This window comes from Carcharhinus amblyrhynchos, chromosome 1 (genome assembly GCF_965287045.1).
Source record: "Carcharhinus amblyrhynchos chromosome 1, sCarAmb.v2.hapA, whole genome shotgun sequence".
NCBI classification, from domain to species: Eukaryota; Metazoa; Chordata; class Chondrichthyes; order Carcharhiniformes; family Carcharhinidae; genus Carcharhinus; species Carcharhinus amblyrhynchos.
This window is the reverse complement of record NC_137324.1, coordinates 17,182,010-17,326,188: the sequence shown is the minus strand read 5'-3', so window position 1 is coordinate 17,326,188 and position 144,179 is coordinate 17,182,010. Positions and strand designations below refer to the sequence as shown.

Sequence of the window (144,179 nt, the reverse complement as noted above, 5' to 3'; positions counted from 1 at the left end):
ATTCCCTCGCCCTTCAGTATAAATATCTCCCACTTTCTATGCCTTTTAGCTTTGACAAGAACTAGAACATAGAACTCTACAGTGCAGAAAGAGGCCCTTCAGCCCATTGAGTCTGCACCGACTACAATCCCACCCAGGCTCTATCCCAAAATCCACATTTACTCGCTAATTCCTCTAACCTACATATCCCAGGACACTAAGGGGCAATTTTAGCATGGCCAATCAACCTAACCCACAGCTGGAGGAAACCCACACAGACACGAGGAGAATGTGCAAACTCCACACAGACAGGGACCTGAGCCGGGAATCGAACCCAGGTCCCTGGAGCTGTGAAGCAGCAGTGCTAACCACTGTGCCACCGTGCCGTCCAAAGGGTCACCTGCGCTCAAAACGTCAGCTCTCCTTACAATGTTGAGGATGATCGTGGAGGAGGTGTTGTACTTATCCTTACTGATTGCGGTTTGTGGGTTGGGAAATTCAGAATCTAGTCACAGAGGGAGGTGCTGAGCCCCAGGCCACGGAGTTTGGAGATGAGTTTCGTGGGAATAATGGTGTTGAAGACTGAGCTGTAGCCAATAAATAGAAAAGCTGACATAGGTGTCCTTGTTATCTAGGTGTTCCTGGGTTGAGTGCAGGGCCAGGGAAATGGTGTCTGCTGTGGATCTGTTGCGGTGGTAAACGAACTGTAGTGGATCCAGGCAATCCGGGAAGCTGGAATTGATTCGTGCCATGATTAGCCTTCTGAGGGACTTCACAATGATGGATGTCAGAGTCATTGGACAATAGTTATTAAGGCACGCTGCTTGGCTTTTCTTTGGTACCAAGATGATGGTCATCTTCTGGAAGCAGATAGGGACCTCAGATTGTTGAAAAGTGACATTGACGATGTCAGTGAATATCCCCGCCAGCTGATCCACGCAGGATCTGAGTGCTTATCCGGGTACCCCATCCATTACTTTCCGTGGGGTTCCGTATTTTTGCAAAAAAAAAGCTGAATGCAAATCACTAATTATGAATACCTTGGGGAAAGTCTGGGATAAGAGCCACTTGTATGACGTTACCTGATACAGGTGAGGAAGTTCCAGGAGAGATGACAACCCCGTGCTTTGCAATTCACACAGGGAATCAGAGCTGCGGTGGCAACAGGCACGCCGAGCCAATGAATACTAATAGGTTTCACATCAACAATCTACTTCCTCTGGATGGTGAGTTGCAAGTCATACGGCACTTATTTAATCTGATTCAGTTAGTCAATGAATGAGTCTGACGTGCAATCAGCAAAGCTCTTGGGTAACTCTGAGGCCTCGATGCAGCTTGCTTTGCAGTAGCCAATGAATTTGCACTCTTGTGACAATTATTTGAATAGTTTATCCAATTTATTCAAGTTTCAACCGTACACTACCCAACAATTTATTTTAAATAAAATTGAAAGCTTGACGTATTCATTAATGGAACAATTATTTTTGTTTAATTTATTCCAATCCAATCAAGTCAAATTAAAGCCAATTCAGGGTCCCAACAAGTTGGGACATTCCTGATCCAAGAACAATTAAACTATATACCAAAGCTGCCCCCTGTCTGACCCTGCAAGCCTCACTGTGTCTCAGCAGTGTTTGTGCTCATTCAGGATAATATACCTCCCAATCCTCATTTTAAGAAAAGTCACACGCTGAGTTTCTTGATGCATGCAAATTACTTGAATATTTTGTGGACTGGCCATTTTTGAATGTTCTTCCATTTATCTTAGGATTAAAGTATATTTTTGCAAAACAAAAAGGCTGAATGCAAGTCACTAATTGTGAATAGCTTGGGGAAAGTCTCTGGTAAGAGCCACTTGCTGCCCTTGTATGATGTTACCTGACACAGGTAAGGAAGTTACCAGGAATATGGTTCAGGCAGTAACAGAAAGTCAGGAGAAACAGTTCCAGGAGTGATGGTAGAGTGGTTTTATTAGTTGACGAATAATCCAGAAACTCAGCTAATGTTCTGGGGACGCAGGTTCAAATCCCGCAACAGCAGATGGTGGAATTTGAATGCAGTTAAAAAAATCTGGAGTTAAGAATCTACCGGTGACCATGAAACCATTGTTAATTGTTGGAAAAACCCATCTGGTTCACTAATGTCCTTTAGGGAAGGAAATCTGCCGTCCTTACCTGTTCTGGCCTACATGTGACCCCCAGAGCCACAGCAATGTGGTTGAGTCTTAACTGCCTTCTGAAAAAAGCCACTCAGTTCAAGGACAACAAGGGATGGGCAGTAAATGCTGGCCAGCCAGTGATGCCCATGTCCCACAGATGAAAGAAAGGACTGTGGATGCAGTTACAGCCTGGAATGGGATTGGCTTTTATCTGGCTTGGTAAATTCAACGTGTGAGGTGAAGTATGAGATCTTACAACTCAATTCAGACAACTCTCCCATCACACAAATTTTATGTTTCAAGAATACAAAGAACAAAGAACAGTACAGCACAGGAAACAGGCCCTTCAGCCCTCCAAGCCTGTGCCACTCATTGGTCCAACTAGGCCATTCTTCTGAATCCCTCCATTCCCAGTCTGCTCATGTGACTATCCAGATAAGTCTTAAATGATCCCAGCGTGTCCACCTCCGCCACCCTGCTTGGCAGCGCATTCCAGGCCCCCACTACCCTCTGTGTAAAATACGTCCCTCTGATATCTGAGTTAAACCTCGCACCCCCCCCCCCTCACCTTGAACCTGTGACCCCTCGTGTTTGTCACCTCCGACCTGGGAAAAAGCTTCTCACTAGTTCACCCTATCTATACCCCTCATAATTTTATACACCTCTGTTAGGTCACCCCTCATTCTCCATCTTTCCAGGGAGAACAACCCCAGTTTACCCAATCTTTCCTCATAGCTAAGATGCACCATACCAGGCAACATCCTGGTAAACCTTCTCTGCACTCTCTCCAATGCCTCCACGTCCTTCTGGTAGTGTGGTAACCAGAACTGGATGCAGTATTCCAAATGGGGCCTAACCAGCGTTCTGTATAGCTGTAACATCAGATGCCAACTTTTATACTCCTATAAAGGCAAGTATGCCATATGCCTTCTTCACCACCTTCTCCACCTGTGCTGCCACCTTCAAGGATCTGTGGACTTGCACACCCTGGTCCCTCTGTGCGTCTACACTTTTGATGGTTCTGCCATTTATTGTATAACTCCCCCCTACATTAGTTCTACCAAAATGCATCACTTCACATTTATCTGGATTAAATTCCATCTGCCCAATTTCTCCACCCAATTTTCCAGCTGTATTCTCCTGCTGTATTCTCCGAAAATGTTCATCGATATCCGCAAGTCCAGCCATCTTTGTCTCATCCACAAACTTACTGATCACAGCAGTTACACCTTATTCCAAATCATTTATATATATCACAAATAGCAAAGGTCCCAGTACAGAGCCCTGCAGAACACCACTGGTCACAGACCTCCAGCCAGAAAAAGACCCTTCCACTGCTACCCTCTGTCTTCTGTGGCCAAGCCAGTTCTCTACCCATCTAGCCACCTCTCCTTTTATTCCATGAGATTTAACCTTTTGCACCAATGCAGGAAGATAGCCAACAGATTTCCCACAAACTCTTCCAGGGAGCTAAAAATTAATAGTCCATTTCCCATTTAGGGGTGCTATGTTCATGACGTACTGCCAACATAGCTGAGATCATAGAATCATAGAATCCCTACAGTGCTGAAAGAGGCCATTCAGCCCATCGAATCTACACCAAAACAATCCCATCTAAGTCCTAGCCCCGTAACCCCACATATTTACCCCACTAACCTACATATCCTGGGACACTAAGAGGCAATTTAGGATGGCAAATGTACCTAACCCACGCATCTTTGGACTGTGAGAGGAAGCCGGAACATCTGAACGAAACCCACACAGACACGGGGAGAACGTGCAAGCTCCACACAGACAGTGACCCAAGCTGGGAATCGAACCTGGGTCCCTGGCACTGTGAGGCAACAGTGCTAGCCACTATGCCACCGTGCCACCCAAGATCTGTTTAGCGTGGGTGCAATCAAGTTGAAACCAGATTGTAGCTTCGTAACAGGGGGTGCAGTGTGAAATAGGAGCTTTCAAGGCCTACTCCTGCTCCTATTTCTTATGTTCTTATGAAAGATCAGTTGTGCTTACTTCCCTAGTCTAGGACTAGGAGATATATTCAAAATATAGAGTGAGAACCTACAAGATTGAAGTTAGGGAACACTTCTCCCTGCAAAGCATGTTTGGAACCCACATCTGAAAGAGCAGTTGATGTAAATCAAATAGTTAGTTTAGCTGACACTTGATATTTTTGTTAGCCAAAGGGCTATGGGGCAATGATAAGGATATGGATTTGGGTTGAAGATCAGTCAGCATCTTGCTGAATGGCAGAACAAGCTCAAGTGGCTAAGTGACAAACCCCTGTCCCACTGATTCTATTTTTCCCATCTAAATCCATTATCCTCAATTATCTGGCCAAACCCCTGTGAAAATTATTTATCAAATCATCTTCCACCATTCTTTTAGGTAGAATATTTCAGATCCTGACAATTTGAATGGAAAAAATGTCTCATCTCTGCTCTTGATCTTTTGCTAATGATTTTGAACCCATGATGTTTAACTGTTGGCTCACCAGGAAGAATATCTTTTCCACATTCACTGGGACGACATGGGGGCACAGTGGTTAACATTGCTGCTTCACAAAACCCACAAAACTCATATCCAAACTCCGTGGCCTAGGCCTCGGCACCTCCCTCGGCGACTGGATCCTGTACTTCCTAACTCACAGACCACAATCAGTAAGGATTGGCAACAACATCTCTTCCACGATCATCCTCAACATTGGTGCCCCACAAGGCTGTGTTCCCAGCCCCTACTATACTCCTTATACATCTATGACCGCGTGGCCAAAATCCCCTCCAATTCGATTTTCAAGTTTACTGATGACACCACCTTAGTGGGCCGGATCTCAAACAATGATGAGACGGAGTACAGGAATGAGATAGAGAATCTGGTGAACTGGTGCGGCAGCAATACTCTCTCCGTCATTGTATGTAAAACGAAGGAGATTGTCGACTTCAGGAAACGTAAAGGAGAACATGCCCCTTCTACATCAACAGGGATGAAGTAGAAAGGGTCGAGAGCTTCAAGTTTTTAAGTGTCCAGATCACCAACAATCTGTCCTGTACCCCCCATGCTGACACTACAGTGAAGGAAGCCCACCAATGCCTCTACTTTCTCAGAACCCTAAGGAAATTTGGCATGTCAGCTACGACTCTCACCAACTTTTACAGATGCACCATAGAAAGCATTCTTTCTGTCGTATCACAGCTTGGTATGGCCCCTGCTCTGCCCAAGGCTGTAAGGAACTACAAAAGGTCATGAATGTAGCCCAATCCATCATGCAAACCTGCCTCCCATTCATTGACTCTGTCTATATTTCCTGCTGCCTCGGCAAAGCAGCCAGCAGAATTAAAGACCCTACATATACCGGTCACTCTCTCTTCCATCTTCTTCCTTCGGGAAAAAAATAGTTTGAGGTCATGTACCAATCAACACAAGAACAGCTTCTTCCCTGCTGCTGTCAAACTTTTGAATGGACCTACCTTGCATTAAATTGACCTTTCTCTACACCCTGGCTATGACTGTAACACTACATTCTTCATTCTCTCATTTCCTTCTCTATGAACGGTATGTCTTAGAACATAGAAGATAGAACAGTACATAAGAACATAAGAACATAAGAAATAGGAGCAGGAGTAGGCCATCTAGCCCTTCGAGCCTGCCCCGTCATTCAATAAGATCATGGCTGATCTGAAGTGGCTCAGTTCCACATTCCCGCCCTCTCCCCATAACCCTTAATCCCCTTGCCTATCAAAAACCTATCTAACCGCGTCTTAAATATATTTAGCGAGGCAGCCTCCACCACTTCAACGGGCAGAGAATTCCAGAGATTCACCACCCTTTGAGTGAAGAAGTTCCTCCTCAACTCTGTTCTAAACTGCCCCCCCCCTTATCCTGAGGCTGTGCCCTCTAGTCCTACTGTCTTTTTTGAGCGGGAAGAGCCTCTCCACCTCTATCCTATCCATCCCATTCATCATCTTATACGTCTCAATGAGATCTCCCCTCATCCTTCTGAACTCCAACAAGTACAAGCCTAGTTTATTCAGCCTCTCCTCATAGCTCAACCCCTTCAACTCTGGTATCAGCCTAGTGAACCTCCTCTGCACTCCCTCCAAGGCCTTGCGTAAGTGCGGCGACCAAAACTGCACACAGTACTCCAGCTGCAGCCTCACCAGTGCCGTGTACAGTTGCAGCAAGTACAGCACAGTACAGGCCCTTCGGCCCTCAATGTTGTGCCAAGCTATGTCCAAACCCAAGATCAAGCTAGCCCCTCCCTATAATTCTGGTGTGCTCTATGTGCCTATCCAATAACCACTTGAAAGTTCCTGAAGTGTCTGACTCCACTATCACAGCAGGCAGTCCATTCCACACCCCAACCACTCTCTGAGTAAAGAATCTACTTCGGACATCCCTCCTATATCTCCCACCATGAACCTTATAGTTATGCCCCCTAGTAACAGCTACATCCACCTGAGGAAATAGTTACTGCACGTCCACTCTATCTATCCCCCTCATCATCTTATAAGTCGCTTCTCATCCTCCTCCACTCTCAAGAGCAAATTCACAGCTCCCTCAACCTTTCCTCTGTATAGTGTCTCGCCTGTATAGTGCGCAAGAAACAATACTTTTCACTGTATGTTAATACATGTAACAATAAATCAAATCAAATCAAATCACAGCGCCAGGGACCCTAGTTCAATTCCCGATTTGGGTGACTGTCTGTGGGGAGTCTGCATGTTCTCCCCGTGTCTGTGAGGGTTTCCTTCAGCCTCCTCCCACAGTCTGAAAGCCGTGCTGTCTAGGTTCATGGACTGTGCTAAATTCTCCTTCAGTCTACCTAAACAAGCGCCAGAGTATGCCACAGTAACTTCAATGCAGCGTTAATGTAAGCATACTTGTAACAGGTTTAATAAATAAACTTTAACTTTAAAACTGCAGGAGTGCAGGGATCATTGCTTCCCGGTAAACCATGGCCTTGGTATCGGGTTTGAGGTCCCGGTCCTCAAATGCTGTTGACTGGCTGAGGACTGGACTGGCACACTGGAGGTGAGGATACATTTCGCTATCTATGTCTATCTTCATCGAGAGAAATAGGGTGGTAATAGTCGGAGATTTTAATTTTCCCAACATTGACTGGGACAACCATAGAATTAGAGGATTGGATGGAGAGAAATTTGTTGAGTGCGTTCAGGAGGAATTTCTCATTCAGTATGTGGATGGCTGGACGAGAGAGGGGGCAAAACTTGACCTCCTCTTGGGGAATAAGGAAGGGCAGGTGACAGAAGTGTTAGTGAGGGATCACTTTGGGACCAATGACCATAATTCTATTAGTTTTAATATAGCTATGGAGAATGATATGTCTGGCCCAAAAGTTAAAATTCCATATTGGGGCAAGGCCAATTTGGATGGTACCAGGCAAGAACTTTCAAAAGTTAACTGGGGGAGTTCTGTGGGAAGGCAAAGGGATGTCTGGTAAGTGGCAGGCTTTCAAAAGTGTGTTAATCAGGGTTCAGGGTAAACACATTCCTCTCAGAGTGAAGGGCAAGGCTGGCAGAAGTCGGGAACCTTGGATGACTCGGGATATTGAAACCCTGGTCAAGAAGAAGAAAGAGGCACATGACATGCATAGCAGCTGGGGTCAAGTGAATCTCTCGAAGAGTAAAGGGGATGTAGGAGTAGAGTTAAGAGAGAAATCAGCAGGACAAAAAGGGGACACAAAATTGTTTTGGCAGATAAGACAAAGGAGAATTCAAAGAGCTTTTACAAATACATAAAGGACAAAAGAGTAATAAGGGAAAAAGTAAGGCCTCTTAAGGATCAACAGGAACATCTATGTGCAGATCCACAAGAGATGGATGATATCATATATGAATATTTCTTATCAGTATTTACTGTTGAGAAAAGCATGGATGTTAGGAAACTTGGGGAAATAAATAGTGATGTCTTGAGGAGTGCACATATTACAGAGAAGGAGATGCATCAAGGTAGATAAATCCCTGGGACCTGATGAAATATATCCCAGGATGTTGTTGGAGGCTAGGGAGGAAATTGTGGATCTCCTAGCCGGAGATCCACAATTTCACAATATTTGGGGGGGTGGGGATGGTGTGGTGAGGTGCTTGAAGATTGGAGAGTGGCAAATGTCGTGCCTTTGTTTAAAAAGGGGTCCCAGGGAAAAGCCTTTGAACTACAGGTCAGTGAGCCTCACATCTGTGGTGGGTAAATTGTTGGATGGTATTTTGAGAGACAGGATCTACAGGCATTTAGAGATGCAAGGATTGATTAGAGACAGTCAGCATGGCATTGTGAGTGGAAAACCATGTCTCGCAAATTTAATTGAGTTTTTTGAAGGGGTAACCAAGAAGATAGATGAGGGCAGTGCAGTTGATGTTGTCGACATGGACTTCAGCAAGGCCTTTAACAAGGTATGCATGGTAGGTTGTTGTATAAAGTTAAATCTCACGGGATCGAGGGTGAGGTATCTAAATGACACAAAATTGGCTTCTTGACAGAAGCCAGAGGGTGGTTATAGAGAGTTGCTTTTCAAACTGGAGGCCTGTGACCAGCGGTGCACCTTAGGGATCAGTGCTGGGTCCACTGTTATTTGTCATTTATATTAATGATTTGGATGAGAATATAGTGGGCATGGTTAGTAAGTTTGCAGATGACACTAAGATTGGTGGCATAGGGGACAATGAAGAAAGCTATCTCCAATATCAACAGGATCTTGATCAATTGGGCCAGTGGGCTGGCGAATGGCAGATGGAGTTTAATTTAGACAAATGCAAGATGATACATTTTGGTAGATTGAACCAGGGCAGGACTTACTCAGTTAATGGTAGGGCATTGGGGAGAGTTACAGAACTAAGGTATCTAGGGTACATGTTCATAGCTCCTTGAAAGTGGAGTCATAGTTGGACAGAGTGGTGAAGAAGGCATTTGGCATACTTTGTTTCATTGGTCAGAACACTGAGTACAGGAGTTTTCTTAAAGTTGTACAAGACGTTGGTAAGGCCACACTTGGAATACTGTGTGCAATTCCTATTATAGTAACAATATTCTTAGAAAAGAATTACTAGGATGCTACCCGGACTTGATGCATCGAGTTATATGGAGAGGCTGAATAGACTGGGACTTTTTTCTCTGGCGTTTAGGAGGCTGGGGAGTGACCTTATAGAGGTCTATAAAATAATGAGGGACATAGACAAGTTAGATAGTCAGTTTCTTTTGCCAAAGATAAGGGAGTCTAAAACAACTGGGCATAGTTTAAGGTGAAAGGGGAGAGATACAAAAGGGTCCAGAGGGGCAATTTTTTCACACAGAAGGTGGTGAGTGTCTGGAACAAGCTGCCAGATGTAGTAGGGTACAATTTTATCTTTTAAAAACCATTTAGGTGGTTTCATGGGTACGATAGGTATAGAGGGATATGGGCCAAATGCGGGCACTTGGGATTAGCTTAGGGTTTTAAAAAAAACGGGCGGCATGGACAAGTTGGGCCAAAGGGTCTGTTTCCACGCTGTAAACCTCTATGACTCTGTGAGAGGAGGTTCCCAGGTTACAGAAAACAGTCCACATTTCAAACTTCTCACCGTTGATGTTCACTGATGATCACTATTTGTGCTGTGAAGTCTGCTGGGAAAAGAGTCTTAGTTTTCCAGGTGAAGGCCCATTTTCTCATATGCTTCAGATAAGGAGTTGACAATGGCCAGGAGTTTAGTGTGCGTCAGCTGTGTACTGAATGAAGCTGCGGTGACATCTTTATAGCTGCAGTTCTCAGCCGAGCCACTGGGTGACAGCACCATTCTGGATCTGATCATTCACTCTCAGCTCTCGGCTTATCAAACTGGCAGCTCCATAAAACATTACTGTAGACTTCCAATTGACACCTCCCTGAGCTAGGTCATCTCCAGCACCACTAACCCTATCTCCCTGCTGAAATACAGGTCCCACATTGATTCCTTCCTTGTTGAACTGGAGAGATATTGATCAAGAAAGCCCTCCTCTGCCTTTCACATATTATTCTCATTTCTTAAAGTTTATTTATTTATTGGCCCAATTAAGCTTACATTAACACTGCAATGACGTTACTGTGAAAATCCTCTAGTCGCCATGCTCTCCCCCACCCGCTCGGGTACACTGAGGGGGAATTTAGCACGGCCAATGCACCTAACCAGCACGTCTTTCAGACTGTGGGAGGAAACCCACGCAGACACGGGGAGAACACGCAGACTCCGCACAGGCAGTGACTCAAGCTGGGAATCGAACCGGGGTCCCTTGTGCTGTGAAGCAGCAGTGCTAACCATATGCCACTGTGCCACCCACAGAGCTTACCCATGGCACTACATTTATTCCCCGTGATATCAGAACAATTAACCTCTCCTCATACTAATCTTTCTGCTTACATGCCTTTGAAATACACAAGTAGAACTAACCATCTAACCATAATGTTTAGTGATTTATTTTAAAATCCTCACCAGTGTAAGAGCTGCTGCTTCGATCCTCCACTCAAGGCTTCTCCATCACTGATATCAGGCTCACCGCCTTCTGATTTCCTGGATTATCCCTGTTTCCTTTCTTAAACAAGGGGAACAACATTGGCTATTCTCCAGTCTTCTGGAATCTCACAATTAGGACAGCAAATGCATGCGAGCACTGCCACTTGCAAACTCACCTCCAAATCACTCACCATTCAGATTTGGAACAATTTTGGCCATCACTCTGAATCTGGATGACCCTTCATCTGAGCTCTATTCTACTTTCTATCCACTCCATTAACTCTATTCTCTCTTCATAGATGCTGCCAGACCTGCTTAGTTTCTCACAATCCTGGAACTCCCTTCCTAATAACACTGTGGATGTACCTACAATTTGATTTGATTTTATTTGATTTATTATTCTCACATGTATTGGGCACAGTAAAAAGTCTCACAACACCAGGTTAAAGTCCAACAGGTTCACTTGGTAGCACAAGCTTTCGGAGCGCTGCTCCTTCATCAGGTGAGTGGAGATCTGGGTTCCAAAACAGGGCATACATAGACACAGACTCAAGATAATGGTTGGAATGCGAGTCTTTACAGGTAAACAAGTCTTTACAGGTCCAGACAATGTGAGTGCAGAGAGGGATAATCACAGGTTAAAGAGGTGCGAATTGTCTCAAGCCAGGACAGTTAATAGGATTTCGCAAGCCCAGGCGAAATGGTGGGGGTTACAGATAGTGTAACATGAACCCAGCGCGTAACGTCCTTGGGGCCCTGAGAGAAAAGGAGACGGCGGATCCTGTCGGATGGTTCCCTGAGCAGACTGTCAGTGTCATCTGGCAGAACGCCTCATCACCAGAACTGACAAACAAGCACCAAGATCTGGCTTGGCTGGTGGTGAGAAGGGCACTCCCCGTCAGATCCTTTATGCACGCTCGAGGTCTCAACATCACCGCACGCTGCCCTCGAAGCGGCTGCGGGGCTGACGAGACGGTCGCACACCTCCTTCTGGAATGTGCCTTTGCAAAGAAGGTCTGGAGCGAGATGCAGTGGTATTTGTCGAGGTTCGTCCCGAGCAGCTCGGTGACGCAGGACTCTGTGCTCTACGGGCTGTTTCCGGGAACGCACACCGAGACAAATATCAACTGCTGCTGGAAGGTCATCAACTCGGTGAAGGACGCACTTTGGTCCGCCCGAAACTTGCTGATCTTCCAGCTGAAAGAACTGTCCTCGACCGAGTGTTGCAGACTGGCACATTCCAAGGTCCAGGACTACGTGCTGAGGGACGGGCTGAAGCTTGGGGCAGCCGCCGCAAAGGCACAGTGGGGAAAGGCCATACTGTAAGGCCTTTTAACGGAGGCAGACCGAGGACCCAGGAACTGCAGAATACCCTCGACCTGCGTAACTGTGTGCCAATCTGAGCACTAACGGCACACAGTAATCTTTTGAGGCGTGTATATAGTTTTTAAGTATTGAAATGTAATCATGGTAATTAGTACAAATATGTAAATATTGAGACATGGACATAGTTTTTTAAGTACTGAAATGTAGTCACTGTAGTTTGGACAGATCTGCAAAAATGTTTTGATTCCGCATTGTTTTGCTACTCGAAGCCCTGTACATTGTAATAGATTACTTGAGATTTTTATGAATAAAGTATATTTTTGGAAAAAAAAACATGAACCCAAGATCCTGGATAAGGCCGTCCTCAAGTGTGCTGAACTTGGCAGCTCCTGCTTGGCGATTCTGCATTGTCATGTGTCGTGAAGGCCGCCTTGGAGAACGCTTATCCAAAGATCAGAGGCTGAATGCCCTTGACTGCTCAAGTGTTCCCCGACACAAAGGGAACATTCCTCCCTGGTGATTTTCAAATGATGTCCATTCATCCGTTGTTGTAGCGTCTGCATGGTCTCCCCAATGTACCATGCCTCAGGACATCTTTTCCTTCCGAGTATCAGGTAGACAACGTTGGCCTAGTCACAAGAGTATGCACCATGTACCTGGTGGATGGTGTTCTCACGTGAGATGATGGCATCCGTGTCGATGATCCGGCATGCCTTACAGAGGTTGCTGTGGCAGGGTTGTGTGGTGTCGTGGTCACTGTTCTCCTGAAGGCTGGGTACTTTGCTGCGAGCAATGGTCTGTTTGAGGTTGAATGGTTGTTTGAAGGCAAATATTGGGGGTGTGGGGATGGCCTTGGCGAGGTATTTGTCCCCATCAATGACATGTTGAAGGTTCCGGAGAAGATGTCGTAGCTTCTCCGCTCCGGGGAAGTGCTGGACGACAAAGGGTACTCTAACCACCATGTTTGTCTTCTGAGGTGCGGTTTTTCGCTTTGGAACTTTCAATTGAGAGTTGAGCGTCATGTTGATCAATGAGTCAAGTGCTGTATCCTGTTCTTATCAGGGCATCTTTCAGCGTCTGGAGATGTCTGTTGTGATCCTCCTAATCTGGGCAGATCCTGTACACAGAGGGCTTGTCTGTAGGGGCTAGCTTCTTTACCGTGTTTAGAGTGGAAGCTGGAGAAGTGGAGCATTGTGAGCATCACCCATTCCTCCCCACTTCTCCCACATCTTCATCTGTCACCCTCTTATTTTAGCTTCTCTGCCGTTTGGCCATTCACATCCTATGTTCTCTCTGTGGACTGCCATTAGCCTTCCTCTGGTTCCTGTGGCTATGACTCATCTTTCATTCCCTCCCCCTACAGTATAAATATCTCCCACTTTCTATGCCTTTTAGCTTTGACAAAGGGTCAACTGGACTCGAAATGCCAGCCCTTTTCTCTCCTTACAGATGCTGCCAGACCTGCTGAGATTTTCCAACACTTTCTCTTTTGGTTTCAGATTCCAGCAACCACATTAATTTACTTTTACCTAAAAACTTGAAGCTGTCGATCATTTCATAACATAAGAACATAAGAACATAAGAAATAGGAGCAGGAGTAGGCCATCTAGCCCTTCGAGCCTGCCCCGCCATTCAATAAGATCATGGCTGATCTGTCGTGGCTCAATTCCACATTCCCGCCCTCTCCCCATAACCCTTAATCCCCTCTCTTATCAAAAACCCATCAACCCGCGTCTTAAAAATATTTAGCGAGGCAGCCTCCACCACTTCAACGGGCAGAGAATTCCAGAGATTCACCACCCTTTGAGTGAAGAAGTTCCTCCTCAACTCCGTTCTAAACCACCCCCCATTTATCTTGAGGCTGTGCCCCCTAGTCCTACTGTCCTTTCTGAGCGGGAAGAGCCTCTCCACCTCTATCCTATCCATCCCATTCATCATCTTATACGTCTCAATGAGATCTCCCCTCATTCTTCTAAACTCTAACGAGTACAAGCCTAGTTTATTCAGCCTCTCCTCACAGCTCAACCCCCTCAACTCCGGTATCAGCCTAGTAAACCTCCTCTGCACTCCTTCCAAGGCCAAAATATCCTTGCGTAAGTGCGGCGACCAAAACTGCACCCAGTACTCCAGCTGCAGCCTCACCAATGCTGCAGCAAGACCTCCCTACTTTTACATTCAATCCCCCTCGCTATGAAGGCCAGCATCCCATTCACCTTCCTGACCTCCACTGATCTGGACAGGGGCATGTTCTCCACTATACTCCCTGAACTCGATGACAATCTCCTTCGCTTTGTTGATGTTGAGGAAGAGATTATTGTTATTGCACCAGTTCACCAGGCTCTCTACCTCATTCCTGTACTCTGTCCTGTCATTGTTTGAGATCTGACCCACTATGGTGGTGTCGTCAGCAAACTTGAAAATGGAATTGGAAGGGAAATTTGGCCACACATTCATTGGTATATAAGGAGTGTGTTACTGTGCATGTACCTATAAGGTGGCTCATCACCTTATATAGATGGGGAACAACTGCTGGTGTAGTCAGCAATGCCCCATCCCATGAAATAATTTTTTTTTTAAGAAGACATGTATCTGTGAAACGAATACTTCCCCACCATGTTTCGGAACTTCGACAGCAATAGTCTATGTCCCAGAAATGTTACTGATTTTCAATAAGTTGGCAGTTTATTCGGCTGCGAAACACTTTGGGACAACTTACTGCAATAAAAATGCTTGAAATAAATTCAAGTTGTTGCTGTTTCACAATAGCCAATTAAATTGCATTCTCATGGCAGATATTTGAATGATTCCTGAATACTTTTGCGTTTCCACAATGTGCTAAGTAGCTATTAATTTAATTTAAACGTATGTGAAATGGGATGAACTGAACTAACATGTCAACAGCACAACCCAATGAGTCTCACCTTGTGTTAAATGTGTTTGTGCTTACTCAGGGTTTATATAGCTCCCCGGTGCCCTCAACTTATATGTGGGGGGAAGCTCACCATCGAGGTCACTTGCTGAGTGCAAAGTCACTCATCTCCCTGTACCTTGGGGAAGGTCTGAGAGAAGTGCCAATAACTGCCCGTGTAGGGTATGACCTGACACAGGTGAGGAAGTCATCAGGAATGTGGTTTAGGCAGTAACAGAGAGGAGGAGAAACAGTTCCAGGACTGTGGATGCAGTTAGTGCCTGGAATGGGATTGGCTTCTGGCTGGCTTGCTAAGTTCAATAGGTGAGGTGAGATAAGAGATCTTGCAACCCGATTCAGACCACTCTCCCACCACACAGATTTTATGCTGACCCACAAACCCCTCCAGCTCAGTGGAGAATGAAGAACCTTCCCATAATTCCACTCCTGGCCCCTTCACTTGCCAACCTGACTGGGTTACGTCTATCTGATGACATCACCGCAGTAAGTTGGATCTCAAACAGTGACTGGAAGGAGTACGGGAAAGAGATAGAGGCCACCATTCTCCCCAAAAAAATGTTCTAAGTGCTGAATCTGCGGGAAAGGTGGTGGAAATCGCGGTTGCTTTTTCCGGTGGGGGTTCACACGGGAATCTCCTACCCTCTGCGCAATGCAGAAGCCACAATCATGAATCTCATTAAAAGATCAGGGGGCAAGGCCCATTCCCGCCCAGGAAGCTGAATCCAGAGCCTCTGGTTTGCTGGCCAGCCCAGGACCCCCGCAGTGATACCCCCCACCCCCACCCCCACAATCGCAGACTCCGTCCATTCACAGGCCGCCCTGACCTCCCCCTATCCCTGACCTCTCTGATCTCCAGCCCACCACCCCCCCCCACCACACAATGAGCAGTGATGATCCCCCCCACCCCTATTCATACCCCCCGGCAGGCACTGCCCCCCCCCCCCCCCCCACCCATTGACCCCCCCCCACCGCTGACCACTTCCCACCCGATCACTGGCCTCCCTCCAGCCCTGGCCGATCCCTACGCAGAGTGGCGGGGGACGCCCTCCCCCCACCCCTATTGATTGCCTGCTCCCCAGCAGACAGCACCCTCTATGTCCTGCCCCCTTGGCACTGCCCCAGGCCAGGTGGGTGGTGCTAAGGTGTGCCCTGGGCATGGACATTTTGCCCCTTGGGCAGTGCCAAGGGGTGCGGGCTGACACTGCCAGGGTGACTATGCCTGGGGGTACCACCCCCACTGCCCAACCCCGGGAGGGGGGTGGGTGGGGGGGCTCCTGATTGCCTCCCCTTCACTCCAGCATGGTGAAAGTGGGGAGATAATCTGAACCCCACTGGAGTGAAATACTCCTGGTGGCGTGGGAGATGCTAATGGGCCTGGAGAAATCCGTTCCGGGCCTGCTAATCACATTAAAAAGAGATGTAAAATATGTCAGATGGCGCCGGATATTTGGCATCGGGAACCCGTGGCCCACCATGCTAAAAAATTAACGCAGCAGGACAGGTGAATCACCCCCAGAGAATCTGGTGAATTGGTGCGACAAAAATAATTGGGAGGCATGCCTTATGAGGATAGATTGAGGGAGCTGGGACTCTTCTCCCTGGAGAGACGAAGGTTGAGAGGCGACCTGATAGAGGTTTATAAAATGTTGAGAGGCATAGATAGGGTGGATTCTCAGAGGCTATTTCCCCGGGTTGAAATGGTCGCTACGAGAGGTTTAAGGTGCTGGGGAGCAAGTACAGAGGAGATGTCAGGGGTAAGTTTTTCACTCAGAGGGTGGTGAGTGAGTGGAACCAACTGCCGTCGGTGGTGGTGGAGGCGAACTCGCTGGGGTCTTTTAAGAGACTTCTGGATGATTACATGGGATTTAATTGGATTGAGGGTTATAGATAGGACTGGTAGGTAGGGATATGATTGGCGCAACTTATGGGCCGAAGGGCCTGTTTGTGCTGTAGTGTTTGATGTTCCATGTTCTCTGTCAATGTCAGTAAAATGAAGGAGCTAGTCATCACTTCAGGAAGTGCAGTGGAGGACATGCTCCTGTCTACGTTAACGGGGATGAGGTGGAAATTGTTGAGAGCTTCAGTTTTCTAGGTGTCACCAACAACCTGTCCTGGTCCCCCCATGCCAACACTATAATTAAGAAAGCCCACCAATGCATCTACTTTCTCAGAAGACTGAGGAAATTTGGCATGTGAGCTACAACTCCTACCAACTTTTACAGATGCACCTTAGAAAGCATTCTTTCTGATTGTATCACAGCTTGGTATGGCTCCTGCTCTGCCCAAGACCACAAGAGTTGTGAATGTAGCCCAGTCCATCATGCAAACCAGCCTCCCACCCATTGACTCCGTCTACACTTCCCACTGCTTCGGAAAAGCAGCCAGCATAATTAAGGTCTCCACGCAACCTGGATATTCTCTCTTCCATCTTCTTCTGTTGGGAAAAAGATACAAAAGTCTGAGTCCATGTACCAACTGACTCAAGAACAGCTTCTTTCCTGCTGCCATCAGACTTCTGAATGGACCTACCTTGCATTAAGTTGATCTTTCTCTACACCCTAGCTGTGACTGTAACACTACATTCTGCACTGTCTCCTTTTCTTATCCCTATGTATTTTATGAATGGTATGCTTTGCCTGTAAAGGACAAAAAACAATACTTTTCACTATATATCAATACACGTGACAATAATAAATCAAATCGAATTTCTCTCTATGTCTCCAAAGGCATTTCTAAATAATCCGACTGCTTATCTGACATGAAGTGCTAGATGCAAACTAATTTCCTCCAGTTTAGTATTGGAAATCATTTTTTTTGTTCTCACTCCTGTCTCCATTCCCTCAGTAATCTGATTCCATCCCCCTGCCCGAGAACAGGCTGCGATTAAACCAGTTTGTTTGTGAACTTTGTGTCACATTGATCCTGAGAAGAATGGCTAACCTCTAATTCATGCCACCTCTAAGACTGCCCAGTTCCACCTTCATAACACTGCTTGACGTTGCCTCTATCTCAGCCCACCTACTGCTAAAACTCTCAACTGTGCCTCCCTGGCCTTGACAATTCCAATGCGCTTCAGGCTGGTCTCCCACATTCTACCTTTCATACTCTTCCAAAACCCTGCTGCCAATCATTCCTGCATTCGCTGACTAACATTGGCTGCTGCTCAAGCAAGATCTTGATTTTAAAATAGAGTCATAGAGGTTTACAGAATGGAAGCAGGCCCTTCGGCCCAACTTGCTCATGCTGCCCCTTTGTTTTGACCACTTATCTGGTCCCAAAATCTCATCCTTAGTTCCAAATCCCTCCCTGGCCTCACCCATTCCCCATCACTGTAATCTCCTCTAACCCCACTACCCTCCGAGATGTCTGCGCTCCTCTTTTCCTAGCCCCCTGCACATTCCCAACCATATCTGCACTGCCGTTAGTGGCCATGTCTTCACTTCACTTAGCCCCAAATACTGGAATGCCCGCCTCCACCTATCTGCCTCTCTCTCCAGCTTACCTCCCTTAAGAGGCTCCTTAAAACTTACCGCTTTAAGCACATCTGACTTAATAGCTGCTTATGTGGATTGAAATCATACCCTGATTCTTAATGGCACTATGAAGTTCCTCGGGACATTTCATTACATCAAGGGTGCTATGTAAATGTAAGTTGTTATAGTAGTGTGAAATAGGGTAAGGGGAGGTGCTGCAATAGAAATATTGACTCCTAACAAGTATATAGTCCTACCAGGCTCTGTCCCATTTTGCCTATATTTTATGTGACATTGAGCAATTGCCAGCTAATCGACCAAGGAAGACATCACACTGGGACTATTTCCTGACCTTGTGTGCGCTCCATTCATCTTCCAGCCGGGTCACATGATTGTAATTCAGAATTCTGACTGTCTTTTTCACTTCCATAGTCTGGGGCAACAAGGATGTTCCCAGTGGTGGGGGTGTCCCACCATTATGAGAGTATAGAATAGACAGTTTAGGACAGAGATGAGGAAATATTTCTTCACTCAAAGGCAGTGGTCGGCCTATGGAATTTACTGCCACAGAAAGTAGATGAGGCCAATTGTAGATGAGGATGGGCGGCACGGTAGCACAATGGTTAGCACTGCTGTTTCACAGCTCCAGGGACCTGGGTTCGATTCCCTGCTCGGGTCACTGTCTGTGTGGAGTTTGCACATTCTCCTCGTGTCTGAGTGGGTTTCCTCTGAGTGCTATGATTTCCTCCCACAGTCCAAAGATGTGCGGGTTAGGTTGATTAGCCATGCTAAAAACTGCCCCTTAGTGTCCTGAGATGCGTAGGTTAGAAGGATTAGTGGGTAAATGTGTAAGGAAATGGGCGTAGGGCCTGGGTGGGATTGTGGTCGGTGCAGACTCGATAGGCCAGATGGCCTCTTTCTGCACTGTACAGTTCCTATGATTCTAGGATTATGGGGGGAAGGTGGGATCAAGCTGTTGAGTTGGATGATCAGCCTTGATCATATTGAATGGTGGAGCAGGCTCGAAGGGCTGAATGGCCTATCCTGCTCCTATCTCCTAAGCTTCTAGGGCACAGAAATCAGCAGCAATTGAGATCAGACAATTGATCCAAAGATGTGCGGGTTAGGTTGACTGGCCATGATAGGTTGCCCCTTAGTGTCAGGGGGATTAACAGGGTAAATACATGGGTTTACTGTAAAAAGTCTCACAACACCAGGTTAAAGCCCAAGGGTGAGTGGGCCACTCACCTGATGAACGAGCAGTGCTCCGAAAGCTCGTGGTTCCAAATAAACCTGTTGGACTTTAACCTGGTGTTGTGTGGCTTCTTACTGAGCCCACCCCAGTCCAAATGGGATCGGTTCTGGATGGTATTGTGGTCAGTGCAGTCACGATGGGTCAAATGGCCTCCATATGCACTGTAGGGATTCTGTGATTCTAACTCAGGGCAAACCAGGTCTCAAACTTCAGTAAATATTACCACTGGAAAACGTCGGTTTCTCTTCATCCTGTTTTTATTTTGCTCTCAGCAACTACCAGGCACAGGATGTCTACCCGTGATTCAGTTCCTTGTGGTGGCACCACGTTGCTGCACCACTTACAATGCAAACCACAAAACTACGAGTAAATGTCGTCTTTTGTAAGTTTTTCAACATTAGTTTGACTGTCTGTACAGTACGAAGCACTAGAGGGAGCTGTTTTCCAGGTTGAGAAGAGGATAGTTTACATGACACTGAATAAACTCCAGGCTGTTCAGATAAACATTGAACCTTGACATCAATTCAGCTGCCATTCTCTGCCAATTCATTCACCTATAACGGTCTCAATTTTAATAAATGCCAAAAAAAAAAGCCCAGGGGCAGCACAACAGTTAGCACTGCTGCCCCACAACGCCAGGGATCCAGGTTCAATTCCAGCCTTATGTGACTGATTGTGTGGAGTTTGCACATCCTCCCCGTGTCTGCACGGGTTTCCTCCAGGTGCTCTGGTTTCCTCCCACACTCCAAAGATATATGTGTTAAAGGTTAAAGTGTTAGTTCCCTGTGGGTGCTCCCACACTCCAAAGATGTGCTTTTTAAAAGGTTAAAGTGCGAGTTTCCTGTGTGTGCTCCCACACTCCAAAGGTGTGCGGGTTAGGTTGATTGGCCATGCTACATTGACCCTGAGTAACAGTGGGATTAGCAGGGTAAACACATAGGATTACAGGAAGAGGGCCTGGGTGGGATCGTTGTCGGTGCAGCCTTGATGGGCCTAATGCATCATAGGGATTCTATGATACTCTGTGAGTAGCGAATTGCAACTATTGAATGGGGGAAAGGGAGGATGGGCAGTTGAAGAGGGAGACAAGCGTCGTTATTTGATTTCTGTTCTTTGCTGTGAGATAAACTCTCAGTAAACCGTATGAAATTAACCAGGACGCATATTTTATGAAACACAGACGCACAGGCCCCATCGAACATTACGCTGTCCACACCCAGGCAGACAAATCACAGTCACCGTCACCATAGGAAGCAAAGCCGTGGTGGGTAACCTGTGGATCTGGAGTCACATGCGGCCTATCCGGGTTCTGAGTGCAGCCCATGAGGCATTTTGTTAACCATTGCCCACGCGCAGGGTTGCCGTGTTCTGCTGATCTCCATTCCTGCAGTTACTTTCCTATCACCATACACATGTAAAGGAAGGGCAAGTGAAGTGAGGGGCTTGCTGATTGCTCACAGCTTTGCCTGTGAGAGCCGTGCGCCCCCTTTGCATCCAAAGTATAAATATTCCCCTTGTTTTTACCATTTGATGTGGATGAGAGTTCCATTAATCTATGAATGTTTAAGCATTTTCTATAACTCGTTATGAAATATCCGGCATGTGTTAAATGTATTTTATCTTATTCATGGTGTTATGGTTAGTGAACAAGCCTGATTTTACTCTTATGGCCCACTGAGATGAAGGAGGGCCGCTCACGCGGCTCACTCACTCGACTAGGTTGCTCCTCACCAGGCCAAATGCACCACATTTTGTGTATTAAGTATACAGATAATTTTGGGATGTCTAGTAAGTTCTTGGTTCCTTGTTAATCCCCTTATTTAATGAATCAGCCACCGCACAGTGCCTCCTCTTTGTGTGAACTTCATTTTTTTATGCATTATGGACTTCAACCACAAACTTGTCCAAGTTAAACCTGAGTTGTGTGGTTTCAGGAAGGTGAATACCGAGCATTGAAATACCTTAAAAGAACACTGGAGTTAGGCACACTACAATAGCTGGACCGAGTTAGCGGTGTTGCCTGCCACACAGTCTGTTTTAACCCTTATGCCGTGGACAAATAACTACAAGTAGACATCTTATTAGAACAACCAATATTTATTTAAACCCACACAATCAATAATCACCCACCAGACCAACAATAAGTTATCTCACAGGAAAATACTAAAGTTCAAGTCCAATACAAGACCTTGACTTAACTTTGCATGACTGGCAAGTACCCAGGTAGATAAAGGTCTTTGCCTGTGCACTGGTCTCGGTCATCCTCTGCGTAGTCTGGTCCTTTGGTCTGGCACTCTGGCTCTGGTCTTCCTTCCTTCTTTCTCGGTTGTGGTGGCTCTCCTCATTCTGGTCGTCACTGGCGATGGTCACCATTGTTGTAGCTCGTTCATAGGGTCAGAGAGAGAGAGGGACTCCTGGTAGCGCAGCACCCTTTATACCCCGTTGGGTTTCGCACCCCTTTTGGCCATTGCCAATCAATTGATCAGGACTTGATCCTCCGATCGATGAGAGTCCAGTCAGTTGCTGCCACACCCGATCTCTGGGTGTGTCCCCAACGGCAATGTCTGTAGGTGTTGGAGGCACATAGGTCACATACCTCCCTTCTAAATAAGGGTTCACGGTGTCCTTATGTCTGACACACAACCCAGTGTGACCAGAAAGTCTTTTTCATCCTGGAGATGAAACAAGCCAGTATATATAAAGTCCCTTTCATCCTGGAGATGACCCATATCCCATTTATTCACTCGTCATGGTTGCAGCCTGTTTGTCTCTGTCTTTAAACTGCAGCCTGTCGATTTAGTCCTTGCCCAATTGTCCCAGAGTGCTTTACAAATGTCTATTTCAGATGGCCCATTTGTCCACAGCGGACAGGTAACCCCAAAAGTTCTTCATCAGACAAAAGAAGTTTATTTATTTGTGTCAGAACTAGGCTTACGTTCAGAGATTTCAGAGCCGGAACAGACAGTGTGTAAAGGCACTGCAACACATTTAAAGTTTGTTTATTAGTGCCACAAGTAGCCACTCTCTGGTGCCTGTCGGGAGAATTTAGCACACCCAATGCTTGTAACCAGCACGTCTTTCGGACTGTGGGGGGGATCCAGGGCACCTGGAGGAAACCCACGCAGACACAGGGAGAACGTGCAAACTCCACACAGACAGTGACCCAAGCTGGGAATTGAACCCGGGTCCCTGGCACCGTAAAACAGCAGTGCCATCACACTGCCCCATAGTAATAGCAAGCATGATGAAGAATGGAAGTACATTTGCGTTTTGGTTGGCTTTTTTCAAAGTGTGCAGCTGTTGGTCTCAAACATATTGGACGGGTGATCCATTTTTAAACAATCAGAGATTGGTTTTACTGTTCATTGCAGATAGCGGATAAATCACATGAATACCAAAGCTATCTTTATAAATGATGGGAACCAAAGTGAAATAATGAACCTCTTTGGACATTTTCATTTCTGAAACCATTCTTGCAAATGTTTTCTGTATCCTCTCTATGACTTTAAATTCTTTTTAAAGTGTTGTGCCAAGAGTTGGACACAATACTCAAACTGAGGCTGGAACATTGTTATGTTGATTTATTTATCAGTGTCACAAGTAGGCTGACATTAACACTGCAATAAAATTAGTGTGAAAATCCCCTAGTCACCACACACCTGTGCTGTTCGGGTATGTGGACTGGGGGAGCGCGTTGGAGGGAGGGTCTGCTGAGAGCAGTGGAGGATCTTTAAGGAGATCTTTCTTGGTGCTCAGCGGAAATTTATTCCGATGGTCAGAAAGGATAGTAGGAAGAGAGGTAATAAGCCGTGGATAACGAAGGAGGTGAAGGAAAGTGTTAAATTAAAAGCGGAGGAATTTAGAGTAGCTAAGAGTAGTGGGCGAGATGAGGATTGGGAGAGGTTTAAATGTCAACAAAGATTGACAAAGAAGTTGATAAAGAAGGGTAGGAGAAACTATGAAGCTGGGCTAGCGCTTAATATAAAAAAGGATAGCAAGAGTTTTTATAAATATATAAAAAGGAAGAGGCTGGCTGGGGTGAATGTTGGTCCTTTAGAGGATGAGAAAGGGGACCTAGTGGTAGGGAATGGGGATATGGCTAAGGTATTCAATAACTTTTTTGTTTCTGTCTTCACGGAGGAGGACGTGAATAATTTGCCGGGTGTTAGCGATGGAAAGGTGGTAGGACTGGAGGGTCTTAATGACATTACTGTTACGAGAGAGGCGGTGCTCGACAGACTGGAGGGGCTGATTGTGGACAAGTCCCCAGGACCGGATGGAATGCATCCGAGGGTTCTGAAAGAAATGGCGGAGGTGATAGTGGATGCCTTGGTGGTTATTTTCCAGACGTCGCTGGATTCCGGGGAAGTGCCGGATGATTGGAAAACGGCTAATGTTACGCCGTTGTTTAAGAAGGGTGCCAGGCAAAAGGCGGGGAATTATAGGCCGGTTAGTTTAACGTCTGTGGTGGGTAAAATCTGTCATTAAGGAGGAAATTGCAAGGCATCTTGAAGGGAATTGCTTGATAGAGCAGACGCAGCACGGTTTCATTAAAGGGAAGTCGTGTCTGACAAATTTACTAGAGTTCTATGAGGATGTGTCTAGGGCCGTGGATACAGGAGAGCTGGTGGATGTGGTCTTTCTAGATTTTCAGAAGGCGTTTGACAAAGTGCCTCACAAGAGGTTACTGCAGAAGGTCGAGGGACATGGAGTTGGGGGTAGGGTGTTAGCGTGGATAGAGGATTGGTTGTCAAATAGGAGGCAGAGAGTGGGGGTCAACGGGTGCTATTCGGATTGGCGGATGGTGACTAGTGGAGTGCCCCAGGGGTCGGTGCTGGGGCCTCAGCTTTTTACCATTTATATAGATGATCTGGAGGAGGGAACCGAGTGTAGGGTGTCGAAATTTGCTGATGACACCAAGATTGGTGGAACGGCAAATTGTGCGGAGGGTGTGGAGAGTCTGCAGAAGGATCTAGATAGGCTGGGCGAATGGGCCAGGAAATGGCAAATGGAATTTAATGTTGGCAAGTGTGAGGTGGTCCACTTTGGTAGGAAGAATGGTAGGAAGGACTATTACTTACGGGGCGAAAAACTGCAGCAGGCGACGGTGCAGAGGGACCTCGGGGTCCTTGTGCATGAGTCGCAAAAACCCAGCTTGCAGGTGCAGCAGGTGGTCAGGAAGGCAAATGGGATGCTGGCCTTCATAGCGAGGGGGATTGAATATAAAAGTAGGGAGGTCTTGCTGCGGCTGTATAGGGCATTGGTGAGGCCGCAGCTGGAGTACTGTGTGCAGTTTTGGGCACCACACCTGCGCAAAGATATTTTGGCCTTGGAGGGAGTGCAGAGGAGGTTTACTAGGCTGATATCGGAGTTGAGGGGGTTGAGCTATGAGGAGAGGCTGAATAAACTAGGCTTGTACTCGTTAGAGTTTAGAAGAATGAGGGGAGATCTCATTGAGACGTATAAGATGATGAATGGGATGGATAGGATAGAGGTGGAGAGACTCTTCCCGCTCAAAAAAGACAGTAGGACTAGGGGGCACAGCCTCAAGATAAAAGGGGGGCGGTTTAGAACGGAGTTGAGGAGGAACTTCTTCACTCAAAGGGTGGTGAATCTCTGGAATTCTCTGCCCGTTGAAGTGGTGGAGGCTGCCTCGCTAAATATTTTTAAGACGCGGGTTGATGGGTTTTTGATAAGAGAGGGGATTAAGGGTTATGGGGAGAGGGCGGGAAAGTGGAACTGAGCCACGACAGATCAGCCATGATCTTATTGAATGGAGGGGCAGGCTCGAAGGGCTGGATGGCCTACTCCTGCTCCTATTTCTTATGTTCTTATGTACACTGAGGGAGAATTTAGCATGGTCAATGCATCTAACCAGCACGTCTTTAGCAGGAAACAGGAACACCCGGAGGAAACCCACAGACATGGGGAGAACATGCAGACTCCACACAGGTAGTGACCCAAGCCAGGAATTCCTGGCGCTATGAAACAGCAGTATGAACCACTTATGCCACCATGCTGCCCTATATCTCCTCCCTCCCCACATTCAAGGGCCAAAACTTTCCTTTCAGGTGAAGCAGTGTTTCACTTGCACCTCCTCCAATGTGATCTTCAAGGCAACCTCCTTTACGTATGTTAGAGACTAAACACAGACCCAGAGATAGCGCTGAGGAACACTGTCGCTCAGTCTGCAAGCATGACCCCAACCTTCTTGTGGCGTGCTATTTTAACTCAACATCTTGTTCTTGTGTCCACATGATCATCTTTGGCCTGCTGCAATGTTCCAGTGAAGGTCAACGCATATTGGAGGAACAGTACCTTATCATCCAAATAGGCATTTTGAAGCCTCTGAACTCAACATTGAATTCAACAACTGTGGACTGTCACTCTTCTCCCCCTTCTTGTTTTCTATTATTCCATTCCCTAGGCTTGTTCCAACACAGCCCCCATTCCCCCACATGACCGTAGTTGTTCAGTTTTGCTCCCACTCAGCAATGATCTCTGTTTTCCTATTGACATATTCTGCTAGCTTACCTTTTGCTATTAACACTTCTTCAGTGCTAATGCTGTCATTAACTCTTTCTTTATCATGTGTCCTTGACATCTTGGTCAATCTCTGCTTAGCTCCAACCTATCACTGACTTTTCATTCTGTCCCATCTCCTTGCCAACTATACAATTTGTTAGATTTCTATCCCTCTTCCATTACGCAGCCCAGCCTCCCATCCATTGACCCTGTCTACACTTCCTGCTGTCTCAGCAAAGCAGCCAGTGTAATTAAAGACCACATGTTCTCTTTTCCACCTTCTTCCATTGGGAAAAAGATACAAAAGTCTGAGGTCACGTACCAACCGATTCAAGAACAGCTTCCTCCCTGCTGATGTCAGACTTTTGAATGGACTTACCTTGCATTAAGTTGATCTTTCTCTACACCCTAGCTATAACTGTAACACTACATTCTACACTCTTTCCTTTCCTTCTCTATGAATGGTATGCTTTGTCTGTCAGCTGGGGTCTCTGGTTGTGAAGGCATTGCCCAGACAGTGATTCTGCATCCAGCAGGTGTATGGAAAGGCACAGTTACCTCCTGAAACTGACTGCCCTCAATGGGTTTAGAACCATAGAATCCCTACAGTGCAGAAAGAGGCCATTCGGCCCATTGTGTTTGCACTGGCTCTCCGAAAGAGCATCTTCCCTGGTAAGAGAGTAGGTTAACTGTATAGAACTTTATGTGGACCGGTCAAGTTGGGCTGACAAGTAATGTTTGCGCCACACAAACACCAGACAATGACCATCACCAATTAGAAACACTCTAACTAATGCCCCTTGACATTCGATGGTGTAACCATCACTGAATTCTCTACTGCCAACAAGCTTGGGGTTACCATTGACCAGAAACTCAACAGGACTCACCACATAAACATAGTGGCTACAAGGGCAGGTCAGGGGCTAGGAATACTGCGGCAAGTAACTCACCTCCTGATTCTCTAGAGCCCAGCCACCATCTACAAAGTAGAATGATGGAATGCTCCCCACTTGCGTGGATGGGTGCAGCTCCAACAACACTTAAGAAGCTTGATACCATCCAGGACAAAGCAGCCCACTTGATTGGCACCACATTTACAAACATCTACTCCCTTCACCACAGACGCTCAGAAGCAGCAGTGTGTACTATCTACGAGATGCACTGCAGAAACTCACCAAAGGTCCTAAGACAGTACCTCCCAAACTCCCAGCCATTTCCATCCAGATGGACAAGGGCACCAGATACATGGGAACACCACCACCTGCAAGTTCCCCGTCATGGACTGCAGCGATTCAAGAAGGCAGCTCGCTACCACCTTCTCAAGGGCAATTAAAGGCGAGCAATATATGCTGGCCAGCCAGCGATGCCCATATCCCATGAATGAATGAAAAAAAGGTTAAATGTGGGCTGGATGGCTGGATCAGAAGAGACCGTTCAATGTCTCAAATTTGTTGAGAAATGGGATATATTTGATCAGTCCTTTAACATTGGCAAAACTCTGTGACAGCTTAAAACCATCCCTAACAAAAACTCTCTATCAGTTTTCAAATTCTCGATTCATCCCGACATTTTCAGAGAGAGATGGTGGTGTGCCATCTGCCCACCAACCCCCCACCCCCCCCCACCCCCCCACCACCCCCGACGCCACTCACCCACCCCCACCCTCTGGGGGAACAGTGTCAAATTTCCACTGCTCTTTATGTGAAGCAATGTTTCCTGACATCACTGGCTTTTGCATTCTTGACCTGGACTTTCCCAGCACGGGGAATTATTTCTCTCCATCTGTCCTATTAGATCATCTATTCATCTTAAAAACCACAATTTGTTCACCCCTTAATCATTGATATGTCAGGGTAATGAGGGCAGCACAGTGGTTAGTGCTGCTGCCTCACAGAGCCAGGGACCCGGGTTCAATTCCGGCTTCAAGTGACTGTGCGGAGTTTGCATATTCCCCCTGTGTCTGCATGGGTTTCCTCTGGGTACTCCAGTTTCCTTATACAGTGCAAAGATGAGCAGGTTAGGTGGATTGACCATGCAAAATTGCCCCATAATGTCAGGGGGATTAGTTGGGTAATTGTGTTGGGTTATGGGGATGGGGCCTGGGTGGGCTTGTGGGCAATGGAGACTCGATGGGCCGAGTGGACTCCTTCTGCACTGTAGGGATCTAGGATTCTCTATGGGCCTAGTCGACTGAATCTGTCACTCTTTATTCATCCCCTTTAACCCCAGGTATCATTCCATGTTGTATTAACTCTTCAATCCAGTTGCTGTCTGTGAGATGTTACAGCTGTACACTGCTGCGCCAATAAAAAAAATACAAAGCCACAGGATTTAGTTGCACATTCTGTGGTTTTGTTTTTATTGGCACAACGGCGGGCAACTCAATTAGAAGAAAAACTCCGTTTAATTATTGACCTTAGTGATCCCTGAACACCGTTGGGTCCACAATCATTTATCGTAATGCACTCGCACAGTCTTTAAAATCCACGCAGAGAGGGGATTGATTTATTGAGCACAGATATTTTCATTTCGACCAGGTTTCAGAGTTAGAATCTGTCCCTTATCCGTGGCGATGACTTTCTGTCTTCCTGGCGCGGAGACATTGCTTCACTGACGGAAATCACTTGCCCGACTCCCGGAGGGTAAGTTGCTGAAGTACATAAACAGCAGATGAGGTAATGTGCCAGCCTGACGCCCTGGGAATTTAAATATTGATAGGATGTGCGGCTTTTGCTAATGCATTAAACCTTTAAGACCTGCACTGTATGAGGAGATGCTGCGGGGAGTGAAGCTGACTGATTTCACACATTAAGTAGGTCAGAAGCAAAGGCAAGATGCCCGTTTTACTGTTGCCCCTTTAGCTTTTAAACCAATTGTACTTTCTTTCACTGAACCCTACCCTCTCCTGTTGAACTCCTTGCCCTCTGTGTATGGATTATATATATATATATTTCTGAGGTAGCACAGTGGTTAGCAGCACCAGGGACCTGGGTTCAATTCCCAGCTTGGGTTACTGTCTATGCAGAGTTTGCACGTTCTCCTCATGTCTTCATGGGTTTCCCCCGGGTGCTCCGGTTTCCTCCCACAGTCTGAAAGACGTGCTGGTTAGGTTCATTGGCCAGGCTCAATTCTCCCTCAGTGTATCCGCACAGGTGCCAGAGTGTGGCGACTCGGGTATTTTCACAGTAACTTATTGCAATGTTAAAGTAAGCCTGCTTATGAGACTAATTAAAAAAAAAATTAATATCAGCCCAAGCTTAGACCCAATTGTGGAACACTGCAGTGAATGTTTCCGATGTTAATTTACAGTGTGTTAAGACAACTCTCCCCTGAATAAACTGGCACTGATTTTATTTGGCTAGAGTTTTGCTAGGATTTGACATTAAGGTGGCTTTGTTCTCTCAGCCATGCTCTCATTTAACTTTTTCTTAATTGACAGCACTTTCCAAACTCACATCCTCCACCACCTAAAAAGACAAGGGCAAGGGAACTCCTCAATGGCACATATTATCCTGACTTGGAACAATATCACTGTTTCTTTGCTGTTGCTGGGTCAAAGCCCTGGATATCCTGAACAAGAATATGGGTATGTCTCCACCGCATGGACTATTGCAGTTCAAGCGGGTGGTTCACCAAAGGCAATTAAACCTCACTGCACAAAATAAGTGGTCTCGTATGTGGGAGGTGACATATTCGCATGGATTGAGATCAAAAACAAAATACTGTGGATATTGGAATCTGAAACAAAAATGCTGGAAAATCTCAGCAGGTCTGACAGCATCTGTGGAGAGAGAATAGAGCCAACGTTTTGAATCAGGATGATCCTTCAAATTCCTCCTGTAAGGACAACTAGCATGGATAGAGATTTGGTTATCTAACAGGAAACACAGAGTAGCCATAAATGGGTCATTTTTCAGATGGCAAGATGGAACGAGTGGAGTGCCACAGGACTCAGTGCGGTGGACTCAGCTGTTTACAACTTATATCGGTGAATGGGTGGCAGGATTGAATGTACGGTTGCTAAATTTGCTGGTGACATAAAGATAGGCAGGAACGTAAGTTGTGAGGAAGACTAAGGGATCTGCAAAAGGATGTAGACAGATGAAGTGAGTGAGTAAATGTGTGGCATATAGAGTATAATGTGGAAAAATGTGAACTTATCCACTTTGGCAGGATGAAATGGGGAGAAATTACAAACTCTGAGGTACAGAGGGACCTTGGTATCCTGGAACATGAATTATAAATAAGTTAGCATGGAGGTACAGCAAGTGATTAGGAAGGTAAATGGAAGGTTGTCGTTTATTGCAAGGGGAATAGAATATAACTGTAAGCAGTTTTGCGACAGTTTTACAGGGTATTGGTGAGACCACATTTACAGCACTGTATACATTTTGGTCTCCTTATTTAAGAAAGAATATAATTGCATTAGAAATGGTTCAGGGGAGGCTCACTTGATTGATGGATGAGAGCGTCGCTGGTCTAGGCTAGCATCCCTTGCCCAACCCTCATTGCCCTTAAGAAGGTGGTGGTGAGCTGCCTTTCTGAACTGTTGTAGCTTATATAGTACAAGTACATGCTGTTAGGGAGGGAGTTCCAGGGTTTTGACGCGGTGACAGGAACCATGATATATTTACAAGTCGGGATGGTGGCCAGCTTGGAGGTGAACATTCAAGTTGAGAGTTCCCATGTATCTGTTGGCCTTTGCCCTTCTAGGTGGTCATGGGTTTTGAAGGTGCCATCTAAGGAGCCTTGCTGAGTTTTTGCAGTGCATCTTCTAGATGGTGCACGCTTTTGACTGTAAGAACATAAGAAAGTGGTGGAGGCAATGAATGTTTGTGGATGGGGTACCAATCAAATGAGCTGCTTTTTCATAGATGGTGTCAAGATTCTTGAGTGTTGTTGGAGCCAACCAGGCAAATGGGGAGTATTCCATCATTCCTGACTTGTGCCTTGTACATTGTGGACAGGCTGTGTGAATCAACGGATGAGTTTTTTTTTTACAGAGGCTTGTGGCCTCATGATTGCCAGTCAGCTTCCGAGAAGGTTCCGGAACAGCAAGCCCTGACTGACCAGAGTGATCCCCACGCTGTTCCCCAATTGGTTCCTCAGGCCATGTGACCCCTGCTCAGCAGATGAATCTGTAAGGGACAATCGCCACAGCTGGATTCACAACTATATGATGCAGGTACATCAACAGTGTTGTTAGTGAGAAGTTCCTAGATTTTGGCAGAGCAAAAAGGGAAGGACTAATATTACTTCCCAAGTCAGGATGGTGTGTGATTTCTAGAAATTGCAGATGGTTGTGTTCCTTGTCCGACTGTCCTTCTAGATGACACTGGTCACGGATTTGGAAAGTGCAATCGAAGGCGCCTGGTGATTTGCTGCAGCGCATGTTTACAATGATGAGACAGAATACTGGAAAGTGATAGAGAATCTGGTGAATGGTGCAACAACAATAACCTCCTCCTCAAAGTCAATAAAACAAAGGAGGTAGTAATCAACTTCAGGAAATGCAGTGGAGTGCATGCCTCTGTCTATATCAAAAGTAAACACAGTAAAAAGTCTGACAACACCAGGTTTTAGTCCAACCTATTTATTTGATAATATACTCACAAGCTTTCGGGTTAGCCCCTTCGTCAGGTGAATGGAGAGTTCTGGCCTCAGACAGAGCATATAAAGCACAGACAGTTTAGCGATTACTGATTAGAGTGCGAATCCTTACACCTAACCTGCTGTTCAAGACCTGAAGTGGCTGGTAATGTGAGTGGAAGGAGCACTGATCACAGTTTAAAGAGATGTGTATTGTCTCCAGACAGTACAGTAAGTGAAGTTTTGCAAACCCAGGCAAGTCACGGGGGTTACAGATAGTGCGACATGAACCCAAGATCCCTGTTGAGACTAACCCCGAAAGCTTGTGAGTATATTATCAAATAAATAGGTTGGACTAAAACCTGGTGTTGTCAGACTTTTTACTGTGTTTACGCCAGTCCAACGCCGGCATACCCACATCATATCAAAAGTAATGCAGTGGAGGTGGTCTAAAGCTTCAGATTTCTAGATGTTTAGATCACCAAAATTCTGTCCTGGTCCCTCTACGTCAACACTGTAGTTAAAAAAAGCCCATCAACACCTCTACTTTCTCAGAAGACTAAGGAAATTTGGTATGCCCACGACAACTCTTACCAACTTTTTTTACAGATGCATCATAGAAAGCATTCTTTCTGGTTGTATCACAGCTTGGCATGGCTCCTGCTCTGCCCAAGACCGCAAGAAACTACAAAGGGTCGTGAATGAAGCCCAGGGCATCACTTAAACCAGCCTCCCACCCACTGACACCATCTTCACTTCCTGCTGCCTCAGAAAAGCAGCCAGCAAAATTAAGATGAGGAGCTGCTGGCGTTGGATTGGGGTCGGCACAGTAAGAAGCCTCACAACACCACATTAAAGTCTAACGGGTTTATTTGTATCACGAGCTTTCGGAGCACTGCAGACTTACCTGATGAAGGAGTAGCACTCTGAAAGCTCGTGATACCAAATAAATCTGTTGGACTTTAACCTGGTATTGAGAGACTTCTTACTAAGCATAATTAAGTACCCCACGCAGCCTAAAGAGGGACCTCGGGGTCCTTGTGCATGAGTCGCAAAAACCCAGCTTGCAGGTGCAGCAGGTGGTCAGGAAGGCGAATGGGATGCTGGCCTTCATAGCGAGGGGGATTGAATATAAAAGTAGGGAGGTCTTGCTGCAGCTGTATAGGGCATTGGTGAGGCCGCAGCTGGAGTACTGTGTGCAGTTTTGGGCGCCGCACCTGCGCAAGGATATTTTGGCCCTGGAGGGAGTGCAGAGGAGGTTTACTAGGCTGATACCGGAGTTGAGGGGATTGAGCTATGAGGAGAGGCTGAATAAACTAGGCTTGTACTCGTTAGAGTTTAGAAGAATGAGGGGAGATCTCATTGAGACGTATAAGATGATGAATGGGATGGATAGGATAGAGGTGGAGAGACTCTTCCCGCTCAAAAAAGACAGTAGGACTAGGGGGCACAGCCTCAAGATAAGGGGGAGGCGGTTTAGAACGGAGTTGAGGAGGAACTTCTTCACTCAAAGGGTGGTGAATCTCTGGAATTCTCTGCCCGTTGAAGTGGTGGAGGCTGCCTCGCTAAATATTTTTAAGAAGCGGGTTGATGGGTTCTTGATAAGAGAGGGGATTAAGGGTTATGGGGAGAGGGCGGGAAAGTGGAACTGAGCCACGACAGATCAGCCATGATCTTATTGAATGGCGGGGCAGGCTCGAAGGGCTAGATGGCCTACTCCTGCTCCTATTTCTTATGTTCTTATATTCTCTTATTCTCTTCCACCTTCTTCTGTCGGCAAAATGATACAAAGGTCTGCGGTCGCGCACCAGCCTATTCAAGAACAGCTTCTTCCCTGCTGCCATCAGACTTTTGAATGGACTTACCTCACATTAAGTTGATCTTTCTCCACAACCTAGCTATGACTCGATTACAATACATTCTGCACTCTCTCCTTTTCTTTTCTATGAATGCTTTGTCTGGATGCCACACATGAAGTAATACTTTTTTTCAAGGTTTATTTATCAGTGTCAAAAGTAGGTTTACATTCACACTGCAAAGCAGTTACTGCAAAAACCCCCTAGTCGCCACACTCCAGCACCTGTTTGCGTACACTGAGGGAGCATTTACTCTAGCCCCCTGAGGACAATCCACCTAGCCGGCACATCTTTGGTCTACGCGAGGAAAACGCAGAGACAAGGAGAACGTGTAGACTCTACACGGACAGTGACCCAAGCCCAGAATCGAACCCGGGACCCTAGCGCTGCTGAAGCAGCAGCTACACAAGTGTAGCGAATCAGCTGTAGGCTGCTGTCCCGCCTTTCCTCCCGCCACGCCCCCCTGCCTGCCCCCGTGCCGCTTTGGAAACGGCCACGTCTTCCCTGCTGACGTCAGCCGGAAACTCCTCCAATCGGCCACCAATGTCATGAATGGAAAATCTGGACAGGCGCGCGCGGCATCACCTTTTCCATCCCCACTCCTTATTGGCGGAGCCAGCCAGAGCTCAACCAATCAACAGTGGCCTGCAGGAGCGTCCCGCCCCTGCCCGCAGTGGATTGGTTAATTCCGGAATGAGTGGCATGGTTCCACCCAATCAGGATACGAGGGCGGGACATCCTGCTCCCCCCTCACAAGTTCGATTCGGACGGCAGTGACTGGACAGCTTTGTTGAGCGACAACGGCATACTCCAATCAGAAATGGGAACCGGGCTCTCGGCGCCTCGTCGAAGGATGATTGGTTTCTTTCGTCTGAGCGACGGGAGGGTGAGCCAATCAAAGTGTGGGGAAGTTGCTGGCGGTCCCCGCCCACCTGCCGCCTCTAACGGACCACAACAAACGGGCGAGCGGCAGAAGCAGAGAGTAGAGCCGGGCTGGTGGGAGTTGTTGATGCGTAGGCTGTTCATGTCCCAGTCATGGGTTTTTGGGGCCGCTCCCTCCTCCTCCTCCTCTCCATGTTGATGCTGTGCCTGGCGGTGGGGATCCGGGAGCAGCCGCCGCCGGAGGCCTCAGCTCCTTGGCTCGGCTCCGGGGCAGCGGCGGGTGGAGCAGGAGGAGCCGGGATCGAGGCCGTTGTGGAGGACGATGAGGCGGAGGAAAGCGAGGCGACCGGGGATGAGAAGCCCAGGTAAGAGCCCCCCCCCCCTTTAACCCGCACCTGCCCCCGTCCCTCCCCGGCTCCGCTACCTCCAATGTGACTTGTTCTGCGAGGGCTAGTACAGACGGGATGGGCCAAATGGCCATCTCTTGTGCTGGAACAGTTATGAGTTCATTGCACTAAACTTTCTGAAACTCCAGTCAGTCATCTTGGAGATTCCTTCTCACTGTTCCACTTTAATTTTCTTTCACCTGTTGGACACTATCCAGATATCACAGCATGTACCAAACACCCTTCAGTAAACCTCATACAATCCTACAGTGTAGAGGAAGGACTTTCAGCCCATCAGGTCTGCAACTGACGACAATCCCACCCAGGCTCTATCCCCATAACTCCTCCTTATTTACCCTTGCTAGTTCCCCTGTAACACTAAAGGGCAATTTACTATCGCCAATCCACCTAACCTGTACATCTTTGGAAGGAAGCGAGAGCACTCTGAGGAAACAAATACAGACGTGGGGAGAATGTGGAGACTCTACACAGACAGTGACCCAAGGCTGGGATCGAACCCATGTCCCTGGTGCTGTGAGGCAGCACTGCTAACCACTGTGCCCTGACAACGGTGCCAACTTATCACGACAGCTTAAGAGCCTTTATTCTTTTCAAAAACTGAATTGTGAAACACATTTGCCAGTGACACGGTTTCACAAAGCAGGGACAAGATAAACCATTGGACCTGCTTAAATTGTTAGAACTGGAAGCAGGAGTAGGCAGTTCAGCCTCTTGAGTCTGCTCAGCCATTTATTACAATCGTGGCTGATCTATCATCCTCAACTCCACATACCAGCCAACTCAAGAACAGCTTCTTCCCTGCTGCCATCAGAATTTTGAATAGACCTACCTTATATAAGGCTGATCTTTCTTTACATCCTAGTTGTGACTGTAACACATTTTGCACTTTCTCTTTTTCCCCTATGTACTGTATGAATGGTATGCTTTGTCTGTGTAATGGACAAAAAATAACACTCCCAGGGACCTGAGTTCAATTCCCCGCTTGGGTCATTGTCTGTGTTGAGTCTGCATGTTCTCCCTGCGTCTGTGTGGATTTTCTGTGGGTGCACCAGTTTCCTCCTGCAATTTGAAGGTGCTGGTTAGATGCATTGGCCGTGCTAAATTCTCCCTCAGTGTACCCAAACAGGTGCTGGAGGTTGGAACTAGGGGATTTTCACTGTAACTTCATTGTAGTGTTAATGTAAGCCTACTTGTGACACTAACAAAAAAACTACTTTTCACTGTGCACCAATACATGTGACAATAAATCAAATCAAACTTATCTGCCTGTTCACCATAGGCTTTCAAACCCTTACTAATTAAAAATCTGTCTACCTTGTCCTTAAATTTACTCCAAGTCCTAGCATCCACCGCACTCTGGGATAGTAAATTCCACAGACTCGCCACCAATCTTATTGAATGGCGGGGCAGGCTCGAAGGGCTAGATGGCCTACTCCTGCTCCTATTTCTTATGTTCTTTTTGAGAGAAGCAATTTCTCCTCATCTGTTTTAAATTTTCCACCCCTTATCCTAAAACTATGACCTCTTGTTCTAGATTGCCCTACAAGAGGAATCATCCTCTGTTTTGGCTTTGTCAATCCTCCTTATCAATTACATCTCCTTTTGTTCTTCTAAATTCCAGGGGGTAAATGCCTAAACTGCACAACCTCTCTTTGTAGAGATGAAGGATTTGTCTTACTATCAACCTAGTGAACCTTCTCCGAATTGCCTCCAATGCCACTGTATCGCCCTTCAAGTAAGGGGGCTAAAACTGTACACAATATTCTAAGTGCAGTCTCACTATTGCTTTGTACATTAGTGGCAACACTTCACTACTTTTACATTCTATTCCTTTAGCAACAAGTCTCAAAGTTCCATTTGCCTTCCTTATTTACTATGTTATCCTATGTTATTACCTGCTGTACTTGCATACTAGTTTTCTGTGATTCATGTACGAGGACTCTCGGATTCCTCTGCACTGAAACTCTGAATTTTCTCTCCATTTAGATGATGGTTTGCTCTTGTTTTTCTACTAAAATGGATCACTTCACACTTATCTACTCCATTTGCCAAATTTTGCTCCATTCACTTAGCTTGTTCATATCCATTTAGGGGGCTTGGTTTAGCTGAGTTGGCTGGTCAGCTGGCTTGTGATGCAGATCGATGCCACCGGCATGGGTTTAATTTCCATACCAGCTGAGGTTATTCATGAAGGCCCACCTTCTCAACCTTGCCCCTTACCTGAGGGGTGGTGTTCCTCAGGTTAAATCACTACCAGTCAGTTCCCCTCCCCTCAATGGGACGTGCAGTCTATGGTCAATGGGACTATGCTGATTTTATTTATTATATCCATTTGTAAATTTCTTATTTCATTATTGTAACTTACTATCCCACCTGTTTTAGTTCTCTGGGGAAGTAAAAGATGATTGACCATAGAGGGCGGAGTAGGAGCTTTGGTAGACAGTGTCTGAAAAACGTTTGGATGCTTTTCTAAGAGCTTGTGATGGAACCACTTCTTTTCAGTGTAACAGAAAAGAGTCATCCTGGAAGATGGAGGAAACGTACTGTGACTCCAGTTCATCAAATATGACTTTGCATGTTTGCAGCAAGACCCAAGCTTTTGGCATGCAACTGTGGAGAATGCAAACAATATATATTCAATATCTTAAACATCTTCCTGATTTTCTTTTACAAGTGGTGGTTGTTGGGGTTTTACAGTGAAAATATCTCTCTCTCTTGGCTTAGAGAATTCATCTAATTCATTTTAATATTTTAGAGGTAAAGTTTAGTTCTGGGAGGACTCAAGTTTAATTGGAAGAAGGTGGGTTAAATAAAAACTAAAGCAGCTTGGGGTATGCTGCACTTAAAGGTTGGGCCTTGTTGACTTAAGGGTTTAATAGCTAGAAAGGTAACAACAGCTGGGTTTACTGAAATGGAGCCATGATGTCTATACTGCAATAAAAAACGTGGAGTCCAGGGATGTTTTGTTTGAGTTGTCGCTAATTGGTTTAAAAATAGTCACTGAACCCTGGAAGGCATTGTGGAGATGGGTGGGGCTTAAGAAGGTTATTTATTTCTGTTGTCGGGGAGGGCCAGTTACGGTTTAGACCTCACGTGGTTTGCGACTCTTAGAGAAGCCCTGGAAGCTGTGAGCAGTCGGGGCTCAGGGAAGTCCTGGGGGGCTGAGAAAGTGACTGGAATTCTATACTGGAGGCAGTTGGGGCTCAGGCGAAGTCTTCGGTAATTTGGAGTTTGCTGCTGGGAGGCTGAAATCCAGGGGTGAATCCTGTGAATCCTATGAATCTCAGGTGAAGAGATTGTCCGTGCCCGTTGGGCACCGCAGGGGCTGGGATGCCTTATAGACCCCGATAATCACATTTTGATTTGATGTGTCTTAAGTTTCCTTTGTACCTTTTGGTTCTGATCGGGCCGTTCCCCCTCCTTTTGGGGAGCTGCCCCCTTTTTCTTTGTCCGAACGTAATTTAAGTTTGTTTACTTGGTTTGTCCTGAAAGACCACCATCAAGAGGTGAGCCCAGGTCAGAGTGGTTTTTGAGGGAAGCCACACACTCGACCTTTGAATGTTGAAATCCATTGTGAAAAAGACAGTGTTTTAATGAGATTTCATGACTCTCTGATCATTAATGTCTGGGTGGCTGTCCAAAATATCCGACATTTGACTATGTTGCATCTGCCACTACCTCTTATTATAAAACTAAAGATGTAGAAGCAGAAATAGGCCATTTGGCCCATCAAATCTGCTCTGCTATTCAATGAGATCTGATATGATCCTCAACTCCATTTTCCTGCCTTGTCCCATCGTCCTTGATCCCCTTGCTGACCTAAAACCCAGCTTCTACAGCTCGCTGCCGTAAATAATTTCGCAGATTCACTACCGTCAGAAGAAATTCCTCCTCGTCTCTGTCTTAAATGAGTGATCCTTTACTCTGAGATTATGCCCTCTGGTCCTAGACATTCCCACAAGGGGAAACACCCTCTCAACACCTACCCTGTTAAGCCCCTTGAGAATCTCAATAAAGATGACTTTCATTCTTCTAAACTCCAGTGAGTGCAGGCCCAAGCTGCTCAACCTTTCTTCATAAGAGAATCCCTCCATACTTGGGATTAACCTGGTGAACCTTCTCTCGACTACCTTGAATGCCGATCTGTCCTTTGTTAGATAAAGGGACTAAAATTGTTCGCAGTTTGCCAGTTTTAAGAGAGAAATATTCTAGATGTTTTACTTTGCTGACTTTATATTGTCCAATTTATTTTCATCTTGTGGATTTATTAAGTATTTGGGAGTTCAAACTTTTGCCCATTTTAAACAAAGATACTGGTCCCTAACCGGATTACAACACAAGATTTCACATTGAAATTGTCTCAAGGTTCTGTTGTTACTTGACTTAATTTAACACACTGCCACTATACTGTTAGACTATTGAGTAAATGCTGGTTTCTTTTTCATTTTGTGCAACACTCTAATGTATCTCTGTAAACTGGTTCCACCAGTCACGATGGGTTTAACTATCAGGTCAGATGCTGTAAGTTGAAATTGCAAGAGCAAGAAGAACTCAAAAAGAACACTGGTGTTTTGACCATTTGATCAGAGCTGAAAAGCTGCAGAGATCTCCTAGGGGACAGAGTGGAGGGCAGCAGAAGAAGGGTCAATCTAGGTGTAGTTAGATGACTGGCATTGGGTGGGATGAGGATGCAGAGATACTTCAGTGTGATTTGGACAGGCTGTGTGTGTGGCTATTTGCATGGCAGATGCAGCATAATGTGGCTAAATGTGAGGTTATCCACTTTGGTAGTAAGGATAGGAAGACAGATTACTTGAATGGGGGTAAATTGAGAGAGGTGGATACTCAATGAGACCTTGGAGTTCTTGTCATCAGTCGCTGAAAGTAAGCACGCAGGTACAGCAGGCAGTGAAGAAGGCAAAAGGTATATTGGCCTTCATGGTGAGAAGACTTGAGCATAGACATAGGGATGTCTTGCTGCAATTGTGTAGGGCATTGGTGAGGCCACACCTGGAGTATTGTGTCCAGCTTTGGTGTCCTTATCTGAGGAAGGATGCCCTTGCTATAGATGGAATACAGCAAAGGCTGCCATCCCAGGCTGAATCCTGGGATGGCAGGTCTGTCATATGAGGAGAGACTGAGTCGGTTGGGATTATATTCATGGAGTTTAGATGAGTGAAAGGGGATCTCACAGAAACCTATAAAATTCTAACATGGTTAGACAAGGTAGATTCAGAAGGAATGTTTTCAATGGTGAAAAAGTCTAGAATTAGGGGTCATTGTTTGAGGGCAAGGAGTAAATCTTTTAGAACTGAGGTGAAGAGAAATTCTTTACCCAGAGGGTGGTAAATGTGTGGAATTCACTACCACAGAATGTAGTTGAGACCAAAACATTGATTTCAAGAAGAAATTAGATATAGCTCTTGAGGCTAAAGGGATCAAGGGATATGGGAGGAAGGAAGGAGCAGAATGTTGAATTCGATGACTAGCCATGATCAAAATGAATGGCTGAGCAGGCTCAAAGGGCTGAATGGCCTACTCCTGCTTCTGGTTTCTGACATCAGAGTTCTTCAAGACATGCTGTAGTGGATGTGCGAGGATGGAGCTAAATGGATGAGTGTGACGTACCATGACTGCATCTCCCTTGATGCAGTGAAGGATAAGAAAAACATGACCACAGACAGGGCAGAATACGCTTGATACTTGCAAGTGGGGAGTCAAGGGATATGGCGGAATGCCAGGAAGGGAGATGAGTATGAGAGAAGGCTCAATGGAGTGTAAATAGTGGTACACATCAGGTGGGATCAGTAGTCTTTTGTGGTGCTGTAGATTCTTATTAATTTTGTTGTATCATAGAATCATAGAAACTGTACTGTACAAAAAGAGGCCATTCGGCCCATTAAGTCTGCACCGACCACAATCCCACCCAGGCCATACCCTCGTATCCCTACGTATTTTACCTTCTAATCTATGCATCGTAGGAACTAAGGGGCAATTTTAGCATGGCCAATCAACCTAACCTGCACGTCTTTGGGCGAGTTAGGTCAAGCTGTACTCTGCAGATACAATCCAAGTTTGAGGGCTCACTCGATGAATTATGATAGTGAACAGTTGTCGGTGGAGACATAGAAATCATACTAGTCACTTGTACTGAAATTCTATTGAGCAATTTTCTCTCATCACAGTGGATAATATCAGAATTGTTTGTCAGAGCATCTCATCTTGCCTTTATCCTGCTTGTATCTGCTGGCAGATCCCTGGTTATTGTAAGCATGATGGATGGGCGTATTGCAGCATTGGATCCAGAAAATCATGGGGCCAAACAGTGGGAGCTCGATGTGGGCGCTGGTTCTCTAGTCTCTGCCAGTCTCAGCAAGCCTGAGGTAAGGGTGAATGCCATTGCCACATCTTTCTGCCAACTTCGTAACTTTGATCATCTCCATTTCTGCTTCATTACATTTGCCAAAACCCACATCGATGCTTATGTCACTTGAGGCTCAACCTTCCCCCACCCTCTTTTGCTTAGCCAAGCCTTTTAAATTTCATCTTATTAACAGTTCTGCTCTCCACATCCTATTGACCTGCCCCACAAAGCCTTGAATTTAAAATTCTCGTTCTCGTGGCTTCATCCCTCCTTATTTTTGTAACCCTCATCTTTTGTTCCCTGAAAGAGCTCTCATTCCATCATTTCATGGGTGGGAGACTTTAACGTCCATCACCGAGAGAGGTTTGCTGGCCAGGTCCTAAAAGATGTATTTACTGGACCAGGACTGTAACTGGTGTTGAGGGAACCGACATGAGGGAAAAACATACTTGGCCCCATCTTCACCAACCTGCCTGCTGCAGATGCATCTGTCCCTGACTGTATCGGTAGGAGTGATCCACTACACAGTCGTTGTGGGGACAAAGTCTCGCCTTTACATTGAGGATACATCCATTACGTAATGTGGCACTATCACCATGCTAAATGGGACAGACTTTGAACGGATCTCACAACTGCATGTCCATGAGGTACAGTCCACAGGTGTGCGGGTTAGGTTGATTGGCCATGCTAAATTGCCCCTCACTGTCAGGGAGGCTAGCAGGGAAAATACATTGACTTACAGGAAAAGGGCCTGGGTCGGATTGTCGTCAGTGCAGGTTCAATGGGCTGAATGGCCTCCTGCACTGTGGGGATTCTATGATTCTCAGGTTGTAAGGAGGGTATAAATAGTTTAGGGATATTGACAGGTTAGGTGAGTGGTTAGAAAATCGGCAAATATAATTCAAGGTGAGCTTGTTCATTTTGGAAGAAAGAATGAGAAGGTGGATTATTATTTAAATGGTGACAGACTGCAGATAGCACAAATGGATTTGGGGCCCTTGTTCATGAAACCCAGAAAGTTAGCATACGGGGTAGTAGATAATGGGGAAGGCAAATGGAATCCTAGTCTTTATTTCAAGGGACTAGAGCATAAAAGTAGAGGTGGTGCTTCATTTGGAAAATTGTGTGCAGTTTTCGTCTCCTTATTTAAGGAAAGTTATATTATCTTTGGAGGCAGTACAGACGAGGTTTGCGAGGGACTGATGTGGGAAGATTAAACAAGTTGGGCCTGTACTCCTTGGAGTTCAGAAGAACGAGGTAATAGGACTGAAACATATCAGATTCTTCAGGGGTTAGACAGGATTAATGTGGGGAGGATGTTTCCACTCATTGGTGTATGTAGGACCAGAGGGCGTAGTTGCAGAATAAGGGGGTGTCCATTTTAAGATGGTGTGTTAAATCAGCCATGCCCTTATTAAATGGCGGAGCAGGCTTGAAGGGCTGAATAACCTCCTCCTGTTCCTATTTATTGTCACCAAGCCAGGGGATCAACCCCTGGTTCAATGAAGAGAACATGCCAGGAGCAACATCAGGCAAACCTTAAGAATAAAGAAGTGTGAGCCTGATGAAGCTACAACACAGGACTAGTGCCACGCCATACGGCAAGTAACAGATAGATCTAAGCAATTCAACAACCATCAGATCTAATCTCTGCAAACCTGCCACATCCAGTTGTCAATGGTGGTGGGCAATTGAACAACTCACTGGAGGAGTACATCCACATTCTCAGTAATGGAGGAACCCAGCACATCAGTGCAAAGGATCACGGTGAAGCGTTCGCGACAATCTTCAGCCAAAATAACTGAGTGGATGGTCTGTCTCGGCCTCCTCCAGAGGTACCCAGCATCACAGATGCCAGTCTTCAGCCTCTTCTATTCACTCTACATGATATCCAGAAATGGCTGAATGCACTGGATACTGCCGAAGGCTAAGGACCCTGACAATATCCCAGCAATAGTATTGAAGATGTGGTCCAGAACTTGCCTTGTCCCCAGCCAAGTGCAGCTACAACACTGCCATCTACCAGGCAATGTGGAAATTTGCCCAGACATGTCCTAAATATGCACAGCAAGACAAATCCTACCTGACCAATTACCATCCATCAGCCTCCTCTCAAATCATCAGTAAATGATGTAAAGGATTATTATCAGCGCTGTCAAGTGGCACTCGCTCCGGAACAGCCTGCTCACACTGATGCTTTGGGTTCTGTCAGAGTCACAGACCTTTACCTTAGTTCAAACATGGATGAAAGAGTTACATTACAGAGGTGAGTATAACATCAAGGCAGCATTTGACTGGGTGTGGCATCAAGGAGCCCTAGCAAAAATGGAGTTAATAGAAATCTGGGGGGAGAGGAACTCTGCTGGAGGACTCATACCTAACACAAAGAGAGATGGTTGTAGTTGAAGATCAGTCATTTCAGTTCCAAAACATGACTGCAGGAGCTTCTCAGAGTAGTGTTTTAGGCCCAACCATCTTCAGCTGCTTCATAAGTGATCTTCCTTCTATCATAAGGTTGGATGTTGGCATGTCCATTCCTCAGAAGCAGTTCATGTCAAAATATCCAGGCTTGGGCTGATAAGTGGCAATTAACATTTATTTATGCCAGGCAATGACTGTCTGGCCCTTGACATTCAATAGCATTACCAGGTCAGAGGCTAGAAATCCTGCGGTGAGCAACTCGCTTCCTGATTATAAATTTTAAGGCACAAGTCTTAATGTGATGAAATACCCACCACTTGCCTGGATGAGTGCAGCTCCTTACGCACTTGAGACTCTGCCATCCAGACAAAGCCTCTTGATTGGCATCCCTTCCACAAACATTCAATCCCTCTACCACTGAGACACACACCGGTGGCCATGTGTACGACTACAAGGTGCACTTTGGCAATTGACAAAGGCTCCTTAGGCAGCATCTTCCGAATGCATGTCCAACACCATCTTGAAGGACAAAAGTAGCAGATACCTGGAAAGGTTCACTTGAAAGTCCTAACTTGGAAATACATCACCGTTCCTTCACCAACTCTGGGTCAAAATACTGGAATTCCTTCCTTAACATCGCTGTGGGCATACTTAGACCTCAGGGGCTGCAGCGGTTCAATAAGGCAACTTACCATCACCCATTTGAGGGCAATTAGGGATGGGTAATAAATGCTAGCCTGGCCAGAGACTCCCACATCATAAAAATGAATTAAAAAAAAATCTACCTTCAAGCTCATTCTTTTACCTGAGTTTTTAGTGATTCCTCCAGCATCAGTTTTTCATTTGCAAAGCTCTTTAGCCTCTTTAATGTTAAACTAATCCCATGTAAGTACAATTCTTGTTGAGGATTCTCCTACACCTGTTTTGTTTTTAGTTTGTTAACGCATGGTATTAGTGCCACGGATCAATTGGTAATGCTTTCGGTCCTGAATCAGGAAGTTGTAGGATGAAGCAAGTGATTAGGAAGACAAATGGAATGTTTGTTTATTGCCAGGGGAATGAAATATAAAAGTTGGAATGTTTTGCTACAGTTGTACAAAGACTTGGTGAGCCCATTTCTGGAGAACTGATGTACAGTTGTAGTTGTCTTATTTAAGCTTTGATATATGCATTAGAAGCAGTTCAGACAAGTTTCATTCATCTGAGAACTGGAATGGGAGGACTGTTATATTAAAGGAAAGGTTGACTGGTTGATCCTGTATCCATTGGAGTTCAGAAGATTGACAGGTCATCTTATAGAAAATTCCACATTCTGAGGGACCCTGATGCTGGTTCTTGAAAGGATGTTTCCCCTTGTGGAAAATGGGGAACACAGTTTAAAAAAATGAGTCTCCAATTTAAGACAGAGTTGAGAAGAAATGTTTTCTCAAGGTTCATTCATTTTTGGAACATTCATACCTAGAGTGGTGGAGGCTGCGCCAATTAATTTTTTTTAAGGCAGAAGATAGGTAGATTCTTGATGAATGAGGGACTGAGGGATATAGGGACGTTTGCTAAACTCATTTAGTGTTACCAAACATCTGATTTTCTGTTGACTGGATATTCTGCGGCTTCATTTTGCATTGAAATTCTACATTTTCTGATCCGATTCCTGTTCTGAGTGTGAATGCACACATTCACTCCTGTTATTCCAATCACTGTGGCACATAGTTGAGATCTGTGGTATCGCTGCACGTTATAACCTTTGGGAGAGGCTGAGAAATCAGTAGTTTCCTGTTGATATGATAAAAGACTGTGTAGACGAATTGATGAATTGACTTTCTTTATCACTCAGCAATGAGATGAGAACAGGTCTTGAGCAGTTTAGACCTGTACTCACTGGAATTTAGAAGAATGAGGGGAGATCAAATTGAGGTATGCAAGATGATAAAAGGTATGGATAAAGTAGACATGGAGTGGATGCTTCCTCTTGTGGGGCATTCCAGGATGAGAGGTCGTAGTCTTAGGATGAGATGTAGCAAATTTGAAAGAGTTGAGGAGAAACTACTTTTCCCAAAGGGTTGTGAATCTGTGGAATTCACTACCCCAAAGTGTGGTGGATGCTGGGACTTTGAGTGAATTTAAGGAGGGATTAGATAGATTTTTAATGGGTTGAAGGGTTACGGGGAGAAGGCAGGAAAATAGGGATAAGCATATCAGCCATGATCGAATGACGGTGCAGACTTGATGGGCCAAATGGCCTAATTCTGCTCCAATATCTCATGAACTTATTAACTGTTAAGGCGGATTGTTATTTCAATGGAGAAAGAGATTGCAGCAAACTGTAACACAAAGGGGTTTGGGGGTCCTTGTTTGTGAAACTCTGAAAATTAGCATACAGTTGCAGGAGGTAATAGGGAAGGCAAAATGTATGCTAGCTTTTATTTTGAGAGTTGGAGTAAAAAGTAAAATGTGTGCTACAACTGTACAAGGTACTAGTGAGGCCATGAGGCTACACAAAGGGACTGGGGAGTCATTGTTCAAGATTCTCTTAAGGTTAATCTGCAGGTTCAGTTGGCAGTTAGGAAGGCAAATGCAACATTAGCATTCATGTCAAGAAGGCTAGAATGCAAGAGCAGGGATGTACTTCTGAGGCTGTATAAGACTCTGGTCAGACCCCATTTGGAGTATTGTGAGCAGTTTTGGGCCCCATACCTAAAGAATGATGTGCTGGCCTTGGGAAGAGCACTAGCTTTCGGAGCGCTGCTCCTTCATCAGGTGAGTGGAGGTTCTGTTCACAAACAAGGCATATAAAGACACAAACTCAATTTACAAAATAACGATCGGAATGTGAGACTTTACAGATAAACAAGTCTTAAAGGTACAGACAATGTGAATGGAGAGAGGGTTAAGCAGAGGTTGAAGAGATGTGCATTGTCTCCAACTGGGACAGTTAGAGATTTTGCAAGCTCAGGCAAGTTATGGGGGTTACAGATAGTGTGACGACTCAAAGTGAAGCGGAGAGATGTGCAATGAAAGAATGGAAAAGGAAATAAATTTGTAACTGAGACTTTTTATATTGGAACATGATTGAGTTTGGTGTTTCCTAAGGCAAAATTTAGCTGCTACCCTAATGATGAAGAGACTGAAAGTGAAATGGAAAGATGAGCAAAGAAAGAATGTGAAGGAATCTGAGTTTGCACATTAAGGTCTCCACTTGGAACGTGATTGAATTTGCTGCTTCCAAAGATCTTAAAGATTAAATTATTGAGATTTGTCTGCCTGCTTGAACTATGCGGTGCTGATCTAATTGTTTCGTCTGTTTATCCTGCAATCATGTTTACATTTTGGACGTGACAACTGAATTCCACAGCTCTAACACTGCTATTTGTACTTTATTTCACATTGCTGAAGATTTTCTTTTGCATTTGTCTGGCACATGTGACTCTTATAGTGACATTTCTTTTGAGAAATAAACATTTAAAAAGTTTAAAAAAAAGTCTGATGTGAACCCAAGATCCTGGTTGAGGCCATCCTCATGCGCAGGACTTGGCTATCAGTTTCTGCTCAGCAACTCTGCGTTGTCGTGTGTTGTGAAGACCACCTTGGAGAAAAAGTACCCGAAGATCAGAGGCCGAATGCCCGTGACTGCTGAAGTATTCCCCAACAGGAAGAGAACACTCTTTCCTGGTGATTGTCGAGCAGTGTTCATTCATCCGTTGCCGCAGCTTTTGCATGGTCTCCCCAGTGTGCCATGCCTCAGGACATCCTTTCCTGCAGTGTATAGGTAGACAACGTTGGCCAAGTTGCAAAAGTATGTACACAGTACATACTCGTGATAGCTATCACGCAACCGATAGCCAAGTTCTGCACACGAGGACGGCCTCAACCGGGATCTTGAATTCATGTCACACTATCTGTAACTAATCCCCATGACTTGCCTGGGCTTGCAAAATCTCACTAACTGTCCTGGCTGGAAACAATGCACGCCTCTTTAACCTGTGCTTAACCCTCTCTCCACTCACATTGTCTGTACCTTTTTAAGGCTTGATTATCTGTAAAGAATCGCATTCCAACCATTATTTTGTAAATTGAGTTTGTATCTTTGTATGCTCTTTGTGAACAGAACTCCTACTAATGTAGAATATTACAATACAGAAAGAGGCCCTTCGGCCCATCGAGTCTGCACCGACCACAATCCCATCCAGGCCCTACCCCCATATCCCTACATATTTTACCCACTAATCCTCTCTAACCTATGCATCTACGGTCAATTTAGCATGGCCAATCAACCTGACCCACACATCTTTGGTCTGTGGGAGGAAACTGGAGCACCCGGAGGAACCATGCAGACACGAGGAGAACATGCAGACTCCACACAGACAGTGACCCAAGCCAAGAATCGAACCCAGGTCCCTGGAGCTGTAAAGCAGCAGTGCTAACCACTGTGCTACCACGCCATTAACTGATGGAGTAGCGCTCTGAAAGCTTAGTGGCTTTTGCTACCAAAAAAAAAACTGTTGGATTTTTACCTGGCATTGTGAGACTTCTGACTGCATTTACCAGTCCAACGCCGGCATCTTCAAATCTTGGAAAGGGTCCAGAGGAGGTTCGCAACAATGATCCCTGGAATGAAGAGTTCGTTGTAATGAGGAACAGATGAGAACTCTAGCTGTGTACTGTTGCTAAAGGGATGATCCTTTAAAACAGAATTGAGGAGGAATATCTTCAGCCAGAGAGTGGTGAATCTGTGGAACTCTTTGCTGCAGAAATCTGTGGAGGCCAGGTCATTGAGTGTCTGTCAGAGAGGTTCTTCATAAGGGGTAATGGGGATGAGAAAAATATCAGCCATTATTGAATGGTGAAGTAGACTCGAAAGGCTGAGTGGCCTAATTCTGCTCCTAATGTCTTGTGGTATTATGTTTATACTGTGTGCAGTTTTGGTCCCCTTATTTAAGGAAATATATATTATCATTGAAGGAAATACAGAGGTTTACTTGGATGATCCTGAGTACAGAAGGAATATATGAGAAAAGATTAAATGGGTTGTACTTGTACTCCTTGGAGTCCAGAAAAAATGAGAGTTGATATAATTGAAACATATAAAATTCTTAGGGACGTGGACTGGGCAAATGTCAGGAGGATGGCTCCACTCATGGGAGAGTGTAGGACCAGAGGCATAGACTCAGAATAAGGGGGTGCTCATTTAAAATGGACTTGACTGAACACATTGACGAAGGAAGAGCAGTGTACGTGGACTTCAGCAAGGCGTTTGATAAGGTCCCGCATGCAAGACTTCTTGAGAAGGTGAGAGGGCATGGGATCCAAGGGGCTTTGGCCTTGTGGATCCAGAACTGGCTTGCCTGCGGAAGGCAGAGAGTGGTTGTGGATGGGTCTTTTTCTGCATGGAGGTCAGTCACCAGTGGAGTGCCCCAGGGATCTGTTCTAGGACCCTTGCTGTTTGTCATTTTCATAAATGACCTAGATGAGGAAGTGGAGGGATGGGTTAGTAAGTTTGCCGATGACACGAAGGTCGGTGGTGTTGTGGATGGTCTGGAAGGATGTCAGAAGTTGCAGCAGGACATAAATAGGATGCAGGACTGGGCGGAGAAGTGGCAGATGGACTTCAACACGGATAAATGTGTGGCGGTCCATTTTGGCAGGACCAATGGGATGAACGAGTACACTATCAAGGCACTTAGCAGTGTTGAAGAGCAGAAGGATCTTGGGGTCCGGGTCCACAGGACTCTTAAATCAGTCTCGCAGGTGGAGGATGTGGTCAAGAAGGCGTATGGTGTACTGGCCTTCATTAATCGAGGGATTGAGTTTAGGAATCGGGAGGTAATGCTGCAACTTTATAAGACCCTTGTCAGGCCCCACTTGGAGTACTGTGCGCAGTTCTGGTCGCCTCACTATAGGAAGGACGTAGAAGCTATTGAAAGGGTACAGAGGAGATTTACAAGGATGTTGCCTGGATTGGGAGGCATGCCTTATGAAGATAGGTTGAGGGAGCTGGGACTCTTCTCCCTGGAGAGACGAAGGTTGGGAGGTGACCTGATAGAAGTTTATAAAATGTTGAGAGGAATAGATAGGGTGGATTCTCAGAGACTATTTCCCCGGGTTGAAATGGTCGCTACGAGAGGACACAGATTTAAGGTGCGGGGAGGCAAGTACAGAGGTGATGTTAGGGGTAAGTTTTTCACTGAGGCTGGTGAGTGAATGGAATCGGCTGCCGTCAGTGGTGGTGGAGGCGAACTCGTTGGGGTCTTTTAAAAGACTTCTGGATGAGTATATGGGATTTAATGGGATTGGGGCTTATAGATAGGTCTATGGATTGGTAGGTATTGATGTGATTGGCACAACTTGTGGGCCGAAGGTCCTGTTTGTGCTGTAGTGTTCTATGTTCTATGTTCTAATTTCTACTTGAGTGGTGAGTCTTTGGAATTCTTTACTCAAGGAAGCTGTAAAGGCTGAGATTTATAGATTTTTAACCAGGAGGGGAATTGAGAGTTACGGAAAGAAGGCAGGAAAGTGGATTAGTGAATGTTGGATCAACCATGATCTTGTGAAATGGTGAGCAGCTCGAAGGGCTGAATGACCTACTCCTGCTCCTATCTTGTTATGGTCTAACAACAGCAAAAAAAGTACAGCTTTTGTGTACGGTCCATTCGTTCCTCTGAATAGATGGAGATGGCACTGATACAAAGTTGAATTTCTTTTATAGAACAGGTCTTAAAATTAACATCACAGAAAGTAAAATAAACTGAAGGGAAAGAGATAACAAAAGCCAGTGCTGTACTGATTAAAGCAGCACTCAAAACAGACTCTGGACTGAAATAACTAAACATAGAACTGTGACGACAATATAAGTTAATTCTTATCTGTGTTGTTGAAACTGTTCAGAAATGCACTCTCTAGCTGTAAAAAACCACTTGCAGGTGCTGTTTATGAAGAACTTTGTTTTGGTTTCTGAGAAAACCTGTTTCCGCTAGCATTGTACTATCAAAGAATGCACTCAATTTTTCAAGCTAATGCCTGCTGCATTTTAAAATGTGGTCAAGTTAGCTTTAAAAGCTTAGCATTTAAATGTAATTGCATAGGCAGACATATCTTAAAATGAAGTCTTTGCATTAATGAGGCAAACAGAGCTAAGCCTACATAGGATCTCACTACTGTTTGCAAGATCTTGGTTGTCGCAACATAGTTACTATCCTTCGCAATGGAATAATCGCTGCACTCAATATAAATAATTCCATGGGGCGGCATGGCAGCACAGTGGTTAGCACTGCTGCGTCACAGCTCCAGGGCCCTGGGTTCAATTCCCGGCTTGGGTCACTGTCTGTGTGGAGTTTGCACGTTCTCCTCATGTCTGCGTGGGTTTCCTCTGGGTATGCTGGTTTCCTCCCATAGCCCAAAGATATGTGGGTTAGGTTGATTGGCCATGCTAAAGTTGCCCCTTAGTGTCCTGAGAAGCATAGTTTAGAGGGATTAGCAGATAAATATGTAAGGATAAGGGAGTGAGGCCTGGGTGGGATTGTGGTCGGTGCAGACTCGATGGGCTGAATGACCTCTTTCTGCACTGTAGGGTTTCTATGACTTCATTTGTTGTGAGTACTTAATACAGTTGTGGGAAAGAGCCACATAAATCATCAGCTACTACATCTGTGCAGGGAAGAGATGACAGAAGGATGATGCTGAGAATCGTGACCCAAAAACCAACTTGTGGGATTCCCCTTCAGATCTCAGCTAGAAGTGAATCCAGGCAGAGCTGTTTTTGTGTTGTAGTGGGCTGTTTCGAACCTTGTCATCAGAAACTGCCTTGTACTGTGTCTGGTATCTACAATTTTTTCTGGGTCCCTTGATCATGTCCAACCATCCCTCCATGTTGGCAAGTTGTGTTTTGAGGTTAAATATTCTGCATTCTTTATTTTAATTGCTTCTTCACCCCTGACCCATTGAGGAGCCTGCGTTATGATACTTCATGACGTTGCAAATTGTTTGCTACCAATGACAGGCCCTTTTTCTTTGAACTGTAGTCACTGTTGTAATGCACTATGTGGAGTGGAGCTGTCTTAATTGTGGACAGCTCAACTTGACAATTAAGTCGTAGAGGTTTACAGCTTGGAAACTTTGGCCTGGCTTGTCCATGCTGCCTTTTTTTTTTACTGCTAAGCTAGTCCCAATTGTCTGCGTTTGGCCCATATCCCTCTATACTTATCTTACCCAAGTAACTATCTGAATGCTTTTTAAAAGACAAAATTGTATCCGCCTCTATACTACCTCTGGCAGCTTGTTCTAAACACTGACCACCCTCTGTGGAAAAATTGCCCTTCTGGACACTTTTGTGTCTCTCCCTTCTCACCTTAAACCTATGCCCACTAGTTTTAGACCCCCCTACCTTTGGGAAAAGTTGTTCATTGTTTTATAGACCTCCCTGAGCCTTGTATGCATCAGGGGAAAAAGTCCCACTCTATCTGTCTCTCTATATAATCCAAACTATCAAGTCCCAATATATCTCAAACTAGCTAGTCCCAATAGCATCCTAGTAAATCTTTTCTGCACTCTTTCTAGTTTAGTAACATCCTTTTTATAATAGGGTACTAGAACTGTACACGGTATTCCAGGGTGGCCTTACTAATATCTTGTACAAGTTGAAGTTGTACAATATCAGCAAAATATCCCAACCCCTGTATTCAGTATTCTAACCAATGAAACCAAGCATGCTGAATGGCTTCTTCACCACCCTGTCCATCTGTGACTCTACTTTCAAAGAGCTATGAATCTGTATGCCTAGATCTTTGTTTTATAGCTCTCCTCAATGCCCTACCATTAACTGAGTAAGCCCTGTCCTGATTCCATCTAATAAAATGCATCACCCTGCATTTATCTAAATTAAACACTATTTGCCATTCATCCGTCCACTGGCTCAATTGACCAAGATTCTGTTGCAATCCTGGATAATCTTCTTCGCTGTCCACTATGCCACAAATTTTGGTGTCATCTGCAAACTTACTAACTATGCCTCCTAAATTCTAATCCAAATCATTAATATAAATGACAAATAACAGTGTACCCAGCACTGATCCTGGAGGCACACTGCTGGTCACAGGCTTGCAGTTTGAAAAACAACCATCTTTTGTCTTCTGTCATCTAGCCAATTTTGTATGCAATTGACTACCTCACCCTGGATCCCGTGAGATTTGAGCTTGTGCAATAACCTACCATGTGCTACCTTGTCAAAGGACTAGCTAAAGTCCAGGTACTGCCCTCATCTACCTTTTTGGTTTCCTCTTTAAAAATCTCTCAAGTTATGAGACATGATTTTCCACTCACAAAGGTATGTTGACTGCCCCTAATCAGACCTTGCTTCTCTAAATGCCTGCCGATCCTGTCTCTCAGAAAACCTTCTCACTTGCCTACTACAGATGTTAAGCTCACTGCCCTGTAGTTCCCAGGCTTTTCATTGTAGCCCTTCTTAAAGGCACAACATTTTGCCCTTCTCCAATCCTGAGGTACCTCACCTGTGGCTGTCAATGCTTCAAATATCTCTGCTAGGGTACCCACAATTCCCTCCTTAGCCTCCCACAATGTGCTGGAATATGCTTCATCAGGTCCTGGGAATTTATCGACCTTGATGCACTTTAAGACTTCCAGCACCTACTTCTCTGGAATAAGTAGACTCAAGACATTATTATTTATTTCCCCAAGTTCTGTAACATCCATGCTTTTCTCAACAGTAAATATCAATGAAAAATATTCATTTAGGATTTCGTCGTTTTTTTTTTGTCGATTTGCAGGTAGATGACATTGTTGATCCTTTATGTATTTGTGGAAGCTCTTTGGATTTTTTTTTGCCTTATCTGCCAAAACAATTTCGTGTCCCCTTTTTGCCCTCCTGACTTCTCTTTTAATTCTACTCCACTTTCTATGCTCTTAAAGGGATCCACTTGATCCCAGCTGCCTATGCATATCACGTGCCTTTCTCTTCTTGACCAATGCCTTAAAATCCCGGATCATCTAGGGTTCCCTACTTCTACCTGCCTTGCCCTTATGCTAAAAGGAACGTGGCAGATTAGAATATAAATTGAGAAAAGCTATGGACTAAGATGTTGTTGGTATGAGAAAGTACCAGTTCAACCGAGCCTATAAATTTGGTCAGAGCTGAGTCTTGCTCTCAAAGGAGAAAGCACTGAGTCTTGAGCACAACCAACTCTTTGTTGTCTATACCTGAAACCCAGAATCTGGTGAAATGGTGCAATGACAATGTCTCCCTCAAAGTTTGTGAAACAAAAGAGATAGCCAATGACTTCAGGAAACGTAGTGGAGAACATTCCCTTTTTTTCCATCGATGGTGATGAAGTGGAAATGATCAAGTACGTCAAGTTTCTAGGTGTTTAGATCACCAACAACTTGTCCTAGTTCCTCCATACTGACGCTACAGTTAAGAAAACCAGTCAATACTTCTACTTTCTCAGGACGTTAAAGAAATTCGACTTGTCTGCTACGAGACTCACCCATTTATACAAATGCACCATAGAAAGCATGTATCACAATTTGGTACGGCTCCTGTTTTGACCAAGACCACAAGAACTACAAAGGGTTGTGAATGTAGCCCAGTCCATCATGCAAACCAGCCTCCCATCCATTGACTCTGTCTACACGTTCTGTTGCTTTGGAAAAGCAGCCAGCATAACCAAGGACCCCACGCACCTTGGACATATACTCTTCCACCTTCTTCCGTTGGGGAAAGGATACGAATGTCTGAGATCATGTATCAACTGACTCGAGCACAGCTTCCCTGCTATCATCAGACGTTTGAATGGTCCTATCATATATTATGCTGATTCTCTGCACCCACCTGTATCTGCAACACTATATTCTGCATCCTCTCCTTTCCTTCCCTCCTATGTACTTTGAATGGTATGCTTTGTATAGCATGCAAGAAACAATACTTTTCACTGTATCCCAATATTGACAATAAATATTGTGACAATAAATCAGATTAAACCAGTGTGTTTTCTGTCTCTGAGCTGTCAGAGTTTTGCTTTCTGTCACAGATACTTTTGGGTTCGGTCATTGGCACAGATGGGAATGCTGTAATGAATGGATTAACAGTTTTATTTTAATAAGTGGCCAATAATGTAGAAATATCCACCAATCTGATCAAATTCAGAAGAAGCTGATCCTGGATTGGTGCCTAATGCCACTAGTTAAGTTTTGAGTTACATCATCCATGCTGTGAACTTTGTAAATGCTGATGCAAGTTTTGATACAGTAATGTGATTGAGTAAATGCTTGAGTGATTCCATTAACACTGAAATATCTATCCTTCAAGTTTATTCAGGATAATAAAAGCACAAAAGTATTTTTTAGCTCTTTTGTCATAAGTAGTTTAAGTTATAAAATTAGGTAAAGAAACCAGACATTTGATAGGATGCACTATAATGCAAGTCTCAGTGCTCAAATAAGTTATTTTCTTATTATTTCAATGGCACATTAATGCTGCTATTTCTTGTTGCAGTTTGCAGTATTGAAATAGTCAGAAACTTATCCCAATCCATTCATCACTCTGCAAGTCCCCTGTTAGAAATAATGTCTCCTCTACACTGGGGAGACTAAGTGCAGGCTGGGTAACCAGATTGTGAGGAACACCTTTTGCTCCATCCGCAAGCACGACCCCAACCTGCTGGTCGATTTCCTTCACTTTCTCCATGTCTGTCCTTGGCCTGCTGCAATGCTCCAGTAATGTCCAATGCAAACTGAAAGAACAATATCTCCCCCCCCCACCCCCTTTTGTGGTTAGTTGTTTATCAGCTCCCTAGCCCATCTCAACACAGTCCCACCCCTCTGCCACTTGGCCACCTGGCCATGGCTGTTCAGTTGCTCCGTTCAACACATTTTGCTATCCTACCTTCTGCCACTATTAGCACTCTTCATCCTTTTAATGTTGCAATTAACTGTCTCCTTTCTTATGCCTGTGACAAGTGACAGTATCTCCTTTACCCTGGCCTATCCCTGTCTTTTCTGCCCTTTTTGCAATTATATGATTCTGTATATTTTTATCTTCAGTTCTGTAACAGGGTTTTTTAGACTCCACCTTCACAGATGCTGCCTGACTGGTTGAGTTTATCTGGCATTTTCTATCTTTATTTCAGATTTCCATAATCTGTAGGATTTTGCTTTTATTTAAATCAGTTATCCAAGTGTCTCTACAGCAATCCATATTCGAAGTATTTCCTCATCTCTCTGGCTCCTATGATGCTAATTCGCAAATAATAGATCTCTATCCACATTCTCCGCTTTTCCATTCTTCCTGACTCCCAAAGAAAAAAGAGTATTTTCTTGCTGACACCGACAAACCCTTTTGTAAATTTATCATAGAAATCCCACAGTACTGAAAGAGGCCATTTCAACCATCAAGTCTGCACCGACTCCAATCCCACCCAGCCCACCCCTGTATCCCTACATATTTTACCCACTAATCCCTCTAATCTATGCATCTCAGGACACTAAGGGACTATTTTAACATGGCCAATCAACCTATCTTTGGACTGTGGGAGGAAACCCATGCAGACAGTAACCCAAGCCAGGAATTGAACCCAGGCCCCTGGAGCTGTGAAGCAGCAGTGCTAACCACGGTGCTACCGTGCTGTCCCAAATTTAAAACTCTTACATCTACTCAGTTATTTTCATTTTCTCCAGTGGGTATAATCCACATAACTCTGGTCTCTTCTGATAAGATACTGGTTGTGAACACCTCAAAGGGGAAGGCAGAATGGCTCAGTTGACAGTCTTCAATCACAAGTGCTCCATGAAGCAAGATATTAAAGTGTTTTGTGGACTGAATTTGTAATAGGCTCATTCTCACCTGAGATATTGTAAGTAGCATTTTCACAAGTGCTGGACAATAACCATCTCTCTCAACTTTCCATGGCATTGCCATTGCCAAATCCTCTACCAACAACATGGAGGTTGCCATTTGACTGGAAACTTGAATTATACGTACCACAGTATGGCTACAAGTGATAGAGGCTAGGAATTCTGTGGCAAGGGCGGCACAGTGGTTAGCATTGCTGCCTTACAGCGCCAGGGACCCAGGTTTGATTCCTGGCTTGGGTCACTGTCAGTGTGGAGTCCACATGTTCTCCCCGTGTCTGCGTGGGTTTCCTCTGGGTGCTCCGGCTTCCTCCCTTAGTCTAAAATGTGTGGGTTAGGTGCTAAATTGACCCTGTGTGTTGGGGACTAGTTAGGGTAAATGCATGAGGTTTACGGGGACAGAGCCTGGATGAGATTGTGGTCGGCGCAGACTTGATGGACCAAATGGCCCCCTCCTGCACTGTAGGATTCTATGAAGTAATGTTCCCCCTGACTCCCCAAAGCCTGTCCACAAGGCACAAATCAGGAGTGTGCTCGAATACTCTTCACTTGCCTGGATGAGTGCAGCTCCAGCAACACAAACTTGATACCATCCAGGACAAAGCCCACTTAATTGGCACCCCATTCACAAACATTCAGTACTCCATCCTCAAAACACAGTAGCAGTAGTGTGTACCATCTACAAGTTACCCTGCAGAAACTTGCCAAAGCTCCTTGGACAGTGTGTTCCAAACCCACAATACTACCATCTGAAAGGCCAAGAGCTGCAGATATCTGGAAACACTGGCACCTTGAAAGTCCCCTCATCCTGACTTGGAAAAAACCCTTGACTCCCTTCCTCACAATACTGTTGGTGTACCAACACTGCATAGATTGCAGTGGTTCAAGAAGTCAGTTCACCTCCCCTTTCTGGGGACAGTTTGGAATGCACAATAAGCACTTGCCTTGCAATAAAAACATGACGACACCACATGCACTGCAGCCATTCAAGGGGGTTAGTCAGTACCTTGAGGGAAACCAGGAATGGGCTGAGTCAGCAATGTCCAGATCTGATGAACAATTTTTTTGATAAACATCATGAGTTTCAAAAGTGACCCCAGCTGAATGGGTGGCACAGTGGTTGGCACCGCTGACTCACAGCGCCAGGGATCCAGGTTCAATTCATGGCTTGGTCACTGTCTGTATGGAGTCTGCACGTTCTCCCATGTCCGCGTGGGTTTCCTCTGGGTGCTCCAGTTTCCTCCCATAGTCTGAAGAACGTGCTGGTTAGGTGTGTTGGCCATTATTAAATTCTCCCTCAGTGTACCTGAACAGGTACCGGAGTGTGGTGACTACAGGATTTTCACAGCAACTTTATTGCAGTGTTAATGGAAGCCTACTTGTGGCACAAATAAACTATAAGCTTTTAAACTTCAAAACTGAGGCAGGCTCAGCATTTGGGATCTTATGGTCTACATAAGTGAACTACAAAAATATTGTGAAATTTAATACGAGCCATCTAATAAGAAACAACTCACTTGTAAAATACTTGCAAGGTTCTTCATTAAAACCCATAAATATTGAAGGCGTTACCAATTGCTTGTGATACCAGGCTTTTAATTAAGATGCATAGTTTCAGTATTGACTCTGAATAAGCAATTCCAATCAGAGTTGCAGTGACTGCGGCATGTTTTAAGATGAAATGATTCAGTGCCTTGTGATGAGCTTGTCTCTGTCTTTCTATGCTTTTTTAACTTATTGTCTTGCAGCAATATATGTTCACATCTGGGATTGCTTCTGTGATGTCTTGAAGTGCTTAGCATTAGTTTGCTTAGAGATCTCTTGCTGTCCAAGGCCCCTCTGTCATGGGTCTAACATCAGGAGACCTTTCGAGTAATTTTTGGTCAGTTGGGGAAGGTTTGTGATTTTTTTTTTTGTTTCCTGCTGTTTGCCATCCAGGACAAAGCAACCTGCTTGATCAGCGTCATATACACTAGCTTAAACATTTTAATCCCTGCCTCTTCCCACCCCCAACATGTGTCACTCTCCTGTGACAATAAATAATGTTGGGGCATCATTACTGTTGGTTAAAATGTAAAGACTTGGATGGGAAGAGGTCTACAATGCACAGTTTCCAGGAAAACGTCCTGCATGGTGCAATGTACTTGGGGTTAGGAGATTGGGTGGCAGAAGCATGTGCTGCAGTTGGCTCACAGGTTAGAATAGTTGGTTTTAACACCATTGCCATAAGGTTCAGGGTTTTTTATTAATTCATAGTATATGGGGATCATTCACAAGGCCACTATTTACCCCTGAGAATGCAATCGAATGGCTTATTCGGCCATACCGGAGGAGAATGATGAGTTGGTCACGTTGCCGTGGGTCTGGAGACTTTTATAGGCCAGATGGGGTAATGATGGCAGATTTTCTTCCCTCAAGGATTTTTTTTAATGTTTGCAGTAATCATCAAGCCAGGCATTAGCTTCTGCAGGAGACTTACCATTGACCAGAAACTCAGCTGGACTCACCAGACAAACACAGTGGCTAAAGGAGCAGGTCAGAGGCTAGGAATACTGCGGCCAGTAACTCACCACCTGATCCCCAAAGCCCATCCACCAGCTGCAAAGCACAAGTCAGAAGTGTGATGGAATACTTCCCTCTTGCCTGGATGAGTGTAGCTCCAACAACACTCAAGAAGCTTGACACTATCCGGGACAAAGCAGCCCACTTGATTAACACCGTATCTACACTCCCTCCACCACCAGTGCTCAGTAGCAGCAGCATGTACTATCTACAGCAGTGTGTCTATCAGCATGCTGCGGTGCAGAGGGACCTAAAGGTACTTGTGCACGAATCGCAAAAACCCAGTCTGCAGGTGCAGCAGGTGATCAAGAAGGCGAATGGAATGTTGGCCTTAATAGTGAGGGGGTTAGAATATAAAAGCAGGGATGTCTTGCTGCAACTGTACAGGGTACTGGTGAGGCTGCAGCTGGAGTACTGTGTGCAGTTTTGGTCACCGCACTTGCGGAAGGATATATTGGCCTCGGAGGGAGTGCAGAGAAGGTTCACTAGGCTGATACCGGAGATGAGGGGGTTAGCCTATGAAGAGAGACTGAATAGACTGGGTCTGTACTTGTTGGAGTTTAGAAGGCTAAGGGGGGATCTTATAGAGACATATAAGATAATGAAGGGGCTAGATAGGGTAGAGGTAAAGAGATTCTTCCCGCTTAGAAAGGATGGCAGGACTAGAGGGCACAGCCTCAAAATAAGGGGGGGGGGGCAGTTTAGAACGGAGTTGAGGAGGAACTTCTTCACTCAAAGGATGGCGAATCTCTGGAATTCTCTGCCTGTTGAAGTGGTGGAGGCTACCTCGCTGAATATATTTAAGTCACGGATAGATAGTTTTCTGATAGACAAGGGAATTAAGGGTTATGGGGAGAAAGCGGGAAAGTGGAACTGAGCCACTTTGAATCAGCCATGATCTTATTAAATGGCGGGGCAGGCTCGAAGGGCTAGATGGCCTACTCCTGCTCCTATTTCTTATGTTCTTACAAGATTCACCACAGCAATTCACGAAAGATCCTTAGATAGCATCTTTCAAACGCATGACCACTTCCATCTAGAAGGACAAGGCATACCTGGGAACATCACCACCCATAAGTTCCCTTTCAAGCGACTCACCATCCTGACTTGGAAATATATCGATGTTCTGCTGCAATCACTGGGTCAAAATCCTGGAATTCTCTCCCTAATGGCATTGTGGGGCCACCCACAGAAAATGGACTGCAGCGATTCAAGAAGGCAGCTAACTACCACCTTCTCAAGGCAACTAGGGATGGGCAATAAATGTTGGCCTGCCAGCAATGCCAATTTCCCATGAATTAATTAAAAAAAAAATAAATGGAGCTCTCTGAGTCACCCACTGAAGTTGGTCAGGGTCAGGCCTTCAGTGATGAGTCATTGATTGGGGTGCACCACAGCTGCAGTCTGTTTTCCCTACAAGGCCAAATTGTACCAATTTGCTACACAAATGCCTTGTGGAAACAATTGAGGAAGAACATTAGTAAACCAGGTACGTTTTTAAGACACACTGATAGTTTCATGGCCACCATTGCTGCGATGACCTTTCCACTCCAGATTTATTTAATTAAACTAGAGAAATGTCATTGAAGATAGTTGGGTATAGGGCACTACCCTTAAGTATTCTGCAGTCAGGCTCTGGAACTGACATGATTGTCTCCTTTGTGCTAGTGAGTGTTCCCCACCCTCAATTCCCATTGACTTCCAATCTTATTGGGGCTTCTTGATGCCATGCTTGGCCAGATGGTATTGGGGGAAATCATTGTCCCTTCATCTCTTGTTGTTCAGCTCTTTCATTCATAATTGGACCAAGTCTGTAATAGGATCCTGGTAGGACCAAACAAAGCACTGACAAGCACTTGGCTATCAGTGCTATTGCACAGTAATAATCTTAACAACCTCTTTCATTATTTTAAGAACACAAGAACATAAGAAATAGGAGCAGGAGTAGGCCATCTGGCCCTTCGAGCCTGCCCCGCCATTCAATAAGATCATGGCTGATCTGTCGTGGCTCAGTTCCACATTCCCGCCCTCTCCCCATAACCCTTAATCCCCTCTCTTATCAAAAACCCATCAACCCGCGCCTTAAAAATATTTAGTGAGATAGCCTCCACCACTTCAACGGGCAGAGAATTCCAGAGATTCACCACCCTTTGAGTGAAGAAGTTCCCCCTCAACTCCGTTCTAAACCGCCCCCCCCTTTATCTTGAGGCTGTGCCCCCTAGTCCAACTGTCCTTTCTGAGCGGGAAGAGTCTCTCCACCTCTATCCTATCCATCTCATTCATCATCTTATACGTCTCAATGAGATCTCCCCTCATTCTTCTAAACTCTAACGAGTACAAGCCTAGTTTATTCATTTGTTGATGATTTGAGTGTACTCTAATAGAAACATAAAATCTAGAGCCAAGAGTAGGCTGTTCGAGCCTGCTTCGTCATTCGTTTTGATCATGGCTGATCATATTTAATATTCTGATTTTTTCCGCCCGCAGCACCCCCCCCCCCTCCAAATATCCTTTGATCCCATCAGCCTCAAGAGCTATATCTAATTTCTTCTTGAAATTAGACAACATTTTAGCCTCAACTATGTTCTGTGGTAGTGAATTTCACACATTCGCCACTCTCTGGGTGAAGAAATTTCTCCTCACCTTAGTTCAAAAAAAGTTTATCCCTTATCATCAAACTATGTCTCCTTATTCTGGACTCCCCATCATTGGGAACATTCTTTCTGAATCCACCCTGTCTAGCCCTGTTATAATTTTATATGTTTCTATGAGATCCTCACTTACTCTTCTAAACTCCAGTGAATATAATCCTAACTGACTTAGTCTCTCCTCATATGACACAGCTGCCTTCCCAGGAATCAGCCCAGTAAACCTTTTCTGTACTCCCTCTATAGTGAGGACACCCATCCTCAGATAAGGGCACCAAAACTGTACACAATGTTCCAGATACGGCCTCACCAACGGCTTCTACATTTGCAGCAAAACAACTTAAATCTTCTCGCTATGAAGGCCTACGTACGTTTGCTGCCTTTACTGCCTCTGTACCTGCTCACTGACTTTTGGCGACTGATGCATGAGGACACCAAGGTCTTGTTGAGTATCCACCTCTCCCAATTTACATCCATTCAAGTAATAATTTGTCTTCCTATTACTGCTATCAAAGTGGATAGCCTCACATTTATCCACATTATACTGCATCTGCCATGTATATTCCCACACACTCAGCAATTGTTGGGCAGATGCCAGTATTGTACCTGTACTATAACAGCTAAATAAATCAAGTGACTGCTAGGTTAATCATTGACTGTTGTACCTAATAAATGCAGATATGCTGAATGGTGGGTGGATCAAAGCTATGATGTGTAATTCTACTATTGGTGGTTGTGTTCATGTTCAAGTTAAAGAGTTGAGCTCACACTTGTTTTGTTATCTTAAAGAAAATTGACATTTCTTGGCAACCTTGCCATGCTTTCATGTGGTATTGCATGTGACTGTCTGTAAACAGTACTTGGGAGTGTTGACTCTGTTTTGCATTCATTGGATTTTCGCAAAGCCATTATATTCTGATATCCTAGTGCTGAGGTGAGTTGGTAGCTTGAAGGTTACTGCCCCACTTACCTAACTCTCAGACTTTATCTGTTCAGACCTATCGAGAGTACCCTTACCTGTCTTTGCAAAGGACATTCAGTTTCATAAATCCTCCTTGGCTGCTTGGAGGTGCAATGATTGTGTTTTCAGTTTTGTTTGGTGTGACTGTGGTCAGGAGCGGAGTTGAATAAGATGGGGAGTTAAACATAGAAACGTAGAAGATAGGAACAGGAGGAGACCATTTGGCGCTTCGAGTCTGCTCCGCCATTCATTACAATCATGGCTGATCATCCAACTCAAATGCCTGATCCTACTTTTTCCCCATAATCTTTGATCCCATTTGCCCCAAGTGTTATATCCAGCTGTCTCTTGAATACGTTCAATGTTTTGGCATCAACTACTTTCTGTGGTAATGAATTCTACAGGCTCGCCACTCTTTGTGTGAAGAAATGGTCTACCTTGAATCCCCTGGTTCTCGACTCCTCCATTAGGAATATCTCCCTGCATCTATCCTGTCTAGTCCTGTTAAAATTTTATGTCTCGATGAGATCCTCCCTTATTTGTCTGAACTCCAGCAAAAACAATCCTAACCTCCTTGTATGTCCAGTCACACCATCCCCAGAATCAGCCTGGTAAACCTTTGCTGCACTCCCTTTAGAGCAAGAACGCCCTTCTTCAGAAAAGAAGACCAAAACTGCGCACAATACTCTCGGTGTGGCCTCACCAAGGCCCTGTATAAGTGCAACAACTGATCCCTGCTCCTGTACTCAACCTCTTAAATCTGGAGCTTTCACAATTAGTCATGTTGCACTTGGCCACACAGTAACACTGCTCTGCTCAGCAAACTAAATTGTCAAGTGAATATGAATTTTAACTGGCTTCTTATCACTGTCCCTCAATGTTCTGTTGACTCACAACTGTATGCATAATAGCTTAAAATGCTTGAATCCACATACCGTTGCTTTTCTTATAATTTTCGTGTCTGATTTGCTTGTACTTTAAAATTTCAACCTTCATTTCTAATTTTGCCTTCATTCACCACCAAAGTTGGTGATCCTGACCAGATGGCTCCACAGCAGGTGACTATCCTTGTGGGCCAGTTGGGATGGTAACTGTGCTTGACCATGAGTTCATCCCCATTGAGCCAGGGATGTTACAGACTTCTATAGAGCCATTACCGTTGTCCCAATGTGCTTCACAGGGAATGTCATTAAACAGAATTTGACAGTGAGCCACACTGACCAAAAGCTTTGTCGACGTGACAGGTTTTAAAGAATGCTGTAAAGGAGGAAGGAGGAATGGGGTAGGAATTTCAGAGCTTGGGAGCCCATAACCAGTAGCAGTGGAAGTCCCTGGTGATAGTAATCTATAAGCCCCCATAGTACTTCCACGGTACAATGCAGTGTGAACCAGGAAATACTGGGGGCTTGTAAAAAAAAAAGTGTAACATTAATCATGGGTGATTTTCATATGTATGTACGCTGGATTAATCAAATTGGCAAGGGTGTTCTCAAGGGAGAATTTATAGAGGGTATTAGAGATTGTTTCTTGGAACAATATATTGTTGAAACAGCCAGGGAGATAGATATTTTGGATTTGAGAGTTGTGTAATGAGATGGGATGAATTAATGATCTTGTAGTAAAGGATCCTCTAGGGTCTTTGCATGCTTAATTTCAAATTCAGTTTGAAGGTGATAAATTGGAATCACAAACTATTTTTCTGGTGTTAAACCAAGGTAATTACATAGGTATGAGGACAGATTTGGCCCTGGACTGGGCAGAAAGACTAAAAAGTAGACAGTTGATAATAGTGGTAGATATTCAATTCTTCCCAACTAAAATATATTCTAGAGAGGGGGGAAATGTATCTGTGGCTAAATCTGTGGAGGTTAAAGATAACATAAAGGCAAAAACTAAGGCATACCATATTACAAAGATTAGAGGCAGGCTGAAGGATTGACCAACAGAGGGTTACTAAAAAAAAGTAATAAAGAAAATAAAGTTAAATTATGAAAGAAACCGAGTACAACACATAAAAACAGACTGCAGAAGGTTCTATAAGTATATAATAAGGAAGAGAGTAGCTAAAATTAATGTTACTCCCTTAGAGGATGGGACTGGAGAGTTGTTGATGGGAACACAAATGGCAGACACAATCAATATTTTCCTTCTGCTTTCATGGTGGAGGAGACTAGAATTATCTCAAAACTAACAGGTATTGCAGCAATTGTTTAAAAAGGAGGAACTTGAAACAATCGCCATTGTAAAGGAAAATGTACTAAGCAAGCTATTGAAATTAAAGGCAGACAAGTTCCCAGGGCATGATGGCCTACATCCTAGAGACTTATAGGAAATGGAGGCACTGGTTATAATATTCCAAAATTCCTTGCACTCTGGAAAGGTTCCAGTACATTGGGAAAGGCCAATGTAATGCTTCTGTTCAAAAACTGTTTATAATCTATAATAATGACTTGGATGCAGGGGTAGAGTCTACTACATCTAAAATTGGAGATAACACTAAAATAGGTGGAAAATCAGTTACATTGGAGAAATTGCAAATGGATATGTTAGATGAGGGAGCCAAAATTTGCAATTTAACATGGATAAGTGTGAGGTTATCCATTTTTGGTCAGAGAAATAGGAACACAACTTAATTTCTAAATGGAGAGAAACTCCGAAGTACTTTGGTGCAGAGGGATCTGGGTGACCTCATGCACAAATTGCAGAAAGTTAGTATGCAGGTATAGCAGTTAATAAGGAGGGAAAATGGAACTTTGCCTCATGGAATAGGGCTGTAGTCTCCAAGTAGTTGATAACTGGCAATGGATAGATCCTGGTGTCTCTGTCATTGACTCCCGAACTGCTGCTGAAAGTGTGAATGGAACTCTGGCTGACGATGACGAGCGAATCAGCTCATTGCCTGCTGAATCGCAGGCACCGAAATATGGACTAAGCTGGCTGAAGTCAAAATGATGAGCGAGGACCTCAAAGGACAAAATCCTACCATTTCCACCAAGAATGGGAAAGTGAATGTCAAAAGCAAGGTATTGACAATAGAGCCTCAAATAAAAGAGATAATCTGAAACAGCATCACAAGACAATGCATGCAAAATTTCCCTTTAATCAGCACCATTCAGATAAAGAAAGTTGGGGAATTAAAGGGAATGTTGCAAGCTCAACAGTTGCACTCATTTCAAAACCTGTGGCTTAAAACAAGGAGAGCAAAGAGGCATCTTTTCTCATTGGCTGTCTGCTGGCAAAATGTAAGTTATCAAGGAGGCTATGAAGGTTTCTGCCAACACCTCCAAAGACTTTGAAAATAAAGATGAAATTATGATAGGCACCAAGAGCATGCTGCTTGGCGCTTTACCAGTAGCAAGAAAGATGGAATCGTTTCCCGAAGATGTCTCAGAGCAAATACACCAAGACTTATCAAACTGTGAATGTTTTTCACTGCAGTTTGAGTCAGTAGTCATGACGGATATGGCCCACTGAATGCCATGCAAACGAAACCAAAGATGCAACAACAGAGGATGTCCTCCATCTTTTGCCACTGAGAGGAAAGAGGCAAGGATGTCTACATCAAATTGAAAAGGATGTGACACAAAAATATTCTGATCAAACTAGTTCAATCACAACTGATGGTGCACTGTCAATGCTGGGCATCAATGCTTTGTTGTCCTTTGCAATTATGATCCTGAATTCCCTCCTTTGTCAATTACCACTGTTATCCACCAACAAGCAGCTCCCTGAAATTGTCACCTTTCTTAAATTTAGGGTGTATAGTGAACTGTCAGATAATGCACAGTTACTAGACTTATGGACATAATTGCAAAACCGAATGAGCTGAACCATGAACTGCAGGATTTAAAGTTTATTTATTAGTGTCAAGTAGTGTATTTATTAGTGTCAAGTAGGCTTAGTTAGCACTGCAATGAAATTACTGTGGAAATCCCCTAGTCACCACACTCTGGTGCCTGTTCGATTACACTGAAGGAGAATTTAGCATGGCCAATGTACCTAACCAGGCCATTTGGACTGTGGGAGAAAACCGGAGCACCCGGAGGAAACCCACGCAGACATAGGGAGAATGAACACACTCTGCACAGATGGTGACCCAAACCAGGAATCAATCCCGGGTCCCTGGGGCTGAGGCAGCAGCGCTAACCACTGTGGGACAGATGTCACATGATCAGTGCAATGAATGTGTTCAAGTTGAAATGGGACCTGTATTCCTTGCAGTTAAAGAACAAAATTCCTGAGTACTTCCCAAATCTGGAAAAAAATCCAACAGCAGGTCAGACAAAAGGGTTCCATCCAAAGAAATTCTGTGATCAACTGAACACATTGGAAAAGAACAATTTCAGGAATTCGGCCAGATAGAACAAATCATTGTTCTTTTCTCTCAAATTCTTTTCAAGTGGATATTGGCGAACTTGCAGTAAAATTTCAGCAAGCGTGTGAACAAAACTGTAGACTTCACATGGAAATAATCACCTTGCAAATGACAGCTGAAAGCTAGGTCAGGAAATAAAGACTTGCGAGAAGTACTCTTCTGACATCTGGGCACTCAATATGAAGGCCTACTTTGGTTCCACACACCTCTTTGAGGTGACCTTTGATGCTAAGTGATCTTGTGCTTAAAAAGATTGAAGACCACTGGAAAAAAGTAGGGAAGTGCTGTTGTATAGGCCATTGGTGATATTGCATCTGGAGTATCGTGCACCCTTTTAGTCTGCTTACTTGAGAACAGATGTTAATGCAATTAGAAGCGGTTCAGAGAAGGTTCACTAAATTGATTCCAAGGATGAAGAATTTGCCTTATGAAGAGCGTTTGAGCAGTTTAGCCTGAGACTTGAGTTTTGAAGAATGAGAGGAAATCTAATTGAATTGCTAAAAGAGATTTGACGGGTAGATGTAGAGTGGATATTTCCTCTTGGACATTTTAGAATGAGAGGCCATAGTTTTTGGCCAAGGGGTGGCAGATTTAAAATAAGAGTTACTTCACTCAAAGGTTCGTGAATCTGTGGAATTCTCTACCCCAGAGTTCAGCGGACACTGGAATACTAAACAAATTTGAGGAGGTGGATAGGTTTTAAATTAGTAGGGGATGAAGGAACGGGCAAGAAGGTGGAGATGAGGCCAAGCTGAGATCAAGACCAGGCTCGAATTGTCTGTCCTTGCTCCTAGTTATGAATCAGTAAAATTGAGGTGCTGATATTTAGGGGGTTGCAGGGTGGAGTTGGGGAGTGGTAAGGCCAAAGATGAGTTTTAAAATTCTGTGTCCCCTGGGACGTGGATTCCAGTTCTGATAGGAAATTGAACCCATCCTAACATGTTGTGGTTCTGCAATTTATTGAAGATCCTGTAATAAAAACTCCTTAGCTGTTCTTCAGCTAAACTGAAGTAGAATTTCTAATATTGAAGTGGCCGCTTTTCTTTTCATCAAATAGCTCGTTCCTGAAGCATTGATTATCTCCTTTTAGCTAGTTTCTGAAGCATTGATTTTTTTTTTCTCTCTCCAATTCCTGGTATATGGTCCTGTGGGTGTAGATCGCCCTCTGCTGTAATGTCCAAGGAGCTGTTTGTGCTCATTGATTGTGAATGTTCGTCTGGTCTGCAATCACAAGGGTCTCACAACTGAGCCTGATACTTTTCTAATGGCTGTACATGTGTATTTCAGCAGCAGTTACTGACTGAAGGGCAGTCAGTCTGAAATTTTAGCTAGAGGTTTTATATTTCCATCTCTAACCCAGGTGTGTTCAGGGCAATTGGAGCAGCACTGCTAAATGCCAGGTAAGATTAAAGTAAAACAACACCCAAGTGCCCAGTGACGAGACTGCACTTAGGGCCATTGGGTTCTGAGCCTCCATGACTTTGGCCACATCATTCATGATGTGGAGATGCTGGCGTTGGACTGGGCTAAACACAGAAAGAAGTCTCACAACACCAAGTTAAAGTCCAACAAGTTTATTTGGTGTGTTCTCCACTCAACTGACGAAGGATTAGAGGCCCGAAAGCTAGTGGCTTTTGCTACCAAATAAACTTGTTGGACTTTAACCTGGTGTTGTGAGACTTCTTACCTTGGCTCCTATTCCCAGAGGAGCTGGCTCATCCTTCCCTAGAAGTGTAGCGTTGGATGAATATAAACTCAGGTGGAGGGATTCAGGGAGATGGAGGAGGCCAGCCTTTGCCCCTCCCTAATTGCCTTTGAGAGGGTTGAGTTGAAAAGGGGTCACATTGGAAAATAGTTTGTGAATCAGTGCCACAGCTCTTTACTTGGCATGCCCATAATTCAACAAGGTCATGCTCTACTGATTGTAATGCTGTGGTCACTTCAGTAACTGTAGACGATACATTAATCCAGACATAGAATCCTTACAGTGCAGAAGGAGACCATTTGGCTACTGAGTATACGTCTGTCCTCCAACAGAACATCTTGATTTTGTTTATTATTATCACCTGTATTACTATATTATTAGTATATTATTTATTGTGCCATACACAGAAGGGAAGGAGAGGGTGCAGAATATGTAGAGAAAGATCAAAATACAAGGTAGGTCCATTCAAAAGTCTGATGGCAGCAGGGAAAAAGCTGATCTTAAGCTAGTTCGTATGGGCCCTCGGACTTCTGTATCTTTTTCCTGACGGAAGAAGGTGGAAGATAGTATGTCCAAGTGCATTGGATCCTTGATTATGCTGGCTGTGGAAGTGTAGACAGAGTCAAAGGACTGGAGGCTGGTTTGCTGATGGACTGGGCTCCATTCACAACCCTTTAGCTTCTTGTTGTCTTGGTCGGAGCAGGAGCCATACCCAGTCCTTGTCAGCACGGTGGCAGAGACCCGGGTTCAATTCCTGGCTTGGGGTAACTGTCTGTATGGAGTCCGCACGTTCTCCCGTATCTGTGTGGGTTTCCCCCGGGTGCTCCAGTTTCCCCTCTGTCTGAAAGATGTGCTGGTTAGGTGGTTTGGCCTTGCTAAATTCTCCCTTGGTGTACCCGGACAGGTGGTGGAATGAGGTGACTAGGGGATTTTCACAGTAACTCATTGCAGTGCTACTGTAAACCTACTTGAGACACTAGTAAATAACTAAACTAAAAACTGAATTTGGTCCCTGGCACTGTAAGGCAGCAGTGCTAATCACCATGCCAAAGGTAAAGAAAAACTCATGTTTCTTACCCACTTGAAGCCTAATAATTCCAGCTATTCAAGGTGGCTGGGAACTGTTGTATTTCACTACAGATCATTAAAAAGTGTTCTAATTTCATGATTTCTTGTCACAAAAAGACTTCAGACCCTTCAGCCTTTAGCCAGGCTCACCTTCGGTCACCTTCAGTTGAAAATTTAATTGGATGTTGGCCTCAACTGTGGTTGTTTGTGAACTGGGGCCTGCAGTTAGGCTTGCTTTGTCAGCTTGCAGTCAGTCCTTCTGTATTTAATTTCACATTGTTTGAAAAACCTTTGAAAATTACCATAGAACTTGCTGGGGCTGTAACCATTTGTGCATCTTTACATCTGTTGCATTCAGTTCTGAAAGACTGCCTTTCTTTTTGCTCTCTCAAACACTGGCAGCTCTCCAGCTCCTTGCTGAAGAGAGACTGTGCAGAATGGCAGTGTGTTGTCAAGCTAAGCTGATCCTTGCCAGCATGGGTCACAAGATGGTGAGCAGGAGAGGCAGCCTTCCACCCTTCTGGTGAAAGAAGTCAAAGAGTTGCATTCATATAGTGCCTGCACCATCTTGGGGCTGCCCAAAAGTGCTCCAATGCCAATAGAGAGACACAGGACAGTGTTAAGGTCTTTGCAGCTACCTGACTGCTGATTTTGGTTAAGATGAGGAATTCAACGAGGAATCTGTGTCGCTGGGAATGGCATCTTTTTATCACTTTAATGATTATTAGGCAGCAGGTGATGAGGCTCATATCTCCTACGGGTATTCGTTTAGCTGATCTTTTGTGAGTAATGAGATCTAGAGAATGCCACCTGCAAAAATTCCTTCCTGGATGTTTGTCCTGCTCGTGCTGAGCTTAATCTCTGCTGCCCTCTGGCATTCTGTGAAACATTGACAGACTTCAGTGAAGAGGGAATAGCTGTTTGAATGAAATGCCACTTTGAAGCCTTCCTTCTGGTATGAGTCATACTAGCAGATTAGCTGGTGAGGTAATGGTCTTTGCAGAGATGGTGTTGGTGGGGGTGGGGGGGGAGGTGCAACTGGATGATGTCACCTTGTTTCACACTGCACCTTCAGCAATACTACCTGCCATGAGAGCTCAGATCTGATTATGGATTACTAAGGATTTGTCATTCGTACATTTCAATGCTGATCTCTTCATTTCCTTGTAACTGAAACTTTTAAGATTCCAGCTGATGGCAGCGGTATAAAATATTTTTGCTGTGCTCAGCTTTAAGTTCAGTCCTTTGTCTTTGGGACAGATGCAATGCAGTATCTATCACTGCACACTGATGTAATTTTTTTGAAGCCTCCCTGCACAAAACTGCAGCCACAAGAGAATCCTTTGCAGGAATAGAAAAAAGTTCATAAAACTTTTCTTCTTAAAATGTGTAGACACAGGTGCAGAAATCATATTGGTTAGGAGGTCATATCCTGAGAAATATACTGTCATACATGTCAATTTGTTCTTCAGTTTGAATGTATTTTAGCTCTTGTGACACTACACAGATTAGAAATGCATTTATATCTGATAGCCATAAAAGATTTTATGCTGTTAATTGCCCAGTATAGAGACAAATAGAAGAGGAAGTGAGATAAGCACACAAGGGAGAAAGGAATTGATTGATGGATGTTTTAGTGGTATTCAGTGACGAAGGAACTGGGAAGTAGAAACACTGAGCTGAATGACCTGTCCCAGTGCTTTAAACTTGAATGAAATCCGAATCCTGGGAATAATGAGTGTGGAAGAGGGAGGGACAGCTTATGACTGCACTTCCATTGGAATCCTTGGGGATTGTTGGAATCTGATGCTGCAAAGAAGTTGGAGAGAATGGCATTGCTTATTTATTAGTTGGTCAAACAATGATGAGACAGAATACAGGAATGATACAGAAAACCTGCTGAACTGGTGCAGCAACAATAATCTCTCCCTTAATGTCAACATAGAACATAGAACACTACAGCACAAACAGGCCCTTCGGCCCACAAGTTGCGCCGATCACATCACCTACCAACCTACAGACCTATCTATAACCCTCAATCTCATTAAACCCCATATACTCATCCAGAAGTCTTTTAAAAGACCCCAGCGAGTTCGCCTCCACCACCACTGACGGCAGCCAATTCCATTCACTCACCACCCTCTGAGTGAAAAACTTACCCCTAACATCACTTCTGAACCTCCCTCCCCGCACCTTAAATCTGTGTCCTCTCGTAGCGACCATTTCAAACCGGGGAAATAGCCTCTGAGAGTCCACCCTATCTATTCCTCTCAACATTTTGTAAACTTCTATCAGGTCGCCTCTCAACCTTCGTCTCTCCTTCGTCAACAAAACGAAGGAAATAGTCATTGACTTCAGGAAGCGTAAATGAGAACATGCCCCTGTCTACATCAATGGGGACAAAGTAGAAAGGGTCGAGAGCTTCAAGTTTCATGAATGTAGCCCAATCCATGTGCAAACCAGCCTCCTATCCATTGACTCTGTCTATACTTCCTGCTGGGTTAAAGTTCGAGAATTCCCCAACGGCACTGCAGGTGTGCCTTCGTGGGCTGGCTACCTATAGGAAAGCGGCCTGCTACCATTATCTTGAAAGCAATTAGGGATGGGCAATAAATGCTGGCCTAACCGGTTATGTCCACGTCCTGTAAAGAATGAAAAGGAGTTTCTGTTGAGCTTTTTGAGAGGGATGTGGAAGGTGGAGGCACTATATATTTTAATGTACTTCTATTTATTGTTCGCAGCTCTTTGGTTCTGATTTGTTTAAAGAAGTTTCTTTGAGTGGCTCCAGGCTGATAGACTTCAGTTACGTGGATACACGGCGACACGGTGGCACAATGGTTAGCATTGCTGCCTCACAGTGTCAAGGACCTGAGTTCAATTCTGGCCTTGGGTCACACTGTGCCCAGCCTGCACATTCTCCCCATGTCTGCATGGGTTTTCAGTTTCCTCCTACAGTCCGCAAGATGTGCTGGTTAGGTTGATTGGCCATGGTAAATTGCCTGTTGGTGTTAGAAGGGTGAGCAGGGTAAATAAGTGGGGTTATGGGGACAAGGCCTGAGTTGGTGATCGGTGCAGATTGTGGTTGGTGCAGACTCAATGGGCCAAATGGCTTCCTTCCGCACAGTCAGGATTCTGTTCTGTGATAGTGAAACTGAGGTTGTTCCCCTTGGAGGAAAAAAAGTTAAGTGGAGATTTGTTGGCTGTGCTCAAAATCATGAGGGGTTTAGTTAGAATAGACCAAAAGTAACTGTTCCTGTTGGTGGAAAGATCATGAATGAGAGACAGATTGAGGGTGAATAGCAATAGAACCAAAGACAACAGGAAGAAAAAATGTATTTGACTCTGTGTGTGGAATGGTCTGCCTGTGTGTATGGTGGAGGTTGTTGCTTTTTAAAAGGGAATAGCGTGAGGAGCTGGAGAGAGAATTTGCCGGATTGGTGAGGGAGTGGGGTGGACGGAGTTGATGTTGCTTGAGCCAAATGGTCTCCTTTTTGTTCGTGACCATCTGTGATTCTATTGTGATTTATATCATCTTATGTTATTGATCAACGTCCATAAAATTAATGTGTTGCAACTTGAGTGCTTTATATGTGTACACGGGGTCTTCGTGGCTCTGCAAGCCCAAACATGGTCAGACAGCTTTTTTTTTGATACGCAGCATACAGATTTATGCCAATGACAAGTTATTCTGCACTATATATACTGATAGAACTACATATAGAACTCTATATATCTATATGGTCACGTAAAGCATTATTTGATTTATTATTGTCACATGTATTAGTATACAGTGAAAAGTATTAAGGAAAGTATATTTTGCTTTGTGCAATTGTAAAGATTACAAGGCTCTGACGGGATTTGAACCCGGGATCTTCTGTTTGCTAGACAGGCACTTTAACTGACTAAACTAAAGAAATAAATAAAAGTCACTCAAATGTTTCTATTGGGAAGTTCTTCACCTTTGCCTTCTCCCTTATAGTCCTTTTTTCCCATTCAGTCACTTGTAGTATGAAAGGAGCTACTTTGGAATATGCGGTCCCAAAGCGGTACTTTGTTTTCACTGTGTGAACGACCAATTCTGAAACTTGCTCTCTCGCCTTCTGTGGATGCATTCTGTATTTGCCTGGTACTGTTGCCCACTGCTAAGGCTGCACGTCGGATGTAACAGCTGTACTTATCCACAGGTCTTTGGGAACAAAGTAATAATTCCGTCTCTGGATGGTGACCTTTTCCAATGGGATCGAGATCGGGAGAGCATGGAGGCAGTTCCTTTTACAGTGGAGTCACTACTGGAATCATCCTACCGACTTGGTGATGACTTAGTGTTGGTAGGAGGGAAGTCACGGACGAGCTATGGGTTAGATGCTTACACTGGAAAGGTAAGTGAATCTGTAGATTTCAATTTTTTTTTGTAGAACATGTTGACTGATACAATACAAGAGGGAGAGGAGGCCATTTATTTCATTGTGCCTGTGCTGAAGGAGTTAACAGTTAGTTCCATCCTTTGACGCTCTCATCAAAGTCTTTCAAATTTATCTTGATAGAAGTTTGGGCTATTCAGATTTGAAAACATACTGTTATATTTTGTAATTTGGGTACACTGAGAAGGAAAAGACAGACTAAACTGCACGAAGGGAGCAAATGAGCAGAAGCATTAGTGGAGTACAGGAAGTGCTGGGTGAAGCTTAAGAAACCTATTAGGAAAGCAAAGAGGGGATATGAGAAAACTTTGGCTGGTAAAAGTAGGGAAAATCTCAAAATATTCTGTAAGTATATCAATGGGGAGAGGAAAGAGTAGGGCCCATTCAGGACCAAGGGGTCAACTTGTGGTTGGTGCCAATGGACATTGGTAGAGTGTTGAATAATTTCTTCACATTCATCTTCACCCAAGAGAATGAGGTAAAGGTATCAAGTTCAGGGAGGGAGACTGTGATGTTTCACTTCACTTCAGATCAGCCGTGATCTTATTGAATGGCGGGGTAGGCTTGAAGGGCTAGATGGCCTACTCCTGCTCCTATTTCTTATGTTCTTGAGCAAATTGACATAGGGAGTGACAAGGTATTGGCAGGCGTAAAAGTGGATAAACCTCCAGGCCCAGATAAATTGTGCCTGAGGTTGCTGTGAGAGGCAAGGGAAAGAGATTGCTGGGGCTCTGACCCACATTTTTAATTCTTCTCTGGCTGCGAGGGCCATGCCAGAAGATTGGAGAGCAGCAAATGTGGTTCTGCTATTTAAGAAAGGTTGCAGAGGTATGTCAGGGAATTACACAAGACCAGTGAGTCTTGTGGCAGTGGTAGGGAAACCATCGGAGAAAATTCTGAAAGACAGAATCTACCTCCACTCGAGGAAGCAAGGTTTGATCAGGGATAGTCAGCATGGCTTCGTCAGAGGGAGGTCATGCCTAACAAATTTGTTTGAATTTTTTTCAGGAGATGATTGGGTGTATAGATGAGGGTAGTGCAGTTGATGTAGTTTATATAGATTTCAGCAAACGTCAAACATGGAATATAGGGTCATTTGATAAAGTGGGTTCAAAGTTGGCTTTGTTATTAGAGACAGAGGGTGATGACAGAAGCTGCTTTAGTGTCCAGTGGCATACCACGGGGATCTGTGCTGGGTCTCCTGTCATGTTGCTCATTTTTTAAACTTTTTAAAAATCTACCTGTATGATTTGAACAAGCTAATCAGCCTCTCTCCCAACAGAGCTATCTTCTGAGGATTATTAGTTTGCATTATATGCTGCTGTAGGGCTTGAACTCCTCATCTATAAGCCTGGATGAGCTTGTGCAGTACCCATATATGTGACCAAGTAGGAAACGAGACCCTTGGCTAATGCTCCACTTGTATTCTGGTCTGATGCTGCTTATGGTAGTGAATGGTAGGAATGATTGTTTCTCTGCGGCACTGCCACTGTTCAGTTTGCTGAAAGGGTTCCTTCTTTTCTCCCTGTTTCCCCCCTCCGCCACAACAGATGCGGTATGTCTGCTCTGCTGGCGGGTGTCGCCGCTGGGAAGAAGAGACGACTGAGCAGGAATCGGACCTGTTGCTGTTGCAACGAACACAGAAAACAGTCAGGGCTGTGGGTCCTCGATCTGGTGCTGAGAAGTAAGTTGGGTTCACAGTTCGGTTCATTGGTGAACTGATTTAAGGTGGGGAGGGGAATATTTTACTGTGGGCCGTTTGGAGGAGTAGGTTTTACAACAGGAGTTTGCGGGGGGGGGTGGCATTGGGGTTGTTTGGTGTTGGAGGAGGGTGTTAACTGGAGAAATATTTCTCCTTCTTACTGCATCCATCCCTCTTGGTTTGAAGCAGCTTTTGGGAGATCATTCCACTGTTTTGGCGTCATTGCCAAGCTGTCATTAGCACAAAAAGGAATTTGAGAGTTGGATGGATAATCTAACTCCAGTCTACGCTGTGATGAGGAATAAGGTATTCAATCGTCTTGAATTATTCCCACGCAATTCTACCATCTAGAATGGGGTAAGGGCAGCAGACACAAGGGAACACCACCGTCTGCAAGTTTTCCTCTAGGTCACTCACCATCCCTGACTTGGAAGCATATCGACATTCTTTCACTGGGTCAACACCTTGGAACTCCCTCCCGAACACACTGTGGATGGGCCTATGCCACGTGGACTGCAGCCCATTCGAGAAGGCAGTTCATGTCCAAAATCCAGGCAAACGGGCCAAAGGTCCTGTCTCCGTGCCACAGATTCTGATTCTCGAGGAAAATTGGGGAATGGGCAATAAATGCTGGCTGAGACAGTGACACCCATGCCCTGTGAAAGAATTTTGATAATGCGGTTTGGTGGGACTATCTTTAGAAACATCACAGGGCATGTTTTTAAATATTGGAAAACCAACTGGGGCATTGGGTGCCAGCTAAATGGAATATGTAGCAGGTTTTTGAGGGATGCTTATGCATGTATAAGCCTCTGTGCATTTCCTGCAGAGAAATTGGCCTCACCCTGAGTGGCTACATTGACTTACTTCATCTTAAAATTCACAGCCTTGGTTTCAAATCTCCCCCCACCCCGCCTACGCGCGCGCGCGCACACACACACACACACACACACACACACACACACACACACACACACACACACACACACACACACACACCATGGCTCAACCCTCCCGATCTGCTCCAACCCTTTTAAAATCTCAGTGCAGTTCCATTTCAGCTCTCAGCAAATCCTGTATTTCAGCCCCTGCACCGTTCTCCATTATTCTGCCAGCTGTATAGGCTTAAGGGCGTGGATTGCCCTGCCTGCAGCAGTAGTGAACTCGCCAACTTTAAGGGCATTCAAATGGTCATTGGATAGGCATATGGATAATATTGGAATAGTTTAGGTTAGAGGGTCATTAGATTGATCCCACTAGTCGGCGCAACATCGAGGGCTGAAGGGCCTATACTGCGCTGTAATGTTCTATGTTCTAAACTGTGGGATTTCCTGCATCCACCTGTCTGACGCTCCTCCCTTTAAGACACTTCTTAAAGGCTTACCACTTCTTTGATAACATTTGCAGCTCCCTTTTCCTAATAGCTCCTCAGTGGCTTGGTGTGATGTCCTGCTTGATAATTCCTGTGAGGTTCCTTTTTGCTACCCTGAAGGTGCTATGTAAATGCAAGTTGTTGCTATTTGTCTGATAAAAGTTGTGCTTTATTTTTTTTTGAGATGGAACTTCAGTGTCGGGCACTATGAACTGAGGTATATTCGAGATACAGCATCGCGGATCAGCTACATTGAGAGTAGTTCCAGTGCTAGCAGTAAGAATGAGCGACCAAAAATCTTCTCTGAAGGGGCCAAGGGAGCCACCATTAAAGACCGGATCATAAAGGTCTCTGTCTCGGACTGGAAGGTGATGTCTTTCAGCACCAAAGGAGGCGGGCAACTGGAGTGGGAGCACCAGGTAACAAATTCATTATGCGTGGGTCAGAGAAGGTTGTTTTTAGAATCTGCCAAATTCAGAATTCCTCACTGCCCGCTCAGTGGGTTATGACTAATCTGGATGTGTTCTTACCCCCTCCCTTTGCCTGACTAGTTCTGTACTCCAGTCGCATCGGCCTGGTTGGTAGAGGATGGAGAAGTAATCCCGGTCAGCCTCTTCGATGATGCCAGCTACTCTGCCAGTCAGGGGAACAAAATGGATGATGAGGAAGATCTGGTGGAGGCGGCAAGAGGGGCAGCTGAGTCGGCAGAGTCTGGTGTCTATCTCGGTAAGGAGGTGAAGCCAAAACCCCAGTGGTTAAGAGCAGAGTAAGATGGCAATATTTTAAAACTTCGGTGTAGGCTGTGTTAACATGGTGCAGGTTTGATGGTGTAGTTTATAGTTTATTTTCTGGTGTCATTAAAAATGCAAAGAAGTTACTGTGAAAATCCCCTAGTCGCCACACTCTGGCGCCTGTTTGGGTACACTGAGTGAGAATTTAACATGGCCAATGCACCTAACCAGCATGCCTGTCAGAGTGTGGGAAGGAACCAGAGCATCCAGAGGAAATGCACAGAGACACGGGGAGAACGTGCAGAGTCTGCACAGACAGTGACGTAAGAACATAAGAACATAAGAAATAGGAGCAGGAGTAGGCCATCTAGCCCTTCGAGCCTGCCCCGCCATTCAATAAGATCATGGCTGATCTGTCGCTGCTCAGTTCCACTTTCCTGCCCTCTCCCCATAACCCTTAATCCCCTCTCTTATCAAAAACCCATCAACCCGCGTCTTAAAAATATTTAGCGAGGCAGCCTCCACCACTTCAACGGGCAAAGAATTCCAGAGATTCACCACCCTTTGAGTGAAGAAGTTCCTCCTCAACTCCGTTCTAAACCGCCCCCCTTTTATCTTGAGGCTGTGCCCCCTAGTCCTACTGTCTTTTTTGAGCGGGAAGAGTCTTTCCACCTCTATCCTATCCATCCCATTCATCATCATATACGTCTCAATGAGATCTCCCCTCATTCTTCTAAACTCTAACGAGTACAAGCCCAGTTTATTCAGCCTCTCCTCATAGCTCAACCCCCTCAACTCCGGTATCAGCCTAGTAAACCTCCTCTGAACTCCCTCCAAGGCCAAAATATCTTTGCGCAGGTGCGGCGCCCAAAACTGCACACAGTACTCCAGCTGCGGCCTCACCAATGCCCTATACAGCTGCAGCAAGACCTCCCTACTTTTATATTCAATCCCCCTCGCTTTGAAGGCCAGCATCCCATTCGCCTTCCTGACCACCTGCTGCACCTGCAAGCTGGGTTTTTGCGACTCATGCACAAGGACCCCGAGGTCCCTCTGCACCGTCGCCTGCTGCAGTTTTTCGCCCCGTAAGTAATAGTCCTTCCTACCATTCTTCCTACCAAAGTGGACCACCTCACACTTGCCAACATTAAATTCCATTTGCCATTTCCTGGCCCATTCGCCCAGCCTATCTAGATCCTTCTGTACACTCTCAACACCCTCCGCACAATTTGCCGTTCCCCCAATCTTGGTGTCATCAGCAAATTTCGACACCCTACACTCGGTTCCCTCCTCCAGATCATCTATATAAATGGTAAAAAGCTGAGGCCCCAGCACCGACCCCTGGGGCACTCCACTAGTCACCATCCGCCAATCCGAATAGCACCCGTTGACCCCCACTCTCTGCCTCCTATTTGACAACCAATCCTCTATCCACGCTAACACCCTACCCCCAACTCCATGTCCCTCGACCTTCTGCAATAACCTCTTGTGAGGTGCTTTGTCAAACACCCTCTGAAAATCTAGAAAGACCACATCCAGCGGCTCTCCTCTATCCACGGCCCTAGACACATCCTCATAGAACTCCAGTAAATTTGTCAGACACGACTTCCCTTTAATGAAACCGTGCTGCGTCTGCTCTATCAAGCAATTCACTTCAAGATGCCTCGCAATTTCCTCCTTAATGACAGATTCTAACATTTTACCTACCACAGATGTTAAACTAACCGGCCTATAATTCCCCGCCTTTTGCCTGGCACCCTTCTTAAACAACGGCGTAACATTAGCCATTTTCCAATCATCCGGCACTTCCCCGGAATCCAGCGACGTCTGGAAAATAACCACCAAGGCATCCACTATCACCTCCGCCATTTCTTTCAGAACCCTCGGATGCATTCCATCCGGTCCTGGGGACTTGTCCACAATCAGCCCCTCCAGTCTGTCGAGCACCGCCTCTCTCGTAACAGTAATGTCATTAAGACCCTCCAGTCCTACCACCTTTCCATCGCTAACACCCGGCAAATTATTCACGTCCTCCTCCGTGAAGACAGAAACAAAAAAGTTATTGAATACCTTAGCCATATCCCCATCCCCTACCACTAGGTCCCCTTTCTCATCCTCTAAAGGACGAACATTCACCCTAGCCAGCCTCTTCCTTTTTATATATTTATAAAAACTCTTGCTATCCTTTTTTATATTAAGCACTAGCCCAGCTTCATAGTTTCTCCTACCCTTCTTTATCAACTTCTTTGTCAATCTTTGTTGACATTTAAACCTCTCCCAATCCTCATCTCGCCCACTACTCTTAGCTACTCTAAATTCCTCCGCTTTTAGTTTAACACTTTCCTTCACCTCCTTCGTTATCCACGGCTTATTACCTCTCCTCCTACTATCCTTTTTGACCATTGGAATAAATTTCTGCTGAGCACCAAGAAAGATCTCCTTAAAGATCCTCCACTGCTCCTCAACAGACCCTCCCTCCAACGCGCTCCCCCAGTCCACATTCGCCAATTCTTCTCTCATCCTACCGTACTCCCCCCTATTCAAACAAAGGACGCGTGTCCGGGAACCCACAACCCAGGTCCCTGACACTGTGAAGCAGCAGTACTAACCACTGTACCACCATGCCACCCATAAATATCCATGTCCGCAGTTCCTGACTGCAAGTAGTTAATTGGATATAACAGAACAAATTGAGGCTCTGCCTGATGACCTCCAAGAAGTAACAGTAAGGATTATAATATATGCACCTGTTTGACTTATAGCGCCATGACGTAGGCTTGGTAACTTGAACACGGGGAACTCTCTATTAGAGGTATTTTTTCTTTTATTGCTTCATTGTGCATTTGGTTTGTTGCCACTTCAGAGGGCAGTTGCTGTGGCTTTGGAGTCACACGTAGGCCAGATCAGGTAAGGATGGCAGGTTTCCTTCCCTAAAGGACATGAGTGAACTAGATGGATTTTTACAACAATCAATAAGGTTTCATGGTCATCAGTAGACTTTTAATTCCAGATTTTTTTATTGAATTCACATTTCATCATCTGCCGTGGTGGGATTCGAACCCCAGGTCCCCAGAATATTACCGTGGGTCTCTAGATTGCTAGTTCAACAGCAATACCACGATGCCACCACCTTCCCACTGTTCCTGAATCAGATCTAAGACTCCACAATCGGGTCCCCCACTGTGAGGAGCTAATCCTCAGGGGTCACCTGATCCAAACACTTCAAGGAACAGTGCACAGCCCAGCAAACATTTTGTATACATAGAAAGGCTATCAAAAGGCAAAGTTCTTGTGAAAAGCTTCTGGGAAACTGAGTGCTAACTTTCACATAGCATTTTCCCACGGTGTCTGTTTTTGGGAAGCTGTTTGAAGGATAAATAATGGCTCTGGCACCAGGGAAGACCACCCTGCATCTCCCAAGATACTGTCAGGAGACCCTGAGAGCGCCAGGTTTTAACATTTCATTTGAAAGTAACGGGCACTCATTATTGTGCTGGAGTTTGTCTGGATTGAATTCTCGATTCTCTGGTTGTGGGCTTTAAAGTTTATTTATTAGTCACAAGTAAGGCTTATTTTAACACTAAATGAAGTTACTGTGAAATTCCCCTCATCGCCACACTCCGGCACCTAACTGATATGTCTGGGAGGAAAGCAGAGCACCCGGAGGAAATCTACACAGACACAGAAAAGATGTGCAAACTCCACACAGTGACCAAGCTGGGAATCAAACCCAGTCCCTGGCGTTGTGAGGCAGCTGTGTTAACCACTCTGCACCTTGCTGCCCATTGAACTCTTGGTTATGAACTTTTGGGCTTGAACTCGGGCACGGGTGCTGTCACTGAACCAAGGCTGACACCTAATGGAATTGTTTAAGCAGTAGTGCTATGATGGTTGAAACCATGGGGAAATTTAATTTTTCTCTGGGTAGGTACACTAAAATGGAGCAAATAGCCTTCCTCACCTGTAGCTGTCCTGTGGTTTATAAATCATATTACCTGTTAAGAACCCTGAATGAAAACAGTGAAAGAAAATCCACAGGTGGAATACTCAGCAAAACCAAATAATCGGTTGTTTACATTGCAGCAATGTGTTGTTCAAAATGCAAATACCACCCACACGCATTGCCTTCCTTTCAGAAAAACTGATGGGTCAAGCCAGTTCTTGGAGTCTTGGCACTTAAGAATGGTGGCTGAATTTGAGTCAAATCTCCTGTCTGCCTGTAACTTGGCCTAGATTTCACCCATTCATCAGACTCAATGGATCATTGCAACTACTATGCCTGATGCATGACCCGGAAATGCCGAGACTCTGTGGGTGGCAGTGACTGTGACCCGGGAATACGGAGACTCTGTGGGTGGGAATAAGACCATAAGAGAGAGATAGGAGCAAAATTAGGCCACTCGACCAATCAAGTCTGCTCCGCCATTCAGTCATGGCTGATATTTTTCTCATTCCCATTCTCCTGCCTTTTCCCCATAACCCCTCATCCCCTTGATTAATTAAGAACCTATCTATCTCTGTCTTAAAGACACTCAATGACCTGGCCTCCACAGCCTTCTATGGCAGAGTTCCACAGATTCACCACTCTCTGGCTGAAGAAATTCCTCCTCATCTCTGTTTTAAAGGATCGTCTCTTCAGCCTGAGGTTGTGTCCTCTGGTTCTAGTTTTTCTTACTGCTGGAAACATCCTCTCCGTGGCCACACTATCCAAGCCTAGCAGTATCCTGTAAGTTTCAATAAGATTCTTGCCTCATCCTTCTAAACGCCAACAAGTACAGACCCAGAGTCATCAATCGTTCCTCCAGGACTTTGCAGGTGGGAATGTGTGTGACCAGGGAATATGGAGGCTGAATGGGTCGAAATGTCTGTGACCTGGGAATATGGTGGCTGAATGGGTGGGAATGCCTGTGACCCGGGAATATGGAGGCTGTGTGAGTAGGAATGGCTGACCCGGGAATACAGAGACTGCAGATGGGAATGTCTGACCCGGTAATACCGAGGCTGCGCTGGTTGGAAGAAGTTTCAGGGAATCATCATCCCGGTTAAGGTTAAGGTTCAGGTTCCAGGAAGTGATGAAGGGGTTGGATGGAATAGGGCATGAGGAGGCCCGTATGAAGTAATTGGGCCGAATGGCCAGTTTCTGTGCTATAAATAGTGTATGATGAAACAGCACGTTTGCAGTAATGCAGGGATAGCAGGCAGCTGCTTGTGATTTGTAGTAAAGAGTGCAGTGAGGGAATCCATAGTGAGTTAATCAGCTATGCGCAACCATCCTTATTCCTATTGATGATAAACTAAGCCACTGCCTTTTCACTTCAGGTGCTCACTGGTGAAATGTATTTCTGCTGTCTTCAGTTAATTTATGATTTTTAAAACATACTGGGTTTTGTGAGGTTAAGGAAGCTACAATTCAACAGCACAATATTGGTTGAATATTCCTGCTCTGTGTAGTCTGCACCTTTCTGCCATCGCTAAGCACTGCCATTCTTTCACTCTAATTCCAGGCATGTACAAGGGACAGCTGTACATGCAGTCATCTGTTAAATTGTGCGACAAATTCCCATTGATGGTGCCGACCGCTGAGGACCATGGAGACAATGAAGTCATGCCTCTGCCGAACGTCAGATGGAAGCCTCTAATCCGTAAGTTACTGTGGAACTGAAGCAAGACTTCAATCCCTTCAACTTTTTACCCAGAAAGTACAGCTGTTATAATCACCTCAGAAATGCAATGTTCTAGTTCTCCGTACTACATATTAAGTACACAGTATGTCAGAGCACAGAAACAGGATTCAGCCCAGCAGGTCTCTACTGGTCTGCTTCGCACCTATACTTCACCACACTCTGCCCTACTGGTCTCTGCCGGTCTTTGTGCTTCACACTCTATTTCAATTCAATATAGAATTATAGAATCCTACAGTGTACAGGGAGGTCACTCGGCCCATCGAGTCTGCACCAAACTCAATCCTATCTGCATAACCCCATGCATTTACCCTAGCCAGTCCCCCTGACACTAAGGGGCAATTTAGCATGGCCAATCTGCCTAACATCCACACCTTTTGGATTGTGGGAGGAAACCAGAGCACCCGGAGGAAACCCATATAGGTATGGGGAGAATGTGAAAATTCCATGCAGACAGTGATCCAGGAATCGAACCTGGGTTCCTGGTGCTGTGAGGCAGCAGTGCTAACCACTGAGCTGTCCCTATGTCAATATAGTGTTTTCCTTTCTCCCTCATGTAATAATCTAAGCTATTCCATAATGGCAAAGCCTACTTTCTAACCACTCACTGCCTTCTGTAACTTCCAATCCCGTTCAAACAGATGCTGCTGGCCTGATGAGTAATTCCAGTTCTTTCTGCCTTTTTATTTCCGATTTCCAGCAGTATTCTGTTTTTCCATTTAAACCTGCTCCATCACCAAGATTGAGCATTATGAAGACATTGTAATGAAACCTTTTGATTTTGCTGAGACACTGCCTCTGACCAGTCCTTTTTTTCCCATGTATTGGGTTGCGATTGGGATGAGACAGCAATATTACTCTCCATGCAATGTAATACATAGTACTGAGACCACCAACTCCCCACTTCTCCTGCCCCACAGTAAGCAACAGCTTGTGACTTAGACTTCATTCCAAGTCCTCGGCTGGCTCAAATTCTCATTCACCTGTTCAGACGTTGCATATTTCCTGCTGTAGTCCTATCCCTGATTGAAAGGATATGGGGAACAGGCAGAGAGATGGATTTGAGACCAGGGAGAGATCAGCCACGATCTGATTGAATGGCGGAACAGACTCCAAGGACTAAAGTGCCAACTTCTGCTCCTAATTCCTATGTTCCTACTTCCTGCCCCTTTTGCAGGCTACGGAAGCTGTTCCCATTTTCCAGTATCTTACTTCCTTGGTCCTTGGGCTGATATTCCTCTTCAGATATTACCCCTTTTCCAAGTAACCCTAACTATAATCTCTCATTTACATTGGTTGACAAACAGTGAACAGTGACCCTGCCTGTGCCTCCCCGTCCCATTTCTTGAGCCCCGAGTTTTCTTCTGTCACAATACAAATATTTTTATTTGCAACTTTTGAGTTTGATTTCATAATCTGTAATGTTGAGAAAGATAACGGCTCATTCAGCCAATAAGTGTTCCTTTGAGGATGAGAGAGATTTTAAGTCATGATGTGGAGATGCTGGCGTTGGACTGGGGTAAACTCAGTAAGAAGTCTCAACACAACAGGTTTATTTGGTAGTGGCTTTTGCTGTCAGATAAACCTGTTGGACTTTAATCTGGTGTTGTGAAACTTCTGAGATTTTAAATGCCAGTATTGGACATTCATTTACCAGAATAGACCCAAATGCTTTGATGTATCAAATAACAGCAATAATATACACTTGTGGGCCACTCCTTCCTCTTGGCTATTCGAAGTGTAGAAACATAGAAAGAAACATAGAAAAACTACAGCACAATACAGGCCCTTCGGCCCACAAAGTTGTGCCGTACATGTTCCTACCTTAGAGATGACTAGGCTTACCTATAACCCGCTATCTTACTAAGTTCCATGTACTTATCTAAAAGTCTCTTGATAGACCCTATCGAATCCGCCTCCACCACCGTTGCTGGCAACCCATTCCGTGCACCCACCACTCTCTGAGTGAAAAACTTACCCCTGACATCTCCTCTAAGTGTGACTTTCCCATCGGTGGGAGGAGGAGAGGAGAAAAAGAACAAGGTTTGGGAAATGGATCAATGTGAAAACGTCTGCAGATTTCTTGCTTTTGATATAAGCTTGGATTAGTATTCGACTGGCGAGTACACAGTGGGTCACTTTTGCGATGTGTGGGTGTGGTTGGCATTTTGCCCACCAGATGGGAGTGTTGCACCATTCTGCTGGATGTATGTTGGAAACGAGGAAAGGCAGCACTGTATAAATGTGAGCTTCGCTCAGCGTGCTCCAAATTGCCCCTCGGTTTTTGCAGTCGCTGTTGTATTGTGGGAAACACAAGCCAGTTTACGCAAAGTAAGATACTGCCCTCCTCAGCAAATCATGCCGTGTGCATCCACCTGAGAAAGCAGATGGAACGATGGTTTAACATTTGGCCTGAAAGGTGTCATGTCTCACAGTGATGTATACTTTCAGAGCTCTGAGCGCCAGTCTAAAAGATCTGCTTAATCTCTGGAGTGGGACTTGAACCAAAGATCTTCTGAGGGATGAGAGTGCTACCCACTCTTGGTGCTCAGCAGAAATTTATTCCGATGGTTAAAAAGGATCGGAGGAGGAGAGGTAATCAGCCGTGGATAACGAAGGAGGTGAAGGAAAGTGTTAAATTAAAAGCGGATGCGTTTAGAGTAGCTAAGAGTAGTGGGCGAGAAGAGGATTGGGAGAGGTTTAAATGTCAACAAAGAATGACAAAGAAATTGATAAAGAAGGGTAGGAGAAACTATGAAGCCGGGCTAGCGCTTAATATAAAAAAGGATAGCAAGAGTTTTTATAAATGCATAAAAAGGAAGAGGCTGGCTAGGGTGAGCATTGGGCCCTTAGAGGATGAGAGGGGGAACTTAGTGGTAGGGGATGGGGAAATGGCTGAGGCCCTGAATAACTTTTTTGTTTCAGTCTTCACGGAGGAGGACGTGAATAATTTGCCGGGTGTTAGCGATGGAAAGATGGTAGGAGTGGAGGGCCTGAATGACATTATTGTTACTAGAGAGGCGGTGCTCGACAGATTGGAGGGGCTGATTGTGGACAAGTCCCCAGGACCGGATGGAATGCATCCAAGGGTTCTGAAGGAAATGGCAGAGGTGATAGTGGATGCCTTGGTGATTATTTTCCAAACGTCGCTGGATTCCGGGGAAGTGCTGGAAGATTGGAAAACGGCTAATGTTACGCCGTTGTTTAAGAAGGGGTGGCAGGCAAAAGGCGGGGAATTATAGGCCAGTTAGTTTAACGTCTGTTGTAGGAAAAATGTTAGAATCCGTGATCAAGGAGAAAATAGCGAGGCATCTTGAGGAAAATTGTTTGGTAGAGCAGACGCAGCACAGTTTCATTAAGGGGAAGTCGTGTCTGACAAATTTATTGGAGTTCTATGAGGATGTGTCTAGGGCAGTGGATAGAGGAGAGCCGGTGGATGTGGTCTTTCTTGATTTTCAGAAGGCGTTTGACAAGGTGCCTCACAAGAGGTTATTGCAGAAGGTCAGGGGACATGGAGTTGGGGGTAGGGTGTTGGCGTGGATAGAGGATTGGCTGTCAAAAAGGAGGCAGAGAGTGGGGGTCAATGGGTGCTATTCGGATTGGCGGTTGGTGACTAATGGAGTGCCCCAGGGGTCGGTGCTGGGGCCTCAGCTATTCACCATTTATATAGATGATCTGGAGGAGGGAACCGAGTGTATGGTGTTGAAATTTGCTGATGACACCAAGATTGGTGGAACGGCAAATTGTGCGGAGGGTGTTGAGAGTCTGCAGAAGGATCTAGATAGGCTGGGCAAATGGGCCAGAAACTGGCAAATGGAATTTAATGTTGGCAAATGTGAGGTTGTCCACTTTGGTAGGAATAATAGTAGGAAGGACTATTACTTACGTGGCGAAAAACTGCAGCATGCGACGGTGCAGAGGGACCTCGGGGTCCTTGTGCATGAGTCGCAAAAACCCAGCCTGCAGGTGCAGCAGGTGGTCAGGAAGGCGAATGGGATGCTGGCCTTCATAGCGAGGGGGATTGAATATAAAAGTAGGGAGGTCTTGCTACTGCTGTATAGGGCACTGGTGAGGCCGCAGCTAGAGTACTGTATGCAGTTTTGGTCGCCGCACTTACGCAAGGATATTTTGGTCTTGGAGGGAGTGCAGAGGAGGTTTACTAGGCTGATTCCGGAGTTGAGGGGGTTGAACTGTGAGGAGAGGCTGAATAAACTAGGCTTGTACTCGTTAGAAGAATGAGGGGAGATCTCATTGAGACGTATAAGATGTTGAATGGGATGGATAGGATAGAGGTGGAGAGGCTCTTCCCGCTCAGAAAGGACAGTAGGACTAGAGGGCACAGCCTCAGGATAAAGGGGGGGGCGGTTTAGAACGGAGTTGAGGAGGAACTTCTTCACTAAAGGGTGGTGAATCTCTGGAATTCTCTGCCCGTTGAAGTGGTGGAGGCTGCCTCGCTCAATATTTTTAAGACGCGGGTTGATAGGTTTTTGATAGGCAAGGGGATTAAGGGTTATGGGGAGAGGGTGGGAACGTGGAACTGAGCCACGACAGATCAGCCATGATCTTATTGAATGGTGGGGCAGGCTCGAAGGGCTAGATGGCCTACTGCTGCTCCTATTTCTTATGTTTATGTTCACTGAGTCGTGGCAGACAAGGGACATGAGGATGCTGTCATTTAAAGTTTGTTATGTTTTGTTTTAAAGATTCACCAGCCAGAACACCAGCATTGATTAGTTCTGATGAGCATGATAAATGCCTCAGCAATGATAGGCATTCTCACGATGAATATAGTAATGGCGCTTTGTCGATTCTGCAGTATCCGTACGGTAAGTTACAATGTCTCTCCTGAACTAAGCGTCCTGATCTTGTGAGGTGTATAGCCAATACTGCACAACTTAAAATAATCTATAAAATCCCAGTTTTCATCTTTTGTCAATAGTTGTACTTTTCATATCTCCTCAGTTTTAAGGAGAAGTACACTTTGTGCTTTTAATACACGGTCACAAATGGCCTTGGTTCACATCCTTGGCTCTACAGCCTTGGGTCTAATGCATTTTGTATTCTAAGAGTTAATAAATCTTTATTGGGAGGTTAATAAAGACGGAAAATGCTGGAAAGTTCAGGTCTGAGAGCGTCTGCAGAGAGAGTTAACAGTGATCATTTAGAATATCTATGATGAGGTAACCTGTGCATAGATAAAGGGGAGCTGGTGGATGTAGTTAGATTTTCAGAGGCATTTACTAAGGTGCTTCATCACTAAAGAACTAAAACCTGATTGTGTAGAGGGCAACACATATTGACACATTGAAAATTGGCTGGCTAACAGGAAATAGAGTTAGCATAAATGGGTCTTTTTGTTGTTGGTAGGATGTGGCTAGCCTTGTGTCACGGATCAGTACTGGGGCCTCAGCTGTTTACAATTTATATAGTGACTTGGATGAAGAGATTGAGGTATGGTTGCTAAATTTGCTGATAACACAAAGATAGGTAGGAAAGTAAGTTGTGAAGATGACATGAGGCTACCAAAGGAAATAGGTTAGGTGAGTGTATAAAGATCTGGCAAATCGCGTATAATGCGGGGAAATGTGAAATTGTCCAATTTGGCAAAAAGAATAAAAAAGTCCATTATGAAAGTGGATTGCAGAGCTCAGATGCAGAGGGATCTGGGTGACCTTGTGTATGAATCACAAAAAAGACTAGTATGCAGGTATAGCAAGTAATTAGAATGTCATCACTTATTACGAGTGGAATAGTTTGCAAGAGTATATTCAGAGGATTATTCAGAGCGCAACTGCTCAAATCTCACGATGCTGACACTGAAGTAAAACGTGACTCAGTTAAACTGACCATGTGGCTGCTAATGCAGCTTGGCATAAACTAGCTTCAGGAGGGAAATGTGCTGTCCTTAACTGGTCAGAGCTGTGTGTAGCTTCTGAAATTGCTTTGCAAACCAGTCACATGTATCAAATTAGTAATTCACGAAAGTACCTCGCCACTGGAGATGGGGAGTAAATCCCAGCTTCTTTTTGGAGAAGCTTGCACCCATAAGCCAAAGTCCAAAAATGTGCGGATTAGGTGGATCGGCCATGCTAAATTAGAACATAGAACGTAGAAAAACTACACAAACAGGCACTTCGGCCCACAAGTTGCGCTGATCATATCCCGAGCTACTAGGCTTACCTATAACCCTCAATCCTATTAAATCCCATGTACTCATCCAGAAGTCTCTTAAAAGACCCTAATGAATTTGCCTCCACCACCACCGGCAGCTGATTCCTCTCACCCACCACCCTCTGAGTGAAAATTGCCCCATTGTATTGGGGGCAAAGGTAAATACGCAATTAGATGTGCAGTACCAGCTAGGGTAAATACGTGGGCTTGTGGGGATAGGGCCTGGGTGGGTCGGTGAAGACTTGATGGGCCGAATGGCCTCCTTTTTATCATCTTATCATCTATGTAATTGAATCAAGACAGTAAAATCCCCACTGTATTGGTAGAACAGCAGAGGGCGCCAACAGAAAGCAAGTCCCAATCCCTTTTGTATTTGGTTCCTTCAAAAATAACAGTTGCACTGAAGGACATGAGTGAACACAGTAGATTATTGTGGGTGTATTGAAGCTGGCACTGATGGTCCCTCCAGGTATGGAGTAGACAAACATTTATTTGCTTTGGTAGGGACTTTAATTGGCTTGTTGACATGGCACTGGGATCTAGACTGGAGTCCCAGGTCCTCGGGGATTTCTAATGATCGCAAAGGCAGAGTTCATTGCCTCTGCTGTGCACAAATCAGTAATTGAAAATGTTGCACCCATTTGCCTGAGGCTAAAATCATAGAACCCTTACAGTGCAGAGAGAAGCCATTCGGCCCATCGAGCCTGCACTGACAGCAATCCCACCCAGGCCCTGTCCCGTAACCCACATATTATTCCTGTTAAATCCCCCGACTCTAAGGAGCAATTGAGCATGGCCAATCAACTTAACTTGCACATCTACAGGCTACTGAGCTCTACGGCGGGGAAGGTAGAAATCTGAGGTTATAATGTTAGGCTTGCAAACAGTCATGGTGGTTCTGTGCGTACTTGGAGTTCTGCTAGTTGCTTTGTAATCCACACAGGAAAAAGACATCCTAATTCAGGCCCTAAGACCTGCACAGCGATGGTTTAATATCACTTTTCCTATTCTCTGTAAAGTATGTGGTTGGTTAAATTGGAGTTGTGTTCTTTGATTCTGCATAGTTGTAATTTGTTGCAGTTCTAACTCATCACCAGTTATAGAGAGGGTATTACCAGGTTAAAACTCTAAAGTGAGGGAAGGAGAGGCATTTAGGAGGAATTTGTTTGGAGCAAGGGGTAGTTTTCCAAGGGGACGATTTTGACAGTTGCTGCTTTTAGGAGAATGGTGAAGTGGATTGGCGGTTGGTGACTAGTGGAGTGCCCCAGGGGTCGGTGCTGGGGCCTCAGCTATTTACCATTTATATAGATGATCTGGAGGTGGGAACCGAGTGTATGGTTTCGAAATTTGCTGATGACACCAAGATTGGTGGAAAGGCAAATTGCGCGGAGGGTGTGGAGAGTCTACAGAAGGATCTAGATAGGCTGGGCGAATGGGCCAGGAACTGGCAAATGGAATTTAACGTTGGCAAGTGCGAGGTGGTCCACTTTGGTAGGAATAATGGTAGGAAGGATTATTACTTACGTGGAGAAAAACTGCAGCAGGCGACGGTGCAGAGGGACCTCGGGGTCCTTGTGCATGAGTCGCAAAAACCCAGCTTGCAGGTGCAGCAGGTGGTCAGGAAGGCAAATGGGATGCTGGCCTTCATAGCGAGGGGGATTGAATATAGAAGTAGGGAGGTCTTTCTGCAGCTGTATAGGGCATTGGTGAGGCCGCAGCTGGAGTACTATGTGCGGTTTTGGGCGCTGTACTTACACAAGGATATGTTGGCCTTGGAGGGAGTGCAGAGGAGGTTTACTAGGCTGATTCCGGAGTTGAGGGGGTTGAGCTATGAGGAGAGGCTGAATAAACTAGGCTTGTACTCGTTAGAGTTTAGAAGAATGAGGGGAGATCTCATTGAGACATGTGGGGGAATCTGGAGTCACCACATAGACCAGATCAGATAAGGATGACATTAGTAAATCTGATGGGTTTTTCTGACCATTGATGGTTTCACAGTCACCACTACCTTTTAATCCCAAGTTTTAGTAATTGAATTTAAATTCCACCAACTGTCAGGGTGGAATTAAACTCCAGAGCATTAGCCTGGACCTCTGGATTACTGGGCCGGTGACATGACTATTACGCCTCCCCTTTAATCAGGTTAATCTGTTTGTGTTGGCAGACAATGGTTTTCATTTGCCTTCCTATGTGAGAGAGAGAAGCAAGCGGGACACCCAGATTTCTGTCAGGCTCTTCGACTCCACCAGGAAGAAGAAAATGAAAAGTAAAGACCCTGTTCTCTTGCTGGAATGGTGGAGGGAAATTGTGGGCACCATCCTTTTCTGCATCTTTGCAACTACTTACATTGTCCGTAAGCTCGTCCATCATCCAGTTTCAGTTCTGGTATGTGCTACAAATCAATCTGGTTTATTTAATTCCAGTACTAGTCCAGTGTGGATACATGTGCTGTTTGTCTGGAACTTGTGCACCAACCTTATTGCGCAGAATTGACTGTCACTAAAAAGCCTTCTTGCTGTCCTTAACATTGTCATTCAATAATTTCTAGTGACTGTTTATGTTTAGGGCTTGCTTCTGGAATGTTTTTTATGATTTTCTCAGATAAGCTATTTTGCTAGAGGGCTAAAAATGAGAGATTCTATGCTTATTGTGGCATCTTTGCAAATTTCTATTTAAAATTATTTCTATGATTTGGGTGGAGCCCATGAGCTTTTTAACTTGCACCTAAATTTGATCTTTCAAAATGCATCACCTTGCATTTGTCCGAATCAAACTCCATCTGTTATTTCTGTGCTCAAGTCTTCAATCTATCTATATCCTGTTGTATCCTCTGACAATCCCTGACACTATCGGCAACTCCATCAATCTGCAAATGTACTAACCAGACCACCCACAGTTTCTGTCAGATCATTTATATAAATGACAAAGAACAGAGGTCCCAGCACTAATCCCTGCGGAATGCCACTAGCTACAGATCTGCATTCTGAAAAACACCCTTCCAGAGAATTGCTACTCTGTCTTCTATAACTAAGCCAATTCTGTATCCATCTAGCCAGCCCATCCTGAATCCCATGTGATTTTATTTTTTGTACCAGTCTGCCATGTGGAACCTTGTCAAATGCCTTATTAAAGTCCATATAAACTACATCCACAGCTCTTCCCTCATCAATTTTGTTTGTCACCTCTTCAATCAAATTGGTGGGACATGACCTTCCCCGGACAAAACCATGCTGCCTGTCACTCGTCCATTATCCTCCAAATGTGTGTATGTTCTGTCCTTCAATATCTTCTCCAAAAGCTTCCCCACTCTGATGTCACTGGCCTACAATTTACTGGATTATCCCTGCTTCCTTTCTTAAACAAGGGAATAACATTGGCTATTCTCCAGTCCTTTGGAACCTTGCCTCTGGTCAAAGAGGATGTGAAGATATCTGTTAAGGTCCCAGCTAATTCTCCCCTTGCCTCCTGCAGTAACCTGGGATAGCCCTGGGGACTTGTCTACCTTACTGCAATTTAGGATACTCAACACTGTCCCCTTTATTTTCTTGACATTCTCTAGAGCGTTCACACATGTACTCCTGACCTCAACATCCATCAGTCCCTCGCCTTGGTGAATATCGATACAAAGTACTCATTAAGAATTTCACCCACTTCCTGTGGCTCCATGCATAACTTACCTTCACTGCCCTTGAGTGGGCCTACTCTTCCTCTTGCTACCCTCTTGCTCCAAACATATGCATAAGAAGGCTTGGGATTCTCTTTGACTCTGTTTGCTAAAGACATTTCATGGCCCTTTTTAGTCCTCCTAATTCCACATTCAAGTTCCTTCTTAGTTTCACTGTACTGAAGGGTTTTGTCAGTTTTTAGCTGCCTAGACCTATCGCATGCTTCCTATTTTCTTTTGACTAAGCTTATAATTTCACTTGTCATCCATGATTCCCGAATCCTGCCATTTCTATCCTTCATTTTTTGCAGGGACATGCCTGTCAATCAACTGACTTTTAAAAGCCTCCCTCATGCCAGTTGTGGATTTGTCCTCAAATAGCTGCTCCCAATCCATGTTCCCAGTTCCTGTCTAATTTGGATGTAATTGGCCCTTGTCCAATTAAGCACTCTCACCCGAGGGCCACTCTTGCCCTTAGCCATGACTACATGGACTATGCAGGTAGGAAGACCAAAACTGTACAGACACTCCAGATGTGGTCTCACCAATGCACTGTACAGTGGTAGCAACCCACCTTTGTCTGTTCTGTCTTCCTTGCAATAAAGACCAAAATTCCATTTGCCTTCCTAATTACTCATTGTACTTGCAATCTAACCTTTTGTGATTCATCAGTTTCTATCTCTATTACTCTTTGCAGGTAATGAGTTCCAGACCCATGTACCATCCTGTAAATGAATACATTATTCTTCATTTTCCTCTAATCTTTCTGCGTTTAAATCTATGCACCCTCGTCATTAACCCCTCTGCTGAAGTAAATAGGCTCTTGCCATCCACTCTATCTAGATTCCTCACAATTTTGTACATTCATTTAAATCTTCCCTCAACCACCTGTGTTCCCAGGAGAACAGCTCCAGACCATCTAATCTTTCCTCATAGCTGCAATTTTCCAAACCTGGCAACAGCTTCATAAATCTCCTCTGCACCCTCTCTCATGCAGTTAGGTCCTTTCTGTAATGAGGTGACCAGAACTGCACATAGTACTCAAATTGTGGCCTCACTAAATATTTATACAGTTTCAGTGCAATTTCCCTACTCTTGCACTCTGCCTTGGACAATGAATGAAAATATTCAATACGCCTCCTTTACCACCATATTGATCTTTCCTTCTTGTATCACTGCACAGTCAGCTTTTTGTGTTGTCTGTTCTTGATCGTTTCCCTCAACAGTTAGGTGCAAATTGGTAATATTTACCACAGAAAGCAGTGGACCTAGTACTGTGCCCTGTGAAACCCCACTGGAAACCGCCTTCCAGTCACAAAAGCACCCATCAGCAATTTTCCTTTGCTTCTTGCCACTGAGTCAGTGTTGCATCCAGCTTGGTGCGCTCTCCTAGATCCTATTGACTTTTTAAACCGGCCTGTCAAGGCTGGTGTCGACTTACAGTGACCTGTGTTTATTCTGTGCAGCAGTGGAAGGAGTCGGGGTCGTCGTCCCAGACTGAGAGTACAAATGAGTCAAGTATAGGAGAAGTCAAGGTTGAGCTTGGAAATTCCCCTGGAACAGCTGACTACGTGTCCAGGTAAAAGCAAACAAAATTGAACTTTGTGTACGTTAGTGTTTGTGACTGAAGGTGCATTTGTTATCATAAATTCTTCCCACAGCGAGAATCAGTTGAGATGTCCAGCTCATATGTTGAAACCAAATTGCCCACCTTTTGAGAGTGTCCTAGTAATTTAAGGTCTGCTTCTGGCTGTTGCCTTTTTCCCCCCTCTGAAGTGGAACATCATTGTTTCCAGCCTCAATATTTGGTCAAAGATTTGTTTTTCAACTGGTATCACTGAAACCATGATCTTATTGAATGGCGGGGCAGGCTCGAAGGGCTAGATGGCCTACTCCTGCTCCTATTTCTTATGTTCTAATGTTCTTAAGTAACAATTAATTTTTATAAAATTAATAATAATTAATTTTTCATTAATTTTGGAGTTATGGTGTGTGAAATGTGGCAGCTGCATTTCCCTTTGTAAGTTGTTGCACTCAGACTAATTTGCTGCACCTGATCTATTTCTCTCCCACTCTAGTTATTTTCAGTGACAAATTGTAAGAAATAGGAGCAAGAATTGGTTATTTGCTCCACCAGACCTGTTCTGCCTTTTAAATAAGATCATGGCTGAGGTGATCTTGAGCTTAACTCTACGTTCCTGCTTGTCTGCACAATCCTTGGCTCCTTCCTTTATCAATCAAAAAGGTGTAACAGCCTCGAACAGACTCAACTCCCAGCCTTCACTATTCTGTGAAAGAGACTAACGATCTCAGAACAGAAATTATCCCTCAGCTCTGTCTTAAATGCCGGACCCCTTCTTATTAAACAGTGCCTACTCTTGGGATTTCCCCATGCAGAAAGATATCCCCTCGGTATCTCCCTTATTGAGCCGCCTTGGAGTCTTATGTTCCAATGAGGTCACTGCTAATTCTTCTAAATTCCAATGAGTTTAGGTCCAACATGCTTGATCCTTTCTCCAGTGGGCAACCTCTTCATCTCAGGAATCATCCCCATGAGCCTTCTCTGAACTGCTCCCAATACAAGTACATCTCTTTCAGAGAGTGCAGAGGAGATTTACCAGGATACTGCCTGGTTTGGAGGGTAGGTTTTATGAGGAAAGGTTGAGGGAGCTGGGGCTTTTCTTTTTGGAGCGGAGGAGGATGAGAGGCAACTTAATATAGGTTTTTAAGATGATGAGAGAGATTGATAGATTGGAGTATTCCTCGAGCAGATATAGCTGTTACTAGGGGGCATAACTATAAGGTTCATGGTGGGAAATATAAGAGGGATGTCCGAGGTAGATTCTTCACTCAGAGTGGTTGGGGTGTGGTATAGACTGCTTGCTGTGATAGTGGAGTCGGACACTTTAGGAACTTTCAAGCCATTATTGGATAGGCACATGGAGCACACCAGAATGATAGGGAATGGGATAGCTTGATCTTGGGATTGGACATAGCTCGGCACAAAATTGAGGGCCGAAGGGCCTGTACTGTGCTGTTATGTTCTATGTTCTTCTGTCAGGAGATGAAAATACTGTACTCTAGGTGTGGTCTCATTGATGTCCTGCCCAGCTGTTGTAAGACTTGGGAACGTATTAGCAGCAAGTTGGCCATTTAGCCCTTCAAAACCTGTTCTGCAATTTCATTAGATCATGTCTGATTTTCTACTCCAACCCCATCTTCTCTCATCATTATCCCATATCCCTTGATGACACTGGTATCTAGAAATCTATCGATCTCTGGCTTGGATGTATTCAAATGTGTTTCCACAGCCCTCTTGGATACGGAATTCCAATTCTCTCTGAAGAAGTTCCTCCTCATTTCGGTGCTAAATGTTCTACCTTATTCTGAAACACTGTCCCCTGGTTCCAGACACCCCTCACCAGTCCCAAACAGGGAATGTTGTTCCTGCATCTAACCCCTTGAGCACTGTAAGAATTTTGTACCGTTCAATGAGATCTCCCCTCATTCTTCTAAATGTGAGAGAATGCAGGCTCAATCTCCTCAACATTTCCTCATAGGACAAGCCATCCGTCATCCCAGGAATTAGTCTGAGCCTTCATTGCACTCACTCTCTCTGGCAGTATCTCCTTCTTGCAAGATTCTATAGACTCTGGAACAGTTCCCACAGATTGGAGGGTAGTTCATGTCAACTCACTATTTAAAAAAGGAAGTATAGAGAAAGTGGGGAAGTATAGACCAGTTAACCTGATATCAATAGTGGGGAAAATGCAAGAGTCCATTATACAGAGCACTTGGTAAACAGTGGCAGGATTGTCAATCCCGAGTCCGCATGGATTTACAAAGGAGAAATCATTCTTGACAAATCCACTGAAGTTCTTCGAGGATTTAACAGAGTTGATGAAAGGGCACCAGTGGATATCGAGCTTTATAAATTTATCTTCAAATATTATCAGGTGGCTAACCACCTGGTGATTGCTATTGATTAGAAATTGCATTGAACTAGCCATATAAATACTGTGGCTACATGAGCAGGTCAGAGACTGGGAATTCTGGGGGCAATCTGATGAAAAGAATTCTAAGTCCACAACAAGTGCGAAAATGGGAGAGTTTTGGATCCATTTTTTTCAGCGGGTCCAAATGTCGAATCTTAAGCACTTTGAGCATGAAAAAAGCCTACAAACCATTTTTGCCAGTAAATCATCAAAAAGCTGAAAGCAGAAGAGTATGCCATTATGCAGGTCTGTACTGCTCTCAGAGCAGCAAAGACCTGTCACACAACCTCTGTTAGAGTCACAGAGGTTTACAGCATGGAAATAGGCCCTTTGGCCCAACTTGTCCATGCCACCCTTATTTTTAAAACCTCTTAAGCTAATCCCAATTGCCCGTATTTGGCCCATTTCCCTCTATATCCATTGTACCCACGTAACTATCTAAATGCTTTTTAAAAGACAAAATTGTACCTGCCTCTACTATTACCACCTCTGGCAGCTTGTTCCTGACACTCACCACTGTGTGTGAAGTAATTGTCCCTCTGGACCCTTTTTGTATCTCTCCCCTCTCAACTTAAACCTATGCCCGCTAGTTTTAGACTCCCCTACTTTTGGGAAAAGATATTCACTATCTCGCCGATCTGTGCCCCTCATTATTTTGTTGACTTCTATAAGATCAGCAGAGGAAAAAAGTCCCAGTTTATTCAGCCTCTCCTTATAACTCAATCCATCAAATCCTGGTAGCATCCTAGTAATTCTTTTCTGCACTCTTTCTAGTTTAACAATATCCTTTCTATAATAGGGTGACCAGAATTGCACACACTATTCCAAGTGTGGCCTTACCAATGTTTTGTACAACTTCAACAAGACATTCCAACTCCTGTGATCAGTGTTCTGACCAATGAAACCAAGCATGCCAAATGCCTTCTTCACCACTCTGTCCACCTGTGACTCCACTTTCAAGGAGCTATGAACCTGTACCCCTAGATTTCTTTGTTCTGTAACTCTCCCCAAGGCCCTACCATTAACTAAGTCCTTCACTGGTTCAGTCTACCAAAGTGCATCACCTCGCATTTGTCTAAATTAAACTCCACTTGCCATTCGTCAACCCGCTGACCCAATTGATCAAGATCCCATTGCAATTGGAGACAACTTTCTTCACTGTCCACTGCCACCAATCTTAGTGTCATCTGCAAACTTACTAACCATGCATCCTATATTCTCGTCCAAATCATTAATATAAATGACAAATAATGGTAACCAGCACTGATCCCTGAGGCACACTGCTGGTCACAGGCCTCCAGTTTGAAAAACAACTGTCTACAACCAGCCTCTGGCTTCTGTCAAGAAGCCAATTTTGTATCCATTTAGATACCTAACCCTGAATCCTGTGATATTTAACCTTATGCAATAACCTACCATGCGGCACCTTGTCAAAGACCTTGCTAAAGTCCATGTAGACAACATCAACTGCATTGCCCTCATCTACCTTCTTGGTTCCCCTTCAAAAAACTCAATCAAATTTGTGAAACATGATTTTCCACTCACAAAGCCATGCTGACTGTCCCTAGTACTTGAGTCTCTAAATGCCTGTAAATCCTGTCTCTCAAAATACCTTCCAGCAGTTTACCCACCACAGATGTGAGGCTCACTGGCCAGTAGTTCCTAGGCTTTTCCCTGCAGCTCTTAGACTGCAGCACCCAGGTATCTCGGTGGCTTAAACCTGGCACTCCCACACCCCCAACCCTGTGCTACTCTGAGGTCCTGTAACCGATCGCAAGCCCCCCGCCCCAACAACTTTTTGGAGGACGGGGGGGGCGGGTGTGAGGGGGGATGGAGAACGGGTCTCAGTGGCTTCTGGTTCTACTGGTGAGGCCAGTCCACCTGATCTCTATTGATGGGAGACAATAAGTGATCCTCGCCGGAGAGAACCTTTCCCAGTGATACCATATAGGCAAGTAAGTCCAGACGATTGTGTCTCGGGCTCACTAATTTCGTTTGAATTATATGTAAATTCAATTTAAATAATTTATTCAGCCTTGCTCTGGAATGGGCACAAGACTGATCGCGTCGAATATCTGGTGCCAGTAAGATTGCGAGAGGCCAGAAATGGGGTGCGAACCTCTCTCGCCCCGAAGCTTTATGGCACAAGTCGAGAGTGTTATGGAATATTCTCTATTCATCTGAATAAATGTACCTTTGCTGACACTTGTACAGCTTGGCATCAATCAGGGCAGAGCAGCCGATTTTGACACCCCATCCACTACCTTAAACATTAATTTCCCCCTCTGTAAGCACTCAGTGGCAATAGTGTGTACCCATCAACAAAAAGTAGAAACTTACTTAAGGGTATTTTAGTGGCAACTTCCAAATCTGTCATCTCCACCACGTGGAAGGACAAGGGCAGCAGATTCATAGGAACACCATCGCTTGTAAATTCCTCTCCAAGCCACTCACCATTCTGACTCAGAAGTGGATCGCCATTCCTTCACTGTTGGGTCAAAATTCTGGAATTCCCTCTATAACAGCACTGTGGCTGAACCTATAACACGTGGGTTTCAGCAGTTAAATAAAATGCAAGGCGGTTCCAGGTGAGCAAAGAAGTACTTGACTGCGCCTAGGATGTTCATGCCCCATTGAAAGAATTTTGAAAAAAATTTGAGGACTGATTGCTTAGATTTGGCTTGTTTCCTTGAGAAGGTTGAGAATTGGATAAATTGAGGTGTTGAAGTAAATACAGAGACACCACCTTGCTCTGGTTGCAGAGGCAGAGCCAGGCCACCCGAGTGTGAAATCAGGAAGCTCTTCTCACAGTCAGAGAAATTTGAAACTGCCTTCACCTAAAGGGCTGTGCAGATGTTGGGCAGCTTTTCAGGTCTCAAATGTATTTCTGAAGCTAGAAGTGTTGAACAGAGGTGAGAAAATGGGGCTGCGGTACAGAGCAACTATGGTCTAATTGTGGTATAGTGGAGTTGAGGTCACAGTCAGATCACCATGACCTTGTTGAATAGCAATAGCACTGCTCCTAAATCTTGTGATCCTTTTGGACTCGAGGAGATGAAGGCCTGTGACCTTGCGATCCAATATTTGAAAGTTCACTTTCTGTATTTAATTTAGAGTATTTATATTTGGATTCTTCCTCCAGGTATTTGGTTTTTAACGTGTATTAATAAATGATCTGTAAGTGGTGTCAATCATACAGGTTAAATCTCTTTCAGATGTCTCGCTGACTTTGAGGTGGTTCAGTGTCTTGGACGTGGAGGTTTCGGTGTCGTGTTTGAGGCAAAAAACAAAGTTGATGATTGTAATTACGCTATCAAGAGAATTCGACTTCCGAATCGGTGAGAAAATGTTTGTGAAATTTCGTTGATGATAAAGCAGGCGAGTCTCTGACAATCTGCTTCAGCAGGTTTATATTGGATGGGCTGAATGGCCTCCTTCTGCACTATTGGGATTCTATGATTTTAAGTCAGGATGGTATGTGGCTTGGAGGGGAACTTGCAGATGGTGGTGTTCCCATGTATCTGCAGCCCTTTTCCTTCTGGATGGTAGAGGCTGCAGGTTTGGATAGTACTGTTAAAGCAGCCTTGCTGCAGTGCAACTTGTAAATGGTGTGTACTCCAGAAGGTATTGGCGTTAAAGGATACTTGCATACCAAATTCCCATCTCCCCTATCTCGCTCCCAGTGGTAGCCCCTTCACTCTGAAGATTCACCTTCAATAATGCAAGAGGCGCTCTGGAGTTCATGTAAGGATGGTCTTTTATCTTCTGTCTGGTCTGAGCCAGTTGACAGGAAGTGCCTTTTTGTTTTGTCTCCTGACCTGAGATTGTTGCCAGGTACAAAACAACCGAACAGTGAGAGTAGGCAAGCAATCCAATATCAGACTACGCTGAAGACTGTTTCAGCAATTGAGTGGCATTGTCCTTGCTGAATCCTCCATTATCAACATCTGGGGGGAATGATTACTATTGACCAGAAACTGAACCAGCCACATAAATACTGTGGCTACAAGAGCAGGTCAGAGGCTGGGAATTCTGCAGCCAGTAACTCGCCTCCTGACTCCCCAAAGCCATGATGTGGGTATGCCGGCGTTGGACTGGCGTAAACACAGTAAAAAGTCTGACAACACCAGGTTTTAGTCCAAACGATTTATTTGATAATAGACTCACAAGCTTTCGAGGTTTCCCTCTTCGTCAAAGCCAGACAGCCATTGACAAGGTACAAGTCAGGAGTGTAATGGAAAATTTCCCACTTGCCTGGATTAATGCAGGTCCAACAACACTGCAGGAGCATGACACCATCCAAGACCAAGCAGCCCTCTTGGTTGGCACCTCATCCACAAACATTTACTTCCTCCACCACTGACACTCAGTGGCAGGAGTACATACCATCCACAAGATGCACTGCAGCAAGGCTGCTTTAACAGTACCATCCAAAAGGACAAGGGCTGTAGATACATGGGAATACCACCATCTGCAAGTTCCTCTTCAAGCTACATACCATCCTAACTTAGAATTATAAAATCATAGAATCCCAAGTGCAGGAGGCCATTCAGCCCATTGAGCCTGGACCAACAACAATCCCACCCAGGCTCTATCCCTGCACCATCTGCATTTAGCTTGCCAGTCCTCCTAACATTAAGGGGCAATTTAGCATTACCAATCAACCTAACCTGCATATCTTTAAGTTTATTTATTAGTATTACAAGTAGGCTTATGTTAATGCTGCAATGAAGTAACTGTAAAAATCCCCTAGTTGCCACACTCAGGCGCCTATTCAGGTACACTGAGAGAGAATTTAGCATGGCCAATGCGCCTAAGCAGCACTTCTTTCGGACTGTGGGAGGAAACTGAGCACATTATCTTGTATAAGATAATGAAGGGGATGGATAGGGTAGAGGTAGAGAGATTCTTCCCGCTCAGAAAGGACAACAGGACTAGGGGGCACAGCCTCAAGATAAGGGGGGGGCCAGTTTAGAACGGAGTTGAGGAGGAACTTCTTCACTCAAAGGGTGGTGAATCTCTGGAATTCTCTGCCTGTTGAAGTGGTGGAGGCTACCTTGCTAAATATATTTAAGACACGGGTAGATAGGTTTTTGGTAGGCAAGGGAATTAAGGGTTATGGGGAGAGAGCGGGAAAGTGGAACTGAGCCACTTCAGATCAGCCATTATTGAATGGCGGGGCAGGCTTGTAAGGCTAGATGGCCTACTCCTGCACCTACTACTTATGTTCTTATGTTCACCCGGAGGAAACCACGCAGACGCAGGGAGAACATGCAGATTCCACACAGACAGTGATCCAAGTCGGGAATAGAACCAGGGTCCCTGGCGTTGTGTGGCAGCAGTCCTAACCACCCTGCCACTCTGCCAACCGATAGAAATATGTCACTGTTCCTTCACTGTTGCTGGTCAAAATCCTAGAACTCCTTTCCTATCGGCACCATGGGCGTACCTACACCACAGGGACTGCAATGGTTCACCAAGGTGACTCAGTATCACCTTCTTGGGGGTGGGCAATAAATGCTGGACTGGGCAATAATGTCAACATCTGTGAATGAAAAGATGAACAGTCTTGCTCCTCTCTAATATAGCCTGAGTTCATAAGGACTGGCCATCGAGCAGCCTTGTTTGTGATTGAAAGTGTGTGCGTGTCCTGTAAATGAGTTATTTAACAAAAATATAGGTTTTCGTAAACAGCATTCTTTTTAAAAAAATATAAATCTTGATGTCGCCAATTAAGTCTGAACCTTTCACAACCCCGCAACTGAAAACAAAGTAGTGAAACCATCCTCTGTTTTCCTGTGAAGAAGTATGGCATTTGCCTGGGGACTTGTCTCCAGTCTCATAACTGTTCATAATTCCACAGTGATCAGGCAAGGGAGAAGGTGATGCGAGAGGTGAAAGCACTGGCTAAGCTGGAGCATCCGGGGATCGTCCGCTACTTTAATGCCTGGCTGGAGACGCCACCCGAAGGCTGGCAGGAGGAGATGGACAAGCAGCTGCTGAAAGATGAAGGGTAAAAGCTCTAATGCTAGTGGCCAATAAGCATGCCTGGACACTCTTAATAAGTGATTTACAAACCGGAGGACAGACTGATCATAATAGGGAAAAAAAAGCATTTTGTTTCTGTCCCAATTCCTCTTTCTCTATATTCCGTTTTCATATCCTGACTTCTCATAAATAAACACCTGTAGGAACATGGAACATAGGGCTGAATGGCCTATTCCTGTTTCTTCGAGCCTGCTCTGCCATTCAGCAACGTCATGGTTATGATAATTCCTCCTATCTCTGTCTTAAATGACTAATCTCTTATTCATAAACTGTGTCCCCCTAATACTAGCTTGTCAAACCAGTTGAACTTGATACCTCCTGATAGCTACCCTATTGAGCCCTTCCAGGGTTTCAACATGATCTCTTTAGCACCTTAATTTTATATCTAAGATCTTTTCACACCCCCTCAATCTCAGGGTGTAAGAACATGTTCTTTAATTCTTAATTGAGCTTAATTTTTTATGGATGTGGCCTGTATCTTCAGTGTACGGGCAATCATCATCTGAGTGCTTCTCCACTTGGATTTTACACGCCTTTTTGCTACTCCGTATTTTTGTATCAGTTTTTTGAGCCTGGCTTCTCCAGAAGTGTGGAACATATTGAGGAACTCCACCCGATCTTGTATTTTCAGGGGAAGACAGAGCAAGCCCACTTTTCACAGCATGAGCTGCTGTATGCTAAGGTGAAATGTCCAGTCTGAACACAGAACATTACAGCGCAGAACAGGCCCTTCGGCCCACGATGTTGCGCCGACCAGTTAAAGAAAACAATGACCCTCAAACCTAAACCAAACCCTTTCCATCCATAAACCTATCCACGGATCTCTTAAACGCCCCCAAACTAGGCGCATTTACAACTGCAGCAGCCAGGGCATTCCAATCCCTCACCACCCTCTGGGTAAAGAACCTACCCCTGATATCCGTCCTATAACTACCACCCCTTAATTTAAAGCTATGCCCCCTCGTGCTAGCTTTCTCCATCCGAGGAAAAAGGCTATCACTGTCCACCCTATCTAAACCTCTAATCATCTTATATGTTTCAATAAGGTCCCCTCATAGCTGCCTTCTTTCTAACGAAAACAACCTCAAATCCCTCAGTCTCTCCTCATAGGACCTCCCCTCCATACCAGGCAACATCCTGGTAAACCTCCTCTGCACCCTCTCCAAAGCCTCCACATCCTTCCTATAATGTGGGGACCAGAACTGCACACAATACTCCAAGTGCAGCCGCACCAGAGTTTTGTACAGTTGCAACATGATGCTGCGGCTCCTAAATTCAATCCCCCTACCAATAAACGCCAAGGCACCGTATGCCTTCCTAACAACCCTATCTACTTGATTCCCAACTTTCAGGGATCTATGTACACATACACCTAGATCCTTCTGTTCATCATCCACACTATTCAGAGTCCTACCGTTAGCCCTATACTCTACACATCCGTTATTCCTGCCAAAGTGAATTACCTCACACTTTTCCGCATTAAACTCCATCCTCCATCTCTCGGCCCAGCTCTGCAACTTGTCCAAGTCTCCCTGTAGACTAAGACACCCTTCCTCACTATCTACCACACCTCCGACTTTGGTGTCATCAGCAAATTTACTAATCCACCCAACTATACCCTCATCCAGATCATTTATAAAAATTACAAACAGCAGTGGCCCCAAAACAGATCCCTGAGGCACACCACTGGTAACTGAACTCCATGTCGAATACTTACCATCAACCACCACCCTCTGTCTCCTATCCGCCAGCCAATTCCTAATCCAATTTCCTAGATCACCCTCAATCCCATACATCTGCAATTTCTGCAGAAGCCTTCCATGGTGAACCTTATCAAACGCCTTACTAAAGTCCATATATACCACGTCAACTGCCTTACCCCCATCCACCTCTTTGGTCACTTTCTCAAAAAACTCAATAAGGTTAGTAAGGCACGACCTACCCTCCACAAAACCATGCTATCTCTAATCAGTTCATTACTCTCCAAATAACTATAAATCCTATCCCTAATAATATTTTCTAAAACCTTGCCCACAACAGAAGTAAGACTCACCGGCCTGTAATTCCCGGGGAAGTCTCTGTTCCCCTTCTTAAACAATGGGACAACATTCGCTATCCTCCAATCTTCTGGCACTATACCGGTGACCAACGACGACCTGAAGATCAGAGCCAGAGGCTCTGCAATCGTCTCCCTTGCCTCCCAGAGAATCCTAGGATAAATCCCGTCCGGCCCAGGGGACTTATCTATTTTCAAACCCTCAGGAATATCTAGCACATCCTCCCTATCAACTGCAATACTGTCCAGTTTACAACCCTGTAACCCAGTGTTCTCCTCAGCTACATTTATGTCCCCCTGCGTGAACACCGAAGAGAAATATTGGTTCAATGCCTCTCCAATCTCTTCCGGTTCCACACGTAAATTCCCACTGCTATCTCTAACTGGCCCGAATCTTGCCCTAACCAACCTTTTGTTCTTAACATACCTATAGAACGCCTTAGGATTCTCCTTAATCCTATCAGCCAAAGTCTTCTCATGTCCTCTTTTAGCCCTTCTTAACTCTCTCTTTAACTCCCTCCTAGCCAATCTAAAGCTTTCTAGTGCACTACCTGAGCCCTCAAGTCTCATCCGGACATAAGCCTCCTTTTTCTTTTTAACCAGCGAATCAACTTTCCTAGTGCACCACGGTTCCCTAGCTCGACCAATTCCTCCTTGCCTGACAGGGACATACATATCAAGGACTCGCAGTAGCTGCTCCTTGAAAAAACTCCACATTTCGGACGTTCCGAGACCCTGTAGTCTCCTAGTCCAACCTATGCTCCCTAATTCTCTCCTAATAGCCTCATAATTACCCTTCCCCGAGCTAAAACTACTAACCCGAGGTTCATGCCTATCCCTTTCCATCACTAAGGTGAACGTAACCGAGTTGTGGTCACTATCACCAAAATGCACCCCAACTTCCAAGTCTAGCACCTGGTCTGGCTCATTTCCCAGCACCAAATCCAATATAGCCTCACCTCTAGTTGGCCTATCAACAGACTGAGTCAAGAAACCATCCTGCACGCTTTGTACAAAAACTGACCCCTCTAATGAGCTAGAGCTATAGCTATTCCAATCAATATTAGTAAAGTTAAAGCCCCCCATAACAATTACCCTATTGCTTTCACTCCTATCCCGGATCGTCTCCGCAATCCGTTCCTCAACCTCTCTAGAACTTTTAGGAGGTCTATAAAAGACTCCCAACAGGGTGACCTCTCCTCTCCTATTTCTAACCTCAGCCCATACTACCTCAACAGACAAGTCCTCATCAAACCTCCTGAATGGGTAGGGTGGGTGAAATGAGTCGGAGGGTGAAGGGGAATTGGGGTGTATTGGAGTGGGGGGGGGTAGCGGGGTGCAAGAGGGAGGTTAGGTTCAGTAATTACCCAGAAGTTCCTCTCTCTCCTTCAGGTACCTTGTTCTAAGAAGGCATTGGCGGATATAGACTTCCATGGGACTAATCCATGATTTTGCTTGGCACAGTACTGTAATGATTTGTCATTGCTTTCTGCAGAACGACCAGGGAGCACTCGCGCTCTTACCACCTGCCCATCAGGTGTGTTGGAAGGATTTACAGGCTGATAATCAACCTGTTTGGCCACGTTATGAATGCACCTTCCATGACCTCAAATCCTGAAGTGGAACTTGAACCAGAATTGCTGGCCCTGAAATAGGGATGTTACCACTGTGCCACAAGATCTCCTACCCAGGAGTCGGACGAGTTTTTAATCTGTCTGAAGTCTCTGGCTCCAGCTGAGAGTCAGAGAATTTAGTAGCTGGTCCTGGAAAGCAATGGATAGGCTTGTTAGAAGTTCAAACTTCCTGGGCAACTCCAAGGTCAGCATGTTGAGTCTCCACAGGCCCTGACGCGTATATTGAGTTGTATTTCTGACATCTGATAATCTGCAGACCAGAAGACCTGGGCAAGAAGTTCCCCTCATTTTGAGCTTTTTGAGAGAAGGTCCATTCTGTATCTGGTGTGACAGTTCCTTTCATTATTTTAAATACCTTTGTCAAGCTCATGTCTAAAGACCTCAACCTCCATTTACCTAGTCTCTTTGCATAGTTCAATCCCATCATCATAGATATTGTCTGTGCCACATTATGAATTTTCTCCAAAGCCAATATATTCTTGAGTAGAGATATCCAGAGTCAAGTATAATGTGTCAAATGCAGTCTTAATGCTTTTTATAATTTCAGTAGCAGCTCTTTGCTTTGTATTTCATTTTGTAGTCTACCATCCCAATGGCCTTTTTTCTTTGCATCCAGAAGCAGCAATTTAAAGAGTTTGTTTGCCTGGATCATGAAATATCGTTGTGCTTAGTACTTTGCTTTCTAGACTGTAAAGTTTATATATATTTTGCACTAAATTAGAAAACGCTGGAAAATCTCGGCAATGTCTGTGGAGATGGACTAGAAAGAAGTCTCACAACACCAGATAAAAGTCCAACAGGTTTATTTGGTAGCACAAGCCACTAGCTTTCGGAGTGCTGCCCCTTCAGGTAAGTGGGAGTTCTGTTCACAAACAGGGCATGTAAAGAGACAAACTCAATTTACAAAATAATAGTTGTAATGCAAGTCTTTACAGGTAATCAAGTCTTAGACGTTCAGACAATATGAGTGCAGAGAGGGTTAAGCACAGGTTGAAGAGATGTGTATTGTCTCCAGCCAGGACAGTTAGTGAGATTTTGCAAGTCCAGGCAAGTCATAGGGGTTACAGGTAGTGTGACATGAACTCAAGATCCTGGTTGAGGCTGTTCTCGTGTGCAGAACTTGGCTGTCAGTTTTTGCTCAGCGATTCTGCGTTGTCATGTGTCGTGAAGGCAGCCTTGGAGAATGCTTATCCGAAGGTCAGAGGCTGAATGCCTGTGACTGCTGAAGTGTTCCCCAACTTGAAGAAAACACTCTTCCTGTTGGGGAAGAGATGTGCCAGATATTCAACATGGATGCCAGCATCTCAAGTGAGAATACCATCCACCAGGTACACGGTACATACTCTTGCAAGTTGGGCTAATGTTGTCTATCTGATACGCCAAGGGAAAGGATGTCCTGAGGCATGGTACATTGGGGAGACCATGCAGACACCACAACAACAAATGAATGAACACCACTTGACAGTCCTGTTGGGGAATACTTCAGCAGTCATGGGCATTCAGCCCCTGATCTTTGGGTAAGCGTTCTCCAAGGAGGCCTTCACGACACATGACAACGCAGAATTGCTGAACAGAAACTGATAGCCAAGTTCCGCGCACACGAGGACGGCCTCAGCTGGGATCTTGGGTTCGTGTCACACTATCTGTAACCCCCATGACTTGCCTGGGCTTGCAAAATCTCAGTAAGTATCCTGGCTGGAGACAATACACATCTCTTCAATCTGTGTTGAACCCTCTTTCCACTCACATTGTCTGTACCTTTAAGGCTTGATTACCTGTAAAGACGTGCATTCCAACCATTATTCTGTAACTTGAGTTTGTCTTTATATGCCCTGTTTGTGAACAGAACTCCCACTCACCTGATGAAAGAGCAGCGCTTTAAAAGCTTGTGGCTTGTGCTACCAAATAAACCTGTTGGACTTTAACCTGGTGTTGTGAGATTCTTACTGTGCTTACCCCAGTCCAACGCCAGCATCTCCACATCAGAGACAGAATAGAGCCAACGTTTCACGTCTGGATCACTCTTCATCAGAGCTGACTATACACCTTTTGTGTGTCCAAAGTAAACTATATCATACTTGTTTGTGTTAAGCTATAGTCAATGTTCTGTCCACTCATCATCGATTTCTGCCACCCATTACAATTCATTGTGTCTTAGCTTCATACCATCTGCAAATTATGTTTCCAAGTACAGGCCGTTTACAGTTATGAAACTGTGTATTTTGGATGCGCGTGCGGTTTGCAGAAGCTTTCTTCCTCCTGTCATGTTGATGTTTCACTTCTTAATCTTGTTCTGGATTCCTACATGTTCACGTTTACAGTGTCAAGTGTTCTTTCTGTTTCAAGTTGTGGTATGATTTAATTAAGTCATATACAGACATGGTAATCTTGCATCTCATTCGATTTTTTTCTTTGACTTTCCCAGCACTGATTGGCCTGCGAGTTCCCCAGAGATTCCCTCTATTAACCGACCAAAGCTTCCAGATGTGGGAAACTGTTCAGGTAGCTCGCTGCCTTCAGTGAAGGTCAGTTCCTACTCTGTGATTGCCACCGACCCGCCTTCTTCTTTGGAGCCGTGTGTGTGTTTCGACCTCTTCACAGACTTGAGCCAGCTTCCGGAATCCCCCCGTTGCGGCCAAGATAGTCTTCTGCCAGAGGGTGAAAGTGAAGGCAATTCCAACCTGGCCCATTCCTTCGAACTATTCCCTTCAGCAGTTGAAAGTCTTGTGAACGAGGACAGGACTACGTCATTTGACGTGGTATTTGAAGATTCCGGTTGCGTCCGAGCACCCGAGCACCTCCTGGACTTGGAGCCATCGTGCCACAGCACTAGCTGCGACGAGAAACAAACCACTACCTCCCGGGTAGAGACAATGGGCAGAACTGAGAGTCTGGGCTCCAGAAATACTTTATCACGCTCTCCGCCGAGACCCACCTCGTTAAACCTGGGCCCGTGTAAGACCCCAGAGGAGAAAGCAAAGCCAAACTCGCCAAAAGTTTACTTGTACATTCAGATGCAGCTCTGCAGGAAAGAGACTCTGAAGGACTGGATGAGTGGCCGATGTCAGATGGAGGACCGGGAACGGACTGAGTGTCTACAGATATTTTTACAGATGGCTGATGCTGTCTGCTTCTTGCACACCAAAGGACTAATGCACAGGGACCTTAAGGTATTGTAAACTAATCAGAGGCCACACTGTTGTCACTAATCCTCAAACAGGTGGGAATGCTGTGTCTGTCATACCTGTGAAAAGGGTATGATTTGAAAAGCTGGAACTTTTCTAAGACTTAGAGAACACCAGTCAATATTTGAGAAGTAGACCCACTTCCACGTTGACTAGAAGTTAATTGGCGCTTTAATCAAATGGAGCTAAACAAGGGGAGTTGTGGAGTGTAGAAAAGAATAGACTGGATCTTTTCCTTCCAAATGTGGGTTTTTGAGTTGCACTGGAACAAATTGAATTTGTCCAGAGCTTAAAAGTAATAAAGTATCCCAAGGTGTTCCACAAATGCACCATGAAGTAAAATATGGTATTCAAATACATGAAGTATTAGGGTGAGTATTCAAAGGCTTAGTCACAGAGGTACCTCCTGCAGTTGTGCTGGTTGTTGGAACTGGAAACATTCCTGCTTTCTGTCATGGAGCAAGAGTAGACCACAGCTTGGAGCTCTCCTGTCATGTCTGACCTCCAAGTTAAATTAATCCTTTTTATTAAAAACAATATCCACCCTTTGCAATTCTAGGATATTTTTCTTACAAACAGTGAATCACAGAATGATATCTTCGCAAATATCACCAATAGTAGTAACCACCTGTTCAACTGCACTCGTCCGTACAGCTGTTTAAATTTCCTTATGGATGTAAACTTACATTCTTTCTTTCTTATGGTCTCTTAACCACCTGGTTCTGCTGTTGGATTCACTTTTTATTTACTCTTTTATCTTCAGAGCTTTGTTCTGTAACTGTAAGACCGGTGAGCCTTACTTCTGTTGGGCAAAGTTTTGGAAAGAATTATAAGGGATAGGATTTATAATCATCTAGAGGGAAATAAATTGATTAGGGATAGTCAACACGGTTTTGTGAAGGGTAGGTCGTGCCTCACAAACCTTATCGAGTTTTTTGAAAAGGTGACCAAAGAGGTGGATAAGGGTAAGGCAGTTGACGTGGTGTATATGGATTTTAGCAAAGCTTTTGATAAGGTTCCCCATGGTAGGCTGTTGCAGAAAATGCAGATGCATGGGATTGAGGGTGATTTAGCAGTTTGGATCAGGAATTGGCTAGCTGATAGAAGAGAGAGGGTGGTGGTTGATGGGAAATATTCAACCTGGAGTTCAGTTGCAAGTGGTGTACCTCAAGGATCTGTTTTGGGGCCACTGCTGTTTGTCATTTTTATAAATGACCTAGATGAGGGTGTAGAAGGATGGGTTAGTAAATTTTCTGACGACACCAAAGTTAGAGGAGTTGTAGGCAGTTAGGATGGATGTTACAGTTTGCAGAGGGACGTAGATGAGCTGCAGAGCTGGGCCGAGAGGTGGCCAATGGAGTTTAATGCAGAAAAGTGTGAGGTGATTCACTTTGGTAAGAGTAACAGGAGTACAGAATATAGGGCTAATGGAAGGACTCTTAGTAGTGTTGACGAGCAGAGAGATCGCGGGGTACATGTGCATAGCTCCCTGAAAGTTGGCACCCAGGTTGATAAGGTTGTTAAGAAGGCGTACGGTGTGTTAGCTTTTATTGGTAGAGGGATTGAATTTTGGAGCTGTGACATCATGTTACAATTGTACAAAACTCTGGTGCGGCCGCACTTGGAGTATTGCGTACAGATCTGGTCGCCGCATTATAAGAAGGATGTGGAAGCATTGGAAAGGGTGCAGAGGTGGTTTACCAGGATGTTGCCTGGTATGGTGGGAAGATCTTATGAGGAAAGGCTGAGGGACTTGAGGTTATTTTCATTAGAAGAAGTTTACGAGGTGACCTGATTGAGGCATACAAGATGATCAGAGGATTGGATAGGGTGGACAATGAGAGCCTTTTACCTCGGATGGTGATGGCTAACACGAGGGGCCATAGCTTTAAATTAAGGGGTGGTAGTTATAGGACAGATGTAGGTTCTTTACTCAAAGGATAGTAAGGGCGTGGAATGCCCTGCCTGCAGCAGTAGTGGACTCACCAACTTTAAGGGCGTTCAGATAAAGAACAAAGAACATCCCAGCACGGGAAACAGGCCCTTCGGCCCAACGAGCCCACACCGCCGCATCTTCCCACACCTACCCCGCCCTGTGTGTGAGAGTGGAACCCCTAATGTAGCCAGATTCAGGGGAGAATAGTGCCAATTTGGTACACCAATCAGCCTAAGAGCACATCTTTGGGGTGTGGGAGGAAACCGGAGCGCCCGGAGGAAACCCACGCAACCGCAGGGAGAATGCACAAACTCCCACAGACACAGGCCCAAATCCATGTATCTGCACAACTAGCAGTGATAGTCACTGAGCTGTTGCGGTGCCCATCTGCTGATCCAGGATTAAGCACACACAACGACACGAAGTACAAGGCCACTCCCAGAACCTCCAAGAGCAGCCCACGCACGACCCACCGTGTGCGTGCCCCTCGTTTGACAACAAGGTGGACCGACCCTGTGGAATAAAAAGACAATACGTTAACATATAAAACTACATTTCCGGTGTCGTCCCGAGGCTCTGATCCTATTTAATACCCTCTACTATAACCCTCCATCCTTGCTTCGCTCATGTGTCTGTCTAAGTAAACCTTAAACAAGTCCAACGTGCCTGCCTCCACCACCCTACTCGGTAGCGCGTTCCACACCCCCACGACCCTCTGTGTGGAAAAACCTTCCTCTCATATCCAAATTATACTTCTAATGGTCAGTGGATAGGCATATGGATAACATTGGAATAGTTTAGGTTAGAGGGTCATTAAACTGGTTCCACTGGTGGCGCAACATTGAGGGCCGAAGGGCCTGTACTGCGCTGTAATGTTCTATGTTTTCATGTTTAGTTATTAAAATGCCAGCTATTTAAAGATGGCCCCTAATATTACCAACCAATCAGCATAATGCTTTTTCTCTGATGTCTCTCTCGGATTTTTTAAAACTGAGTACACTGGTTTCAAGGCCCACGAGGCCTCGTGCCCTTGCTTGGGTGGGGGAGGGGGGAGTGGGGGGTGGCCCGGGGCCCTTGCTGGGGGGTGAGGGGGGGCCCACCCTGTTTTTCCTCCACTCCCAGGAGAGTGTCCATCGCAGGTCCAGTGCCATCTGCTCCCTGAAGATAATTATCTACCTGAGATATTGCATGTGTTGTCGTTGCGGTCTGAGCTTATGTAAAGTTGTGTTGAGTCCACTGAGTCACAATTGTAAATTACATTGAATTTTATGACACAGGAATGTGCCCTTCTGTCTAGTAGGTTTAAGCTCTACGCAAGCCCTCTACCTTTCTTCACCAAACTATACCTTCTATATCCTTTCTCTTCCGTGTGATAATCAAACTTCCTCTTAAATACTTCTGTGCTGTTTGCCTCAAGTTTTCCAAGTGGTTTGTTGTTCTTTCACAGGGTGTGAACACTGCTGGCTAGGCTAGCATTTATTGTCTATCCCTAATGTAACTGGTGGAGGATGTGAGTAGAATTAGTGAGGTGGAGCCAGTGAATGTGTTTATTTGGACTTGCACAAGGCTTTCAACAAAGAACGGAGTATGTAAAATTAAAGCATGTGGGATTGGGGGTAGTGTATTGCAATGGATAGAAAATTGGAAACATGTGGAAAAGGGTCTTTTTCCGAATGGCAGGTGGTAAATAGTGGGGTACTGCAGGGACCAGTGCTTGGACCCCAGTTATTCACTAGCTATTCACTATACATGTTGATAGTTTAGATGAAGGAGCTAAATGCCTTGTCTCCAAATTTACAGATGGCACAAAGTTGGGTGAGAGGGGTGAGCCGTGATGAGGGTGCAGAAGTGCTTTAATGTGAATGAGTGGGCAAGTGAAAGGCAGCAAAAACGGGAAGGCAGATTACTATCCGAATGGCTGTAAATTGGGAGAGGGGAATGTGCAATGAGACCTAGGTGTCCTTGTACACCAGTCACTGAAGGTAAGCATGTAGGTGCAGCAGGCATTAAAAAAGGCAAGTGTATGTTGGCCTTCATAGACAGTGGATTTGATGTCAGCATTGGTGAGGCCACGTCTGGAATATTGTGTGCTGTTTTGGTACCCTAACTGAGACGTTAGGATTGTATTCGCTGGAGTTCAGAAGTGGGTGGGGAGCCGGGGAGAGATCTTTATAGAAACCTATAAAATTGTAACAGAACTAGAGAGGGTAAATGCAAAAACAATGTTCCCGTTGCTGATGGTGTTCATTATGATTTCAGCCAATTTTGTATCCATGTTATTACTGTTCCTTTCATTGTGTGATTATTTTTCAAGTGTGTTGTATGGCTTTATATTGAATGCCTTTGAACCCAGATCCCTGGTGGCATGGTGGCACAGTGGTTGGCATTGCTGCCTCTCAGGACCCGGGTTCGATTCCCAGCTTGGGCACTGACTGTGCGGAGTCTGCACATTCTCCCCATGTCTGCATGGGTTTCCTCCGGGTGCTCTGGTTTCTTCGAAAGGTGTGCTAGTTAGGTGCATTGTCCATGCTAAATTCTCCCTCGGTGTACCCGAACAGTGTACCCGGATTGTGGCAACTCGGGGATTTTTCACAGCAATTTCATTGCAGTGTTAATGTAACCCTACTTGTGACTAATAAATAAAGTTAAAAGTCCATGTTCAATAACATTTCCATCTCTCCACCTGTCCTGCCACTTCCAGTAGTCTATGCACCTACACCCAGGTCAGTCTTCTGCCCCCTCCTCCCCCCTTAAGAATTTTACCCCTTATTTTGTATAATCTCTCCAGAAAGTTAGTTAATACATTTTCTCTTTCAGAGATGCATGCTGGCACTTCCCAATCAACCCACATTTTTCCATATGACTCCCAATTCTATCCTGAATAATTGTTTTGAGAAACTTGCCACCACTAATGTTAAAACGGATTGTAATTGCTGAGGCTATCCTTACAAACCTTCTTTAAATAAGGGTGTAACAATTGCAATTCTCCAGTCTAAACAGGACTGAGAAGATTATGACCAGTTTCTGGATGTGATGATCATTCCCTGTCACCTTAAGTGACATGAATGCTTTTCTGTTGCCCTTCAACTGTGTTCTGGATGACACCAGGCCCTGCTGTTTGCTGTCATAGACCCAGTCATTAGCAGCAGAAGAATTGAGAATGGAGTGGAAGGTTGTAATTGGAATATTGTTGATGTACAGCACCATTCCTATCCTTACAGATGCCCAATTTATACTGATGCGCCACAAAGCATCATTAAACTTGAGGTGACACAAAACCTTGTAACTTTGGAAGAGTTTTAGTTTTGTTGCATTCTACTTTTTTTATCTAATTACACTATTGTCAAATCTCTTTCAACGATTGCCATGTTTCATGGACTCATTTAAAATGGCCTCCTTTCTACATTTCCTTTTTAAGCCCTCAAATATTTTCTTTACATTGGATGACGTGGTGAAAGTGGGTGACTTTGGGCTGGTAACTGCAATGGACCAGGAGGAAGAGGAGGGGTCTATCCTTACACCAATGCCAGTGTATGCGAGACACACGGGACAGGTGGGCACTAAGCTGTATATGAGCCCAGAACAGGTCAGTGAAGTCATTCTTGATATTTTCCAGTGAACTTGGTAACTATGAAGTATGGTGATATGTATATATTTAAAAAGAAGTCACTTTATGCTTTGTAGATATCTGGAAACACCTACTCTCACAAAGTGGACATCTTTTCGTTGGGCCTGATCCTGTTTGAATTATTGTATCCATTCAGCACGCAGATGGAGAGAGTCCAGGTAAACATTCCTGAAGAATGTGCAACTTTTCAACAATGGACTGGACAGTTAGAGGCCAACTTATTACATTACCTGGACAAGGCAGAAGGTCATGAGTGTGGTTACTTTCTGCAGATCCAAATATATATTCCCCTATGACCCATGCCTTTCTTTAAACCCTAAAAAAAGGGAATATGTGATTTAATGTTTTCCCGGATACGGGCATTGCAGTTGTTGCCCGTCCCTAGTTGCCCTTGAACTGAGTGGCTTGCTCGGCCATTGCAGAGGGTACTTAAGAGTCAACCACGTTTCTGTGGGTCTGGAGTTGCATGTAGACCAAACCAGGTAAGGATAGTAGATTTTCTATCCTAAAGGACATTAGTGAACCTGAAAGACTTTTATGACGATGATAGCTTCATGGTCACCATTACAGAGACTATATTCCGGATTTTTTATTACTTGAGTTTGAATTCCATCAGCTGCCCTTGTAGGCCTGGGTCTCTGGATCGCTAGACCAATGGGAGTACCACTAGGCTGCTGTCTCCCCAAATGAGCGGAATGGGCCGCCAGTGATGGATTTTGAGAAGTATTTTGAAAGAGGGACAGAGTGCAGAGGTGATGAGGGACATCTAAGGAGCAGACCAAAAGGTTCGGACACTGGGGCAGAGATTTTGATTGAATCTGTGGCTTTGTCTTTTGTCCATTAGCATAGAACATAGAACACTACAGCACAAACAGGCCCTTCGGCCCACAAGTTGCGCCGATCACATCATCACCTACCAACCTACAGACCTATCTATAACCCTCAATCTCATTAAACCCCATATACTCATCCAGGAGTCTTTTAAAAGACCCCAGCGAGTTCGCCTCCACCACCACTGACGGCAGCCAATTCCATTCACTCACCACCCTCTGAGTGAAAAACTTACCCCTAACATCACTTCTGAACCTCCCTCCCCGCACCTTAAATCTGTGTCCTCTCGTAGCGACCATTTCAACCCGGGGAAATAGCCTCTGAGAGTCCACCCTATCTATTCCTCTCAACATTTTGTAAACTTCTATCAGGTCGCCTCTCAACCTTCGTCTCTCCAGGGAAAAGAGTCCCAGCTCCCTCAACCTAACTTCATAAGGCATGCCTCCCAGTCCAGGCAACATCCTTGTAAATCTCCTCTGTACCCTTTCAATAGCTTCTACATCTTTCCTATAGTGAGGCGACCAGAACTGCGCACAATACTCTAAATGAGGCCTGACAAGGGTCTTATAAAGTTCCAGCATTACCTCCCGACTCCTAAACTCAATCCCTCGATTAATGAAGGCCAGTACACCATACGCCTTCTTGACCACCTCCTCCACCTGCGAGGCCGATTTAAGAGTCCTGTGGACCCGGACCCCAAGATCCTTCTGCTCCTCAACACTACTCAGACTTCTGCCCTTGATAGTGTACTCGTTCATCCCGTTGGTTCTGCCAAAATGGACGACTACGCATTTATCCGCGTTGAAGTCCATCTGCCACTTCTCCGCCCAGTCCTGCATCCTATCTATGTCCTGCTGCAACTTTTGCCATCCTTCCAGATCATCCACAACACCACCGACCTTCGTGTCATCAGCGAACTTACTTACCCATCCCTCCACTTCCTCATCCAGGTCATTTATGAAAATGACAAACAACAAGGGTCCCAGAACAGATCCTTGAGGCACTCCGCTGGTGACTGACCTCCATTCAGAAAAAGCCCCATCCACAACCACTCTCTGCCTTCTGCAAGCAAGCCAGTTCTGGATCCACAAGGCCAAAGGCCCTTGGATCCCATGCCCTCTCACCTTCTCAAGAAGTCTTGCATGGGGGACCTAATCAAACGCCTTGCTGAAGTCCATGTACACTACGTCCACGGCACTTCCTTCGTCAATGTGTCAAAGCATTGTAGCTTTGTTACTGTCCTGGCTGGTATTAGTTAACTGCACATCAAGTATTCAACCTAAAACAATCACACCTGCATTGATTGCACAACAATGCGTTTGCCCACTGAATCATCTCTGAATTTCAAAGATTGTTTCTCATGTTTAAATAATTCTTTTCCCTTTACAGACGTTAACAGAAGTTCGTGATTTGAAGTTCCCCTCTTTATTTCTTGAGAAATATCTCCAGGAGGTAAGCATTGAGCATACAATACTCAATGAGTAGCTTTTAATTTTAGTCGACATTGATTAAATGTATCCACTTGAGGTGGACATGGTGAGAAAGAAAATAAAACTAGTTGTTAAATAGGAGTGCGCACTCTCTCCTCTGTTCTTTCAGCTCCCTGAACTTGGTTTAATTCCAACTTGGAAAGATGGGATGAAAACCCCCTTGCTGACTGCAGTCACCTGGCATGCATCCCTTTCTTCAACTGCAACTTGCATTTGAACAGCTTCTCAATGTGGTGGGGCACCCTGAATCGTTTCATTGTCAGACAAAATTTGACACTGAGCTACAGGAGCTTTTGGGATAGATGGCCACCCTCTTGGTCACCTACCCATGGAAGTAAATTTGAAAGTATGTCTTGCGCTAAAAGAGAGCGAAGTAGGGCAGGATAAGTCAGGAATTCCAGACAGCTGCATTGCAGTGAAGAGTGAAGCAAATGGAAATTGGGCAGATGAAAATGCCAGAACTGGGGGGAGCTCAGGGATCTTAGAGGGTGGTAGGGAAGGATGAAATTAGAAATATAGATGGATTTGAACACCAAGAGAATTTTAAAATTAGTTTTAACGTGTGAACTCTGAACTAGTTTTTAGCTACAGTTAGATTGTTTATCCTGTTATGTGTATTTTTAGTTTATTCGTGTCACGGTAGGCTTACATTAACACAACGATTAAGTTACTGTGAAGTGCAGAAGCTTTGAGGCAGCGTTCTGTTAAAATGTTATAAACTGTAATTGTTCATTTCAACAAAGAACAACATAATACAGGAACAGGCCCTTCGACCCTCCAAGCCTGCACTGATCATGTGTTCCTAAATAGACCATCCGTTTGTATCCCTCTATTCCCAGTCTGTTCATGTCGCTATCTAGATAAGTCTTAAATGATCTTAGTGTGTCGGCCTCAACCACCTTGCTTGGTAGTGCATTCCAGGCTCCCACCACACTGTTGTAAAAAAAAAATCCCCTGCACATCTGTATTGAATCTTACCCCCCCCCTTACCTTGAACTTGTGACCCCTTGTGTTTGTCATTTCTGACCTGGGAAAAAGCTTCCAACTGTTCACCCTATCTACGTCCTTCATAATTTTATAAACTTCTATTAGGTTGCCCCTCAACCTCCATCTTTCCAGGGAGAATAACCATAGTTTACTCAATCTCATCTCATAGCTAAGACCCTCCATACCAGGCAATATCCTGGTAAACCTTTTCTGCACTCTCTCCAAAGCCTCCATGTCCTTTTGGTAGTTTGGCGACCGGAACTGGATGCAGTATTCCAAATGTGGCCTAACCAACATTCTGTATAACTGCAACATCATATGCCAACTTTTATACTCTATGTCTCATCCAATAAAGGCAAGCATGCCATATGCTGCCTCCACCACCTTTTCCACCTGTGTTGCCACCTTTAAGGATCTGTGGACTTGCACCCCCAAATCCTTCTCTGTGTCTATACTCCTGATGGTTCTACCATTTATAGTATAGCTTCTCCTGCGTTAGACTTACCAAAATGCATAATTTCACATTTATCTGGATTAAATTCCATCTGCCATTTCTCCGCCCAATTTTCCAGCCTATCTATATCCTGCTGTATTCTCTGACAATGTTCATCACTATCCACAATTCCAGCAATCTTTGTGTTGTCTGCAAACTTACTAATCAGACCAGCTTTCATTTATATATGTCGCAAACTGCAGAGGTCCCAGTACAGAGCCCTGCGGAACTCCACTAGTAAGAAGTCTCTCAACACCAGATTGAAGTCCAACCAGTTTATTTGGTAGTAATCCCACAAGCTTTCAGAAACGGTGTTCCTTCGTCAGTGTCTGGAAGGTTCTGATCGGAGAAGGGCATATAAAGTCACACACAGTTTACAGAATGCAAGTCTTTACAGCTAACCTGCTATTCAAGTCTTAAAGATGCAGACAATGTGAGTGGAGATAGCATTGGCATAGGTTACCTATGTCTGCATCTTTAAGACGTAAATAGCAGGTTAGCTGTAAATACTTGCAGTCTAATCAGTATTCTGTAAACTGTGTGTGACTTTATATGCCCTTCTCCGATCAGAACCTTCCACACCCTGACGAAGAAACACCGTTTCTGAAAGCTTGTGGGATTACCATCAAATAAACTGGTTGGACTTTAACCTGGGACTTCTTACTGTGTTTACCCCAGTCCAACGCTGGCATCTCTACATCATGAGCACCACTAGTTACAGACCTTCAATCAGAAAAAGACCCCTCCACTACTAACCTCTGTCTTCTATGGCCAATACAGTAAGAAGTCTCACAACACCAGGTTAAAGTCCAACAGGTCTGGTGTTATAAGACCTGACTCATAACCTGGTGTTGTGAGACGACTTACTGTGTTTACCCCAGTCCAACGCTGGCACCTCCACTTCTATGGCCTAGCTAGTTCACCTTTGATCCCGTGAGATTTAACCTTTTGCACAGCCTGCCACGAGGGACCTTGTCAAATGCTTTACTAAAATCCATGAAGACGACATCCATGGCCTTTCCCTCGTCAATCATTTTTGTCACCTCCTCAAAAAACTCAACCAAATTTGTGAGGCATGACCTCCCTCGTACAAAACCATGTTGTCTATCGCTAATAAGACTATTCAGTTCTAAATGTGTATAGATCCTATCTCTAAGAATCTTCTCCAACAATTTCCTTACCATGGACGTCAAGCTCACTGGCCTATAATTACCCGGCTTATCCTTGCTACCCTTCTTAAATAACGGGACCACATTTGTTATCCCCCAATCCTCTGGGACCTCACCTGTGTCCAATGAAGAAACAAAGATTTCTGTTAGAGGCCCAGCAACTTCATCGCTTCTCTCTCAGTAATGCCATCTGGCCCTGGGGATTTGTCTACCTTTAATGCTTCCTAAAACACCTGACACTTCCTCCCTTGTAATTGCGATTTGTTCTAACAGGTCTACAATTCCCTCTGAGACACTGTCAATCAATGTGTTCCTCTCCTTTGTGAATACCACTGCAAAGTATTTCATAGAAACCCTACAGTGCATAAGGAGGCCATTCGGCTCATCGAGTCTAAACTGGCAACAGTCCCACCCCAAGCCATATCCCCAAACCTGGCACATTTATTCTGCTAATTCCTCTAATGTACACACCCCAGGACTCAATGGGAAATTTAGCATGGCTAATCAACCTAATCCCCACATCTTTAGACTAGGAGGAAACCAGGGCACTCGGAGGAAACCCATGCAGACATGGGGAGAATGTGCAGCTTCTGCACAGACGGTGACTCAAGCCGGGAATCGAACCCAGATCCCTGGAGCTGTGAGGCAGCAGCGCTAATCACTGTGCCACTGAACTACCAACGTTAGGAATGACGTACTCCAAGTTTTAAGCTCATAACAGTCACTCTCAATATGGCCAGCTAATTGATACTTCAATATTTAATCATTAAGCAATAGCTATTCATTTGCATACCTTGCCAACTATTCCTCCACCCTGCTCCCCCTACTAACTCCATTTCCTTCCTTCTCCCTATCTCTGCTTTTCACTTTTCCAAATGAGAATATGAAGTCACTGTGCACCTGCAAAAACAGATCTTCCAACTGTGCATAATTCTATCCCCATTTTATTTACAGCTGAAAAGGACTGACTAAGTAACCCTTACTGTCTACATCACTGATTATCATTAGGTGTGAAGCCATTCACTTCTTATTAACCTCTGCTTAGTTGGTAAGGTATGCAATCGAATAACTATTACTTAATGATTAAATATTGAAGTATCAATTAGCCAGCCACATTGAGGGTGACTGTCTGTTATAAGCTCAAAGCTTGGAGCACGTCATTCTTTTTACACGTGATTTCTGTTCACTCCTGAGCATCACTGCCTATTTTGCAGGTTTGTTGGCTAGGGCTGGCTCAAGGGGTTAGAAGAGCTGTTTTGGCAGGAGCAGGATTAGTCACAGAACCCCTGGTCAGAAAATTAATTCCTCAACATTGAACCTCGTGAGTGATATAAATAAATGAGCGGTTGACAGATTGTGAGCACAATGGGAGACATTTAGCCTCAACTGGTAATTACCATCAAGCTCAACACTTTGCACGTTTCTGTCTGCTATGTTGCCCTGTGGTTACGTTTGTGCATTTAATCTGCTGCATTACATGTTGCGCACCAGTCCTGTGTTAAAGCCAGAGTATAGTGCTATAAAAGTTGCTGTTAGAAGTATCAGCCTATAGTGCATGAATATTCATGTTTCGAAGTGGTAGTTAAGTTCTAATCAATCTAGCCATTAAATCATGTAACGCAGAAGGTAGCCACTCAGCCCATCGTTCACATACTGGATCTTCAACAGATCAGTCAATTGGTGTGTCTCCCCTACTCTTCCCCTTTGCCCTGCATTTTTTTTTCTATTTTTGAGTAATGATCCAACACTGTTTAACCTGCCATCACTCCACCCACCTTTTTCAGGCAGTACATTTCAGATATTCTTGAAGATGTTTGTTACTTTGGGTGTCAAACATAACCCATCCCTTGGCCACCAACTCTGACCCTCTCCTTGCTGACTGACTGAAGCTGATAAAATTGTTCTCAACCATTTCACCTTGAGCTTCTGACCATACCTACTTCACTGCCAAGGCTCTGCTTCTATTCCCATAGCATTGCCACTCCATTCCTACTTTAGCTCATCTACTGAAAGCCTAACCCACTGCTTTGTTGCCATTAGACTTGATTTTTCCAAGGTTCCCTGGCCTGGTCTCCCATTTGCAATCTACAGAAATCCAAAATACACTTTCCTATCTGGCATTTAGTCTTTTTCATGTGCAATCCCCATGTATGCTGACCTACATTGGCTCCCTGTCCAGCAATGTCTCAATTTATATTTGTCATCCTTGTCTCAGAATCTGTCCATTGTCTCATTAAGTAGTCTCAGAATACCAGGTTAAAATCCAACAGGTTTATCTGGTGATTCCAAATAAACCTGTTGGACTTTAACCTGGTGTTCTGAGACTACTTACTGTGCCTACCCCAATCCAATGCTGGTAACTCCACATCATTGCCTCATCCGAAGATATCAGTCTGATCTCTTCCAGCTCCCTAACACTCAGATGTCAGCACTTATCTAATTCTGGCCTCTTGAGTATTCCTGATTTTAATTGTTCCACCATTAAGAGCTATATCACCAACTCCCTAAGTCCCAATCTCTGGAATTTTCTACCAAAACCCCCTTTCTCTCTCTACTTCTCTGCTGTCCTTTAGGCTGCTGCTCTTGAATCAAACTTCTGATCATCTGCCCAAATATCTTCAACGTAACTTGGTGTCATTTTCTTTTAATACTCCTATGAGATATCCTGGGACAATTTGCTACGTTAAAGACACTATATAAATGCACGTTGTTGATAACAGTTCATGAAACAAAAACCTACTCTCCTCTTGGCTTTTGTTATAACCAGTTACTTTAATTAATGGTGTACTCTGGTCACTGCCCCTAAATTCAGGAGAAAGAGTTTCTCCCATCTGTTACGAAAGCTCCATGCAATATTGACCTCCTGTATTAAATCTTCCCTTCTCTGCTCTGAAAACAAGCCTTATTTCCCCCAGTCTCTGATAATTGAAACTCTGACACCACCACAGCATGCTCTCCAAAGCCTTTCCAACCTCCCTGAAGCATGGTGTCCAGCAGCGGGCACGGTACTCAGCTGATTTTTCGGAATCGTATATGAATCATGATGGAAGTGAGGTGAATTAACGGGCTTCTGTAACGATTAACTTTTGTGAATTTTTCAAACTCCTTCGGTGCAGCACGCGATGGTGAAACAGATGCTCTCCCACGAACCTGCCGAGCGTCCCGAGGCGATAGACATTATCAACAACCCACTCTTCGAGAACTTTGAAATTCCTGAAAAGCAGCTGTTGAGGCAGCGATCACGGACATTCAGTTCCAGCGGAGTCAAAGCTTTGAGGGGATCCATTTCTTAATGGTGGAACATTGACCAGGCTGATGGCAGGTTCTTGACCTCGGTTCGTTTTAGTTTATCGCAACGCAGTCAGTATTTGCGAAAGATTACAAGCCAGATTTGCGTGACTTTTTAGAGGAAAGTTGCCGGGAGTTTAAAGGCCACGTGGCGGGACGCTGAGACTTTTCCGCCACATTTATTGAACATCCAGACTGAAATCTAAAACGTTTGTGAAAGTGTGATCATTTGGAAGATTGCATCTCTCAAAACGACGATGGGTGGAGAACAACTGATAAAAGACATGGTTCTGCAACTCCGGTTAATTCTTCACCAATTCTATAAGCACGTACTGTGGAGTTCCTTTTGTACACGTGCAGTGGATGAGACGTGTAAATTTTGAGGGAAAGTGAACTGGAGATTCCAGTCAGCATTCAGCTTTCAGCTGCAGGTCAGGCAGGGTGGTGCCAACACTATCTGTTGCGTCCTTGTGTCAAAGGACAAACGTACAACTTGCGCCTCTAAGCCAAAATTATTGGAAATGCAAGCAACGTGGCCACATCAGTTTCAGTTACGGTTTTGAAACAATTCCATCCCCCCGCCCACATTTTTTTTGCAATGGTTCGACTGGATGCAGTGAATCATGGAGTTAGAATGGAGTTAGCTCTGACCTGAAGGACAGAGCTATAGATAAAGCTACTGTTCGCTGAGCTTCTTCATCTCTGGTCAAGAGGAGCTAATGGATTTTCAACTTAGCTTTGTCTTGCTGTGCAAGTTTCATAGTGAAAGGGCGATTTCTGAATCAATTATGCAAAATATGTCTTTACGATTGTCATTTTGTTAACATTACTGTATTAATTGCATGTGCTTCACTTTTCATCATATAACAAGATCATTATGTTTCTGACCAACTAACAATAGATGAACATACTCAAATTGCCCGTGTGTCATGATGCTCTCCAGCTTTCTCATGCCTTGATGGGTGACAGCACAAGCCTGTGAAAGACTATTAACAGTCAAGGCCAGAAGGTCCCAGTCTCAGTTTGCATCCAGTCTCAGTGTTCAGTTGGCCGCTCTTAATTGTGGCGTTATTGCTTCAACACCTGTGGGCTATTGGAGGAATGGTATTGGCCAGGATTCCTGCGCCTGGTTGACAGAAGGCTCATCTTATAGAGAGCCTAAAGCTCACTCGTTGTCTGGGCTGATGTGGAGAGTTGGTGCTTGGGCTGGTACTGGGTCGTGCTGGTTGTACCAAGCACACACATTGGGCTAATGTGGAGAGTTAGTACTTGGGCTGGTACTGGGGTGTGCCAATTGTACTGTGTTCTTCAAAGTGAAGTAAAAACTGAATTCCTCCCTCTTGTCATATTAGCCAGGTTGATTCCAAGCACATGGTTGCAACTGAATATTTAAATCCAAATTTTTTTTGTTAATTACCTAAGCAGTTTTCAGCCAGTTTAAAAAAAATGCCTCTAATATAATAAATCATCTGTGCTTAGAAGAATGTCCGATCTACTTATTCCTGCAGAATTGAATCTGACTCTTGTATCATTTTGTGCATAGTTAAGATTGCAGAATTGTATATTTTCCTGAGTCCGTCAGTGAACCTGTTAAAATCTTGTCATTTCACAAGATCTGTATATGGTGGTGCGTTAGCCATTTTTTGGCTAAGAGAGAGAACTAATTTAATTTGGGTTTAAATGCAGCTGGAAAAAAAAGCTGGTTAATGTTTGAGATTACACTGTCTGATTTTAAGGAGAAATTAGATATAGCTCTTGGGGCTAAAAGAGATCAAGGAAAATGAGGGGACTGGGAGGGGATCAGGTTATTGAATTTGATAATCAGAATCAAACGGAGCAGGCTCGAAGGGCTGAATGGCTTACTACTCCTCCTAGTTTCTGTTTCTAACACAGCCACCCTATCTTGATCAAAAGCACATATTCGCCGCAAGAAATGGTATCTAACGTTCCCAATAATATACAGAAATGTCACTACTGGGCTATGATCTGGACAATGAAAAGAGGCTGCGGATGTGTAGAAATGGTTAAGTGCTGCTGGAATTAACCATTGTGTTGATAGTTCTGGAGACGAACAGGAAATCATTGTTGTTGCCCTTTCCATGTTGTAAAAATCTTCCCTTCCTGAAGAATTGTCAACATTCCAGTTTAGCAAAGTTGAGCCTAAATTTGAAATGTGCAGATCTGTCGGTATCCACAAAGATCCAGTAACGTAATAGTATTAATCATTCCAAACAAAAGTGAAAATAACACAGTACGTGGTAGAACTGTAGGAAAGGGAAACGGGAGGGAGGTAACAATATAAAATTATGGATGCCGCGATCACAGGAAGTTCATGACTGATTTTTTTAGCTTGTTTGTGGGACTTGGGTGTCGCTGGCTAGGCCAGGATTTATTGCACTTGCAGCTGGTGAACTGCTGCAAAGCATAGAGCCAATGTTTTGAGTCAAGATGGCCCTTCAAGATCCTAATTCGGGCATCCTAATTCGAAACATTGGCTCTACTCTCACTCCACAGATGCTGTCGGACCAGCTGAGTTTCTCCAGCATTTTCCGTTGTTGTTTCAGATTCCAGCATTCACAATATTTTGCCCTTACCTTACATTGGCCTTATTTTCAGATTATTGCAAAAACACATCAAATGTCACTCATGGACTTCCCTGAGGTTCAGATTAGGTTGGGCCACCTGCCATATCCTTTTAAAGATTTGTGCAGCAAGATTGTCTGTCAAGGTGATTGTCACGGATAATGACGCTCTTAATATTCCTAACTGTAGCATTCATGGTGCTGTATGAGGATGATGCAAATAAGCAACTAAGTGTAATGGTGAGATTGCTAAGTAACTGAAGCCTTACATATCCATTTATTGCTATGCATTCCTACTGAATTACAGTTTTTCTCTTGTGTTGGGCATGCCACATTTCGAAGTGTGCACTCTTTATACCATGTAAGTGTGCTGGTAGATTTTTTCCACACCCAAGTGGCTATGAATTTTTCTCAATGCACTTTTTACTCATGAAATATATGATATACTTAAAAATGTTTAATCATGATCTCGCTCTTTTCAGGATCAAAATATGAAATTAGGAACAGTACTAGCCTAAGCGGTTCTCTTACATACTTCAGGTGCTTAAGACCTTTTTCTCCTCAAACCTGTAGGTTTAAGCAAGGGCAAATATTTTGATGGCTGTGGGCACAGTCTGAAATGATTCATGATGTTGCAGCTGGGACAAGTTGTGCTACAATGTATTTGGTAGCATCAAACTCTTCTTGGCTTTGGCATTAGCATTCAGCCCAATGAGAGAAGGCACTTCCCCTGTTAGGTTGGGCTCTGTCTAGGTGACCATCAGACTGTTATTGGAGAGAACTGAAATCCTTAGAGGGGGGAGTTACTGAATTTGTTATTTTATGGCCGGTGTACAGGCTTGATGGGGGGAGCATGGTACTTTAGAAGAGCGGTTATGTTACTGGGCTAGAAAACCAGAAGCCTGACGCTAATGATCTGGAGAATGGTTCAAATCCCACCATGGCAGCTGGCGAGCCTGGAATATAATGCCTGCAGTGGTCACGTTATAAAAGCCTTGTTATAAAAGTCTTTCTGATTTAGTACCATGCTTTTGGAAAGAAAATCTATCTTGCTTCCCTAGCTTATGGCTAAATCTTAAGTGCCCTAGAAACGGCCCAGCAAACCACTTGGCTGTATTGGTGAAGGTAGCTCGCCACAGCCGCCTTGTGGGAAATTGAAGATGGGGAACAAGTGCCCACATCCTAGGAATGATTTATTTTAAATGGGGTTGGCTGGTGTTTTGTATGCCACATGGAGCTTTTCCCCTTTCCCAGTCAATGTTGCTTCAGCTTTTTAAGATGCCCAATTTCCTGTTTGTAAGCTGGTTACTTAATGGGGAGGCAAGGGCCTAGTGGTATTATCACTAGACTGTTAATTCAGAAACTCAGCTGATGTTCTGGGGACCTGGGTTCGAATCCCGCCACTGCAGATGGTGGAATTTGAATTCAATAAAAAAAGTCTGGAATTAAGAATCTACGGATGACTGTGAAACCATTGTTGATTATGGGAAAAACCCATCTGGTTGACCAATGAATGTCCCTTAGGGAAGGAAAGTCTGCCGTCCTTACCTGGTCTGGCCTACATGTGACTCCAGAGCCACAGCAAAGTGGTTGACCCTCAACTGCCCTCCAAGGGCAACTAGGGATGGGCAATAAATGCTGGCCATCTAGCGCTGCTTATGTCCCACAAAAGAATAAAAAATTATAAACGCGATCAAACGTGTTTATTGTATTCCCCTTTAAATGGAATCAGCATGTGATTGTCTTTTGCTACCTTTGCACAGAACATGAGCTACCCTAAAGATGGCATGAACTGTTGGAAAGAATAATATTACTGTGCTGAATCCTCCTGTGTGCGATGCCTCATTCTGCCATGGTGTATGTTAAGCTTCCCCCGTCTTCTTTAAAGTAAACATCTTTGTCTCGAATCAAAATACGTGAATTGATTGTAATTATGTATAGAATTAATTCAAGACTGCACAGTAACATTTTAAAATGTATTTTATGAAGAAAGGTTCGAGTAAATCTAACTGCAGAGGATTAGATTTTCTTTTGTTATACAGTGTGAAACTGTATTACTAATCTTCATTATCAATCCATTTGGATTGGTGACATTGGGAATGCACTCCTTGCAATAATTGGTGCATTGCAGCATTGTGACTTCATACAAGTCTGAAATATTCAATAAAATATTGACTAGTACCTGTGGAGTTCTGTTGTGTTTTTCTTTGTCAAATGCTTGTTGGCTGGCTAATCTTACAGGGTAGACTCCTTGTCTATATTTGGAAAATATTTTTCCTAGCATTACAGATGAGGGATTACTTGGGTTTTATCCACTGTGCCATGTTTGTTAGCCAGGGACTCTAATTTGGAGAGTATTAGCCTGAATCATAGAATCCCTATAGTGCAGAAGAAGGCCATTCGGTTCATTGAGTCAGCACCGACTCTGCCAGGTCCCCTCCCCTTAACCCCAGACATTTACCATGGCCAATCCATCTAACCTACGTGTCTTTGGAGTGTAGGAGGAAACCGGAACACTTGGAGGAAACGCATGCAGACACAGGGAGAATGTGTAAATTCTACACTGGCAGGTCTCTGGCACTGTGAGGCAGCAGTGCTACCTCTTTGTCTTCAGTTTCCAAGAAAAAGAATGATGCTCTACATAAATTTATAGTTGTGGATCAAGAAAGACCAGCCCATCCCCTCACAGACAATGGACGATGCCATTCACTCAATTAGCAGTGCATACTTGCTTCTATATCTGAAGGACAGGCCCCACTCAAGGTGATGGGGAGTGGCATAGTGCATTATTGGAAAACAACTAAAGAAGAAAAGCTAATGTAACATCCCATTTATCTATTCATGGTGTGTTGAAGAGAAAGTAATTCCTGCCTTGTCTTAGCCAACATTAATTCCTTAACCATATCTAATTTGTGTGTGAAATTTTATATACTCTGCCAATAAATTCATTTGCTGTGATTTGGGAGACTGTGGTTATGAAATGTAGTTGTCTATAATGTAGTTTGTTTCATTGTTTTGAGGGATTGACGGCCATTGATCTGCTCCATACGAAACCACAATACAATTGTGCACTATTTTTTAATATTTTTCGAACTTAAAATTTCACTTATTTTTAAATTCTGGAGGCTACAGATTTGATCCAAAAGCATTAATAATCTCTAATTAATTAAAATGTTTGACTTCAGTTATTACCGTGTTTTGTGTAAAGAAAGACTATTGTTTATATCAAGAAGCTCTGGATATCCCATACCATTTTACAGCCAAAAATTTCAAAATGTGATTGTTGTGGAAAATTAGAAATCAAAGCTGCCCACTTACACACAGCAGGCTCCCACAAATATCAGGTCATAGCATTGCTATCTGCCTGTGATCAGTCCCCACCTGCCTAGCACACCTCTGGATAGTATTTTACTGTGATAAATCCCACAACACCAGTTTAAAGTCCAAATGGGTTTATTTGTAGCAAAAGCTGCCAGCTTTCGAGACAGCACGTTCTTGACTGTGTCAGGGCCATTCCAACATAAGCACGTAGGAACAGGAGAAGGCCATTCAGCCCATCGAGTGCTCCACCAGTAAATACGATTAGGGCTGATTGGCTGCTTTGCCGTTTACATCCACTCAATCTCTACCTCAAACAAACTCAGTGACAGCTTCCTCAGCCCTCTGAACAAAGAACAATGCAGCACAGGAAACAGGCCCTCCAAGCTTGTGCCTCTCATTGGTCCAACTAGACCATTCGTTTGTATCCCTCCCTTCCCAGTCTGGGGTAGAGGATTTCAAAGACTCACAACCCTCTGGAAAGAAATTTCTCCTCTGGGTCCTATATGATTTGTCCTCTCCCCCACTTATTTTGGAGTGTTTCCGGTTGTAGACTCCCCAGCCAAGAGAAACACCTGTTATCTATCCTCTATTTTGCGGATTTCAATTAGATCACCTCTCGTTCTTTGAAACTTTAGAAACTAAGGCCCAGTTTCTCTTAAGACAATCCCCTTGTGATAAAGGCTAACATTTTATTTACCTTTCTAATAACTTACTGCTCATGGATGCTAGCCTTCAGTGACTTGTGCATACAGACTCCCAGATCTATCTACACCTTGTGTCTTACCATTTAGGAAATATTCTGCACATCTGTTCCTTCCAACAAAATGGATTACTTAATGTTTATTCTGTATTAAATTCCATCTGCAGTATTCTTGTCCAAACACTAGGTCTGTCCAAATCCTCCTCTAGTCATTCCTCCTTTAGACATTCCTGATCCAAGTTGACAAGACAGGGCTCTCACCTCCTGTCTTGGGCTTGATCTACATGATCCAAGCTGGTTGGAGTAGGTATAGCTCCTCCTCCAAGGCTTGATCTCATTTGCATCTTAGCCAGAAGCCCACGATGCTACTTTTAAAAAATTGCTTCAAATGAAGCAGAAATGTAACCTAATGACCTCAACCAAGTACAGCATGTTGATACTACACTTGATCTTAGCCAAAAGGCCGAACTTGGAAATACTACATTTGGTCCGCATATCCAAATCATTAATACATCTTGTGATCAACTGGGGCCCAAGTACTGATCCATCTGGCACCCCACTAGCCACAGCCTGTCAATGTGAGATTATTCCTACTCTCTGCCTGTTAAATCCTACGGCATAGAGAAAAGCCATTTGACCCATTGTTTCTGCACTGGCCATCAAGGGCCTATTCCAACCCTGTTTTCCAGCACTTGTTCCATGGCCTTGTAACTTTTTTTTGTGTTCCACGGCCTTGTATGCAATGTGTTCAAGTGCTCATCTAAATGCTGCTTAAACATTAAGGGTTCCCATCTCAGGCAGTGAGTTCCAGATTCCCACCATCCTCTGGATGAAAAAGCTTTTCCTCAAATTACTTCCTTACCTGGTTATCTACCCCTTTATTTGGGGAGAGGTCCCCTCTCATCTATTTCTGTCATCATTTTGTACACCTCGATCAGGTTCCCTCACCAGGGGAAATAGTTTCTCTTTATCTGCCCTATTTTTAAACACTAATCGCATCAACCCCAAGTCTTTTAAATGAAGGAAATCAGCCAAGTGTACAATGGATTGCAAGAAGAATCATATATTAAAAAACTAAGAGTCAATCACTTGCTTACATTGTGACAGACAGGTAGCAATAAGCTATCTTTTAATAAATTGTGGATGAAATCTGTCTTTGGCAGTAATGTGGAATGTGGATCAGCCAGACTCCTGTTTAACACACTGCCTGATTCCCATTCCTGTTGAGACCTACAGTGAAAATTGGCCTATGTGCAGTGCTAGGCAGTCACTTCACCCATTTTACACTTACTCCCAAATCAGCATTTGTCCCTGTTCACCTTTAACTTTTTTTTTAAAAGAATGCCTTCAACTACACACTTTCTGTATACAAACTTTGTCTCATACTTTCATGTCCACCATAAATTCCAGTGTATTTTGTTGAAAACTGCTGTTATTGCACATTTTGGCCACTGGGTGGCTGTGTGGGCCCAAACTCTCCCCGTATCTACTGTTTCTGTTCATGTTGGTAAGTTTCCAATGGGACGTCTCAGACTTGATATTGTTCCCCATTTTAATGGCTTTTTTTAATTAACACATCTTGGCGACATTGGCAGTCCTGCTCAGAGGCCTCACTCAATGTCTCCGAAAAAGAATGATCAACTTGCACTTATAATCTCCGTGCCCACTGGATGTCTTCTAACTCATGGGGTACTTCTTGAAATATAGCCACTGATGTAGGAATAGAGCAACTGATTTTGTGCTAAGCAAGCTCCCACAAATGGCAATGTGCTGATGACCAAATAATAATCATTGAGGGGGGGTGTGGCAATGTGGAGTGATGGAGATCAAGTAAGGAAGCCATGGGTTCCACTAGACTTTTAATTGCAGATTGATTTTTTTCACATTTCACCATCTGTTATGGTGGGATTTGAACCCAGAGTCCCCAGATCTTGCCCTGGGTCTCTGGGCTAGTGACAATACCACTGTGCTACTACTTCCCCTTAATGCTAATTCTCTGAGGGACCAGAGTTCAAATTCAACTGCAGGCTGCTGGGGGAATTTAAACTCAATGGATAAAATCTGGAACGGATAGATTGAGAACAGTTTGTGACCTATCCTCAGTCATTATGCCATCCATAATCGGCCTGACCTACAATAGGGGAGGCAATGGCCTAGTGGTATTATCACTAGATTATTAATCCAGAAACTCAGCTAATGTTCTGGGGACCTGGGTTTGAATCCCCACACGGCAGATGATGGAATTTGAATAAAGTAAAAAATATCTGGAATTAAGAATCTACTGATGACCATGAAACCATTGTAGGTTGCCAGAAAAACCCATCTGGTTCACTAATGCCCTTCAGGGGAAGAAATCGGCCGTCCTTACTTGGCCTGGCCTACGTGTGACTCCAGAGCCACAGCAGTGTGGTTGATTCTTAACTGCCCTCGGGTGATTAGGGATGGGCAATAAATGCTGGACTGCCAGCGACACTCGTCCCATGAATTAATAGAAAATGTCACCAGATCCACAGCAATATAGTTGACCCTCAGCTGAGATGGACTCAGTTCGAGGGAATGAAGGATGGACAGCCAGGTCTGAGGAAAGAATGACGAAGATAAAAATGTATTTTTACGATGTTGATTGAAGGACAGTGCCTTGGGATCTCGTCACAATGGATGTCTCGGCACTCTACACCAGCATCCCCCACGACGATGGCATTGCTGCAACTGTCTCAGTACTCAACGCCGATAACTGCACAAAATCGAACAAGACCTCTTCACCACACAGGACCTTCAGCTGATGCTATACACTAGATACATCGAGGACATTTTCTTCCTTTGGACTGTGAACAATCAATGAAACAACTATATGATGACATCAACAAGTTCATCAACAAGTTTGTTTAAGTCATGGGTAGATAGATTTCTGATAGATAAGAAAATTAAGGGTTATGGGGAGCAGGCGGGAAAGTGGAACTGATCCACTTCAGATCAGCCATGATCTTATTGAATGGCGGGGCAGGCTCGAAGGGCTAGATGGCCTACTCCTGCTCCTATTTCTTATGTTCATCCCACCATCAGACTCACCATGGACTACTCTCTGGAATCGGTTGCACTCTTGGGCACACGCATCTCCATCAAGGACAGTCACCTCAGCACTTCACTGTATCACAAGCCCACAGATAACCTCACGATGGTCCACTTCTCCAGCTTCCACCCTAAACATATTAAAGAAGCCATCCCCTATGGAGAAGCCCTCCTTAAACACAGGGTCTGCTCAAATGAGGAGGATTGCAACAGACACCTTGAGACGCTGAAAGATGCCCTCATAAGAACAGGACATGGCGCTCGATTCATCAAGTGACAATTCTGATGCACCACAGTGAAAAACCGCATCGACCTCCTCAGAAGGCAAACATGGGACACAGCAGACAGAGTACTCTTCGTCATCTAGTACTTCCCTGGTATGGAGAAGCTACAACATCTTCTCTGGAGCCTTCAACATGTCATTGGTGAAGATGAACATCTCGTCAAGGCCATCCCCACACCCCACTTCCCACTTCTTGCCTTTAACCTCAACCTCAAACAGAACCTTGTCCGCAGTAAACTAGTCTGACAACACCAGGTTTTAGTCCAACCTATTTATTTGATAATATTCTCACTAGCTTTCGAGGGGACAGCCTCTTCGTCAGGTGAATGGAGAGTTCTGGCCTCAGACAGAGCATATAAAGCACAGACAGTTTAGAGATTACTGATTAAAATGCGAATCCTTACACCTAACCTGCTGTTCAAGACCTGAAGTGGCTGATCAGTAATCTCTAAACTGTCTGTGCTTTATATGCTCTGTCTGAGGCCAGAACTCTCCATTCACCTGACGAAGAGGCTGTCCCCTCGAAAGCTAGTGAGAATATTATCAAATAAATAGGTTGGACTAAAACCTGGTGTTGTCAGACTTTTTACTGTGTTTACGCCAGTCCAACGCCGGCATACCCACATCGCAGTAAACTACCCAGCCTTCAGGAGAACAGTGACCACAGCACCACACAATTCTGCCACAGCAACCTCTGCAAGACACAGATGCCATCATCTCACTTGAGAACACATCCATCAGGCACACGGTAGATACACTTGCAACTCGGCCAACGTAGTCTACCTGGTATACTGCAGGAAAGATGTCCCGAGGCATGGTACACTGGGGAGACCATGCAGATGCTACAACAATGGTTGAATGAACACTGCTCGACAGTCACCAGGCAAGAGTGTTCTCTTCCTGTTGGGGAACACTTCAGCGGTCACGGGCATTTGGCATCTTCGGGTAAACATTCTCCAAGGCGGCCTTCATGAGACACGACAACACAGAGCTGCTGAACAGAGACTGATAGCCAAATTCTGCACTCATGAGGACGGCCTCAACTGAGATCTTGGGTTCATGTCACACTACCTGTAACCCCCACGACTTTCCTGGGCTTGCAAGATCTCACTAATTGTCCTGGCTGGAGGTAATACACATCTGTTTAACCTGTGCTTAACACTCTCTTCACTCACATTGTCTGGACCTTTAAGACTTGAAAACTCACATTCCAACTATTATTTTGTAAATTGAGTTTGTGTCTTTATATGCCCTGTTTGTGAACAGACTCCGACTTACTGGATGAAGGAGCAGCGCTCCGGCCTTCATAGCGAAGGGGATTGAATATAAAAGTAGGGAGGTCTTGCTGCAGCTGTATAGGGCATTGGTGAGGCCGCAGCTGGAGTACTGTGTGCAGTTTTGGGCGCCGCACCTGCGCAAAGATATTTTGGCCTTGGTGCAGAGGAGGTTTACTAGGCTGATACCGGAGTTGAGGGGGTTGAGCTATGAGGAGAGGCTGAATAAACTAGGCTTGTACTCGTTGGAGTTTAGAAGAATGAGGGGAGATCTCATTGAGACGTATAAGATGATGAATGGGATGGATAGGATAGAGGTGGAGAGACTCTTCCCGCTCAAAAAAGACACTAGGACTAGGGGGCACAGCCTCAAGATAAAGGGGGGGCGGTTTAGAACGGAGTTGAGGAGGAACTTCTTCACTCAAAGGGTGGTGAATCTCTGGAATTCTCTACCCGTTGAAGTGGTGGAGGCTGCCTCGCTAAATATTTTCAAGAAGCGGGTTGATGGGTTTTTGATAAGAGAGGGGATTAAGGGTTATGGGGAGAGGGCCGGAAAGTGGAACTGAGCAATGACAGATCAGCCATGATCTTATTGAATGGCGGGGCAGGCTCGAAGGGCTAGATGGCCTACTCCTGCTCCTATTTCTTATGTTCTTATGTTCTTATGAAAGCTAGTGGCTTTTGCTACCAAATAAACCTGTTGGATTTTAACCTGGTGTTGTGAGACTTCTTACTGTGTTTACCCCAGTCCAATGCCGGCATTTCCACATCATCTGTTACATCCAGCAGAGCAGACAGATGGGGCTTCAGTTTAATGTCACATCTGAAAGAGCACCTCCAACAGTGCAGCATTTTCTCAGTACCTTGGGGACCCTTTTTTCTCTTTCACTCGTCTTTAATCCCCACAGCACCATCTGACTGAAGGTGCAGTTTATTTATGGCTTTAATCTTCCCTAGGAATGTGTTAAATCACCCAATCCTGGTTGCTGGAGCTCCCATACTGAATCCCTCTTGGTTGTGAAGGGGAGGAACGATTGTGTTTCTGTACTGAGATTCTCACCCTCACAGCTTTCTTCTGTCCTTTGTGTTCAACATAATATCTCATTAACATGTTGTAGGAAATGCAGCAGTTAGTTTGTACACAGCAAGGCCCTAGACACAGTAATTTTTCTATTCACTCATGGGATGTTGGCATCGCTGGCTGGGCCAGCATTGTTTGCCTAACCTTTAATTGCCCTCAAAGGTGATTGTGAGCTGCATACCTGAACCACTGTAGCTCATGTAGGTGTAGGTACACCTGTGGTGCCATTAGGAAGCAAGTTCCGCAACTTTGACCCAGCAACAGTGAAGGAACTGCAATACAATTCCAAGGCAGGATGGTGTCAGTTTGGGTGGGGGTCTTGCAGGTGGTGGTGTCCCCATCTTCTGCTGCTCTTGTGCTAGAGGCAGTGGGATTGGAAGGTGTGGTTGAAGGAGCCTTGATGGGTTCCTATGGTACATCTTGTAGAGATCTTGTAGAGACACAGCTGCACTGTGTGTCAGTGGCAGGAGGAGTGAATATTTAAGTTGATAAACAGGGTGCCAATTACGTGGGTTACTTTGCCCTGGATGGTGTCAAGCTTCTTCTTCAGCGTTGTTGGAGCTGCACTCATCCGAGCAAGTAGAGAGTATTCATCACACTACTGATTTGTGCCTTATAGTTGGTGGACAGGCTGTGGCAAGTCAGGAGATGAGTTATTTGCTGCAGAATTCTCAGGATATGTGAATATTTATTCACATTTCCAATGTCTGTCAAAATCCTGTACTGTTTCCAGTTTTATTCCCACCCTTCCCACTCACCAAGTCACTGTCGTAAAGGGTTTTAATCTTTAACAGTGTACTGGGATTTCTTGGAAGACCTGTCGGATGTATGAGTTCTCGTATCTTCTCTTGGAAAGGCAACACATTGGTGGAGTGGGATAATAGCACCTGATGCCTGGGTGTTGTGACCTTTACAGTCACCTGACTGTAAAGATTGTGAAACCTATTCAACGAAGCACTAGTAGCACAGTGGTTAGCACTGCTGCCTCACAGTGCCAGGGACCTGAGCTCGATTCCTGGCTTGGGTCACCGTCTGTGTGGGATCTGCACATTCTCACCATGTCTGTGAAGGTTTCTTCCAGCTTCCTCCCACAGTAAAAGATGTGCAGGTTAGATGCTAAATTGCCCAAACACACTGACCTACGAAGCGAAGAAATTTGCTGGTTCTGTAAAATATAAAGTGATTTTTTATCTTCATGTCTCAGGGTTTTAGCGACTTGACCCTTCACTATGAGGTCTTTGCCTCCTGGCCCTTGGAGCATGAGGTCAGATGGTTGGATTTTTACCTCTTTAAGCCTGTTCTGAAGCCAGACTAATTTGTCTGATTAAAATATAGATTCCTACCTCAGTGTCACAGATTAAATTCTGTTCTGTATCCTTGGACTTTCAACTCAATAGACCAGAACTGTTCATCAGCTTCTTGGATTTCTTGGAAAATGACAGGTTGGAAAGATGTATCTGCTCTTTCTTGGAATTCAAAATTGTTGAGAACATGTTCCAGCTTTCTTCCCATGAATTCTGCTTTGGATCTTGTGCGAGTGGGTGTCATTTTTTTAAAAATATTTTCGGGGAGTATTGTGTTATCCTGTTCAGGAAACTGATTTCATTTATTATTGTCACATGTATTAACATATAATGAGAAGTATTGTTTCTTACGTGCTATACAGATAAAGCAGATGGTTCACAGAGAAGGAAAGGAGAGGATGCAGAATATAGCGTTACATCAGTAGCGAGGGTGGAGACAAAGACCTACTTAATGCAAGGTAAGTGTGACAGCAGCAGGGAAGAAGCTGTTCTTGAGTTGTTTGGTACGTGACCTCAAACTTTTGTATCTTTTTCCTGACAAAGGTGAAAGAGAGAATGTTCGGGGTGCGTGGGGTCCTTAATTATGCTGGCTGCTTTTCCGAGGCAGTGAAAAGTGCATACAGAGTCAATGGATGGGAGGTTGGTTTGAGAGATGGCCTGGGCTTTGTTCAGGACCCTTTGTAGTTTATTGCGGTCTTGGGCAGTGCAAGAGCCGTAATAGCTGTAATACATCCAGAAAGAATGCTTTCTCTGGTCGATTTGTAAAAGTTGGAGAGACTCATAGCAGTCTTGCCAAATTTCTTTAGTTTCCTGAGAAAGTAGGCGGTTCTGAGGCATTTCTTGGGCTTTCTTAACTATAACATCAATGTGGAACCTTGAAGTTCTTGATCATTTCTGCTTTGTACCAAGTTTTTTTCACAGAGAATCATAGAACCCTACAGTGCAGGGAGAAGCATCTGGCTCATCGAGTCTGCACCAACCACAATTCCGCCCAGGTCCTACCCCCTTATCCCTACACATTTACCTACTAATCTACACATCAGGACACAAAGGGCAATTTTAGCATGGCCAATCAACCTGACTTGCACCCATGGGAGGAAACCGGAGCGCCCAGAGGAAACCCGTGCAGACACAGAGTGAATGTGCAAACTCAAGACAGACAGTGACCCAAGCTGGGAATCGAACCCTGGTCCCCCGAGCTGTGAAGCAGCAGTGCTAACTACTGTGCTACTGAGGGTGGTGGGTGCCTGGAACTCGCTGCCAGGGGAGTTAATGGAAGCAGATAAGATAGTGAGTTTTAAGGGGAGGGGTGCGGTCTGGACAAATATATGAATAGGATGGGAATAGAAGAATATAGTCCCCAGAAGAGTGGGGGATTTTGGTTTATTCAGGCAGCATGGTCACTGTAGGCTTGGAGGGCCGAAGGGCCTCTTCCTGTGCTGTAATTTTCTTTGTTCTTTTCTTTGTTCTTTGTCCCATTGATGTAGACAGGACCATGTTCTCCAAGACGCTTTCTGAAGTTGATGACTATCTCCGTTGTTTTGTTGACATTGAGGGAGAGATTATTGTCACCGCACCAGTTCACCAGGCTTTAGTAGGATTTAAAGACTTTTACAGCACGTTGTCTAAGTAAACAGGAAGATTATTAATTTTTAATTGACCCCAAAATTGGGGGCAATAGGAAAGATATTAGAGATTTTTATATTTTGGAAATGTTAAGTTCAAATAAGTGGTGAGGACCATTGAATTGAAGAGCACGGTGGCACTGCTGCCTCACTGCACCAGGGATCTGGATTCAATTCTGGCCTTGGGTCACTGTCTGCGTGGTGTCTGCACATTCTCCCCGTGGTTTTACTCTGGGTGCTCCGGTTTTCTCCCACACTCCAAAGATGTGCAGCTTAGGTGGGTTGGCCAAGGTAAATTGCCCCTTAGTGTCCTAAGATGTGCAGGTTAGGTGGGTTAGCCATGGTAAATGCATGGGGTTACAGGGATATGGCAGGGGAAAGGGCGTAAGGTACTGTCACAGAGAGTTGGTGCAGACGTGATGGGCCAACTGGTCTCCTTCTGCACTGTAGGGCTTCTATGAAAGGAGAAAGGAAATGTAAGGAGAGGCATTGAGCTGATTTGAAGTTAGTTGTGTGTAAATCTTGGTGAGAATGCACAGAAGGTTCACCAGGATGTTCCCTGGTCTCAAGAGTGTTGGCTATGAGGACAGGTTGAATAAACTAGGACTGTTTTCACTGGAAAGACAGAGTCTGAGGGGAGACCTGATAAAGATCTACAAAATTATGAGAAGCATAGACAGGGTGGATAGTCAGAGGTTTTCCCCCAGGGGGGAAGAGTCAATTTCAAGGGGGCACAGCTTCAAGGTGAGCAGAGGGAAGTTTAAGGGAGAAATGCGGGGGAAGTTTTTCATGCAGAGAGTGGTGGGTGCCTGGAATGCACTGTCAGAGGGGGTGGTGGAAGCAGGCACATTAGTAACATTTAAGAGGAATCTGGATAGAGAGGGAATAGAGGGATATGGATCGAGTAAGGGCAGGTTTATTTTGTAGTTTAGTTAAGGCATCATGATGGGCACAGGCTTGGAGGGCTGAAGGGTCTGTTTCAGTGCTGTATTTTCTTTGTTCAGGTAGTCTCCTGGAAACAGCTGGAAGGAGATGAAGTTTGAATCAGTCATCTAATCGAGCCAGAAACATCTTTGGCCAGTGGTTCCCAGCTGCTCCTGATGTGCCTTTATATAAAGCTACCTGACCAGCCCAACTGTTTCTCTCAGCTACTGCTCAACTCCCAGTCAAAATCCGTTCTCTTCCCAACAGCTGCTGGCTGTCAAACCCCATCCCCCCTCCTCACACACCTCCACCCTTCACACAATCCCCTCCCCTCCGATTAGCACACCAACAATCCCAGAGACCTGTTAATTCTGAGTACATTATGAGGTGGATACTTTGAAATAGGTGACAATTAACGTAAATTGCCCAACCAGTATCTGATTTATTATTGTGACTGTTGCGTCCTTCTGAACAGGTACCAGTAAAGTCCTGTTTGAAGCTCAGAAACTAGATTGATTCAGCAAACATTTTCATAGAATCATAGAATCCTATAGTGCAGAAGGAGGGCATTCGGCCCATTGGGTCCGCACTGACCAAAATCCCACCCAAGCCCATCCCATAACCTCATGCATTTACTCTAGGTAGTCGCCTCGTCACAATGGGGCAATTTAGCATGGCCGATCCACCTAACTCGCACACCTTTGGACTGTGGGAGGAAACAGGAAGGAAGCCCACGCAGTCATGGGGAGAGTGTGCAAACTCCACGCAGTGACCTAAGCCGAGAATCGTACCCGGGTCCCGGGCACTGGGAGACAGTAGTAATAACCACCGTGATGGGGTATTTTCAAATATTTTACTTTGATTCGCCCTCTAATTCTTGTTCTTCATTCAGCGTCACAATGGAATTGACAATTTCACGTGTCATGTGTTCACACACTGTTGGATTAAATCCCTTTCAGTCAGGTTCACCAGGTCTGTGTTTCACTGCATTCACTTTGGAGAGAATGCAAAGAAGGTTCACCAGGATGTTGCCTGGTCTCGAGGGAGTTGGCTATGAGGAGAGATTGAATAAGCTCGGATTGTTTTCACTGGAAAGATGGAAGCTTTCTCATTTTGAATGGTTACAGTTTGCCATTCAACCAATCTCTGCCACTTCCAATGCGGTCAGCTATAGAACCAAACTCTATCTGGTAAACAGAACACTCTACCGATGTTTTCTGGCTCCACCCATAGATTTCTCGCTGCTCCTGTATTTATTCTGACACCTTTTAGCTAATCATTTATGCACACACGTACAGCAGTGCCAAGGAATCAAATATTATGGATGAAAATTCCGAACAATAAACACTAAATAGCACAAGACACCTTGCTTTGGAGTTCTTACACCTAGCTTATCATCATACTATGTCAAAAGAAGCACCCACAGAAAACAATTTTTGTAAATCTATGCAGTCATTATCTAAGATTAAATATATTGCTTGTCACTGGGTACACAGCAGGGTTATGTAACAGAGTTACAGAGTGTCACACAAAATGCTGTCACTGCAAACCACGTGTCATTAAAGAACAGCAAATAAATGTGTCTTATTAAAGACTGCGAAATTAAATTCGCATCTCATAAGTACAGGCATGTACAGTGCATTATAACAAACTAACTTCAGTGCTTGAGTTTGACATTTAACTTGGTAAATGCCAGAAAGGTTTTCTTCATATAGTGTGGGCACCAATTATATTACATACAGTCATAGAACCATAGACTTGTACAGTGCAGCGAAAGCCCTTTGGCCAATCGAGTCTGCTCCGACAATAACTACCATTAAAGCCGCGCCAATCCCATTTTCCAGCTCATGTCCTTGAATATCATGATGTTGCATGGATTCGTAGAACCAGAGCAGAAAGAGGCCCTTCGGCCCATCGAGTCCGCACAGACACATTAGAGTCTCACTAGATAAAGGAGCAGCACTCCGAAAGTTCCTGATTCCGAGTGAACCTGCTGAACTTTAACCTGGTGTTGTGAGATTTCTTACCGTGCCTTCTCGTGAAATCTTTGGATCAGACTGGGGTTGTGTTTCCATAGATACCTGGTGTCCACTAATGCCGCATCAAATGTGTGAGGCTCTACGGAGGATATTGATGGATAATCTGATTGATTTTGGCTCTCATTCTCACTGGGCAGACATCAAGAGCAGGATTGCTAATTGATTTGTCACCTCACGCACACGCACACGCATGCACACACGTGCATGCACATATGTGCACACACACACTTTTCCATCCGCTGCCCCTTTCTTCCCCTGAATCCAATTCAGAGAGCTGAGGCCAATTGAGAATTTGGCTGATTTGACTCAATACATACACTGGATGGAGGAGCCTGCGACCTTGTTCTGTGCAGCTTAACATCACGTCGCAGGGGTGGCACAATGGCACAGTGGTTAGCACTGCTGCCTCACAGCGCCAGGGACCCGGGGTTCGATTCTCAGCTTGGGTCACTGACTGTGTGGAGTTTGCACGTTCTCCCTGTATCTGCACGGGTTTGCTCCTGTTTCCTCCCACGCTTCAAAGATGTGCGGGTTAGATGAGTTGGCCATGCTAAATTGCCCCCCAGTGTCAGGGAGACAAGCTAGGGTAATGAATGGGATTGTAGGGCCTGGGTGGGATCACAGCCGGTGCAGACTCGAGGGACTGAGTGGCCTCCTTCTGTGTTGTTGGAATTCTATGATTCACTTTTTCACAATAAAAAAAGAGCTTAAAATATTTTTTTAAGAACTGACACAGCTGGAAACCTTTGTTACTGTCAGTGAAAAGAAAACTGCGGTTCCGAGACAGTTCATTCAATTCCCTCAGATTGAGCTCCTCGCATCAATTCATCTTTATTCTCACAGCAGGAACGCGGTTCAGAGTGGTTTCTCACTTTCCGTCAGGCAGATTGGGCAGGCAGCTGTCAGCTGTTGCTTTATTGTTGAGGAAGTGTATGCTTTATTTAAAATTGCCAAGCTTAATTTTACTTAAAAAGAAGCGTTCTCGTTTCGAGCTGCAATGAGAGACGTGTTTCCGATGTGTTGGTGACCATTTTGAACAAAGGCAAAGTGTGTAAAAACTCCCAAGAGCCCCTGCTTGGCCATCTGCAAGTGGAAATGAAGCCACGTCATGATCTGCTGCTGTGTCTTTGCTGGCTTAGCCATTGCCAACCTGCCATAACTCGCATTTAGATAGCGCCTTCAGCATTCGTAGAACATCTCAGGGCATTTAGCAGCTCCATTCCTGGTCTTGAGGGGATTAATCTTTGAAAGCTTTGGAGAGAGTGCAAAGTGCATTCACCAGGATGTTGCCTGGTGTTGAGGGTGTTGGCTATGAGGAGGGCTTGAATAAAATAGGATTGTTTTCACTGGAAAGACAGAAGCTGAGGGGAGACCTGATAGAGGTCTACAAAATTATGAGAGGTGTAGACAGGATGAATAGTCAGAAGCTTTTTCCCAGGGCAGAAGTGCCAATTACAAGGGGGCACAGAATCAAGGAGAGAGGGGGAAAATTTAAGGGTGATGTGTTGGGGAAGATTTTCACACAGAGAGTGGTAGGTGCCTGGAACGCGCTGCCAGAGGAGGTGGTGGAAGCAGACACGTTAGCAACATTTAAGAGGCATCTGGATGGGTGCATGAATAGGGAAGGAATAGAGGGATACTGACTAAGGGCAAAAGTTTTTGGTTTTGTTAAGG

General features: G+C 44.7%; 1 protein-coding gene across 1 annotated transcript; it reads left to right on the top strand.

Moving 5' to 3' along the window:
• The first annotated feature begins 34,546 nt into the window (after positions 1 to 34,546).
• On the top strand, positions 34,547 to 129,015 carry eif2ak3 (eukaryotic translation initiation factor 2-alpha kinase 3). Its single transcript, XM_080195162.1, has 17 exons — positions 34,547 to 34,820; positions 41,116 to 41,245; positions 74,006 to 74,200; positions 75,793 to 75,926; positions 77,501 to 77,735; positions 77,868 to 78,042; positions 83,552 to 83,689; positions 88,432 to 88,554; positions 92,064 to 92,284; positions 95,030 to 95,142; positions 100,774 to 100,896; positions 103,422 to 103,571; positions 109,722 to 110,466; positions 115,836 to 116,003; positions 116,102 to 116,203; positions 118,266 to 118,328; positions 124,132 to 129,015. Exons 1-17 carry the CDS (start codon positions 34,609 to 34,611, stop codon positions 124,306 to 124,308), a joined length of 3,204 nt encoding a protein of 1,067 aa, XP_080051288.1. The 5' UTR covers positions 34,547 to 34,608; the 3' UTR covers positions 124,309 to 129,015.
• Positions 129,016 to 144,179: the final 15,164 nt, after the last annotated feature.

What these genes read in the sequence shown, in the direction of transcription:
- eif2ak3 (XM_080195162.1), top strand. Translation starts at nt 34,609, where the DNA reads ATGGGTTTTTGGGGCCGCTCCCTCCTCCTCCTCCTCTCCATGTTGATG. An exon ending in CCTCGATCTGGTGCTGAGAA is followed by an intron (nt 75,927 to 77,500) that starts GTAAGTTGGGTT and finishes TTTTTTTTTGAG; the next exon opens with ATGGAACTTCAGTGTCGGGC. An exon ending in CGCAGATGGAGAGAGTCCAG is followed by an intron (nt 116,204 to 118,265) that starts GTAAACATTCCT and finishes TTCCCTTTACAG; the next exon opens with ACGTTAACAGAAGTTCGTGA.